Genomic DNA, 144,179 nt, shown 5'->3' on the forward strand with positions numbered 1-144,179 from the left:
CGACAGGGTGTTGTCCAGGATCACGCCAAGGTTCTTAGCGCTCTGGGAGGAGGACACAATGGAGTTGTCAACCGTGATGGCGAGATCATGGAATGGGCAGTCCTTCCCCGGGAGGAAGAGCAGCTCCGTCTTGCCGAGGTTCAGCTTGAGGTGGTGATCCGTCATCCACACTGATATGTCTGCCAGACATGCAGAGATGCGATTCGCCACCTGGTCATCAGAAGGGGGAAAGGAGAAGATTAATTGTGTGTCGTCTGCATAGCAATGATAGGAGAGACCATGTGAGGTTATGACAGAGCCAAGTGACTTGGTGTATAGCGAGAATAGGAGAGGGCCTAGAACAGAGCCCTGGGGGACGCCAGTGGTGAGAGCGCGTGGTGAGGAGACAGATTCTCGCCACGCCACCTGGTAGGAGCGACCTGTCAGGTAGGACGCAATCCAAGCGTGGGCCGCGCCGGAGATGCCCAACTCGGAGAGGGTGGAGAGGAGGATCTGATGGTTCACAGTATCGAAGGCAGCCGATAGGTCTAGAAGGATGAGAGCAGAGGAGAGAGAGTTAGCTTTAGCAGTGCGGAGGGCCTCCGTGATACAGAGAAGAGCAGTCTCAGTTGAATGACTAGTCTTGAAACCTGACTGATTTGGATCAAGAAGGTCATTCTGAGAGAGATAGCGGGAGAGCTGGCCAAGGACGGCACGTTCAAGAGTTTTGGAGAGAAAAGAAAGAAGGGATACTGGTCTGTAGTTGTTGACATCGGAGGGATCGAGTGTAGGTTTTTTCAGAAGGGGTGCAACTCTCGCTCTCTTGAAGACAGAAGGGACGTAGCCAGCGGTCAGGGATGAGTTGATGAGCGAGGTGAGGTAAGGGAGAAGGTCTCCGGAAATGGTCTGGAGAAGAGAGGAGGGAATAGGGTCAAGCGGGCAGGTTGTTGGGCGGCCGGCCGTCACAAGACGCGAGATTTCATCTGGAGAGAGAGGGAGAAAGAGGTCAGAGCACAGGGTAGGGCAGTGTGAGCAGAACCAGCGGTGTCGTTTGACTTAGCAAACGAGGATCGGATGTCGTCGACCTTCTTTTCAAAATGGTTGACGAAGTCATCTGCAGAGAGGGAGGAGGGGGGGAGGGGGAGGAGGATTCAGGAGGGAGGAGAAGGTGGCAAAGAGCTTCCCTAGGGTTAGAGGCAGATGCTTGGAATTTAGAGTGGTAGAAAGTGGCTTTAGCAGCAGAGACAGAAGAGGAAAATGTAGAGAGGAGGGAGTGAAAGGATGCCAGGTCCGCAGGGAGGCGAGTTTTCCTCCATTTCCGCTCGGCTGCCCGGAGCCCTGTTCTGTGAGCTCGCAATGAGTCGTCGAGCCACGGAGCAGGAGGGGAGGACCGAGCCGGCCTGGAGGATAGGGGACATAGAGAATCAAGGGATGCAGAAAGGGAGGAGAGGAGGGTTGAGGAGGCAGAATCAGGAGATAGGTTGGAGAAGGTTTGAGCAGAGGGAAGAGATGATAGGATGGAAGAGGAGAGAGTAGCGGGGGAGAGAGAGCGAAGATTGGGACGGCGCGATACCATCCGAGTAGGGGCAGTGTGGGAAGTGTTGGATGATCTATATCTACAACTATCCATTTGGTCTCTCATCCAGGGTTTTAACCAAGTCCAGCTTTGATATTTGTCACTGACTACTACCAATGTGCTATTGTGAGAATGATTATTAAGAGATCTCTAAATAACTAAATAGATTCACTGTTTCTACCAAAGTCATTCCAACGGGTAGGCTTAACAGAGCAAATTAAATGTAAGTCATATATCATCATTGATACTATTTTGACCTATTTAGAATTTGTGAAGTCATCAACAGCTATTGTTTCAATTCAACCCAGGGCTCAAATAAAATTACACAGTACATATACAGTAGGCCTAGAGTTTAAAGCTTTGGTTGATGTCAAATTGAATCTTCAAGTTAATAATTAATATGTTGGATTCACCTCTCCATTTCAACCAAAAATCTAAGTTAAAGAATAGGACTAAATCAAATCCAGCTTTATTTAAAGTGCATTTGAATGGAGAGGTGAATCCAACATATTAATTATACATTTGTAGACAAACTGGAATTAACGTCCGACTAAGGTGTTAACCAGTGATAGCAGACACCCTCATAGCGCATGTTTTGGCGGTGTCTGAGGTGGAACTGTGTTGGAGGCCTCAAATCTAAATAGCTGCGATTTCTATCAGCAATCATTGTAGATGACATATCATCCTTCCAGTGTTCAAAGTGAAACAAGGCTGCAAATTTCTTAAATAATGACGATTTCTATCAGCCTAATCGAGGTGTAGATGACATATCACCTTCCAGTGTTCCAACTTGTAAACAAGGCTGCATGGGAGTTTTGATAGCTCTAATGCAGTTCCACCTCTGACACTGTCAAAACAACCGCTATGCGGATTTCGGGCTAAAGCGGATCTGATTGAATAGAGCCTTAAAGTCAGTGGCATTTCAAATGTTCTCCTTCAAATGTTGATATTTGGTTCTCAACTAACATCAAGGCGGTGGCCCGTTCCTGTAGGTTCATGCTCTACAACATCCGCAGAGTACGACCCTGCCTCACACAGGAAGCGGCGCAGGTCCTAATCCAGGCACTTGTCATCTCCCGTCTGGATTACTGCAACTCGCTGTTGGCTGGGCTCCCTGCCTGTGCCATTAAACCCCTACAACTCATCCAGAACGCCGCAGCCCGTCTGGTGTTCAACCTTCCCAAGTTCTCTCACGTCACCCCGCTCCTCCGCTCTCTCCACTGGCTTCCAGTTGAAGCTTGCATCCGCTACAAGACCATGGTGCTTGCCTACGGAGCTGTGAGGGGAACGGCACCTCAGTACCTCCAGGCTCTGATCAGGCCCTACACCCAAACAAGGGCACTGCGTTCATCCACCTCTGGCCTGCTCGCCTCCCTACCACTGAGGAAGTACAGTTCCCGCTCAGCCCAGTCAAAACTGTTCGCTGCTCTGGCCCCCCAATGGTGGAACAAACTCCCTCACGACGCCAGGACAGCGGAGTCAATCACCACCTTCCGGAGACACCTGAAACCCCACCTCTTTAAGGAATACCTAGGATAGGATAAAGTAATCCCTCTCACCCCCTTAAAAGATTTAGATGCACTACTGTTCCACTGGATGTCATAAGGTGAATGCACCAATTTGTAAGTCGCTCTGGATAAGAGCGTCTGCTAAATTTTTTTTTACCTTTATTTAACCAGGCAAGTCAGTTAAGAACATATTCTTATTTTCAATGACGGCCTGGGAACAGTGGGTTAACTGCCTGTTCAGGAACAGAACGACAGATACCTTGTCAGCTAGGGGGTTTGAACTCGCAACCTTCCGGTTACTAGTCCAACGCTCTAACCACTAGGCTAACCTGCCGCCCCAAATGACTTAAATGTAAATGTAAATGTTGCGTTGATAGCCAAACACAACTCTATATAGCGTTTGCTATACAGTAAATAGCCTATTAACTTGTTAACAAATCATAAACCAAAATAAAAGTTGAAGAGTAGGATTAAGCCAGAGGCTCAGATGAAACTAGGGGTGGCAGGTAGCCTAGTGTTTAGAGCGTTGGACTAGTAAACTAAAGGTTGTAAGATCAAATCCCCAAGCTGATGGGAACACAGAAATGAGTTATAAGAAAAGCACAAACATTCAAATTCCCATTACACTAATGTAACAGTTTTTATTCAACCTTAAAACCACATTTTGAGGATACTGTAACTATACAAGTCGTATTACGTAATCATAAAAAGAGTGCATGTGCAAGATAGCTTGCTGAGGTTGCAGGTCTGTGGATATTTTCACAATACAAAATATCTGTGCAGAATCTCAAACAGCCCTGTTCACCTGCACCATGTACTTTTAATGTCATCTCAACTGTGATCAAGGTCATTTGGTTGTGCTATTAGATGAAGCACAGTGATAACACATGAAATACAAAACATCTGACATTGTATTCCCATTTGAACTGTGTTGTGCTTTTAACTGTGCTTTTAAATGGTTAAAAATGCAGTGATAACTAAACCAAAAATCAGACATTGTTTTTCTATTGGAATTTGGTTGTTCTTTTAAAGATGGTTGAAAGCAAAGTGATAACACTTTGGGAATTCAACAAACTTCTGGCTGTCTTTTTGAGTGAGTGAATACATTTTGAAATCTCATTGATCAACGTCTCAACCAAAAATTACCCACATTTCCAAATTGAAATGACGTGGTATGCCCAGTGGGCTGTCTTTGAACTCAGTCTGCTCAGTGTCTGGAGGGCTGCTTCTAAAGATCAGTGCTGTTCCTCATTGCCCAAATACGCTTTGTGTTTAAGCATGTAAAGGCATAACACAGTGTATCCCTGGAGCGAAGAGTGGCCTTTCAAATGTCACCTTCAAGTAGATATGACCCATGAGGAAGAGTAGCTCATCGTGGCCTGCAGCCCTCTGCTCTGGCCAGGAAGCATACTACCCTGCATCCCACTGCTGGCTTGCCTCTGAAGCTATGCAGAGTCAGTCCCTAGGAGACCAGATGCTGCTGGAAGTGGTGTTGGAGGGCCAGTAGGAGGAACACTTCCTTCTGGTCTTAAGATTGAATCCCAGTGCCCCAGGGCAGTGAAGGGGACATTTCCCTGCGTATGGTGCCATCTTTTGAATAGGACGTTAAATGGGTGTCCTGACTCTCTGTGGTCAATAAAGATCCCATGGCACTTGTCGCAAGATTCCCATTCCCAATTCCCAATTCCCTATTCCATCGTGGCCACCTAATCACCCCCCTCATTGCTAATGGGCTTATATCTCTCCACCCTGATAGCTGATGATGTAAAGCTGTGATGTGATGTAAAGCGGGGGTTTTACATTACAGGACTAGTGTGTCGCCAGTGATTATGTTAATGTGAGCTCTTGTGTTATTTTAGAGAACTGTGTTTCCATAATAGCTAGACCTTACACTGTGAAGAGCACAATCAACAACCTCTGCATCATCAAGACAGGTTTTTGTGAGGTGTTAACCGTAGAAGGTGTTAACTCATGTTCACAGTTAGTTCACAGTTAGTCATCTAATTTCCAGCTGAAAAGTACAAGTGGCCAAGGCCTTGGCTCCAAGTCAGAGCAGTTCAATTGAGGCCATGGCCCAAAAAGACACTGGGGCCAGACCGTGGAGGTGAAAACACAAAAGTCTGACGCTTTTGAGTAAGAAACTGAAGTCCTTAGTGGAAAGGCACTATATAAATCCAATTAATTATTTGTATTATTGGCTCTGCATTACCCAGGGCAGGGTGAAGGAAGAGCAGACTGGCTTCAAATATTAACCTGATTCTTACTCAAGTCCATGTACCTATTGCCATGTTAAAGATAGCAGTAAGAGCTGGGAGATGTGGAGACCATCAAGCCAGATCAGAGTATAGGACAGGTAGAGGTTGAGGCCTGCACTGTCAGGTTCTTATCATAGCTCCACTTTTCAGGGTTTTGGATTAGGGGAGTATTGTCTGTGGAATCATCCTGTGATTTTGGCAATAGTGAACTTACAATTTATTATTTTCAGATGTCATTTACATATCTACTCATACAGTGTGTACAGTATAACAGATTTCTTCATGAAGATCTTTAGTGTCATCTAGTGGCATTTGGTTCAAATTGCATGTTGTTTCTTTCAAGTATCTTCCACATCATAAGACTATATGCATGAGAACAAATTATACTGGTAATATATCAAGTTTAATAAACAAGGTTGAGAAAACAGAATCCTTGCCTCATCCATCTCCCCCTATTAACTGTGCATAATGTATAGCTTGACTTATGCAATATGGAAATCAAATGGATTTGCAAGGGTTGGATTTCAGGAAGTAGAATTATACTCCAGAACCCTCTTGGTGTTAACAACATTTTGTGGATCATTGATCAACAAATCATTGAACAACAAATGTGTTCATCACCTGTCAGGTCTAAAAATGGAAATGTATTATGTATTATTATTTATTTATAGTCTTCCAAGTACATAATTCAGTCTGAACTAGACTCCATTCCAGACGACAAACTCCTATGATGTTGATACATTGTGTAATGACAGACCATAGTTTAATTTCCTTTTTATTCTCTTTGTGTCAATATCCATCATCCAGTAAATCTGTCATTTAGAATGGGTGATTTACTGTAGATAGATGCCTATAGGTAACAGAACACTAACCACATGTCATGTTGTCACTCTACAGACAATCAGTTTGAAGCACCATCCCTTCTTGTGGGTTGCAAAGCTGATCCAAATGATTGCTGCCAGTATAACAGTGTCCTTTCTGGTGATGGGACCTGCTATGAAGCACACAAGTACAGTATGTTCCCTCTCAATAACTCTATGTTCTCTATGCACGGCAACATTCTCGGAAGAGGGGGGAATGTATTTTTGAAAGTATGTGTTAGAGACGTTGATAATCTACATGCAAACCACTGGCCTAAGTCAATGGCTAACCTCACAAGATGTACAAACTCTGTTAGTCGGTTTTATTTGTTTAAAGAGGGTCATGCGTCCTGGTTATAAAACTATATTTCTGCATATTCATGTTAATATATATGTATCTGTTTAGATGTTTGGAGGCCTGAAAATAAGCTGACAATTTCATCTTCGGAGAGGGGGGAGTAGATAGAAGAGATAAAAAATATAATTTTCCTAAATGTTAAGTTGCCTCAGGCTGAGAAACTCATTGAAATGCTTCAGCTTAACATTTTATATATATATATATATGCAATAAATCATGTTTCACAGTAGCACAATTTTGCCTTTCATTGATGTGGCATCATTATCTCTCCTTTCTACAATTAAGAGTTATCAAAATACCAGAATGATATGAATCAGGAAAAATACCAATGGCGTGTATTTACATTTACAAAAGAAAACAGGGCTTTCCAAAACTGTAGATTTGGTGCATTGTAGATACTATATATTGACTGTGTTTGTTGTTTTGTTTCAGTTGATAGCCTTGTGAACTCACACTGGAACACCAAGTTGGAATGGATGTCTATGGTCTGGGAGAGGACATTGCCACAGAGCTTCCACAGATGCAATTCAAGAAGGGTATAAAGGCCTACTTGTCCATCTGGTTTTGAATTCCTCCCATCACAAGATGATTTCACAGGCCATTTGCTTTCTCGCTCTCTGACCATTACCACAACCATGAAAATAGCATCTTTCTCTGCCCCTGTAATAGAAAAGGTTCTGATGCGTTCAGGATGCTTACATTGACTAATTAAGTTGATTTCATGGTATTAACCAAACAATCCATTTTGTCTTTCCTCTTTGACAGCTTTGCCAATGGGCTCATGTCTCTGCTTGCATTTGGAATCATTTGTATTGTCTCGTCCTGTGATCCAAGGGTAAGTGCCTCATTATTCATCCCGCTACAGCAAAAATAAAATGAGTCACCCGGTCCTATCACTTCATTTCTAACTGTATATTGGCTATGAATTTGAGCTTGATTGCAGTTTCAAACTATTCGCATGAGCTATGTTAATCAAGGGCTCTATTCGATCCGTATCGCGGACGTTCAGCGTTACAGTGGGATTGAAATTTAAAGGCAATGGTCTCGCATTAAAGGAGACTGCTAGGTAAAGGGATTTGCAGTGATGTTGGACAAAGTGGTGTCTTTCTCCTTGAACACTGAAGTTGGGTTGTTGTTCATCTTTGTGATGCTGCGAGCCTCCGGATCAGAGGGATTTCAGTAGCCTAATGTTTTGTCAGTGATACAGATAACTGGTTCCTACAGGTTCTCATCTCTTCCTCTCCTCCCAGACACCTCACTGTGCCTCTGCCCGTGTGCCAGCGGGTCTTCCAACTCCACTGGATCCTGCCTATTTACTTCCTGTTTGCTGTGGCCTATGATGTCATCCAGAGCATCGTGGAGATAGCTGAGAATAATTTACAACACTCCTCCCAACCTCATGATAATACCTCATGATAAGCTGTAGACCATACTATTTACCAAGAGTTTACATCTATATTTTGCTGGCATTAAGAGCGCCCTCAACAAGCAGTATAGGGCCATAACAAACAAGAAAATGCTTATCCAGAGGCAGCACTCCTAGTGACCAGTGATTTTAATGCAGGGAAACTGAAATCGTTCTTACCTAAAATTTATACCTGCATGTCACCAGTGCAACTAATTTATTTTTACCTTTATTTAACTAGGCAAGTCAGTTAAGAACAAATTCTTATTTTCATTGACAGCCTAGGAACAGTTAACTGCCTTGTTCAGGAGCAGAATGAGAGATTTTACAATCTTTTGGTTACAAGTCCAACACTAACCACTAGGCCACCTGCCGCCCGTAACTACTAAAGGCGAAATAACTCTAGTTCACCTTTACTCCACACACAGAAACACATACAAAACTCTCCCTCGCCCTCCATTTGGCAAATCTGACCATAACTCTCTCTATCCTCCTGATTCCTGCTTACAAGCAAAAACTCAAACAGGAAGTACCAGTGATGCGCCCAATACGGAAGTGGTCCGATGAAGCAGATACTAACCTACAGGACTGTTTTGCTAGCACAGAATGGAATATGTTCTGGGATTCATCCGCAGTGTGGTGCCAAGACAACCTATCCCTAAATGTCAACAAGACAAAGGAACTGATTGTGGATTATAGGAAACGGAGGAACGAGTGGGGGAACAATGATGACGGGGCTATAGTGGAGCGGGTGGAGAGCTTCAAGTTCCTCGGTGTCCATATCACTAAGGATCTATCATTGTTCACGCACACCAATACAGTCGTAAAGAGGGCACGACAACACCTCATCCCGGCCAGGGGGCAAAAACAATATTTGAGCGGGCGGCAGGTATCTTAGTGCTTAAGAGCGTTAGGCCAGAAACTGAAAGGTTGCTGGTTTGAATCCACGAGCAGACTAGGTGAAAAATCTGTCAATGTGGCCTTGAGCAAGACACTTAACCCTAATTGCTCCATTGAGAACACCTTGACTGGTTGCATCACTGCTTGGTATGGTATCTGACTACAAGGCGCTACAGAGGTTAGTGCGTACAACCCAGTACATCACTGTGGCCAAGCTCCCTGTCATCCAGGACCTCTATACCAGGCGGTGTCAAAGGAAGGTCCTACAAATTGTCAAAGATTCCATCCACCCAAGTCATAGACTGTTCTCTCTGCTATTGCATGGCAATTGGCACCGATGCAAGTCTGGAACCAACAGGAACCTGAACAGCTTCTACCCCCAAGCCATAAGACTGCTAAATAGTTAGTTAAAGATTTAACCAAACAGCTAGCCAGTCTTTATGCATTGATTAACTTTTTGGGGACTCACATACTCACATCACATACTCACATACATACTGCTGCTACTGTTAATCTATCCTTTTGCCTAGTCACTTTAATCCTAGTTATATGTACATATCTACCTCAATTACCCCCTAACCCTACACATTACCTCTGTACTGGTACCCTGTGTATACTGAACAAAAATATAAATGCAAGATTTTACTGAGTTACAGTTCACACAAGGAAATCAGTCAATTTATATACATTTATTAGTCCCTAATCTATGGATTTCATATGACTGTGCAGCGGCGCAGCCAATCATAATGAGTTTTACCCCCCCAAAAGGCTTTATTGCAGACAGAAATACTCCTCAGTTCCATCAGCTGTCCAGGTTGTGAGGCCCGGTTGGACATACTGTCAAATTCTCTAAAACAACGTTGCAGGGGGCTTATGTTACAGAAATTAACATTCAATTCTCTGGCAACAGCTCTAATGGACATTCCTGCAGTCAGAATGCCAATTGCACGCTCCCTCAAAACTTGAAACAACTGTGGCATTGTGTTGTGTGATAAAACTGCACATTTTAGTGGCCTTTCATTGTCCCCAGCACAAGGTTCACCGGTGTAATGATCATGCTGTTTAATCAACTTCAGGTGGATGGATTATCGTGGCAAAGGCGAAATGCTCACTGACAGGGATGTAACCAAATATGTGCACAAAATTGGAAAAATAAGCATATATATCTTCTTTTGGGGGGTATTTTATTTCAGCTCATGAAACATGGGACCAACCCTTTACATGTTGCATTTTTATTTTTGTTCAGTATATATAGCAAAGTTACCATGAGTCATTTTGTATTTATTACTACTTTGATTATAAAGTGTTATTACTTTTCCATTATTTCTCTAGTTCCTTTCTCTCTGCATTGTTGGGAAGGACCCGTAAGTAATAATTTCACTGTTAGTCTACACCTGTCGTTTACAAAGCATGTGACAAATAAAATTGGCATCAGGGTTATTTCCTACGGTCAACCATTTCATGTACTGTTTGGTTTTCCTTTAATTGTTTTCCAAGGGCTTTATTGAATTAACAGTAGTCCTGCTGTTAGGGAGTCTTCACAACTATATATTTAAAGCTCAATATATGCATTGTTTAACAGCATAACCAGAGCAGATACAAATATTTTAGTCTATACATCAAATGTACAGACTGGTGCATCACCAAAATTGAAAATAACTGGTATGATGCCACAGCATGTCTGGGATCTCACTATGGAAAAGTTGCCTACGCCTTCTTTCCCTACTAAGAATGATTTCATATTTATGCATCTCACTAGCTTACACATTTGACTTTGGGTTTATATAGAACTTTTAGAATAAACAGATAAACAACCACGGGAAAATGCAATAAAAAATAATATATATTAATATCAAAATATATTTTATTCTGGACTTTTTTCAGATCTGGTTAAAATTACAACAGATCAATGCAATGTAAGGAGAATCTGCAAAAACAAAACTTGAGAAACCAAGGGTGGGGTGTGGGCACTCATGATGCAATGTGGAACCAAAAAAATCATTAAACTGGAACACACAGTACTTGAGTATCCCCAATAATCATACATTTTACTCCTTTAGGCTACAAAGAAATATGAATTACAAAAGTTTTAAAAGAGTACAAAATGTCCAGGGGACATACACATCATAAAAATATGATTAGAATTCAGGTCGTGAAAATGAAGGGCAAAGCAGACACGAAGACAGCAGATTTATCATAAAATAAAACCTCAAATAACCTTTCCACTGTCATGGACTGTATAATAAATAGTGTCCAGATGGTGCAATCTACTTAGAGTAGACGGTTTATACAGATTTAAAAGGTCTACACTTTGTATAAAATGCAACTTTATGGGACAATTGCAGACCCTGATTAAACCTACTCAAAGACTAAAACATCCTCAATGTTTCCATTGAAAGTGCTTTATAAGACCAGGAGTATGCTTCATATGGGCCCATGCATCCGGCCCTATGTCTAGCGATATCCTTAAAAAATAAACTGATAAGATATAAGGCTTAAACAAGGGGGACAAGGAATCCTGGCCATCGCAGTTGCTTCTGGATCCTCACAGTTCCATCAAGGCGAAACCTCACTCTGCAAACATTAAAATTAGAATGGTTTGCTTTGTTTTAAAAACACTACATTTAACTGGATATCTAGAACGTAATTGGTGAATATTCAGATTTGTCCCATTTCAAATGAAATTGTTAAAAAGTCAATCCAAAATTACTTACAGTGCCTTGCAAAAGTATTCATTCCCCTTGGCATTTTTCTTATTTGTTGCATTACAACCTGTCATTTAAATATATATTTATTTGGATTTCATGTAATGGACATACACAAATAGTCCAAATTGGTGAAGTGAAATGGGAAAAAAATATATTTAAAAAAACATAAAAGTGGTGCGTGCATATGCATTCACCCCCTTTGCTATGAAGCCTATAAATAAGATCTGGTGCAACCAATTACCTTCAGAATTCGTTAAAGTCCACCTGTGTGCAATCTAAGTGTCACATCATCTCAGTATATATACACCTGTTCTGAAAGGCCAAAGAGTCTGCAACACTACTAAGCAAGCGGCACTGTGAAGACCAAGGAGCTCTCCAAACAGGTCAGAGACAAAGTTGTGGAGAAGTACAGATCAGGGTTGGGTTGTAAAAACATCAGAAACTTTGAACATCCCACAGAGCACCATTAAATCCAATACTAAAAACTAGAAAGAATATGGCACCACAACAAACCTGCCAAGAGAGGGCCACCCACCAAAACTCAAAGACCAGGCAAAGAGGGCATTAATCAGAGGCAACAAAGAGACCAAAGGAAACCCTGAAGGAGCTGCAAAGCGGCGATTGAAGTATCTGTCCGTAGGACCACTTTAAGCCATACACTCCACAGAGCTAGGCTTTACAGAAGAAAAGAAGAGTGGCCATTGCTTAAAGAAAAAAAACAAATGTAAGAAGGTACTCTAGTCAGATGAGACTAAAATTGAGCTTTTTGGCCAAACCCAACACCTCTCATCACCCCGAGAACAATATCCCCACAGTGAAGCATGGTATCATGCTGTGTTTTTCCATCGGCAGAGACTGGGAAACTGGTCAGAATTGAAGGAATGATGGCGGTTGCCAAATACAGGGAAATTCTTGAGGGAAACCCGTTTCAGTCTTAAAGATTTGAGACTGGGACAGAGGTTCCCCTTCCAGCAGGACAATGACCCTAAGCATACTGCTAAAGCAACACTCAAGTGGTTTAAGGGGAAACATTTAAATGTCTTGGAATGGCCTAGTCAAAGCCCAGACCTCAATCCAATTGAGAATCTGTGGTATGACTTAAAGATTGCTGTACACCAGTGGAACCCATCCAAACTTGAAGGAGCTGGAGCAGTTTTGCCTTGAAGAATAGGCAAAAATCCCCATGGCTAAATGTGCCAAGCTTAGAGACATACCCCAAAATACTTGCAGCTGTAATTGCTTCAAATTCAGTTTTTTTTCTTGTTTGTTTCACAATAAAAAATATTTTGCATCTTCAAAGTGGTAGGCATGTTGTGTAAATCAAATGATACAACCCCCCCCCAAAAAAAATATTTTAATTCCAAGTTGTAAGGTAACAAAATAGGGAAAATGCCAAGGGGGGGTGAATACTTTCACAAGCCACTGTAACTGTCGATTGCTTACTGACCAGTAGGGGACTTCTCTGCTCACAATGATTTGAAAAGATACATTTACATGAATGTACAATTATACCACACAGTGTTGCATGACTGCTTCAAATTCAGTTAACATTTTAACTACTTAATGTAGTAATGTATATGGTGTATGTTACTCCATGTGATTTCTGATTCCTAGCCCAACACCCAGACTTGCTTTAAGATTACATTTTTCTACTGAAAACAGCATTGCTTGTTTGTGATCCAAATAAACACTGTCAATATCTATTGTGGGAAATAATCTACAGGAATAAAAAAACTTTGCCTTATAAAAATGTAAACCATTTTGAGTAAAACCCTAATGGACGTTTTGTTGTGACACAAATATGATAAATCAGCAATATGAAATGTACTTGAAAATAATCAGTAAGAGAAACACATTATCAGCTAAGTAGTCATTAGAAGAATACAAAACTTAAAGCAAGTCTTTCTTTTTGCTATATGTTGTAAAGGGGGCCTCCGTTTCCCCAGTGGTAACACTGTTGTGAAAGGTCCAGTGGACATCACAGTTCCAATCCTTCACACTAGAGGGGGGGGGGGGGGTCATTAGGTACTGATTTGTCTGCTTCTCTTCTTTAACCGATCCAATACCTGATGTGTTTCCACATGATAGCTACAGCAGTACAGCTTTGTCCAGGAGGGAATCATGGAATGTTTCTCTAGCGCCATCGATTGTGCACAAACCAACCATAAACATGGCTTTAAAGCATCTAGATGTATAATGCCTCTTCTTTCATGTGCGCCCATGTTAATTTGTACTCATATTATGGTCAGGAGAAACAATGTATTCTTTAGAAAAAATAAATAAAAAAACTACTGCATTTAGATGTCAACAGTAAAAACTACAATTGAAAAATGACATTTCTTCAAGTCCCGATATTGTTTTGAACCACAAAGCGTACATTACCAAATATGATTTTCTTCAAAGAACAGTTTTGTGAGTGTGTATAAAAAGATGACTCCTCCACTTGTGACCCCAAAAAATATAAACTTAAATATTGAAATAATATAAATGATTTTGTTAAAAACCTAACTGCCGGCCGCTGGATTGGAAAGCCGATATATGTCAGCACACAGAGACTGAACTACCAATAAAGTTAAAACATATTTTTTTGTCTTGATGAGCATGGTTTAAAGATCAAAAAGCAAAATAGCTTCCAAATGTTGGTACATATACAGATCTGCTTTTTTTTTCTTCATTTACATTTTTTTGTCTGTGTCCCTTTAATGTCTCTGGTCCTAACGACTTGCTGCACAGAGCGTGTCCTTGCTCCTGAATCTGCTGTGTCGGGGGGCTTGTTTCTGGTCTGTAGTGCCATGGTTTAAGCGGGACTAGCAGTACATGGCGCAGGGACAGTCATTTTGGCTATGTACACATTCATTGTCGGTCCATGGCTTCCAACAAGCAGTGTTATTTCCGCAGATCTAATACACAAACCTGAAAAACAAGAAATTGTAGTTTTAGTATATTATGATGAGATATATATCTCAGAGTGCTAAACTTTTATTTTGGCGATAACACAATAGAAAACATTTTAAAAAACAAAGTGTATGAAAATGTTCAAAACATTAGTACGCACAGATCCATCTGATGCACTTGCTCCCACTTTGTCACCTGCTGCATTCCAGCAAACTTCAAAGATCCCCCCTGTCCCCCTGTAACTATGGACTAAAGCGCCAGTCTGTGGAAAGGGAAGAGAAGACATTAGATCAACAACCACAACGACAGGCACAAGCCAAAGGTTAAACCAGCACTACAGTTCTCAGCTGTGCTAACATAATTGCAAAAGTGTTTTCTAATGATCAATTAGCATTTTAAATGACAAACTTCGATTAGCTAACACAACGTGCCATTGGAACACAGGAATGATGGTTGCTGATAATGGGCCTCTGTACGCCTATGTAGATATTCCATTAAAAATCAGCCATAGCTTGCTTAGATTAAAATCCATTACCACCGACCTAAGTAACAAAATAGATAAATAGGTAATATCACTAACAGTTCCCCGCTCCATGCAAGCTGGACAGTGGGACAGTGTCAGGGGACGGATAGCCAGGGGATTGATGGTGTCAGACTGTACCTGCGTGTTCCAGATGTGAACACACTTGTCGAAGGAGCCGCTGGCCAGATGCCTGCCGTCTGGGCTGAAGGCCACACTGTAGACAGGCTCCTGGTGTTTGGTTAACGTGTGGATGCAGATGCCTCGGTCCACATCCCACAGCCGCACCGTCGAATCAAAGGACGCGCTGCAAGAAACACAGGAAAAACTGTCATCTACTTGCCTCCCCAGAAGCAAGTACTTGGCTCATAGCTCACTTGAAACAAAGCCCCAATACAGCAAGACACAAACTCTTGCAATTCAGAGTTTCAGTTCAGGGCACAAAGACTGTGGCTGGCCCAAAAATAGTGTGGTGATCAGTCCATTTCCCTCGAACAGGGTCACACCGCTGTTATGTCAGTAATGCTGCTCGCAAATCAAAATAATGAATGCCGACACAGCAGTGCTTCTGTTTCAGTACCTGGCAAGCATCAGATTGGCATTGGGGTTGTTGGTTCCAGGACCGGTGGGGCTCCATTTGATAGTGTAGATCTCTTTGCTGTGAGCTTGCAGATCATGAACGCATGTGTCCTGTTTCATACTCCAGATCTAGCATGGTAAAATGACAAAATAATGTTTTACGTGTGATGATCATGCAAAAAAGCTGAATGTTCAGAAAGATAAGAATGTTTGGTTGGTTTTATACTTGGTTTATTTTTCAGGTCGACAATTTGTCGAGTGGTATTCATCACAATTGAAACTAAGAAAAATGATAGAGTGATATAAACAACACATAAATTATTTGAATTTCTGGTACATAATCCAGAGCACAACATTACAAAGTGCACGTGTATTTATTTATATAATTTATTTAACAGGGACAGTAATCAAAAACTCTTGACAATACTGGATGTAGCTATAGACATCTGGTTTTCATTCCTATCTTACCTTCAGTGTCATGTCATCTGAGCAAGAGGCTAGCAGGTTACCGGTTGGATCCCATTTGATTGCATTCACTTCATTCTGGAACGGAGGGGAACAGAGTTATCAGCGCAGACATAGAAAGGGCAAAGTCTCTGACACATAGAAAATGGTGCTTCTATAATGTCTGCAGGAGCAGTGCTACACTGTGGGGGTGATGGGGGCGGACTCACTGTGTGTCCTTGGAATGTCTTGATAGGCCTGTCTTGGCCAAGCTTACACACGTGGATGCACATGTCTGTACTGCAGGAGGCAAACGTGTTGTTGCTCTGCCAGTCCACATCCAGAGCAGGTGCTGTTAAGTCACAACAAGAGGAAGAGCGGAAGAAAACGCAATGAAAAAAACAACATAGAACTCTACGTCTTTTGTCTGTGCTTGACAGAAACTAGGAATGATTCGGCACAAAAATACCCTTGCTGTTTATAGTTACGTAAGTATGTACGGATACATGTCTAATAAGGGTTAATTAAGAGGAAAGAAGCCAATGGATAATTCAGCGCACCTGAATGGAACGGGAACTGCTGCTTTGCTTCTCCTGTGTGAGCATCCCATATGATTGTAGTCTGCAGGGAGAAACACACACACACACACACACACACACACACACACACACACACACACACACACACACACACACACACAAAGAAAAACATTAAATTAGAACACGCCCAAGAATAACAAGGTTATTTTAGTCCTGACTACCAGAAGAGGTTAATGAGTCATGAAAGCATTTCAAGTCTTGAGCTCATAACAAAAATAAAAGCCTGTTTGGGTTCTTACCTTATCTACTCCAGCACTAAGAATAAAGTTTCCTTTTTTGTTCCATTTTAATGCAAAAATGGGACCTTTGTGTTGACCCAGGGTACTTGCAAGATTACCTAGGGTTCGAATCATTTATATTAGAGAGGCGAGTGTTTCGGAAACTGACAATATGGTGAGTTGAAAAAGCAGTAAAAAGTGGCACCTCACCATCCTTTGTCCATATCCTGGCAAATCCATCATATGAGCCGGTTGCTAGTAACGTACCCTCACTCTGTCAGGTGGAAAGAGATAAATTGTGTAAATAAAATAAAAAGGTTTTAAAGCAAATACATATTGTTAAGCACATCAGCATAGGAACATAATTCTGCTCATTGAAACTTTCCCTTGCAAGGATAAATAAGATGCAGAGCAAAACAGTAGCAAAGTCAAAGTGACTCCTAACATTCAGAAAAGGAGAAGTGGAAATAAAGTTATGGAATTTGAGGGGTTGTGTTAAGTTATGATTGAGTGTGGATCCTTGACTCACGTTCCAGTCTAATGATGTGACGTCTTTGTTGCTGGGGACGTCCTGACCTCCCTCCCGTATGCAGTGCCTCAGTACAAGCTGTGTGGAGCTGCTGTCACTCAGGTTCCAGATCCGTGCCGTCGAGTCCCCAGACCTGCAGCGTGGAGGGACAGTCAGCACAGTACAATGAAACACAGCAACACAGAAAGCCCTAGGTCCTCGGTAAATCAGTCTATCAATCAATATATTGACGTAGGATTGCAAAATTCTGTTAACTTTCCCAAAATGCCCTGTTTTTTTCCCCCAAATCCAGGTTGGAAGATTCTTGGAATAAGGAAGGAATACGCCAGAAATCCAGAATCCTACTGGGACGTTTTCAAGAAAGAGAGAGAAAGAGAGAGAGAAAGAGAGAGAAAGAGAAAGAGAGAGAGAGAGAGACAGCGAGAGAGAGATGAACCTGGAGATGAACCTAAACAAGCTGGTCCTGGGGCTCTGTTAACAAACACAAACAAACCCCTAGGACAGCAACACAATTAGACCAAACTAAATAATGAGAAAACAAAATGACAATTACTTGACACATTGGGAAAAAATGTTTTTTTTTTTTTTAAACAGAGCAAACTAGAATGCTATTTGGCCCTAAACAGAGAGTACACAGTGGCAGAATACCTGACCAATGTGACTGACCCAAAATTAAGGAAATATTTGACTATGTACAGACTCAGTGAGCATAGCCTTGCTATTGAGAAAGGCCACCAAAAGCAGACCTGGCTTTCAAGAAAAGACACTATTTGGAAATCAATACAATAATATATATTTAATATGTATACAGTGGGGCAAAAAAGTATTTAGTCAGCCACCAATTGTGCAAGTTCTCCCACTTAAAAATATGAGAGAGGCCTGTAATTTTCGTCATAGGTATACTTCAAAATCCCAGAAAATCACATTGTAGGATTTTTTATGAATTTATTTGCAAATTATGGTGGAAAATAAGTATTTGGTCACCTACAAACAAGCAAGATTTCTGGCTCTCACAGACCTGTAACTTCTTCTTTAAGAGGCTCCTCTGTCCTCCACTCGTTACCTGTATTAATGGCACTTGTTTCAACTTGTTATCAGTATAAAAGACACCTGTTCACAACCTCAAACAGTCACACTCCAAACTCCACTATGGCCAAGACCAAAGAGGTGTCAAAGGACACCAGAAACTAAATTGTAGACCTGCACCAGGCTGAGAAGACTGAATCTGCAATAGGTAAGCAGCTTGGTTTGAAGAAATCAACTGTGGGAGCAATTATTAGGAAATGGAAGACGACTGATAATCTTCCTCGATCTGGGGCTCCACACAAGATCTCACCCCGTGGGGTCAAAATGATCACAAGAACGGTGAGCAAAAATCCCAGAACTACACGGGGGCACCTAGTGAATGACCTGCAGAGAGCTGGGACCAAAGTAACAAAGCCTACCATCAGCAAGGGCATTGAAGATGAAACGTGGCTGGGTCTTTCAGCATGACAATGATCCCAAACACACCGCCCGGGAAACGAAGGAGTGGCTTCGTAAGAAGCATTTCAAGGTCCTGGAGTGGCCTAGCCAGTCTCCAGATCTCAACCCCATAGAAAATCTTTGGAGGGAGTTGAAAGTCTGTGTTGCCCAGCAACAGCCCCAAAACATCACTGCTCTAGAGGAGATCTGCATGGAGGAATGGGCCAAAATACCAGCACCAGTGTGTGAAAACCTTGTGAAGACTTACAGAAAACGTTTGACCTCTGTCATTGCCAACAAAGGGTATATAACAAAGTATTGAGATAAACTTTTGTTATTGACCAAATACTTATTTTCCACCATAATTTGCAAATAAATCCATTAAAAATCCTACAATGTGATTTTCTGGATTTTTTTTCTCATTTTGTCTGTCATCGTTGAAGTGTACCTATGATGAAAATTACAGGCCTCTCATCTTTTTAAGTGGGAGAACTTGCACAATTGGTGGCTGACTAAATACTTTTTTGCCCCACTGTATATGCTTTGGCAATGGAACATCTGTTTCCCATGCCAATAAAGCCCCTTAAATTGAAATTGAGAGAGTGAGAGACAGACACTGACCCGGAGGCAAGCAGGTCGGAGACAGGGTTCCAGGCGCAGATGAACACCTCTGACTCGTGACCTCGGAGCACCAAGGCTTTGTTCTGGGGAATCGCCACATTCCCATCCACCTCCATCATGTCGACGTGGTTGTCTGTATGGCACACAGAGAGCACCTCATCAGCATGTGCAAGATCTGAATAACAAAACATCCAGCATTGGGCATTGACTCAACAATGTTACAAATATTTGTATCCCTCCTTTCTCTTTGTGTTATAGGTAATAAACACTAAAGCCAGGGCCGAGGACTCAGACTCACTAGCTAAGGTGTGAGCTCCGTTCTCCTCGCCGTTGGCCGTGTTCTCTCCGTTCTTGGCATTGGCCGCCAAGTTGGTGGTGGTGGCCGGGGGGGCCTGGGCTGCCTGCTGCTGGGCCAGCTTGTCTCGGTAGGCCTGCTGCCGTGTCTGCACCACATCCGGCATTACCGCGTCGATGAGCGACAGGGACTCGATCGGCCGTCCGTCGAACAGCGTACCGTCCTGGGGACACCAGACAAGCTGGTTATACTCAAATGCAAACAGCTAAATAACTACTGTAGCTATAAGCAATGGTAGGCTAAAATCATCAGTTATAACTCAAATTAAAGAATAATAAATACATTCTCAAAAATAATCACTAGAGAACCATCTATTAAAAAATAATAATGCAATGCATTATAAAGCTACATTGGTTAATAACTGCATAATAACTGAAGAGCAGAAACCTAGCACCGCATACATATTCTTTCTGATTTGTGATCAAACTATTGCCAATTTCTGCATTTGATCACACTATACCAGGCTTGCGGTAATAAAGTCCACAGATTCCCTGATAGTCCGCTGAGATGAGATGCTGTGATAATGGGTTGTGTGAATGAGGAGGAGATGAGATCACCTCATTAATGCTGACTTCGGCCTCCACGTACTGCAGGCCCTTCTGTATGATGGAGATGAGGGCAGCAGGGGGCACCAGGGCTCCATTGATGTTGGACTGGCTGATGTGGCTCTCTATGCCAAACGTGAAGGCTGAGTGGGAAAATCCTGTCGGGGGCAAGCATGAGCAGCATGTCAGTAGGCAGAACATTATACTGAGCAGATCCTTCCCTTTGGTGACTCTGGAAATAGCACATTTCAAATAGCTCTGTGGTTGTTATCGTAGTGCACATTTTCTAGGCACCCTTTAATAGCACTAGAACATTACATGAGTAGGAGAATATACAGAACATTGTTTCAACAGCTGTCTGTTACCAGTGTTTACAGAATGTGAATGGACATGTGGTTTGAGCGTTGGAGCCTACCTGACTCCTGTAGGTATCTGTACACAAGAAAGTTGACCTCATCACTGCTTATGCTCATCTTTACACCTGGTTACACCATGAGGTCAGCAAACAGGACATAGGCCTGCAAGGAAAGGGAGGAGGTGCGACAGTTGTTTTTATCAGAACCCAACGCAGAACATTTTCACATTAGACAAATCACACAACAATGGGCTGCTAAATAAAAACTGAAGCCAGGGCTAGAGTGGAGACTTCCTCCCAGGAGATACACTAACACATTTTGTCTGTGTGCAAAAACCACTCTACCCTGCTGCACACACAAGTTCGCACCAGGGCAGAGCAGCAGGCAGGGTTCTCAGTCAGGGGTCAAGGGTGTGCACAGAAACCTGCTGCTGGGGGCTAACTGTGGACAGGAGCAGCAGCACTGCTAGTGTGTCTCTCCAGTATGGCTAATAACAAGGTGCAGTGCCCATTCTCACCATCCCACTGCAGTGGTGCTGTTGCGTTAAACAGAATCTCAGCCGTTCTACTACTGACTGAATGTGTGTAATTGGGGATGGGAAGGGGATTCTCTTTCCAGCGCAGAGCTGAGCTGTTGCTCTGGGCTGTGCTGTGCTCCATCAATTACAGCAGCAGTGTTTTCCATAAGTGCATGGAGTATCCAGCAAGATAGAAATAATTGCCAGCCAGGGAGTTCTGGGCTGGGGGGCACCGGGGGGGCATGCCCCCGAGAAAATAAATTGCAGAACGAGCTCTATTTTGGTGGCTACTGGTACATTCTAACGCCCCTAGAATTCAGCCAAATCGCCCTCTATTGGCAAAAGTGCACAGTCAAAGAGGAGAATAATTATACCGGCAAGGAAAATTATTATACTTTTTTTTTTTTAGGCATACAAAGACAAAAGAAATGTGACAGTGTTTAAATGATAACACAGTGTAGGAAATTAAGAAAATTATTAAAATGCTGGAAGTGAATGTGCTGGAATTAAATAATTAACTATGAAAATGAGCAAAAGCTATTTGCATTAAGGAAAGACACACCTGGCTCAAATATAAGCCCGTCTGTAATACATGCCTGTTGTGTTCAGTGATTTAAGCAAATAAACACCCAGGCTATTAATTGAAATTTTATGGTAGTAACCTAGTCAAGAAAACTAGTCTAGTTTTCTTAAACTAGTCTTTCAATTTAGTTTGTGACCAAAAAAAGGTTGTGTTCTGTCAATTAAACATGGATTCCCTGCTGAGAAACAATATAGAACTGCAGGAAAGTGGTTTTAAAAATGCAAAATGTTCAGGAGGTGAACCCTCAGACCCCCGCCAGATTGTATAAAAGTGGGGGTGCACAAAGACTGACACTCATAGATAGACCTACAGGTAGGGCTGGGCGATATGGCCAAAATATCACAATGGTATTTTTCAAATTCTTGACGGTATTTTATGTTTTTTTTATTAAGAAAAGTTCTACATTTGCTTTATGAGTAGTGCGTGACCCTAGGGTGGCAACACATATTCTAAATTATTTCAATGGGTCTTTTGCCATTCGGATTGTTTTAGACTGTTAAATTCAACTTCACCCTAAAATAATTTCCTGCATTTCCATCAATTTCTGCTTTTCCTGCATTCACTTGAGATCATTTCCACACTGCCATGATATGGGCAAAAATACTAGGCCTTTTTTTTAACCAAATGTTGCGATTGCGATTTAGATCAAAACACTTGGGTGAACTTGTGGAATCATGGAAATAGAATGTTTATAATAATTCTATAGTTAGAATATAAATAATAGTGGGCACTTTGAATGCAGTGTTTGACATGGCAACGAATGAAAATTGTGACAGGGTAGGAACCAAAGTGATGTTCAGTGTTTCCTCGGGGACCCTATAATCTTTGACTACATTAAATCTCTAATTGTAATCCAAGATGGCGTAGCAGTAAGTCCTGTCGTGTCTCTGTATATATCTCTTTCGTTTTTTACATATTTTTCTTCGCATATCTCTTTAAAAACTTTTTGCTAAACCTAAGCTTCCAATTACTCTCCTGCAACCCGCCTCACCCAATGTAGCTATTTTTCCTAAAGTATTTATATTTATATTTACTTGGAACCGGAACCCCTCAACTGAAGCTCAACTGAAGCTAGCCAGCAAACCACTAGCCATGCTAGCGGTCTTCAGCTAACCGGTCATCAGCTAACCTTCAGCCCAGAAAGCTCTCGCCAGTTCGAACAACGCGACTTTAACCAGAGCATAACGGACCTATTTATTTTCTTCATCCACCGATTTCTTCCCCGGATTCCCACCGCAAATGGAACATTTTTCAGCTGGATCTTCACAACTAGCTATCTAGCTATCTACGAACTGTTAGCTTGCTAGCACAGGCCTGCTAACCGTCTGCATCGCCGCGTCCCAAACACCCATATTTACTTTCTATCTCTTTTTGATTTTTAATTTGTTTATACCTTCCGGAAACCTGCCTCACCCAATGTGATACGGAATCGCTATTATTTTTAATTTTTTTAGAACACACTCAAGAACCTCCAGAAGCTAACCAGCTAACTAGCTACAAGCTATTTAGTCATTGTTCGTTTTTTTTTGTTTTTTTAACCTGGATAACACTCGCCAGTCCAGCTTCCCTGCCCCATCCACCGCTGCCCCCTGGACACTGATCTCTTGGCCACATAGCTGATGCACGCTGGACTGTCCATTAATCACGGTACTCCATTCTGCTTGTTTGTTTTATCTGTTGGCCCCGTTGCCTAGTCAACGCCATTTTACCTGCTGTTGTCGTGCCAGCTGATTAACTGTTGTTGTCTAACCTACTGTTTTAGCTAGCTTTCCCAATTCAACACCTGTGATTACTGTATGCCTCGCTGTATGTCTCTCTCAAATGTCAATATGCCTTGTATACTGTTGTTCAGGTTAGTTATCATTGTTTTAGTTCACAATGGACCCCCTAGTTCCACTCCTCATACCCCTGATAACTCCTTTGTCCCACCTCCCACACATGCGGTGACCTCACCCATTACAACCAGCATGTCCAGAGATAGAACCTCTCTCATCATCACCCAGTGCCTGGGCTTACCTCCGCTGCACCCGCACCCCACCATACCCATGTCTGCGCATTATGCCCTGAATATATTCTACCATGCCCAGAAACCTGCTCCTCTTATTCTCTGTCCCCAACGCTCTAGGCGACCAGTTTGGATAGCCTTTAGCCGCACCCTCATACTACTCCTTCTCTGTTCCGCGGGTGATGTGGAGGTAAACCCAGGCCCTGCATGTCCCCAGGCACCCTCATTTGTTGACTTCTGTGATCGAAAAAGCCTTGGTTTCATGCATGTCAACATCAGAAGCCTCCTCCCTAAGTTTGTTTTACTCACTGCTTTAGCACACTCTGCTAACCCTGATGTCCTTGCTGTGTCTGAATCCTGGCTCAGGAAGGCCACCAAAAATTCAGAGATTTCCATACCCAACTATAACATCTTCCGTCAAGATAGAACTGCCAAAGGGGGAGGAGTTGCAGTCTACTGCAGAGATAGCCTGCAAAGTAATGTCATACCTTCCAGGTCCATACCCAAACAGTTCGAACTACTAATTTTGAAAATTACTCTCTCCAGAAATAAGTCTCTCACTGTTGCCGCCTGCTACCGACCCCCTCAGCTCCCAGCTGTGCCCTGACACCATTTGTGAATTGATCGCCCCCATCTAGCTTCAGAGTTTGTTCTGTTAGGTGACCTAAACTGGGATATGCTTAACACCCCGGCAGTCCTACAATCTAAGCTAGATGCCCTCAATCTCACACAAATCATCAAGGAACCCACCAGATACAACCCTAACTCTGTAAACATGGGCACCCTCATAGACGTCATCCTGACCAACTGGCCCTCCAAATACACCTCCGCTGTCTTCAACCAGGATCTCAGCGATCACTGCCTCATTGCCTGTATTCGCTACGGAACCGCAGTCAAACGACCACCCCTCATCACTGTCAAACGCTCCCTAAAACACTTCCGTGAGCAGGCCTTCCTAATCGACCTGGCCCGGGTATCCTGGAAGGACATTGACCTCATCCCGTCAGTTGAGGATGCCTGGTCATTCTTTAAAAAGCAACTTCCTCTCCATTTTAGATAAGCATGCTCCGTTCAAAAAATGCAGAACCAAGAACAGATACAGCCCTTGGTTCACTCCAGACCTGACTGCCCTCGACCAGCACAAAAACATCCTGTGGCGGACTGCAATAGCATCGAAGAGTCCCCGTGATATGCAACTGTTCAGGGAAGTCAGGAACCAATACACGCAGTCAGTCAGGAAAGCTAAGGCCAGCTTCTTCAGGCAGAAGTTTGCACTCCAAAAAGTTCTGGGACACTGTGAAGTCCATGGAGAACAAGAGCACCTCCTCCCAGCTGCCCACTGCACTGAGGCTAGGTAACACGGTCACCACCGATAAATCCATGATTATCGAAAACTTCAACAAGCATTTCTCAACGGCTGGCCATGCCTTCCGCCTGGCTTCTCCAACCTCGGCCAACAGCTCCGCCCCCCGCAGCTCCTCGCCCAAGCCTCTCCAGGTTCTCCTTTACCCAAATCCAGATAGCAGATGTTCTGAAAGAGCTCCAAAACCTGGACCCGTACAAATCAGCTGGGCTTGACAATCTGGACCCTCTATTTCTGAAACTATCCGCCGCCATTGTCGCAACCCCTATTACCAGCCTGTTCAACCTCTCTTTCATATCGTCCGAGATCCCCAAGGATTGGAAAGCTGCCGCAGTCATCGCCCTCTTCAAAGGGGGAGACACCTATATCCATCCTGCCCTGCCTATCTAAGGTCTTCGAAAGCCAAGTCAACAAACAGGTCACTGACCATCTCGAATCTCACCGTACCTTCTCCGCTGTGCAATCTGGTTTCCGAGCCGGTCACGGGTGCACCTCAGCCACACTCAAGGTACTAAACGATATCATAACCGCCATCGATAAAAGACAGTACTGTGCAGCCGTCTTCATCGACCTTGCCAAGGCCTTCGACTCTGTCAATCACCATATTCTTATCGGCAGACTCAGTAGCCTCGGTTTTTCGGATGACTGCCTTGCCTGGTTCACCAATTACTTTGCAGACAGAGTTCAGTGTGTCAAATCGGAGGGCATGCTGTCCGGTCCTCTGGCAGTCTCTATGGGGGTGCCACAGGGTTAAATTCTCGGGCCGACTCTTTTCTCTGTATATATCAATGATGTTGCTCTTGCTGCGGGTGATTCCCTGATCCACCTCTACGCAGACGACACCATTCTATATACTTTCGGCTCGTCATTGGACACTGTGCTATCTAACCTCCAAACGAGCTTCAATGCCATACAACACTCCTTCCATGGCCTCCAACTGCTCTTAAACACTAGTAAAACCAAATGCATGCTTTTCTACCGATCGCTGCCTGCACCCGCATGCCCGACTAGCATCACCACCCTGGATGGTTCCCACCTTGAATATGTGGACATCTATAAGTACCTAGGTGTCTGGCTAGACTGCAAACTCTCCTTTCAGACTCATATCAAACATCTCCAATCGAAAATCAAATCAAGAGTCGGCTTTCTATTCCGCAACAAAGCCTCCTTCACTCACGCCGCCAAGCTTACCCTAGTAAAACGGACTATCCTACCGATCCTCGACTTCGGCGATGTCATCTACAAAATGGCTTCCAACACTCTACTCAGCAAACTGGATGCAGTCTATCACAGTGCCATCCGTTTTGTCACTAAAGCACCTTATACCACCCACCACTGCGACTTGTATGCTCTAGTCGGCTGGCCCTCGCTATATATTCGTCGCCAGACCCACTGGCTCCAGGTCATCTACAAGTCCATGCTAGGTAAAGCTCCGCCTTATCTCAGTTCACTGGTCACGATGGCAACACCCATCCGTAGCACGCGCTCCAGCAGGTGTATCTCATTGATCATCCCTAAAGCCAACACCTCATTCGGCCGCCTTTCGTTCCAGTACTCTGCTGCCTGTGACTGGAACGAATTGCAAAAATCGCTGAAGTTGGAGACTTTTATCTCCCTCACCAACTTCAAACATCAGCTATCTGAGCAGCTAACCGATCGCTGCAGCTGTACATAGTCTATTGGTAAATAGCCCACCCATTTTCACCTACCTCATCCCCATACTGTTTTTATTTATTTACTTTTCTGCTCTTTTGCACACCAATATCTCTACCTGTACATGATCATCTGATAATTTATCACTCCAGTGTTAATCTGCAAAATTGTAATTATTCGCCTACCACATGCCTTTTGCACACATTGTATATAGACTCCCCCCCTTTTTTTTTTCTACTGTGTTATTGACTTGTTAATTGTTTACTCCATGTGTAACTCTGTGTTGTCTGTTCACACTGCTATGCTTTATCTTGGCCAGGTCGCAGTTGCAAATGAGAACTTGTTCTCAACTAGCCTACCTGGTTAAATAAAGGTGAAATAAAAAAATAAATAAAAAAATCATATAGTGGATTTAAACTCATCGTTACCACTTACATTACATGGGACGTGTAAATTAACTCACAGGAAACGATGACGCATCATGCTCTCCCTCCTCCGTGGAAATACATTTTATTGCAGCCAACCAGAGCACAAAAATAAACAGACAGCAGACTGACAAACTAGCAGTGTGTCCCCGTCATCACTCGCTTTGTGACTGACAGGCGCCTGTCCTATCAATAGAAGATGCATGTAGTTCATTCTAGCAGGAGAAGGCTGTATTAACTTTTCTAACTAGAGAATTCAACTTTTAAATGAAAAGAAGCCTAGGTTGAATTAATGAAGTGGAAAAAGTAGCCGGCTGACAATGAGTCCTATTTAGCCGACGACACTGCAGCAGTGGTGTTTATCTCATCCAGGTCTGAATCGGAGCAGAAGAGGGCTAGTCAGGGACCTAGTAGAATCAAGGAAGTGACAACCAAGCAAGCATGACCACAGCATGGACACTCTGTCTGCTACTCTCAACTGGGTTCATTCATTCAACAGAAAGATATAGAATAGGAGCACAAACATCCCTCTCTGGAAAAACTACTGCAGGACCGGTGCTACTGGTGTTTCACCAAAGTATTTTATATACACACCTGAAATAACGAATCAATGCATAGCCAAAATGCATTTCTAGATCGAGCACAAAACACAACCCTTAAGGTTCCATGTGATTATAATATGGGCCCCTTTCTGTAACTAGGCTATGTTATGTGCTGAGCAATCCCAATTAAGGAGCCATCTCTGCCAGCCAGACATGAAGAACTGTACATTCACCCAAAGATACATCAGATCTGAAGAGGCATATTGCCATTAGATTACTGGAGCACATTCTCATTTCCATGTCAAAACATTGCATAACCATAACAGAACTCTACAGGGGAGGTGCAATCTTAGTAGTCCCAGCTACTGAAGATAGTATTATTGAAGTTTTACTGCCTTGTCGACCATCATTAATTCTCTTCAGAGAAGTGTAGGCCTATTGGATAGATGCACATAATAATTGACAAAACTGTCATAGGATGTGGTTTGTTTGCAATTTGTCAGCTACTATTATACTTGAACACACCACTAGAGACGTAGTTCATTCCCTTTTCATCGCCGTATCTAAGTGATGAGGTTTTGGTCTATTTTGAGAGAGCGAGAGCGCACCACTGTAGAGATGGAGCACTTCACATCTTTGCTCTCAGGAGTCACATGGTTTACAACTCTCACACACACACACAACCCAAAGTGATTGTGATAGGCATTTCATATGGTAGGTGTCCGTGGTCTTCTATCATTTTAACCATTGATATGAATATTGCTCAACACTGTTTCACACCCTCTCTCCTGCATGATGTTCGATTATGCCACCTTTACAGCCATTGGTCGAGAATAGAACACAACATGCACATTGCCTATGGAGCCGAGCTGACTCACTTTGTAGACACAACTAGGCCTTTTGTTCTAGCCAAGGTAGAACAAAACACAGTAATGTTTTTTTTCACATCCATAATATCTCCCATATAAGAAATGGATAGTTGTTGAAAAATATTTTACTGCAAAATGTGTTAAATTTATATATATTGTGGCAAACCCCCTAAACTCCAAAAGTGAAACATAATACCTGGCTGGATGGGCCTCAACTCATGTAACACAATATTGCAAGCTCGAATATTGCTACAATTTGGAATACAAGTAGTCAGCTGTCTGCCCTACATACACAGACAAACAGCATTAGGATATTGTAATGCATCTTGGGAATATAGACCTGTAAACACAGACAAACAATAGGCAGAAATGTCAACTATTAATATTTATGATGAATGTATGCTTTAATTTTAGATAGAAAGTTCTCTATTAATCATCTAAATCAAATTTGCTCTCATTCAGTGCTGTATCGTCCTGCCTAACAAAAATACATACAGTTACACATGTTTTTTGATGTTGTGGCTAGTGTAATCTGCTCTATGGAAAACAAATGAGCTCCGACATTGGAATTAGATTTTTTGGAGTCCAAGGTTCCTTGAAGGATTTTGTATCTTTAGCGCTACTCTTGGAATTAAGTCAGAGGTCACCACAGAGCCAACATGGACTTTGCCTCAAATCCAATATGGCATCGAAAATCAAATACGGCTGCCATAATTCCATTTGATGTTTAGATCACATGTAAATATGTGTTTTGTAGATTAGGCATTTTTTCAGAATTGTGTACAACACTCATACCCTTAAAGACTGTTTTAGTGTAAATACATTTTATTCTGAATCCAACATGGCCAACATGATTTCACTCAAACACTTTTGCCTGCATATAAATTGCGAATGTTTATTATGTATTGAATGTGCTATTATGTTTTCAAAAGTGCTTCATAAGGCTCTAGGTATATTTAGAAAGATGAGTGGCACTGCCATGCCTCTTGCGTTTGAATACCTGAAGCCAAATAGCTTTACAATGAGTGTTCGCTTTTCATGTTTAAATCTCATTCACACACTTACAGCATATCAACAATGGGCAATTCCGCAAAATACAATAACAAGCCTTGACACAAGCACACATTACACTGGCATAACACAGTGTCTCTGGTGCAGGTTGAGGGCCCGACTATTTTCCATACTGAGTATTGCCAACCCAGACAGTCTTTCCTAAGACCTACACTACATATACAAAAGTATTTGGACCCCCTTCAAATTAGTGGATTCAGTTACTTCAGACACACCTGTCACGGACAGGTGTAATAAAACATTTTAAAAAAATAAAATAAATCGATCACACAGCAATGCAATTTCCATAGACAAACATTGGCTGTAGAATGACCTTACTGAAAGAGCTCTGACTTTCGTGGCACCGTCATAAGATGCCACCTTTCCAACAAGTCAGTTCATAAAATGTCCGCCCTGCTAGAGCTGCCCTGGTCAACTGTAAGTGCTGTTATTGTGAAGTGGAAACGTCTAGGAGCAACAACAACTGCTCAGCCGCGAAGTGGTAGGCCACACAATCTCAAAGAATGGGACTTCCGAGTGCTTAAGCACGTAAAAAATGTCTGTCCACAGTTGCAACACTCATTACCGAAAAACTGCCACTGGACGCAACGTCAGCACAATAACTGTTCATCGGGAGCTTCTTGAAATGGGTTTCCATGGCCGAGCAGCCGCACAGAAGCCTAAGATCACCATGCACAATGCCAAGCGTCGGCTGGAGTGGTGTAAAGTTCCTGCCATTGGACTCAATGGAGCAGTGGAAACACATTCTCTGGAGTGATGAATCATGCTTCAACATCAGGCAGTCCGATGGAAGAATCTGGGTTTCGAGGCTGCCAGGAGAACACTACCTGCCCCAATGCATAGTGCCAACTATAATGTTTTATGGAGGGGGAATACTGGTCTGGGGCTGTTTTTCATGGTTCGGGCTAGGCACCTGAAGGGAATTCCAGTAAAGGGAATTGTTAACGCTGCAGCATACAATGACATTCTAGACGATGTTGTGCTTCCAACGTTGTGGCAAAAGTTTGGGGAAGGCCCTTTCCTATTTCAGCATGACAATGCCGCTGTGTACAAAGCGAGGTCCATAAAGAATTGGTTTGTTGAGATCGGTGTGGAAGAACTTGACTGGCCTGCACAAAGCCCTGACCTCAACCCCATCTTACACATTTGGGATGAATTGGAACACCAACTGCGAGCCAGGCCTAATCGCCCAACATCAGTGCCCAACCTCACTAAGGCCCGTGGCTGAATGGAAGCAAGTCCCCGCAGCAATGTTCCAAAATCTAGTGGAAAGCCTTCCCAGAAGAGTGGCGGCTGTTATAGCAGCAAAGGGGGGGACCAACTCCACATTAATGGCCACAATTTTGGAATGAGATGTTCGAAGGGCAGGTGTCCACATACTTTTGGTCATGTAGCGTACCAGAGATAAGGGATTGTTGATAATGCAATCACACAACAAATGCCAGTTCACCAGTATGAACGAAATCACAAACAGCTTTTATTTGTCAAGTACTGTTGTCTGCTAAAGATGATCTGTTTATATCTGCCAATTTATTGGCTGTCCAGTACCCAGATGACCTGTCCCCAGAGCTTCCTATACAGTTAATCTCTTTCCGTAACGTGTTAAGGCCAGCAATTAGAATGAGAGGCCCAATTAAAGATGTTGCAGAACTGATGTATTTGAAACAACTCCCTTCTGCCCAGTTTCCCTGATGTTGCTATGGCAATCAGCCTGTTTTTACCATCCCTGTAAATGTTGTTTCTGCCAAGACATAGTTTTCTTAACTAAAACTCAAAGAACTACATAAGAAGCATTAGGCTCTCGGGCTGATATGAGCTTTTGAACACCTGAGTAAGCTCTACTCATTGCACTGGCACTGCCATAGCCTTGACAACCGCATTTATTCACTGATATCCCCTCATACTTTCAATCAGTTTCTTTTTTATTTTTCAGTCACATTTCTGAAGCCCAATAAACAAACACTTAGCTTCCTAGAATATATGGAAAATAAAAAGGTTTATGAATGGCTTATTGGAGGATTAATGTTAAAATTATTTATAAAAATGAATACAAATTGACATTGATGACAGGCGCATGGGCCCCCAGAGCTCATGGGCGCCCCCAACTTGCGGGGGTTGCGGGAATGTCCGGTAAGCCAGTGACATAGTAGCATAACCAAGTTACAGGAAAGCAATCTGTCAGCTCTAACCACTTCCCTATTTTCCCCACTGAAACAATGTGTGCAAGGTTGATTCAAAGTCTTTGAGGTGACCAGGACATGAGTGTATCCTAACAGGGTGGGGAGAGAAAGTAGCCCGTGGTGGATGTAGTTATGGAGCCTGACCAGATTGTACAGCTTAACGGATGTCCTGTATGACTGGCGGGGTATTGGGGCTGTGTGTTGATCCATTTCCAATTCTACAACAGTTGGGTTTGGTATTTATTAAGGTGCAGGCACTCAGTAGATACAGCTTGCATGCCAGCAAGACCCATTGACTCATTTGAATGTCATCTTAGCCTGAATGATGCTGGGGATACTTCAGTAATGTATTGGTTAAGCCTAGTTGTCTGGTTGTGAAGAAGAGTGTGAAAAGGCTGTCATAAACACCCCTGCCCTTAGATCTTTCCAACGCCTAATTGACTTATGTTTATGTTGAATGTGGCAAATATCCTGCAGGTCACGTCCTACATATTCATTCACATTCCTTTGGAAGTCGGCTAGGATAATTATCTGGCTGATATTAACTGTGGGGGGGTTGGCTGTGATTATGGTCTGGTGCAGGCCCAGCTGGAGATGAGGAGAGTGACAGAATCAGTAAGGGCGACCTCAGGTAAACTAGAGATTACTTACGAGTGTAGGTCATAGACGACTAAGAAGCGTTGCGAGGAACGTAGCACAGCGCCACACTCATATTAGAGGTTGACCGATTAATCGGAACGGTCGATTAATTAGGGCCGATTTGAAGTTTTCATAACAATCGGAAACATAACATCTTTACTTAACTAGGCAAGTCAGTTAGGAACACATTCTTGTTTTCAATGACGGCCTAGGAACAGTGGGTTAACTGCCTCGTTCGGGGGCAGAACGACAGATTTTCACCTTGTCAGCTCGGGGGATTCAATCTTGCAACCTTACAGTTAACTAGTCCAAAGCAATAACCACCTGCCTCTATTGCACTCCACGAGGAGACTGCCAGTTACGCGAATGCAGTAGGCCACGGTAAGTTGCTAGCTAGCATTAAACTTATCTTATAAAAAACAATCAATCAATCATAATCACTAGATAACTACACATGGTTTATGATATTACTAGTTTATCTAGCGTGTCCTGCGTTGCATATAATCGATGCGGTGCATATCGTTGCTCCAATGTGTACCTAACCATGAACATCAATGCCTTTTTTTAAATCAATACACAGAAGTATATATTTTTTAAACCTGCATGTTTAGCTAAAAGAAATTCAGTCTAGCAGGCAATATTAACCAGGTGAAATTGTGTCACTTCTCTTGCGTTCATTGCACGCAGAGTCAGTGTATATGCAACAGTTTGGGCCGCCTGGATCATTGCGAACTAATTTGCCAGAATTTTACGTACAAATACATTACGTAATTATAACATTGAATGTTGTGCAATGTAACAGGAATATTTAGACTAATGGATGCCACCCCTTAGATAAAATACAGAACGGTTGTTACGGTTTTCTTCCGTCGAATGAGAGTCGGACCAAAATGCAGCGTGGTAATTTTGATACACGTTTAATAATGAAGAAACACGAACAATACAAAAACAACAAACGGAAGGTGAAAACCTATACAGCCTATCTGGTGACAACTAACACAGAGACAGGAACAATCACCCACGAAACACTCAAAGAATATGGCTGCCTAAATATGGTTCCCAATCAGAGACAACGATAATCACCTGCCTCTGATTAAGAACCGCCTCAGGCAACCATAGACTTTCCTAGACAACCCTACTCAGCCACAATCCTAATACCTACTAAAACCCCAATACAAAAACACACCACAAAATAAACCCATGTCACACCCTGGCCTAACCAAATAACTAAAGAAAACACAAAATACTAAGACCAAGGCATGACAACGGTTCCGTATTTCACTGAAAGAATAAACGTCTTGTTTTCGAGATGATAGTTTCCGGATTCGACCATATTAATGACCTAAGGCTCTGATGGACAGTAAACATGTTGCAGAGCAGGTGGAGTTGGTCAAGCATGGTGCACAAAGGCCATTATCACACAGTCAATCCCCAGCCACCATACACAATGACATGCAGCATCTTCGTTGTTTAAGTTTGACCATCCTCAGGGTGCTTTTGTCTGCCATAGAGGAGTCTGTGCCCACCATTTTCCCTAGGGGCAGATTGGATTACAATAGTCACAACATAAACATTTTAACTATGTATTTTGGTCAGGCTGGACCATACAGCACTGAATTTGTCTTGGAGAGTTGTCTATTTATCAGCTACCAGAAACATAAAAATGTATCATAAATATTCATAGTTGATATTCCCACCTATTGTAGCTCTGTGTTTACAGGTCTATATTTCCAAGTTGGATTGAGATATCCCAATGCTGTTAGTTTGTGGATGTAGGTGCAGACATCTGACTACTTGTATTCCACATGTTTGCAATATCAGAGCTTGAGATATTGGGTTACATGAGCTTATGTGGCCCATCCCCCCACCAGCCAGGCATATTCTGCACATTTGGAGTTTAGGGGGGGGGTCACAATATTAATTTACCGTAAAACTTTAATAGCCCGGGCGTTAATTTGTTAAATCACAACAGGCGCTTATTAGAGAAAGGCTTCTATTTGAGCTAGGTGTCTATTTCCTTAATGCACACAGCTTTTGCAAATTTGCATAGTTAATTGTTTAACTCATGCATTCACTTCCAGCATTTTAATACATTTCATTTCCTCCACTGTGTTATCATTAACACACTGTGTCATGTTTCTTTGTCTAAGTATCCCTTTATTTCAGAATTGTTTTACTTTTTCTTGACTGAATAACTATTCTTCTCTGACTGTGTATTTTCGACAGTTCTTACTTTTGGCACTAGAGGGCGATCAGACGATTTTTGGGGGTCTGTACTCCTTAAGTTGTTGACTGTTTTTTGCTTGCCAGTTAGCTAGCAGTTCTCAACTGTTAGAAACTGCTATAAAATTGGATGATTTTCAAGTCATTACTGTATTATTTAATGTAACAAATCAAACAAACCTCGTAAACAATTCATTTAGACCCTGTGTTTATTTGAAACAGGTGTTTATTTGCTGAAATGTGTGCCGTTGCCCTGCTATTAAATGGGACAGGCGGCTATTTGAGACAGTGTTTAATTAAAGTTTTATGGTAACCACTTTGCAGTAAAATATTTTTACACAACTATCCATTTCAGAAATGGGAGACATAAGAGATGTGAAAAAACATGTTTGTTTTTTGTTCTACCTCGGATAGGGGTATCTCAAAAAATGAAAGACCTTTTTGAGGGTTGGCCACTAGCCTAAATCGTTTCCCCCACTGAGACAGACAGGCTTATCTCAGAATGCTTTAAAAGGAGCTAAAAAAGTACACATACAGCCACAAAGACAGACGCAGACACTCACAGACACACACAAACATGCACTTGGCTGGGAAAACAGATTAACTCTCGTTCTCTTGAGATGGCTGATAAGTCATGTCAAAGACTTGTTTGGCAATATTGCTAAGGCAAGGACTTTTCAGGAACCTCCCTAATTAACCATGAACTTCTCTCTGAAGTGACCCACTCAGTTCTATTCACACCCGCAGGGCTCTAAATTAACATTTTCCATTGGGAGCACTGGTGATCCCATCTTAAAGTTAGGAGCACCAGAAAATATTTTTCAATTGATTTTGGATACACTTTATTGGGCCTGTATGAATTATAGCTACTCTTACAACACCCAGCCCTTGCATACGTGTGCCTCAAAAGATCTGCCTCTTTCCTTTCTCTCAAGGCAATACAAGTTTTGCAACAGACAGGAAGAGCATTTAGGGCTGATCGGTATACCGTATTTTACTTTATACCGGTATTGATGCGCCAGACCGGTTTGGGTTTTGACTTTGCCTTCTATAATGGTATTTCAATGTTTGGTTTGTTAAATGTAATACGCCAGTCCGCAGTGTGTAACGTCCTCTACTTGAGTCGTTGCTATCCAGCTCTCACCATTCCTGCCCCTTGTCACTCAAGGAGAGCAGTTGTTGTTGCTCGACCACGAGATCACTTGCCGTTCACTCTTCAGTCTGCATGGTCAATACAGCAGATGCAACAAGATGTTGATGACAATGCTGCTTTCCATTTTGCTTCTTAATAGAAATCCACAAGCATACTATAATTACACCATTTGTTTCGTTTTTCTTATCTAACAAGTTGTGGCAAAAATAAATCATGTTAGCCGCTAATGCTAATCGCTAGCTAGCTAGCAAATAAAAGTACTGAGTCAGACATAGCTAGCTAATACAGCTAAGCTACATGAAGAGAAAATATTTAAATGTAGCCAAAGATTACAGAGTCCCCTTGGAAACACTGGCTATCACTTTGTTTCCTACTCTGACACAATAACTCCTCCCTGGCTTTTTAATTTATCCATGTCAAACACTGTATTCAAAGAGCCCACTATAATATTCTAACTACAGAATTTGAATTACATTTACATTTTCAAACAGTTCACCCAAGTGTTTATCTAAATTCCAAGTATTCAGTTAAAAATAAGACCCCGTTTTTTTTTGCCCATATCATGCAGCCCTATGTGCCAGTGGAAGTGATCTCAAATCAGTGCAGGAAATGCATACATTGATGAAAATGCTGAAAATTATTCCTGTTTGATTGAACAGTATAAAAAAATCTAAATGGAGAAAGCCGAATGAAATCCCTCAGAATGTATTTGTTGCCACCATAGGGTAATGCACTACTAAATTTAGAACCTTTATTATAAAAACAAAATACCATCAATAACGTGAAATAAATTGTGATACGAAAATCTGGCCATATCATCCATCCCAAAGGGCACTATACGGTTAACATCCCCTAGATCAGGGAAACTGGAGGCCCGTGCCACCCGTTTGTAGGCCCGTGGAATCAAGTTCCAATTTCCAAACTGTTGAGAGTTAGAATAGTAGAATACACTAGGTGCAATTTCAACATTTGGTTGTGCATCAGCAATTTTTCTGTTATGTCAATCACTGAAAGTCACTCAATTACCCCATGTCAGCTAACATTTTTTAGATTGGTAAAAAGCCAGCTATTTAAACTTGTAGTAATCATGGTTGAATTATTGACCGGGGGGCCCTATTGATTTTGTCACTCACTCAGATACCATATTAAAAACAGCTAAAATGTCTCTCCACACTATGGCAACGGGTAGAATTGCAAGAAATTTGCTGTAAAACCGCACATTTTTCTTTCCGCCCCGTGGAAAAATAAGTAGAATTACGTGAAATCTTCACTCCACAAGAAAATGTGTCGAATTTGGCGATGGGGGGGGAATCGATAATGACATATTTGGGATATTATTTGACGTTATACAATATATCGTTTTGACAATATCGCAATATTATTTTTGCGCTAGATGGCTGTACCTGCACCAAAATGCCAGTATGCGTCACGCCCTGACCTGAGTATTCTTTGTTTTCTTTATACATTTTGGTTAGGTCAGGGTGTGACATGGGTGATGTGTGTGTTTTCACTGTCTAGGGGTTTTGTAGGTTTATGGGGTTGTTAACCATCTAGGTGTTTATGTATGTCTATGGTTGCCTAGATTGGTTCTCAATTAGAGGCAGCTGTTTATCGTTGTCTCTGATTGGGAACCATATTTAGGCAGCCATCATCTTTGGGTATTTCGTGGGTTATTGTCTAGGTCTAGTTGCCTGTGTCTGCACTGTTTATATATAGCGTCACGTTCGGTTTGTTGTTTTGTATAGTTTGTTAAGTGTTCTTCGTCTTCATTAAAAAGTATGTATTCTAATCACGCTTTGGTCTCCTCCGTACAACGAACGTGACAGTATGTTTCCTCCTTCATAGCGTATTCTCCATCTCTTTAAATAGAGAGGCAATTTGTTTTCAGCACTTTTATTTCCATGACTGATCAAAACAATTTTCTCATGGCTCCCTCTGCAGCAGAGACACTGTATGGTAAGCAATATGTTTGGACCATGAAATGGTCATGCGAATCGCAATACATATTGTATCGGCACCTATAATATCAACTTGTGATAATATCATCGTGCGATCTCGTGAGGTCTCTGGCAATTCCCAGCCTTAGTAGAATTGCAACAAACTTTCTTTAAACTGCAACATTTTCTCTATGCCCAATGACAAAATGTGTAGAATTGAAGGAAATTATAACTCCTCTCCGCTGTCAAGAGGAGGGCCGCTAAACTGTTTTGTTCGCAAGGTGGGGTTGGGTATGGATATGGGTACGCAGACCCGTGAGCCACTGCAGACCTGTGAGCCACTGCGGGCCCTCGTGATGAGTTTGGATTTTTGTTGCCCCCACCCCCATCAAAGTTGCCCATCCCTGCCCTAGATATTACTGTATGGCCATCTGACAATTCTAACAGCCTGAAGGAACTTCTGCCTGATCATTCCAGGAGGGCTACCAATGAGTTGTGATTATTAGGCGTACATGCCACATGCTAGCAGACAGTGTCACAGAAGATTAACCTTGGTTGACCTACTTTTACAGTTTAGTACACATCCCTCACAATGTTGTGAATAAGGGGAACATGTTAGTACAAATGGGTTTAAATTAACTTCCTCTGTTATTGATATAATAAGAGTCCTCTAGCTATTTGTTTGTCAATGGCTAGCCTATAAAGTATATTGACAGAGCACACATCTGTTCGCACAGTAGGACCTGCATCATTTCCATTTTCCCCTAGACTCACTAAGTCAGAACCAAAGTCGCAGGCAACTTATCTTTCAGGGTGTAAAAAAAGTGATAATCTGACTAGTTAGACCTATTAAATATGTATTTTACGTAATAAAAACACGAAATATTTGCTGCACTGAATGTTGTGTCACTACGCTAAACCTCCTCCAATGTACAGACATCACAGGAAGCTGCTGAGGGGTGCATGGCTCATAATAGTGGCCGGAACGGAGTGAATGGAATCAAATGCATAGAAACCGTGCGATTGACGTATTTGATACCATTCCACTCATTGCTCCAGCCATTACCACGAGCCCATCCTCCCCAATTAAGATGCCACCAACCTCCTGTGGCAGACATGCTATAAACAACCTTCACTGTCCTGTCTTCAAGTCCTGGCTCGACAATATTTTCAAGGAAATGTATGAACACAGCTTGAACCTGTATTGAAAATGACCTTGCAAGTAAGAGATAAATAGGGCCTACTACAGCAGGTTTGTATCAAAAAGTATTGAGGTAATGCCATCCCCAATCTATTTGGAGGGCATTCTAGTGCTCGTAGGTGACAGATGGTAGTGGCATGCCTGTCTGCTGCGTTTGTGGTTAACTTGGACATGGGTAAATGAGCAAAAGCAACATGAGCTGCTACAATCCCACTCTGGGTAGCTACTCATAACCTCAGTGTGAACTCATTTTTCACATGAACACTGCTGAAGCTCCTTTGTCCATATTTTTCACACACACACACACTCGCTGATTCATCACTGCTGCAGTGATTTATCATATAGTCTGTATAAATGCGAGGCTAAACAGACAAATACAATGACGTTGCTTAAGTCAGCAAACAAATAAGGCTAAATCAAACAAAGGCAGAAGTATTGCCATGCTGACCTAAAAATAGATAGTGGTATAGCCTAGGACTTGCAAATAACAATGGCTTCAATGTAAAAACCTAGTTGACACAACTCAACTGAAAGCGATTTGGAAATGGAAGCGCTATCGCATGTCTTGGCAAGGGCATTTCTCTGTCAGTGAGTTCTACTAGTGTGGTGCGAGCACTGACTCAGACGCTGGCCTATTTTAATCTCTGGCACACAGATAGCATTGGGATCAAAGAAAATGCCGTCACAAGGCTTCTCCACAGAGCTTTGCTCTAAGGTCACAAAAATAGGGTCATCCTGGGACGTCCTCCTATGTGGAGGTGTGAAATGTCTGCATTCCTTGAGGGCCGAGTGGAGCGAATGCACATCGGAGTTTGACCTAGTTTTCTCAGACACATTCAGTATTGTGCAGCCTACCTCAGACATTCTATGCAAGCTCACGCAGCAATGATGTGCATTCCACACCAATAACCTAGCCTAAATAAGGTTTGATTCTATCAACATAACTTAGCATGCAGTCCACATGCTAGTTTCACAGGAATGAAATCGTAGCACCCGTGTTCACAAAGGAACCCCCCCTTAGAAATTACACATTTTAGAAAATGAAGGTGATTTGTTAAATGATTAGAAAGCGGAGTGTGGCGCCTCACCTTAACCACAGCAAACATTAAAACTGCAAGATAATCATTGCCAAGGCACTAAACCTCGCTGAATGAGCTTAAAACCTATGCAAGTGGATTCTGGACCTGTATAGACTTGGTCACAGACTGGTCAGTATTATGTTGTTTTTCCATCTTACAGGTCCCATCTCTCCACCAGATTATTTTCCTGGATCAGCTGTCATGCCAACATTCATCTAATACTGCTGGACTCCCCAGACCATAGGTAGCCTAGTTTTCACACAAAGCAACCTCTGGAAATATGATCAAAAACCGATCCCCAATTTTGAACTTCTAAACAGCCAAATACAAATCTCCATGTTGAACCCAATACGACATGTAAACACGTTCTGTCAGCCGCCAGTCAACTGTGTAACGACGGTGCTGTATCCTGAATAGGTACGCAAAGGTAGAAATATGTCATGTCATCTTTCGGATGTTTGGGTATTATTCTACACACTGGTAATTATTTTAATGTGCTTCGCCCCCAAACAAGACCAAATTTGGTTTGTCCAGACCAGACCAAATCTGTACCAATCACAGACGTCTACGCTTCACAAGTTTGGACATCACAGTACAGCACAGTAGAGCATAGTCTACTAGAGTACAGCACAGCAAAGTAGAGTTCAGTACAGTACAGAAAAGTAAAGTATAGTTCCTTACAATAAATAAAAGTAGAGTTCAGTACAACACAGCAGAGTAGGTACAGGTCAGTAAAGTAAAGAAAAGTACAGTACAGTTCACTACAGTACAGGACAGTAAAGTACATTACACTGTACTCTACTGGACTGAACTGTAGTGTTGTCACAATATCATACATTTTACTTCAATACCGATACCAGGTTTAGTTTCACAATACTTGATACCATATCGATTCTCAATACAAAAAAGATACCACGGCAAAAAAAAGAAGGCATATGTCTCCTGCTCTGTTCAACCATTGGGCAACTTTTGAGTTCAATAACATTACATTTGAAATGTTTTATGTATGCATTAATGAATCAATTATACAATCATACAATCAATTTGACTCTAACTACATGAATGGTAAATCTCTATTGACAAACTGGGTAAATCAAGAAGTAACCTAGGCCTATTCATAATACAGGTTAATGCATATTCAATAGGAGTGTGTGCATTCATTGAGTTATTGAACTTGCTTTGGATGATTTGATGGGGCTACAGATGTCAAACAATCTGCTTCCCTTTCATGTGGGACTTATAAGATTGTACTGATTAACAACATTAGCATAGAAGTAGCTAATTTTATAAAAGTGTGCGCTGTCTCTATAAGCAGTAATGACGTCATTCACCAGTCAAGAGGGGGGCAGCCACAGTTCGCTGAAACAATAGATAATCCTTGGGAGATACGTGAGAGAGAGACCAATTAAGTGAATTCAGCAAGTTTTGGTGGCAACCAGCTTTGAAATCAGCATAATTTGCGTTACGGTTTGCAAATCTTGCATTGCAAAGTGTTCTAGCCTGAATGAACATTGTTTTGCGAACAATAATTAACAATTTAAACATTTCTACATGCCGCGTCGCATTATTCAAGTATGTTACTTCTGTGCAGCATGAGTGGGGCGCTAACACGTTTAGCAGAAGTATCGAAAGTAACAAAAATGTTTGTATCGAATAGGGCTGTTACGACGGTGACCATATTACCGTCACACCAGCAGTCACGAGTCATGACCGCAGTCAAATTCCACATGACCGCAGTCAAATTCCACATGACCGCAGTCAAATTCCGAATGACTGTCAATTAGGCTTCTCCAAGCTCTGATGCTGCTGGTGGTCATTAGTAGCCTACCAAACTTGCTAACTGCCTGGTACTCAGCACTCTATTGCCCCACTAATCATCAATGCAGATGTCATCAAAAATCTAATCAAACACTTCATTAGAGCACCACATTTCTATAGGCTACGCGATTGTGTAAGAAACAGAGTTTTGATGTTCTCTATGGGATAGGGGGCAGCATTTTCACTTTTGGATGAATAGCGTGCCCAGAGTACTCAGTTCCAGATGCTAATATATGCATATTACTATTAGTATTGAATAGAAAACACTCTGAAGTTTCTAAAACTGTTTGAATGATGTCTGTGAGTATAACCGAATTCATATGGCAGGCAAAAACCTGAGAAAAAATCCAAACAGGAAGTGGGAAATCTGAGGTTTGATGTTTTTGAACTCAGCCCCTATCGAATACACAGTGGGATATGGGTAATTTTGCACTTCCTACGGCTTCCACTAGATGTCAACCATCTTTAGAACGTTGTTTCAGGCTTCTACTGTGAAGGGGGGCCGGATGAGAGCTGTTTGACTAAGGGGTCTGGCAGCAGCCTCGTTCTCAGTCACGCACATTTCACATGAGCGGTAGCTCTCGTTCCATTGCTTTTCTACAGACAATGGAATTCTCCAGTTGGAACATTATTGAACATTTATGATAAAAAAAACATCCTAAAGATTGATTATATACTTAGTTTGACAAGTTTCTACGACCTGTAATATAACTTTGAACTTTTCGTCCGACTGGACCTGAACACGCGTTTGGATTTGTTAACCAAACGCCCTAACAAAAGAAGCTATTTGGACATAATTGATGGACTTTATGGAACAAATCAAACATTTATTGTCGAACTGGGATTCCTGGGAGTGCATTCTGATGAAGATCATCAAAGGTAAGTGAATATTTACAATGCTATTTCTGACTAATGTTGACTGCGCAACATGGCGGATATTTATTTTGGCTGTTTTGGGTTCTGAGCGCCGTACTCAGATTGTGCTTTTTCCGTAAAGGTTTTTAAAATCTGACACAGCAGTTGCATTAAGGAGAAGTTTATCTATATTTCCGTGTATAACACATGTATTTTCATCAACATTTATAATGAGTATTTCTGTAAATTCACGTGGCTCTCTGCAAAATCACTGCATGTATTGGAACTACTGAACATAACACACCAATGTAAAATGAGATTATTGGATATAAATATGAACTTTACCGAACAAAACATACATGTATTGTGTAACATGAAGTCCTATGAGTGTCATCTGATGAAGATCATCAAAGGTTAGTGATTCATTTTATCTCTATTTGTGCTTTTTGTGACTCCTCTCTTTGGCTGGAAAATGGCTGGGTTTTTCTGTGACTTGGTGGAGACCTAACAAAATCGTTTGTGGAGCTTTTGCTGTAAAGCATTTTTGAAATCAGACAGTGGCTGGATTAACGAGAATTGTATCTTTAAAATGGTGGCTAATACTTGTGTGTTTGAGAAATGTGATTTATGAGATTTCAGTTGATTTGTATTTGGCGCACTGCAATTTCATTGGCTGTTGGCGAGGGGTTCCACGTTCCCAGACAGGTTAAAAAGAGGTTCCCATCAGCTTTCTATAGGCTAGACCTACTATATTTATCTATCAGCTTTCCTAATATTAAGCACATTGCTTCACTTTACAACAGGAGTATAGCCCACCTGGCTGGCATGAAAATTAACTGCAGGAAAAGCGTCCTCCATTCGCTATTTTTCCATGCCCATGTTCTGAGACAGGTGCAAGATTATGGTTCATTCTAAATCACAACAAATTTTACAACTTTTGTACTATGGGAGACATAGGCTATTGCTTTTGCTGTTCGTTAGGCCTACTCATCTTGTTGGCTGAATGTGAACAGTTCTAACATCTTCAATACGCGCCTCGGAATTCGATAAGAGGGGCAAGTGCAGTTACGTCAACGATGTGTCGGTCTTCATTCACTTGTGGCCTACTTCTTAGCCAAAATGCCTGTGAGAAGGACCCAATCACGTGACGGGCATTGGCTACATCTGAGAGAGCCATGTGAGTGAGAGGTGCTTCGGAGCACTGCAGCTGGGAGAAGGGAATTATAATTATTATATTCAGCCCAAGGGCACAATGGCCACTTATTTTGGCCGCAAAAGGCATTCTTTTTTTAGGGGGTATTACGGCCACACAAGGGGCATGCCGCTGGGAAATTCCAGGCCTGGTGAGAAAATTATCAAGCGCTTGTCAGATTTTGAATGAGAGACTGATGGTGTGTGCAAGTTGCAACTTTTTTCAAATCATCAATAGAGTCCCATCACGCAGCCTTAGAATGTATTAAAAATCAAAACATATATCCCAACGTTTGTATCACAACTGAAGTTGCATAAATAACTCTAAATTAAGCATACCGAAGAACAGTTTCTTTGTAAACGGCTCAACACAGAATAGCGGCATGTGCACACTTTGTAATCGTTTTGAGAAAATATCCTTTCTATTTTATTAAGTTCAATTCTATTCTTCATATTATAAAATAATAAAAAATAGCCATATCAGGGCCTAACATAAGGACAACTCATAGTATGCTATTTTGTTCTTCTGAAATAGACTACATTTTCTTCATATCATGTTTCTTTAGACCTGTCTAAAACAAATGGATTTATTGTGATAGTGTAGGTTATATTAAAATGGATTTATTAGACTTTTTAAAACGTAAATGTTCCAAAAGGTCTGCATCAGTGGCTTTCAGTCTATGCGTGGAAGCCACGAGATGCGAAACGTGTTAATGTTAATTAGCAGTCAAGTACCGTGAGACCGCCTCCCGGGTGGCGCAGTGGTTAAGGGCACTGTACTGCAGTGCCAGCTGTGCCATCAGAGTCCCTGGGTTCGCGCCCAGGCTCTGTCGTAACCGGCCGCGACCGGGAGGTCCGTGGGGCGACGCACAATTGGCCTAGCGTCGTCCGGGTTAGGGAGGGCTTGGTCGGTAGGGATGTCCTTGTCTCATCGCGCACCAGCGACTCCTGTGGCGGGCCGGGCGCAGTGCGCGCTAACCAAGGTTGCCAGGTGCACCCTCCGACACATTGGTGCGGCTGGCTTCCGGGTTGGATGCGCGCTGTGTTAAGAAGCAGTACGGCTGGTTGGGTTGTGTATCGGAGGACGCATGACTTTCAACCTTCGTCTCTCCCGAGCCCGTACGGGAGTTGTAGCGATGAGACAAGATAGTAGCTACTACAACAATTGGATACCACGAAATTGGGGAGAAAAAGGGGTAAAATGTATTTTTTTTTTATTAAAAAATGTAAAAAGTACCATGAGACCGGGAGTTATTTGCTTGACAATCACCGGCTGACAAAATGTAATGACCGCCACAGCCCTAGTACCGAACCCTTTTTCATACCGAAGTATTGGTATACCGTGCAACACTACTGTACTGAACTATACTCTATTTTTCTTTACTGTACTAAGGTTGGGCGGTACTAAGATTTTCATATCGTCATACCATTACTGTACCATATGGTATTACCAGCAGTGCACACAAGGGGCACCATTTCTTTCCAAATGCTATTTATTTTTTGCACAAAACAAATGTAGGCAGCAGGGACCTTGTTCCCGGAGGGGATTGATTGTCTCTGCTGTAACCAAGAAGCTTTATCTTGCTAGCTAAGTGGCAAGTGAGCAAACCAAATGCATAGCTAGACCCTTGATATGGCGATAATTTATTTTGGGCATCTTAGAAAGTTAAGCAGTGTCACATCCTCAGACCCCCTCCCCAAATGTGTATTTTATTATAATATAATGTTTTACCGTTTTGAAAACCAAACCATTCATATTTCAAGATGTATACGGTTTAATTTATTCTAATGTGCTACTGATTTTTCACTCGCCGATTTGATAACAAAGTGCCAAGTTTTAATCAATTAATAATTCAAACAAAATTGTAATCAGTAAAAACACTAACAAATTGGTAGGTCTACCTTTATTTGTTACTTCTTTGAACTTCCCTAATCCTCCCTTCTCATGAGGGAGAGAAATGGCAATATTTCTTAAACTTGCAGAAGGCAAATTCCTGCTAAACTAAATATAAATGTTGATATTGGATGGCAGGTGCCTTTAATTCAACATTGTGTTTTGATGTATTTCTAATACCTTAAGACTTTCTGTATTAGATGTTTTTTAAAGACCCTTTTTCCATCTGTGTGACCAGAAATAAAAGCCTTTGCTTATTCCTTATTTTTAGTATGGAAATCGGTTGAACAATGTATCTATGCCTTAATATGCCAAAAATATTGAGACTCCTTTCATTTGTAGCCAAATTTGATATGTTCCTATAAACTTCACATGTTGCTCATGGGTCATTTTACATGGAAATTACGTTATTCACTCCAACGTGCCATGCAAATGTTATTTTCATCTTCTCCTCACTAATCACTTTATCTTAGCGCTCTGCAAAGTTTAATGAATACACACTTCCTGTTACATCAGGAAACAGTGGTTATTATCCATACAAATGTTCATACATGTGTAGCCTACAGGCTACTTCCTCATCATAAATGCATACTGATAAATGGATACTAATAAATGGAGCCTGTAGCACTTCGTTCACAGCAGATATAGGACTGGGGAGTGAATCAACAGGCCTAACAAACTATAATAAACCCAATCACAAAATTCTCCACCTTTTGATCCAGAGCTTATTCATCAACTACAGCGATTCATCTTGCTTCCAATTTTAAAGTCAACAATTGTAGACCAACAATATACTGCCCTACCAAGCAAAAAGGCAGTAAGTGCTCATTTGGTCGAAACTGAGTTCATTAATCATGTGGACGTATCCTGTCTCTATTGTATTGTGTTTTGGAGAAAATGGGGGTCATGTTAGCAGTAACTGCATAAAGTTACTGTGAAACCAAGGTAAATAAAAGCCATTTTTCTCAGTTCCATGCTATGAGCAGTTACTGCCTTTTTGCTTGGTAGGGCAGTATACTAGTATAAATCCCAATGTCAGGAGCACATTCAAGGTCCATTTAGTAAAGGCAAAGAAGTCGTCACTACCACAACATACAAATAGCCAGTGTAGACCTGTGAGATTTTTTATTCAATCTATAATGTTCTCAAAATAGAGAATATTCTTCATTCAATGCTACCAAGCTATTAGGCTTATCACAAGACTGTTCTGCAGAGGATCCCTGCCACTTCAGTGCAGAGAGGTCTGAGGTCTGAAACCTGATCCGCCTGAGTGAGTTATGCAAGAGTCACCAAGGCTCTACACTGACCTTTTTTTCAAGGAGCACATGTGCACCCTTGTTGAAAAATGTATAGTGCCTTCAAAAAGAGCTTTCCACACCTGGAATGTGCCCATTATATAACATTTGCCCATTATATTTAAAAAAATATTCAAACTCTGTCAAATTGGTTGTTGATCATTCCTAGACAACCATTTTCAGGTCTTGCCATAAGATTTTCCAGTAGATTTAAGTCAAAACTGTAAGTCGGCCACTCAGGAACATTCACTGTCTTCTTGGTAAGCAACTCCAGTGTAGATTTAGCCTTGTGTTTTAGGTTATTGTCCTGCTGAAAGGTGAATTAATCTCCCAGTGTCTGGTGAAAAGCAGACAACAAGCATTTCCTCTAGGATTCTGCCTATTCTTAGCTCCATTCCATGTATTTTTATACTGAAAAACTCCCCAGTCCTAAACAATTACAAGCATACCCATAACATGATGCAGTCACCACTATTCAGGGCTTGACATTCACTTTTTTAGTAAGTCAGATTTGTACTTGACCGAAAGCTCCAGACACTTGTCCCAACAACAACAAAAAGGTCTAACTCCATGGGCCAAAAAGGTGACTGAAAATCATGTTGTATGATGGTCAGGAACCACTTCACAAGGCTGCTGGTCTCTGATCGATCCCATGTATTATATCTCCCACCGTTGTGGCCTTGAGCAAGGCACTTAACCCCCAACAAAGTAAAATACTGCACTGATAGGCTACTGTACAAAATATCTGGAGAGCTAGTGGGTATGCAGGCTCAAACACACCAGAGTCAGCTTATCAAAGTCCTGTTGAGCAGCTGATTTTTTTTTCTACAATGTGCTTATGTTCAAGCAGGGCTAGAGCAAAAGCCTGCACACCCAGTATTTCTCCGAATCTATTTCACATGACTGGGCAAAGGCACAGCCATTGGTTGGACCTGGGAGGGGCATAGGCCCACCCTCTTGGAAGCCAGGCCCACTCACTGGGGAGCTAGGCCCAACCAATCAGAATGAGTTCTCCCCACAAAAAAGGTTTATTAAAGACAGAAATATACCTCAGCACTCCCTCAGACTATTTTGCAGGTGAAGAAGCCGGATGTGGAGATCCTGGGCTGGTGTGATTATAATTGGTCTGCGGTTGTTTAGCCGGTTGGATGTACTGACAAATTCCAAAACAACGTTTGAGGCGGCTTATGGACAATTCTCTGAAAACAGCTCTGGTGGACATTCGTGCAGTCAGCATGCAAATAGCAAGCTCCCTCAAAACACAATACCACATATGTCTCAAGTTATGTAACAAAATGTGGTATGTGTGCACATTTTAAAGTGGCCTTCTATTGTTCCCAGCACAAAGTGCACATGTGTAATGATCATGCTGTTTAATCAGCTTCTTGATTTTCTACACCTGTCAAGTGGATGGATTATCTTGGCAAAGATGATATGCTTACCTACAGGGATGTAAACAAATTTGTGCCAAGAAGTTGAGAGAAATTCCTTTTTGTGTGTCTGGAACATTTCTGGGATTTTTTACTTCAAACATGGGACCGACACTTTACACATTCGGTTGAAACTTTTGTTCACTATGTATGTAAAGGTTAAGATATATTCAGTGTTCAGGGGAGATCTTGACAGCACAGGAGTTACTTGTCAATTAGGTTATACAATTTTTGTTATTTTTATTTTGTCAGAATTACATGGACAGTAAAAAATAAAGAAGAACTTAGACAATTTTGAGCGCTTGAGAGGCGGTTTTACAACCGGAGTATGCAGCATGGTTTTCATCAAGTGCGCACCCTGGTTATACACGAGTGCCTGTGGAAAGTTATTTTAGGCCATCGGACATGACAATGACTTTAATCCATGCTAATAACTAAATAGTTAACTAGGGAGATAGCCAATTCAAAACATATTGTGTAGATTGTCTAGTTATCTTGTTAGTCTGTATATAATTTTTAACCTGCTGCGCAAGTCTCTCTCTCGCCCTCTCTCCTCTGGCAACAGCCCACACGTAGCTGATGCACACACCATGACGTTTCCAGAATTTTCATTGCTGACCAAAAAATTGCTATAACTGGGCAAATAACTCATTAGTAATTATTATCAACAAATGTGCAAACACAACGCACATCGCGACTGCATGATTGAAAGACCACTCATGCCTGTCAATGCATGCCTACAATAATTACACTCCGATACACTCTGCAGAGATTGGGAGGACAGTGAGCTAAACATTGCATCCAGATGACACTTCAATCCAATTATGATCCAATTATGATCAGAGTAGCCTAATTGTTTGAGATTGTGATTTTTGCTAGAATTTTTATTACTTGTCTATTCGGACAACTTAAATCTGTAATGGGCTCCCGAGTGGCACAGTGGTCTAAGGCACAGCATCTCAGTGCTAGAGGCGTCACTACAGACCCCGGTGCGATTCCAGGCTGTATTATAACCGGCCGTATTACCTCCCTTATCTCACCTCATTTGCTCACATCGTATATAGACTTGTTTCTACTGTATTATTGACTGTATGTTTTGTTTTACTCCATGTGTATGTAACGGATGTGAAACGGCTAGCTTAGTTAGCGGTGGTGCACGCTAAATAGCGTTTCAATCGGTGATGTCAATTGCTCTGAGACCTTGAAGTAGTAGTTCCCCTTGCTCTGCAAGGGCCGCGGCTTTTGTGGAGCGATGGGTAACGATGCTTCGTGGGTGACTGTTGTTGATGTGTGCAGAGGGTCCCTGGTTCACGCCCGGGTATGGGCGAGGGAACGGTCTAAAGTTATACTGTTACATGTAACTCTGTGTTGTTGTATGTGTCGAACTGCTTTGCTTTATCTTCGCCAGGTCGCAATTGTAAATGAGAACTTGTTCTCAACTTGCCTACCTGGTTAAATAAAGGTGAAATAAAGGCAAATCTAATACAATACATTGATTCAGGAAAATAAGTGAATAGCTTTGCAAATTTTTTGTTGTTGCAATATTACTTCAGTGCCTTGTTGCAAACAGGATACATGTTTTGGAATATTTTTATTCTGTACAGGCTTCATTATTTTCCCTCTGTCTAGGTTAGTATTGTGGAGTAACTACAATGTATCACAGACAATCTAACTGTTTTGAAGTCACCATTGGCCTCGTGGTGAAATCCCTGAGCGGTTTCCTTCCTCTTTGGCAACTGAGTTAGGAAGGATGCCTGTATCTTTATAGTGACTGGGTGTATTGATACACCACCCAAAGTGTAATGAATAACTTCACCATGCTCAAAGGGATATTCACTGTCTGCTTTTTATATTTCTACCCTTTAACCAACAGGTGCCCTTCTTTGCGAGGCATTGGAAAACTTCCCTGGTCCTTGTGGTTGAATATGTGTTTGAAATTCACTGCTCAACTGAGGGACCTTACAGATAATTGTATGTGTTGTGTACAGAAATGAGGTTGTCATTCAAAAATCATGTTAAACATCATTATTGCACACAGAGTGAGTCCATGCACCTTATTTGACTTCTTATTTTTATGTCTGAACTTATTTAGGCTTGCCATAACAAAAGGGGTTGAATACAGCTTTTAATTTTTAATTAATCTATAAAAATGTAGAAAAACATAATTCCACTTTCAAATTATGGGGTATTGTGTGGCCAGTGACAAAAAAAATCTACATTTAATACATTTTAAATTCAGGCTGTAACACAACAAAATGTGGGAAAAGTCAAGGGGTGTGAATACTTTCTGAGGGTACACACAAAGAAATGTAGGTATTATTTGGGATAAAGCTAAAATGCGTCATTTTTATAGACGCACTGGTGCTCCTAAATTAAAATGTCAGGTCGCACAGCAGAATACTTAGGCGCATATGCAAGTAAAATGGTTCCACTCTACCCTGGTGACCTTACAGCACTCTCTATCTTCACTGTGCCTACTATCCACTCACTACAGTACATCAGAGCCATAGCGGAGCAGGACTGCCTGCTGCCTTGAGAGCTTTTCCTCCCCCAGTAACTAGGCTATACTACAATAACGATTGTCACATTATGCTCACAGAGCTGAGAATTAGAGACATCCAATAAAAATAATAAATTAATTACACAGCATTTAGCCAAAAACACAATAGATAAACTAATATGTAGGACCCTACTTACCACAGTAGTAAGTCTGTTTTCACAACAAATATGTTTTGAAAGTGTACAGTCCACCAGTCTCAGCACCTGCAAGACAAGCAGGAGGGTTAAAACTAAGCCGTTTTTAGGAAACTGATACTGCAGCACTACAAAATGCCTCTTTTGTATGTGAAAGGGTTATGAGACATGCTCCCAGGTCTGTCTGGCGTACACTTGCCGATCTTCACTATATTTACAGTAGAGTATCGTTAGACCTGTTTAGCAAGCAGCATGCTTGATGCATTCATTACAGGCCCAAGATTGTAAGTAAACAATGGTAACAACGCAATAACATAGATGGTAATGAGTTCCCCTTTAATCAAAGCTTTAAAAAGATCATCCCAACATAACATTCAGCCCATCCCTTTGTAATTTAGCCCATATTCAATCCACCTCTCATTGATGCCCCTAAAGTAAGAGACAACGGCAGCAGTAAGCAAATGTCATTGTGTCGTCTAACTTAGTCGATAGTAATCTACACATAAGCCTAGCAGCAACATTGTCATAAAAAAAATCATTATTTTGGGTATGAACTCACACACACACACTTCCCCTTGACTGTAAATATATCAACGTACATCTGACTTCAGGTTGACATTTAGAAACCACTGAAGAGTAGTAGACAATCCTTTTCCCCTGTAGTGTGAAAGCATGAGAGGTATGTAGCCTAAAGCTTTCTGTTCAATGCTACATAATAAAACCTTCTGTAGTTCAAAGACAATGTTCGAGAATGCACTTCTGATATTGTAAGACCAGAGTTTTTTCTGGATCAAAATGGGGCTTAGGTGGTGGGTGTGGCAGGGGCTTGGAAATGGGCACGGCTGCCCAGTTGGCGCAGCTGAATTTCTGAGAAAAATTTTGAGCCCCCACATATTGGCGGTATAGAGAAATTGTTACATTTTAAGCTCATTTGCTGCAATTCTAGACATTTCTCCATGTTGCAGTTTTAAACCTAATTCTATGCATTTTGCCATGAATGATGCAAGGTCATTTTCTCAAACATAATGAGAATTAATACTGCTAGATTCATTTTTTTATTATTATTATCCCTTCCTCCCTTTATTTTGGTGAATGATAGTTTTCAAAGATTATAAAAAAATATATAGGCCCATTATCTTTTATTCATACCATATATCTGGTTTTAGTTTATATATTTTTATCCCATCCAGAAAATTATTTTTTATTTTTATTGAAAAAGTCCACTGTTTGGACATCCTCAGGCATCCTGAGGATTTCAACTAGAGGTCGACCGATTAATCGTAATGGCAGATTAATTAAGGCCGATTTCAAGGTTTCATAACAATCAGAAATCTGTATTTTTGGGCGCCGATTTGCCGAAAACATTTATATATATTTTTTTTACCTTTATTTAATTAGGCAAGTCAGTTAAGAACACATTCTTATTTTCAATGACGGCCTAGGAACGGTGGGTTAACTGCCTTGTTCAGGGGCAGAATGACAGATTTTCACCTTGTCAGCTCGGGGATCTAATCTTGCAACCTTACAGTTAACTAGTCCAACGCAATAACGACCTGCCTCTCTCTCGTTGCACTCCACAAGGAGACTGCCTGTTACGCGAATGCAGTAAGCCAAGGTAAGTTGCTAGCTAGCATTAAACTTATTTTATAAAAAACAATCAATCATAATCACTAGTTAACTACACATGGTTGATGATATTACTAGATATTATCTAGCGTGTCCTGCTTTGCATATAATCTGACTGAGCATACAAGCATACAAGTATCTGACTGAGTGGTGGTAGGCCGAAGCAGGCACGTAAACATTCATTCAAACGTTGTGCGTCAAACATTGCGCTGTTTATGACTTCAAGCCTATCAACTCCCGTGATGAGGCTGGTGTAACCGAAGTGAAATGGCTAGCTAGTTAGTGCGAGCTAACTAGAGGGACTGAAGCTATAATGTTTCACTGGCAATACTAAACTGCCTATAAGAACATCCAATAGTCAAAGGTTAATGGAATACAAATGGTATAGAGGGAAATAGTCCTATAATTCCTATAATAACTACAACCTAAAACTTCTTACCTGGGAATATTGAAGACTCATGTTAAAAGGAACCACCAGCTTTCATATGTTCTCATGTTCTGAGCAAGGAACTTAAACGTTAGCTTTCTTACATAGCACATATTGCACTTTTACTTTCTTCTCCAACACTTTGTTTTTGCATTATTTAAACCAAATTGAACATGTTTCATTATTTACTTGAGGCTAAATTGATCTTTAGACGTACAGCAAACTAGCGCTATCTAATGCTATCCACAGTAGCAAAAAAGTAATAATTCTATACTTGGAGTCAAATATCGATATATTATTGTCCCAAAATAATATTGCGATATGTAACTTTTGATTTTTCCCCAATCACTACTTGATGGCTATGACAAAAAGCCAATAATAGGATAGCAGCCTATCACTTTCTAAACTAAACTCCTGATAGTGTGGTTCCAATATAGTAGATTATATATGAAGATGATGTAACCGGTGACACCTTCCTTCTTAAAAGTTCAATATCTTGAAAACTTGACTGCTGGCATGCAAAATATTGTATCAACAGTGGACTAATGGAATAAATACCAAAAGATAGTGTTTGAGTGGAGTTTCCCTTTAATCTACAGCATTTAGAGGCAGGTTTTTCAAGCAGCACATTTAGCTCACTAATGACCTAAAGTTACAGTGATCATTGTGTGGGTGCAACAAGTCTGCCTTTCACTATGAGGCACGAGGTTCATCACCAATAGCCCCCTTCATTCCTCACTCATAATAAAACAACCTGCTACAGCTTTGATAGTACAAGCAGGCATTTATGAAAATGTTTGTTAACGCAAAGACTCAACATTAGAGATTTACCTCAGACATCAGCTAGTTTATAGAGGGAGGTTAGTGTGCTTACCATGTGCCCGAGTGTCATTCAGATAACTGACAGTAATCCCTCTACAGTCTGAGGACAAAGAAGAAAAGAGATGCTGATTAAAATCAATGAATACACATTAGAAAACAAATGCGATGGATCATTGGCACAGTGGTGGAAAAAGTACCCAATTCATACTTGAGTAAAAGTACAGATACCTTAATAGAAAGTTACTCAAGTAAAAGTGAAAGTCGCCCAGTAAACTACTTGAGTAAAAGTCAAAGTATTTGGTATCTAAATATACTTATGTACCAAAAGGAAAAATATGAATCATTTCAAATTCCTTATATTAAGCAAAGTGGACGGCACAATTTTCTTGTTATTAAAATGTACAGATAGCCAGGGGTACACTCCAATATCATTTACATTTGTGTTTAGTGAGTCTGCCAGATCAGAGGCAGTAGGGATGACCATGGCTGAATTCCAAACACACCCTATCCCCTCAGCCCTCAAATTAAGTGGACACTTCTTATGACGTCTGACGAGTATACACTTGCAGGGCATGGGATTGCATGTCTACTTATATTAACTATATAATTATTAATATACGGCTACTATTAATTAGCTAACTAACGTTAGCCTGCCTAACTACTTCTGAAGAAGGAAAATGTTTTTCTACAATTTCCAAAAGCTAACCAAACAAAAATAATAATTACTTTTATAAGACGTGTTTGTGCATTAGTAGCACAATTTCTAACTTATTTACATTCGTTTTTACTTACACTTGTATGTTGACTCCATATTGACATTTAGGTTTTAAGTTTTGGCGGACATTTCTTAGCGGCTGTACAATCTTCACGAATTGAATTATGGGGTGTTTCAGGCCCCAAAGTGAACATAATTGTACACTCGCAAACTCCATTAAAAAACGAGGGCTGAGGGACCTACGTTGCAAACTTCCCTTGCTATGCTAATCACTTGGACCGACAACAAATATGGCCGCGGAGATTCCCCAAGGGCATAGGGCTGAGGGTTTAGGGATGAGGGCTGTCTACTTTGAGTATGAAACTCAGCCCATATGTTCTCTTGATAAGTACGTGAATTGGACCATTTTCCTGTCCTGCTAAGTACTCAACATGTAACGACTACTTTTGGATGTCAGGGAAAATGTACGGAGTAAAAAGTACATTATTTTCTTTAGGAATGTAGTGAGATAAAAGTCAAAGTTGTCACAAATATAAATAGTAAAGTACAGATACCACAAAAAACTACTTAAGTAAAAATACTGTAAAGTATTACTTAAGTACTTTACACCACTGCATTTGCATCATACGCAGCCTTTAGTGTAAGGCTAGCCTAACCCACAAACAGTGGGACAATCAATTATAATCTTCAAGTCTGCTTCTCCATACTACTTCTGCAGACACCATCATAGCAAAACATTTGTTTTGCTAAATTACAGCCATCAGATTTGTCTTTAATTATTAGGCCGTAGCAGGATGGTCCTTGATACCCAAATCAGCAAATAGCCTAGCCAAAGTAACACAGTTTCAGATTGAAAGGTGCTAAGAGAGGAGAGCCTCTTGCCCATTTGATGAGAGTCAACACAGTAGCCTATACACCAGGGATCACTTTTCATTAAAGATTTAAGAGAAGTCGTAAGTCAGCGGTTGTCAAACTTTTTGACCCGCGACCCCCAAAAAACAGTGGTTCGAAGCTTGCGACCCCCGCGCACGTACATGCACGCACAATCGTTGCACAAATGTAGCCTGTCATTACAGACAAAAACGCAATGCATTTTCAAAACGCAAGATACAGAACTAAACTTTTACACCTGCATTTTTAGCTGAAAGTCATTCATGTTAGTAGCCAACATAAACTAGGGATATCATGTCACTTCTCTGGAGTCCAGAGCAAGCAGAATCATATGGCCTACCTGTATGCAGCAGTGGTTGCAGGATCGGAGGGAAAGCATGGTCTGTCTGCACTGCACACTATCACTTTGAAGGGTTGCCTGCCCACATAATGCTTGTTGCCAAGTGGGTAGCCCTTTTCTTCCTCACAAATACAATAATTAATTCGCCAGAATGTTACATCTTCATCCCATAATATTGAAGGCAGCAATGTTGTAGCTATCTTTAGACGTACAGCCAGTAGCCACCCATACTAGGCCTATCTGACATATGAACATCAATGAAATTGGGGCATAGCTTTTTACTGTTCTGGCAAATATGCCTCCGTATTAGATTTTTTACAAGTATTTTATATGGATAATATAAATGTAGACCTACTCTGTTTTTGTGAGGCAAAACCACAGAATGTTAAACGAGTCCTTTCAGGTCACTAATCTGATATATGTGCCCACCTTCGAGCGCCTATGCTGATGACTGGTCATTAGTCAACAGTTTTTTTATTTATTTTTTTACAATTTTGTGCAATACTCTAGGCCAGGGTTAGGCAACTAGATTTAGCCGCTGTACATGGGGACAGATTTCCTAAATTAGCCCCCAAAAAGTTTTTGCTGAATTCCTGTTGATTAACAATTATATTAGAAACCAGATTAAATAGGCAAAGGTATATAACATGCAAATGGCAGGCTACATGTAGACTATTAAAATATGGATGAAAATTATATACTTTTCCTATTCAGTTTCACACTCGCGATGCCCCAAAACCACGACCCCCACTTTGACAACCACTGTTGTAAGCGATGGCCTATATGAGAAAGACCTAAGAGCAAAGGAACTCCTCATCCTTTCCTTCCCCCCCCCTGTTATTGCAGCACATATCACATTCCATAGTAGAGTTTCTAAGATGGGGAAAGATAGGCTAGGATTACACTGGGAGTACAGATCCTGGAAATGCTTAGCCAGGCTACTTGGCTCAGCGCTGGAAGAACGAGATCCCACAGACCCAGAATGTCATTAAATGGCAGTTTAACATGTTTGCTAGCTTGCTGTATTTTCAAATGTTTTATTGTAGCCTACATTCTGCAATGAAGGCAATGTACAATATGTGGGAATTAGCCTAATTCCCTCATTCTAGAATCTAGACCTTTGCTCATCATTCACACTGTTTCTATCGCATTGTACATTGTACATTCGACAATCATTAGGCTATTTAATGCAAAAACTACATTTAGTAGTACTAACAATGGACATGAACGATTCATTAGGTCACTGTTAAACTTGTGCAGCACATCTTTGATACACATGGGCCAACAATCTAGTCATCGTAAAAGGATTGGTCAATAACCACCCTCCACTTCCCTCCCAAGTCCCAACTCCTTTTCACAGTCTTCCTTGTGACCAAGGGTGAGACAGAGCTGTTTTCACAGCCCCAGCGAAAACTGCAGTGAACAGTTTAATTAGGCCATCCAAAACCAGAGAATGGTCCATGCCAAATCCCTGATAACTTTAGTTAGATGTAATAGATAGCCGTGCATGGAAAGCGAGTCATTGTGCTCAGGTTTAGGCCTAAATCAAACAAATAAAGGTTATAAGGAGCTTCTTTATTCCATTCCACTAGCACTTCATTAGCCAACCTTATATTAATATTGTGAAAAAGAAAACCCAGTTAATATAGGCCTACTCCTAATTTATAACAGTCCTAAACTCAGTAACACACAAATCGGTTTCACATGTTTTCTCATATTAGATCAGACGTCTCATGAAGTTATGTACACCATCTAAAAGACCAGCCAATGTAAACACAGCCTTTATCCCCAAGCAGGTCACTCTTAGCTTACTGCTACTTAAAAAGAGTAAATCTGCCCTTTATCCTATTTGGCTGCAAACAAATGTTTTGAACATTGGCCTACATTTTATGTGCTCCTAAAAAAAGCTGCCTCCTCCTCCATTGATCGCTCTGCTTGACCAACACAATCATTCTTCCCAGCGTGTTTAACTATTCCAGTGAAAATCTTTAGAACCCATTAAGGGAAATGTGAGTGGAGTATTCACGTGACAGATGTATTTGGAATGTTACTCTTCCCTTGGCCAACACCCTAGTAATAGGCTTACCCATTTGCACTGTTCAAACCTGTCTCAGTGATTCATGTATTGGCTAAATCCCTGCTTTGTGTGACTCTTCAAACGTAGTGCACTGTAATGTAGGCCTAGTCATGAATCTCAAATGTATGTTATACAAATAGTTTAGGCTAGTTTGGGCAAACGGAGTGAAATATCAGTTGTGTCTCCAATATTTTCTGATACAACCAATTAATAAATTAACTTTCACAAATATCTGGACCACTTATATGGCACCAGGCCAATTCATAACAAATCAAGTTTGGGCGTTTCTTAGTGTAAAAATCATACTTAACATCTGGAAGTATAAATATATATTTTTCACAAAATTGTTTAATTAAAACCTGTAAAATGTAAAGAAAATGTATTATGCATGTGTAGGTTGTAAACTGTGTCACAAAACGTCTTACTTACAGCACAGGAAAGATATGCCTTGGGACAAAAGGCATCCGCATGCTTCTCAGCCAAAACAGTTCTTAAGAGTTTGTGCATAAATTATGACAAGAATTTTATGCCGTTTTTGTCCATTTTGGACTTCAGTGAGGGTTTTTCGGCTGTTCGGACACACAAACATTTTTCTAGGGGCAAACTGATGTCCGGAGCCGAAATCCACGCCCCTTCGCCAGAGATTGGTCAACAGTAGGGATTCTTTAATAAAGTCTGTTGTCATTCAACGAGAGACGACTCATTTTCATGCACATTTTTCATTGCGAAATACTGCACCAAACATCTTAGTTAGATATAAAATTAATAACATTTCTTGAGTTATGTTAGATAAATTCTGACTATTTTGAGGAAGTGTATACTGGCGTCTCAAAAAAATTGATAAACGGCACTTTTTTGCAGCTTTTTCAAGCAAATAGGGAGTATGTGAGCACACTCGTTCGGTTCGTCTTGCCGACTTTGGCAAGCCGCCAGCCGAACTGAAGCATGCTGATGCCTTTAGAGGCACTACTCTAAAAGTGGTTGGGTGCTCTAGGCTCCGGGGCATTCAGAATGTTGAACTTGACTCTGGGGTCACAATACACACCATGTGACTAGTGTCAACAGGGAGAGGAGAGGGGCTGCTGTTTGTATCATTGGGCTCCCCAGAGGAAAAACAAAGAGAAATGGAAAGGTCGATAACATAGAGCCTGGCACTGATTTATATTAGCCAGGGAAGAGTTAACTTCACATCTCTCTGTGTGTACACATTAGACCTTTTTTATTTATCCTAACCCCCAACAAGGCTTAATCATTCCTTCCAAGCTGAATCCCCTTCAGATTAGTGTGGAGAGGTCAGCATTATTACTATTAGGCCTAGACTAAGCCTCACTCCCTCAAATATGTCACTTGATTTCCCTCAATGGCTCAATACATTATTTTGGCTAAATAAGGCCAACCAACTGTCAGATAGCCTATTGGTGTAATCTTATGTTCAAGTACTCCTTGCAAGAAGAAACTTAGAAAACTGTCTAGCCTAACTGTAAAACGTAGGGCACAACATTCCAGGTTTCCCACAAGTTTTCCCAACTTGGAAGCTCACATTAATTGTTTTGGACATTGTAAATGCGTAGTTATGATGATTCCAGGAGCTTGGCATATCAGGGAGTTTCATCAGTAGTCCCAAGTTTCCAATAGCACATGAACACACAATAAGACCTAGCCTGAAGATCATAATTCTGACTGTATTTCAATTTGTAAATGACTATCTGACAATATGTGCCATTTCAATTAAATATGGGTTGGTATGGGAACTAATAAAAGATGATTTAATATTGATGTCTTGTTCTGTCATTGTCCTGGCAATCTAGCTATGAAACAAAGAACTGCTGCTGTAGAACTGAAATCCACTCATCCTTCCCATCCCCCACATGTTCCTTCAGTCTACTGTCAAGCACCAGTTACATAACTGTGCTACTCCACCACTAGCTACATAAGAGGGGGGTGAGACATTGTTTAAGCGAAACGTTTCCATAGCAAATACAATAAACTTCATGTCTATATGGAATATGAATATAAACAGGTGTGTAAATCAGATAATTAACTGGGCTAGTATTGGGTTATAAACTTTGTTCTATTGTAATTATCATAGATACTTTCACTTATTGAATATTCCCATAATATAATACAGCAGTGGTCAGACTGCACTATTCAGGTCAATATATTTTTAAACAGGCTTAACCTACAAAATGTCAATTAAAGACTAATTCTTAGGTTAAGCAATTACAGCAGGAAAATCATATGTGTAGCCTATGTAGTTGGCTAGATAACTACATAACCTTACTAATGATTTCCTGGATTTCAACTAGGCTATAACTGTAAGGAAGTTGAGCTAGAGTTGTCTGGCTTTGACTCTGGGTTCCCCTCCCCCACACTCATGGGTTACATTACTGAATTGTCAATAAGCTCTGATTTTGTTCCTTTATGACATAGAAGTTAACATATGGCTAAATACACCATTCCACATCCCTTTTTATGTAGTTAGCAACAGTTAATGGTTGTTAACGTTAGCATGTTTATGTGTGTCTAGCTATGTATCACAACAAACCTTGCACATCACACCTAGATTTGTGGCCACAAATCTCCGTTTACAACCGCTCAGATGGTCAAAGTGTTCTAATGGTTTATCTAAATTATTTGGCAGTGATTATCATACAGTTAAAAACTGGCTTGTAAACAAGCAACTTTACAAACCCTGTGAAGTTGTAGGTAGGGACAGGAAGCAAGCTGCTAGTCACCACACGCGCGCACACACACACACGCATACACACATTCTTTCGCGCGCACACACGCTGACGCTGCCCATCCCCCACCCTGTTGAAATTACCAAAATAAACATTGGTGACAGTGAAATAATTGACGATAACGACCAACAAACAATAGTATACAATGAATGCGTCTCGTAGTATATTTTATATTACATATAATCACGAGAAAAGCCAAGAAAACACTTACTTAAACTGTCCAGATCACACAACGGGTGCCTTCTCTGCTGTGCTCCTTATATGGAATCTCTTCCTCCACTGCTATTTTCTAAAATATAGTCACAATAAAGCGTTATAAATCTACCCCGAGATTGCGGCTTGGTAGTTAAAATCCCAAATGAGCGATGTGTTTTGATTACATAAGTGTAGCATTTGATAAATCCTTAAAAAAATGAGATTGAAAAGCAATTGGGATACATTGTAAGGTTGCTTGCTTGTGGAGAAAGAGCCAAACGGTTCAGAACCAGCCAACGGCTTCAGATACAGAAACACTGAGGAGGTGACTCTCCAGGCAAAAATGAGGCAGGCCTAGGCAATTCTCTGCAGTTATGTAGAAACTGTATGAAGGACACAAAAATATTGAAATGGGTGTCGCAGTATAAAATAGTGTTTCGTGTACCTATATAACCTCGCTAGTGTTGTTGAAATAGCATTTGCATAAAATACACATGTAGAGCAGTACACACATTTTTATTCTGGAGAAGTCTCAAGATGCAGAAATCTAAATAAAAAAAGATGCAAATATCTCAATCATAACTTATCACATAATAATTACTAGTCTGAAGTGGGTGATGTTGCACATATGGAATGTTCAAACTTCTGGGGTGAGTTCAGTTTGATTCAACGTTTGGTACGTTGCGTGACAGTTTGTAATGAATGATAGGTTTCCTCAAAACGGTGTGCGCTGTTCTTCAACAGCCTTTGGGGTACTTTTTCGCCTGTTTTGTGTGGGTGTGGAGAGGTGTGGCCTGACCAATATGGGTGTGACATTTGAAATCGCAAAACTTGTGCAGCACACCATATGGCAATCTCCCACCTGGGCCACCATAATCACAATGTTTATCAACTGGTCATTCAGTACTGTACTGTTTCCGTTGAATTCAACGTTGCGCACCGCTCTGTTGTACTGAACAGAACCCAACTGTTTTGTCAGGCTAAACAGCTAGCTAGTTAAGCTAGCTACTAAATCTAGTTGTTTTCACATGTCAAAATAAACATTTGGATCGTGTTGTTCACTTGTGGGATGGTTCCTACGACTGGGAACACAACTATTTTTGGAAATTAAAGTTGACAGATTTCCCCAAAAAGCAGCCAAGCAAAAGGCATTGCCTGCATGGGTAGGCCTAAACTGCAGTAAAATGAGGTGGCATGTGACTGCCAGGATGATGTAGCACACCGGTAAATGGTTTAGTTAGCTAGCTATCACGTTAACCATCTATTCTAGGCAGCTAGATGGCGGTCTACCATATTCCCATCTATCTACAATGGTTTTTTTTTATGAGTTTGACCTGTTAGAAACAAGATGTTCCAGCTCTAGCCCCACAGAGAAAAACACAATAGTAATGAAATATCCAATGTTGAGAATAATGAAGCCTGTCCTTGTCTAATTAATCTGGTTGTAATAACGTATAAATAACAATCAATAGTCCTAACCATTGGTCATAGTAATGCTGTGAGAGTAGGATTTCTGTTAGATTGTGACATTGGTGGGTCCATACTTGCGAACATTCTATTTTTTTTTTTTTACTTAATCTGATGCTCCGCCAATTCCCAGAATGGTGCTTGTATAATAAAGTAAGGTCACTTAATGATTCATTCGTTTTCTATATAGGCCTAACACATTGAATATAATAGCATATTATAAGGATACTTACTGTTAGACCAAAAACACCCCTTCATGTATTATGTAGTCTACACTTACAGTACATGTACAATGTTTTATATGCATTATTATAATCATCCAGTGGGCATGCTCATTTTGCACACCCGGAGGATACAGGTCTACATGGTGTTGCAGAGTTTTCTGTTGTTTGTACTGTAAAGCCGGAAGCAGCGAATGCTGTCACCAACTAAAACATGACAGGTAAGGAAAAATGGCAGACCAATAAAAACAACAATTGTTTCTCGAACAAATAACAGGCAACACCATGACACTGTTCAATTTGCCTCTGATGCAAATGGCTGTTGAATCAAACAACAACGGGTGACCGTTGCTATACCAATTTGCCCAGAAGCCCAGAATTGCCCAGGATCCCATCCCATCGGGATAGTGAAAGGATTCTTGTAAAAAAAATTAAAAAATAAAGGATACTCTGTTAAACCTGTACAAACAACAGTGTCTTCCTATTTCACAATTGGCTCTCATAATTCTCATTGGTTGAAAAAATGAATAATATTACGCTACTTCACATCCCTGCCGCCAATGCGTTTGTTTTGTATTATAATACTGCAAGGTAAGAGTGTAGGCCTAATACTAAGCATGAGGAAAATCAACATCTTTAAATGATTAGTCCAATTAAGCTAAATTGTAATTATTTCGCCACTATGGCTTATTTATTGCCTTGCCTCCTTAATCTTACTACATTTGCACACACTGTATATAGATTTTTCTGTTGTGTTATTGACTGTACGTTTGTTTATCCCAAAATCAAAATCAAATCAAATGTATTTGTCACATACACATGGTTAGCAGATGTTAATGCGAGTGTAGCGAAATGCTTGTGCTTCTAGTTCCGACAATGCAGTAATAACCAACGAGTAATCTAACCTTACAATTCCAAAACTGCTACCTTATACACACAAGTGTAAAGGGATAAAGAATATGTACATAAAGATATATGAATGAGTGATGGTACAGAACGACATCGGCAAGATGCAGTAGATGGTATCGAGTATAGTATATACATATGAGATGAGTAATGTAGGGTATGTCAACAAAGTGGCATAGTTTAAAGTGGCTAGTGATACATGTATTACATAAAGATGCAGTAGATGATATCGTGTACAGTATATACATATACATATGAGATGAGTAATGTAGGGTATGTAAATATTATATTAAGTAGCATTGTTTAAAGTGGCTAGTGATATATTTTACATCAATTTCCATGTGTAACTCTGTGTTGTTTGTGTCACACAGCTTTGCTTTATCTTGGCCAAGTTGCAGTTGAAAATGAGAACTTGTTCTCAATTAGCCTACCTGGTTAAATAAAGGTGAAATAAAAATAAATAAATAAAATAAATAAAGCTTTCATGTCACACATGAAACCCAACAGGTTTAGGTAAGGGGGATATTCAAGTGTATTTTTTGCTTTGTAGGTTGGAATTACAAAGACACATTATATTATTGGGTGAATAGGCCAGTAAGGAGAGGATAACTGAGGGTAGAGAGTAGAGACAGGATAAAAGAGTCTCTGGAATCAAAGCGGGGGAGTGATGAGAGGCAGAGTAGAGTCTGAAGCTCCTCTGGGCAGAGGGCTGCCAGTGTAATGGCCATTACTGAACACACCAGGGAAAGACAAGTGAAGAGTGGAGGGGGGAAGAGGGGCAGGAGGAATGCTGTTATTTTCAGGTATCTTACCCCTCGCTGCGATCTCAAGAGAAGACTTTAGCAATAGTCTTCAGGAATCCATGGCCATATCGTGATGTGTGAAATACTGTATGATAGTACCTGTTATGTTGCATAAAGTATAATAAACAAAGACACAATTTATAGTCCAATACTGACACCTGTTTGGGGAAGGGGGGATTGATGGGCAAGTGTTTCAATTGTGCAGTATTTAGCAATCATACTAAGAGTCTGGTAGCAGCCGTTGTTGTGATCTGTGTGCAGCATGAATGGATTTGCATGTGTGTGTGTGTGTGTGTGTGTGTGTGTGTGTGTGTGTGTGTGTGTGTGTGTGTGTGTGTGTGTGTGTGTGTGTGTGTGTGTGTGTGTGTGTGTGTGTGTGTGTGTGTGTGAGAGAGAGAGAAAGAGAGACCAACGTAATATGTCAGTGAGAGGGAGAGAGAGAAAGAGAGAGAAAGACTTCCACTTTCCTTTATCTACTAATGAGGTTTCAGTGCGCCAGCTCAATAGATGTAGCCCCTAGGAGGTCTCCACACTGTTGCGTGACACTGGCCATCTGAACAGCATAGCTAGTAGAGATACCCATTGCTGTTAAACCCTGACAATGCCAGCCATTGATGACATCGCAACCTCAAGCCTCCTCCCCCACTGCCAGGGAGATATTGCTTCCTTTTCAAATGAGGTTATCTCTGCCTATCAATTCTGTGTGATGGTACACAATTTGAATTTGAAATGTCCGTGGTGTCTAGATCTGTCTGTACACAGGGGAAGGAAATTATCTTTATAGGGCAAGGACATTTCATTTTCTGCATCAGAAATAGGGATGTGAGCATTACTGGGTTCTAGCAAAAAACATTTTTTTGTCATATTTCTTTATAAAGGCTCAGTAATGCAGATACTGCAATATGGTATCATTTGAGTGTAAGCTAAATCATTAAAGATTGAAACTCCTGCTGTAGGTAAGTAAATAAATTATTCAGGAGCACAACCAAGTACTGCTTGAGATGGTATACTTTGCTTCCAGTCAATATGTGTGGAGCCTGGGCCGTTCTGGTTCTGAATCGATTCAAACCTCTGCTCATGAACATTTACAAATGACAAATCTAACTCGGACAATTAACTGTCCTCCAGAGAGAAGACACAATAAACAGCATGTTAGTGTAGAAGGGAGAAGCTGCCCTTTATTTTAAACCAAAAATATTACAAGTTGGTAATCATTTATACAATTTGCATGTAAACCGTCCTGTGAGATCCATATTTATCTATAGGCATTTATGTTCATTATACATGAACAAATGGGTTGTGTTTTTAAAGATAAACCTTTTGTTTTGTTTGCAGGTTGTTAAATGCTTTTATAGGTATGTTGTTTTAGTAGTTTAATACAGTTTTTTTTAACATACAACTCACCATCAGTGTAAGGGAGTTAGAAATATCTCAATATTTAAACGTTGTGTTTATGTACATCTCATTTAGACTATGAATACAATCCCAAATCAGATAAGGGATTTAAAAAGGCACCACAACAATGTCAATCAAATATTGTACACAGAGTATTTTTTCCCTGTGTGCTGAGGGGTGGTGGGAGAGAGAAGTGTGTGTGATCGTCCAACTCCTCCCTCGCTTTTACTCCCCCATGCAGTCTGTCTCAGGAGTCAGAACTGTGGTTTTGGCAGCAATGGAGAGGCATTTATTTTAGAACATGTTACATAATGTGTCATTTAGTATTTTCCCCATTTCAATACATCTGCACCTATGCATTCAGCAACATTTTTGGGGAATTCTACCCTCTGTTCTACTAGAGGTTGTAATGTGGTATCCATTTCAGCATTACTCTCAATTATCTTTGTCATGATGTTCCACTTTGTCCATAATGGCTGCCTCTGCTCCTAGCTATTCTAATTTAGTTCTCATCAGAATACAGGGAAGAGATTATTGTAAACTATTGAAAAGCTGTGCAGTTACTGGGAGATCATGTCTGCGGAAAGGAGACTGCAGGATCCCACCCATCCCCCACATTCGCTTGTAAACCCACTTTTGCCTGGCTGGTCACTGACTGCAAAAGATAGATTCCACTCCACCCCCTATCCTTTGCTCAGTCATTCAGACTTGGAGAGTCAATAACAAGCTGACATCATCATTGGTTTGTATATTACACTGCTACTTTCATTCTACCCACAATATCCTAAGATAGGAGCATTAAGGTTTGAGATTTATGCCAAATAAGAGGATGTTATGGAAAATGGTGGAACTAGATCAGAAAGGCACTGTTGGGGTAGGGTAATGTCCCATTGGGCCTCAGCCTTCTGTGACATTGAGCTAACTATATGTGGAAATATTACACAGTACCGTACAGGGAGTGTCTCTAGGATGGATGGTATTTTTGGGGCAAGAGTGTTTCACACATGAAAGCAAGCCTTGGCATTCAATACTGATATCTAGAAAAATAAGAATATGCTTGAAACATAATTGGACATAGTGAATAGCGCCAGTCCTTGAGGCAGAACAGTTTATCATACAAAAAGGCTGTTCTTGACTTGAGCAGGAGCTCACTGGAGCTGAGTACCGGCACTCAAATGTTCTACTGCTTGAGCTCCTGTTCCTCTTATAGAATAATTAGCATAAAACTATTATGGAGCTCCTGCTCCAATATAAACAGTACCCAAAATGAGTACCGGTACCTATTTCAGCCCAAGTCAAGCACTGCAAAAAGGTGACTATGCCACACACCGCTACATTTTAGTTTGAAGATGCTCTATTTTAAGTATTTTAATCCACTGTCACTTAAGCTGAGAGCCATCCACTCTCATAGAATGTGGTGCATGTTAAACCCCCAATGCAGTGCAAGGTAGAGGAGACACATGTTCAACAGAATTCAAATCAATTAGCCACAGTGGGGCTCTGCATTCCATCCCTCCCCATATTTTTTTTTTAATCCAACTGCACAAGGAGGAATCTCATCCCTTTGGCTCTAGTGGAGTTGGAAAAGCTATACAAAGGGGCCCCAGCAAAGACTCTCTAGAACACCTGTTTAAGGGTATGCTTAATCCCTGTCTATTGGAGGCAGTAGAGGAATTATTATTCTCTCAAAATGGAACCATTAAATTGGAGATACTGTGGTCTTCCACATCTTTTTGATTTCTCTTCATAAATGCTCTTTGGCAAATATTGTGCATAAACACAGTTGAAGTCGGAAGTTTACATACACCTTAGCCAAATACATTTCAAATCTGTTTTTCACAATTCCTGACATCTAATCGTAGTAAATATTCCCTATTTTAGGCCAGTTAGGATCACCACTTTATTTAAGAGCATTATCATATAACCTTGTCTTGATATAATCTGAAACTGTGTGCCATGGCTTTTTCACAGCACTGCCCAGGCTACCTACATAGAGCATTATTGTTTTAATCTGCAACAGTGAGCAGATTAATTTCAGATTACTATTATTTTGTTCTTATCAATCAATTTAAATGTTCTTGACCAAACATCATGCCCCGCCTGCTCCTGCTCTTCCCCCCTGGCGCTCGAGGATTTCAGGCTCCCTAGCATTACGCACTCCTGCCACCATCATTACGCACACCTGCTTCCCTCGTCACGCGCATCAGCAATAATTTGTACTCACCTGGACTCAGTCACCTGTTATTTCCTTCCCTATTTCTGTCTGTCCCTCAGCTCTGTTCCCCCCTTCCGCATTAACGTTTGTATGTTGTTTTGTTCCCGTGTGCTGACGCTGTTTCTGTCTTGTTCTTTGTCTGTTCCTCATTAAATGTTTGACTCCCCGTACCTGCTTCTCGACTCCAGCATCGGTCCTTACACATGAGGGCATTGTCCCTCGTAACGAGGGGAACTGTATGGTGGAAAATTATCCTACTGAATACATCTTGATTCATACAGTAATAAGCAAAACACTAAGATTGTGCTCATGGAAGGCTGACTCCAGGGAAACAATACACATGTGAGTGTGTATAGAAATGCAACTTCTCCTGGGATCAATGTAGTGCCTATGTTTACACTTTAGTACCACCGGCTTCAGTATCATCATAATTGCCTTGACAAAGACGTAAGATGCAGTCTTCGGATAGGTACAGTAAATCATGCCATATATGACAATCAAATAATAAGCATTCCGTGTATAGTTTGTTGATGTGAAGGCAAAGAATGTATTTTTCTGACAGTAGCCTAATCAGTGCCACTATTAGAATGAACCATATATAAATATGTTACCCCAGATTATGCATCACAGCCTCTATCATGACCATCTCAGGCTGTGTCTAAAACTGATATTAAGGGGTGCACGTTTAGTTTTTTGCCCTTGCACTACACAGCTGATTCAAATAATCAACTCATCATTGGGCAAAAACCAAAATGTGTGCCCCTTTGGGAAATGCTTCATTACTATAATGCATAAACAGGAACTGTCATTGTGTGCCAAGTAGGTAATTTAAGGGGGTGTCTTGTAATAAGACAAGGGGAAGATAAACAACAAAACAAGCATCAAGGACATTCGGTATAAGGGTTTCCGTAAGCCGGTAATAGCTGTCTTTTGGCCGCTAAAAAATTGAAAGCCGATAAATAAAATTGGCACCGGCCAATTGTCCGGGAGAAGAAAATACATTCCATTGCGAAATAATGATTTTTAGCCTATTTATTGATGGAAATTCCATTCGATTTAAATATATTTGACCGGTCATGCTTTCACATAATTTATTGGAATTAAATTTGCACATGTGTATATTCGTTATGTACTGCATCTTATTTATCACATGCCACAGCATACAGCCTTTGAGCGGAAAATCAGCTCTTCGAACAGCTCTTTCATTGCTGCTTGAGTGAAACGTGCTTTTATAAGCCCAATCATTGTGCAACAATTTTAAATGCAATCGCGTGTTAAAAACAGTTTTGACGGCCACAATCAAGTACAAAATAAACCATTTTTATTTCTAATTGAAGCACCATTCCCGTTTGCATAGGCAACGCCATTGAAACCAGGAGCCTATTTCTCTCATGTTCTATTGGTTTTCAAATCAACTTAATATCATTGTAAAGTAGCCAAAGGCACAATCATAGGCATATTAGCAACCCATGCTAGTTGTTGCATCTTTATATGTTTCCTCTCTTAAAATTTCTAACAGATATTTTCATCTCTGTCACATGAAACCGCTTGAATGTGTGGTGCGCTTTTGACAATAGTGTTTTCCCGCTAATTACATGTAGCCTACTGACTTGTGCTCATTGCTGCAATTATAATGTGAGGAAATAATAATTGAAAAATATATTGAGCTAAACGTTTTTGATCTATTGCATCAGCCTCATTGCTTAATTTTTTTTAAATGTAGCGTAGTGTTTGTATGAATTTGGGATCTATGATGCCACAACTGTCCCAGAGTCTGTTTGGAATAAGCTATTTCTTTCTTGACAAGCTGACCAATGGAATAGGTAAACTTTTCTACTCTGGGAGATAGTAGATTGACATAAGCTAGTGATTTTGCTGTTCATTACTCATCTAGTTGGCTGAAGAAAAGTATATGTGGACAGTTGTTCTAACATCTTCAAAGTGCGCATCAGAATTTGTTAAGAAGGTCTCAAGTCAATGCATCCAGGACTTGCATGTTCTGTTAAGATGAATTGCCATAATCTAAAGTAATTTCTGTCATTCTCAGCACAATCGGTGGACGCCCTAATCAGGTCATGCACCCAATGCATATGGGTCCGGTAAATTTCTGAAATGTCCAGTAAATTAAAATGCTCCAGGTCAAATGTCCAGCGCCACATTTTCCTAACGGAAACCCTGGTATGCATGTATGTATGCATGTATGTATCTGAGTGTGAGAGTATTGACTGGGATGGTAAAGGTCAGGGATTTCTTACCTCACCTTTGTTTTTCCATGCATAACATCAGTCCCATGTAGGTCAGAGGGTCATTTCCCTGCCATGGCTCTGGATTGGCATTGGATAATGATGACTGCAAGACTGTGTGGTTGGCTGGGGATAGATAATGAGAATTCAGAGGAAGAGAGTGGTTGGCTCAACATTCTGCCAGACAAGTGAGTAATGAGGTGAACCAGCCTCTAGACTGGAGAAAAACTTACACACAAACACAAGTAAACACTCAAACAATACACAAGTGGGATAAACAAGATTATCTAATACACAGCGGCAGTAATACACAGCGGCAGAGTAATAAACCCTACAGAAAAAAACACTGCCAAACTCATAGAAACACACGTAACACAAATACAGAATTTAGAAAATTACAAATTCAGCCCTGAGTTCTTTATTTGACAGCCATTTATATGGTGTTGAGCGTGCTGAGCGAGCAAAATTAAGGTAATTTCATGGTTGGCCAATAGAGACAAATTGCTGTTTGCATTCTTTAGTATGGTTGCAGGAGAAACACCCTTTGATAAATAGAAGCTGCTATGTGTTTAAGAGAAAAATTAAGCAGAGAGAGTAGAAATGATATTCACACTGTAGAGCAAAAAACTTCGGCGACTGAGAAAAACACCAACTAAAAGGTTCCGGGCAACACACTTTAGCATCAACACGTTACAGCAAATACCCTGTGAGACCGATGATAACTCAGTTACATGAAGATTGTTCTAGACATCAGTGCTTGAGTGCAATCAGCGGTGGCTCAGTTTATCAAACTAAGTCTACCCAGATGGTATATTTGCATTGGCCTAGTTTAACATTGCTGAAAGCATTTAAGCTCCATTTGGCATCACAATTTAATATTGTGATGTGGATGTTTTTATTCCTAGAATAAAGAGATGACTGTTATGTGCCTGTGATTAAGAAACATGGAAACTAGAGGAGAAGGGCTAGAGAGAGAGAGGGTGGAAGAGAGAGAGGGTGGAAGAGAGAGAAATACTTATTACTCACAAATGACTTATGAAAGGCCTAGTTCAGTCAAAGTGATTTTCCAGTGTTATATAGAAATTATTTCTACACTATGAGGTTGGAATAATACTGAGAAATTGTGAAAATTATGATAATGGACTTTTAATTTAAGTGCTGTTTGAAAGGAGTGCCTGAAATGTCTGTCTGTTTTGGTGTGTTGGAGTTTTGGCATCACCAGGTGGTAAATTAATAGACCAAAAAGAAAGAGAGTTCCAAACTTTTCTGCCAATAACAGATCGTTTTCCATTTCCCACTCCCCACTCTGAGACACCCCTAGCAACATTTTTGCTTGAGAAATTGCTTTTTGCTAAGAAGCTATATCTTTTTCTTGTTGACCATTTTAAATTAAAACAATCACAGTAAGGTAATTCATTGTTACCCAGAAATGATTTTATATTGAGATAAAAAAAAAGGCTGCATTGGGACCTTTAAACTGTCACTAAGAACAGATATAGCCCTTGGTTCGCTCCAGACCTGACTGCCCTTGACCAGCACAAAAACATCCTGTGGCGGACTGCCATAGCATCAAATATTCCCCACAATATGCAACTGTTCAGGAAAGTCAGGAACCAATACAGGCAGTCAGTCAAGAAAGCAAAGGCTAGCTTTTTCAAGCAGAAATTTGCATCCTGTAGCTCTAACTCCAAAAGGTTTTGGGACAATGTAAAGTCCATGGGGAACAAGAGCACCTCCTCCCAGCTGCCCACAGCACTGAGGCTAGGTAACACGGTCACCACTGATAAATCAATGATAATCGAACATCTCAATAAGCATTTCTCAACGGCTGGCCATGCCTTCCTCCTGGCTACTCCAACCCCGGCCAACAGCTTCACCCCCCCACAGCTACTCGCCCAAGCCTCCCCAGCTTCTCCTTCACCCATATCCAGACAGCAGATGTTCTGAAAGAGCTGCAAAACCTGGACCAGTACAAATCAGCTGGGCTAGACAATCTGGACCCTCTCTTTCTAAAACTATCCACCCCTCTTCAAAGGGGGTGACACCCTAGACCCAAACTGTTACAGACCTACTGTATATCCATCCTGCCCTGCCTATCTAAAGTCTTCGAAAGTCAAGTTAATAAACAGATCACTGACCATTTCGAATCCCACCGTACCTTCTCCGCTGTGCAATCCGGCTTCCAAGCCGGTCACGGGTGCACCTCAGCCACGCTCAAGGTACTAAACGATATCATAACCGCCATCGATAAAAGACAGTACTGTGCAGCCGTCTTCATCGACCTTGTCAAGGCTTTCGACTCTGTCAATCACCATATTCTTATCGGCAGACTCAATAGCCTTGGTTTTTCTGATGACTGCCTCACCTGGTTCACCAACTACTTTGCAGACAGAGTTCAGTGTGTCAAATCGGAGGGCATGTTGTCCGGACATCTGGCAGTCTCTATGGGGGTACCACAGGGTTCAATTCTCGGGCCGACTCTTTTCTCTGTATATATCAATGATGTCGCTCTTGCTGCGGGCAATTCCCTGATCCACCTCTATGCAGACAACACCATTCTGTATACTTCTGGCCCTTCCTTGGACACTGTGCTGACCAACCTCCAAATGAGCTTCAATGCCATACAACACTCCTTCCTTGGCCTCCAACTGCTCTTAAACGCTAGTAAAACCAAATGCATGCTTTTCAACCATTCGCTGCCACCGCCCGCCCGACCAGCATTACCACCCTGGAAGGTTCCGACCTAGAATATGTGGACAACTATAAATACCTAGGTGTCTGGCTAGACTGTAAACTCTCCTTCCAGACTCATATTAAACATCTCCAATCCAAAATCAAATCTATAATCTGCTTTCTATTTCGCAACAAAGCTTCCTTCACTCACGCCGCCAAACTTACCCTAGTAAAACTGACTATCCTACCGATCCTCGACTTCGGCGATGTCATCTACAAAATAGCTTCCAACACTCTACTCAGCAAACTGGATGCAGTCTGTCACAGTTCCATCCGTTTTGTTACCAAATCACCTTATTCCACCCACCACTGCGAGTCGGCTGGCCCTCGCTATATATTTGTAGCCAGACCCACTGGCTCTAGGTCATCTATAAGTCTATGCTAGGTAAAGCTCCGCCTTATCTCAGTTCACTGGTCACGATAACAACACCCACCCGTAGCACACGTTCCAGCAGGTATATCTCACAGATCATCCCCAAAGCCAACACCCCATTTGGCCGCCTTTCCTTCCAATTCTCTGCTGCCAGTGACTGGAACGAATGGCAAAAATTGCTGAAGTTGGAGACTTTTATTTCCCTCACCAACTTTAAACATCAACTATCTGAGCAGCTAACCGATCACTGCAGCTGTACATCGTCCATCTGTAAATAGCCCACCCAATCTACCTACCTCATCCCCATACTGTTTTTATTTTATTTACTTTTCTGCTCTTTTGCACACCAATATCTCTACTTGCACATCATCATCTGCTCATTTATCACTCCAGTGTTAATCTGCTAAATTGTAATTATTCGCTCCTATGGCCTATTTATTGCCTACCTCCTCATGCCTTTTGCACATACTGTATATAGACTTTTTTTCTCTACTGTGTCATTGACTTGTTTGTGTTATTGGCTTGTTTATTGTTTACTCCATGTGTAACTCTGTGTTGTTGTCTGTGTCACACTGCTTTGCTTTGTCTTGGCCAGGTCGAAGTTGCAAATGAGAACTTGCTCTCAACTAGCCTACCTGGTTAAATAAAGGTGAAATAAAAAAAATAATTAAAATAAAAATGTGTGCTCCCTCTCCAGCCTCTAGGTCACCAGGTTGCTCTTTATGGCGCACATCTGTCAACATCGTTACGCGCACCTGCGCGTCATCAGACTCACCTGGACTCCATCACCTCCCTGATTACCTTCCCTATATATGTCACTCACTTTCCCTAGGGGCTATTGTTTCTGTTCCTAGGTCATATCTGTGCATTGTTTGTGTCACATTTTGGTTTCATTTATTTATTAAAACACTCACTCCCTGAACTTGCTTCCCAACTCTCAGCACACATTGTAACATAAACATGCATTTTGTGGTCTAAGGGCTGGGATTCCCATCAATAACACTGTCTCAGAGCATAAGGGATAGCTGAAAACAATTCCAGAAGATAAACATGCATACAGGCTGAGGAAGAACTGTAGCTCTAAACCACTTGGAACATTTCAGAGAGCAACACTTCATAAACATCTTCAAGGAAGGCAACATCCGACTCTTAAATTCTTTATTTACTGATGTTATTTCATTAGTAAGCATTACTGTATGTTGAAACAAAGAAGCATGGACTTTCTGCTTTATATCAGGCAGAGATAGAACTGGCAGGATGGTCTGTGTTGAGGCAGACACCATAATTTGGGCTGTGGCATTTACATGTCTCTTCCACTGCACGTGTCCCACTGTGACACATCACCCACTGCAATGATCACCATTGTCATGACGTGGCCCTTTCTGGGTATAGATCGTGGCATCCCTCTCGCTCTCTCTCCTACACCCAAGTTCTGTTATCTCAGGTTGTAAATTCCTGGAGGAGACTCTCTCCTCCTGGCCATGCAGTATAGAGAGAGAGAGTTTCACAGTAGAACAAATGACCTTCTTCTACATCACAGAACTTGAGAACTGAACAATATCCATGTTTTGGAGAATGTGTAAACGGTCGGTGGAGAATACAGCTACGACCCGGACCGTTTTGTTTCATGTTTGTGACCTAATGAAAGACAATACAGCCACATTACCATAACTATGTTTATATAGGTGCCTTCGTTATGAGGTTTGCATCTAATTATTGTATAAAATGAATGAGTAAAGATGAAACTATTTGTGAATTGATGTAATCCTATGTTAAACCGTTAATGTGAGAGAATTGTATTCCCTTTAAAGTTGAACTAAGTCATTGGCCTGCCCCCATGAGCACAGACATGATCTGGCTCAAGGGATAGCCCTTTTCTACTGTTACGAATAAAAACCCCACCTGAAGAAATCCTCTTCAGACCACGCGTACCTCGGTCAGCTGAGGGGGCACAGGTTGAGTTTAGACCCCAAAAACCTCAGTATAAGCTAAGGTTGTAATGTTGAACTCCTAACCATAACACGTGGAGCATTGGCTACACAGTGTAATGGCATTCCTCCTCCTCTTCTGAGGACGTGGACCCCACTTCACCACAGTTTTTCTCCGCCTCATTGTCCGCCTCCGTGGCCTCTTACAACCCTCGCCGCCGACCTCGGACTGGGGACCCTAGAAATGGGTCCCGAATGGATGGGAGATTCCGGCAGCACCGGACAGGCGGGAGACTCCGGCAGCGCTGGAGTGAAGGACACCTCCGGCAGCGCCGGACAGGCGGGAGACTCTGGCAGCACCGGACAGGCGGGAGACTCCGGCAGCGCCGGACAGGCGGGAGACTCCGGCAGCTCCGGAGTGGAGGGCGATTCTTGCATCGCCTGGCTGACTGATGGCTCTGGCTGCTCCTGGCTGACTGACGGCTCTGGCAGCTCCTGGCTGGCTGGCGGCTCTGGCTCATGGGGACACCATGCGTAAGACTGGTGCCATGTACGCCGGCCCGAGGAGACGCACTGGAGACCAGATGCGTAGAGCCGGCTTCATGGCACCTGGCTCGATGCCCACTCTAGCCCGGCCGATATGAGGAGCTGGAATGTTCCGCACCGGGCTATGCACACGCACTGGGGAAACTGTGTGCTCCACCGCGTAACACGGTGCCTGTCTGGTCTCTCTCTCTCTCCGATAAGCACGGGAAGTTGGCGCAGATCTCCTACCTGGCTTCGCCACACTCCCCGTGTGCCCCCCCAAGGGCTGCCTCTCGGGCTTCCAGCCGTGCTGCCGTACTGCCTACTCATACCAGCGCCTCTTTGCCTTCGCTGCCTCCAGCTCTGCTTTGGGGCGGCGATATTCCCCTGGCTGTGCCCAGGGTCCTTTGCCGTCCAGAATCTCCTCCCATGTCCAGGAGTCCTGTGTTCTTTACCACGCTGCTTGGTCCTTTGTGGGTGGGTATTTCTGTAACGGCATTCCTCCTTCTCTTCTGAGGAGGAGAAGCGAGAAAGATCTGAGGACCAATGCGCAGCGTGGTAAGTGTCCATAACGTTTATTTAAAGACATAAACTGAACACTACAAAACAATAAACGTGAAACGAACGAAACCGAAACAGTACCGTGTGGCAACAAACACACACACGGAAAACAAACACCCACAAACCAAAAGTGAAACCCAGGCTACCTAAGTATGATTCTCAATCAGAGACAACTAACGACACCTGCCTCTGATTGAGAACCGTACTAGGCTGAACTCAAAACCCCAGCATAGAAAAACACACTTAGACTGCCCACCCCAACTCACGCCCTGACCATACTAAATAAAGACAAAACAAAGGAAATAAAGGTCAGAACGTGACACACAGATGGAAATGGTTAAACTCTGAGACTATCGATCCCTAGAGAATAAGAGCAAATCTTAGATAGTAATTACTAATCTGCAGCTAGAAATTATGTCAACTTGAGATGCGAAGACCGACAACCACCGAAACATCTATTCTATCAGAACATTTCTGAATGGTACCCTGAAGTATCCATTCTAACCACGAAAGAATTCAGGGAAGCAGAGAAACACTCGGATGAACTTTCCAACAGAAGGACTGACGATTCCAACAGAGATCACGACGACACACTCGGCGGAAATATATACTGACTGCAATTATTCCGAAATGAGTGAGCGTTCATGTGCAAAGGATTAGCATTTCAATTAATATAATTATCAACTGTGTAGTGACTCTTTTTGTCTTTCCCGCCCATCTCAGTCCACACCCACTTCCCTTTGTCCGCCAAGCCGTCATATCAGTTTAGCCCACTAGGGAACCTCCTCAATCATTTCCTTGTTACCATATCTACTGTTTGTTTGTTTATGCATTTCTGTGATTATTTAGTTAGTTAGTAAATAAATTATTAAGACAATTGATCTATGGATGATTCATAGTAAAGGCATAGTGCAGATAACCAACAACTGACATTTGGAATGAGACTAACGTGAGATTAAGAATAATTAACTAATTAGAAGACTAATTGATCAGATATTAAAATATCTGAAGAGTTATATTAGGAACATTTTCCTTGGTGCACCAACTTCTTAGTTAATTACATTTACATGATTAGTTTAATAACGTAATAATAATAATTACAGAGAATTGATTTGATAAAATAACAGTCTTCAATTTAATGATGCCAAAGACACGACACCATCTTGGATCCTCTGTTGGCAGAAACGGGACACCTTGGCTTTTCACTCTGTATTCAAGGTGGATAAATATTCCACCAACATGTCAACATAGTCCCCCCCCAGTCCCCTCCCCCCTCCTGATCTAAGCAAAGTGCCTGCCACAGCAAGCTCCCTCAGAGGATTGCCTTCTGTTGATATGCTGGTCTGAAAGGAAACTGGGCGTTGCTTATCTTCATGGTGCGGTAGAGATGAAAGTGTTACGATAGAAAAATCCCTTCGCAGAGGTGTAAGACTGGAGCATCAAACAGGAAGTGACAGTATCTCACATGTCAGCAGTCTCTTCCAGGCTGCAACACAGGCACAAGGCAACAGAGCAGTAGACACAGACAAACAATTCATGCAGCAAACATGAAATAAAAATGTTGGGGAAACAATGGTAAAGGGCACATTTTTAACAACATGTATGGTATTATTGGGTATGGGAGGGAATACCTCTGCTCTGTACAGTAGTGCATGCTTATTTTAACCAAAGGTACATTAAGTCATTTATGACATGGCATTGTCTTTTATTCCACCATTGCATCAATTATGGATGTGGTATTAGTATGGCTGCATCCAAGGTAAGACACAATGAGCTAAAAAATAGACTGTGTGTCGTGTTTCATGAGAGGACTAAAGCTTAGGGCAATACTCATAGGAATGTCTGCTTCTCAATTTGTCATACAACTAAGCCGGCAGTGTTTTAAGCCAGCTCTTCCCAACTGCAACACTCAATGTTGGATTTGAAGAGCTATGGAGAGACAACGATTTCAAGAGCTAGGGAGAGAGACAAATGCTATAGCTGCAGACATAAAACCATAAGCAAAGGAGAGAGAAATATTCACCAGGGTCTTCAATATGGTCCTGTGAATTGCGTTATCCCGCCATTTCTTTGGATCAATGCACTTCCACAGAGCTAGAGGGAGAGAGAGTATTGAATATTGATGTACAGTACCAAAAGGTAACCAGTAACCGAAAGGTTGCTGATTCGAATCCCAGAGCCGACTAGATGAAAAATCTATCTATGTGCCCTTGAGCAAAGCACTTAACCCTGCTCCTGTAAGTTACTCTGGATAAGTTAGAGTCTGCTAAATGACTCAAATGTAAAATGATCAGTGGTGTAAAATACTTAAGTAAAAATACTTTACAATTTTATATTTTTAACTACTTTTGTATTTACTTCACTACATTCCTAAAGAAAATTATGTATTTTTTACTCCATTCATTTTCCCTGACACCTAAAAGTACTCGTTACATTTTAAACGCTTAGTAGGACAGGAAATGGTCCAATTCACACGCTTATCAAGAGAACATCCCTGGTTGGTCATCCTCTGCCTCTGATCTGGCAGACTCACTAAATACAAATGCTTCATTTGTAAATTATGTGTTGGAATGTGTCCCTGGCTATCCGTCAATTTTAAAAACAACAAAATGGTGACGTCTGGTTTGCTTAAAAATAAAAGGAATTAAAAATGATTTATACATTTTATCAATTACATTTACTTTTGATACTTAAGTATATTTAAAACCAAATACTTTTAGACTTTTACTCAAGTAGTATTTTACTGGGTGACTTTCACTTTTACTTGAGTCATTTTCTATTAACATATCTTTACTTTTACACAAGTATGACAATTAGGAACTTTTTCCACCACTAAAAATTATAATTATACCCCATTGCCACATGAAGCTGTGCACATTATTTCAATGTCCACCTTTTCTCAACACCAAGGAGTGAACAGTGTGAAAAAGCTGCACTGTTCCTCGTAAAGTGGACAGGTATTTTTTTAATATGAAACCACAAAGTGAAATGTGCAAGAGAAACACCTGAAGCTGTGTTATTTTCAACCACTGAGTACACTAACTTGGTTCTCCTGCTTTTGTTTTTCCTGATTGAATTTAATCATGTGTTACGTGTCTGGGTCGTGTAGTAGTCACACAATGCAAAGGTTTATGTTAGTCATTGTACAGCACAACAGGAGATCTCTTCTGTGAGAAAGTCCAGTAATGTTTTTTTATATATATATTTTTTAACAACAGCTCAATATTTGTGTTCATTATGGGGAATGGGTGTAACTGATTGAGATGTACAAAGCTTCCTGTGGCCTGACGCAAGATGTAACAAGAAAACATATTTCTTCAGGCCACGTTTTCCCAGAGAACACTCGAGCTCATCTAAGAGATAAAGCCTTCAGAAATGTGTGGTTTGTTTAATGTGGGACTGATAATCCATACACATTTGACAGAACACTACAGCACCATTTTTATAGTATTGACATTTGTTTAGGTTTGGGTTGATTCTACTGCCAGTTATACACAAGACACCCGGCTACTAACACCCTTACCTATTATTATTCTCAATAAAAACATGTTTCTAAAGTATACTTCTCCCCGTATCCTTAAATTGTCTCCCAGTTCTGTCTTGAATATTGATATACTGTACATGACTCCTTACAAGATGAGTCTTGGATGGGATTCGGTCTGTGTGGAAACAAGGGCATCACAATCACATCAATCTTCCCTTCAGTTTACCACAGGATGTAAACCGGCGTAGTAGCGTCCATGTAGTTGAACAATTCAGAATTTCCCCCCCATAGATCATAGATCTAGGTAAAGACACAGAATCAAAGAGAATAGGTCATCTGTGAATTTATTGTCGTCGTTCAGTCCTCTAAGTCAGCAAGTCTGTCTTGACAAAGGTTTCCTAATCCCACTGAATATTGCAGAGTTTATCTCCTGTGGTGTACCTCACAGAATGGGTCCCTATTGCCTCACTCCCTCATCCAGTTTCAAAGCTTTCTCACAGTCACACTGTACAGTACGGTGAGAGTGCCAGAAATTGTTTTACAACACTGTATTAAATTACTGCAGTATGGGCAGAGAGAGGGAGAGGGAGGAATAGAGAGAGGGAGAGAGGGAGAGAGGGAGAGAGAGAGAGAGAGAGAGAGAGAGAGAGAGAGAGAGAGAGAGAGAGAGAGCACATCATCTGCTCTTCTTTAGCTGGTTGAAATGTCATCCTGATGAACATCAGCTTTGTACCAAAGAGGAACAAAATGTACTACAATCACGATATGTGGAGTAATGTGTTTTGTTCTTGCTGTTATCTGAAACGAAAAATGATTTATTATGGTTTTTAGACACTGTATCTTACACATTGTTACACCAACTCATTTTAAGTTTTATTTTTGCACAGACGGAACAGTGGTTATATCAGTCAATTCAATTTTACAGTCATGTCTCTTCCTGCTTGGTGAATGGCACTATGGCTCTACATTGTTGTGCTGATAATATTACTGTAAATGGCTACTCTTATATTACAGTATTATGCGTTTTATATAATGTGTGGTCAACACACTTTTGTCAGACCCTCGTCAAATGAGGGCTCTGATACAGTGTAATAGCAGCCACTGGCAAGACTACACAGCACAATCGCCTTAGCTGACCCTACCTCCTGTCACCATGTCAGGGCCATGGTGACTTACACCTGCTCAAACCAGTTTGCATCCTGTTTGTGGCTCTGTAGGAAAGCAAACAAATTCATATTGGCTGGTTAATTCCAAAAGGCTTATAACAATTTCCATATATCTGATTCTGCCACTCACATAACAGTCACCTGCCTCTCTGCCTTGTACAGGGTCCTGTGGGATCATTTCTGCATCCGTTTCTATTGTGACATTTGTTTTTTACGTCAGAAAATAGATAATCCTGGCATTATACTAAACTGCTTTGGTTCTTTCTGTCTGCCTTCTTCTAAGAGAACTTGAGGTCATGGTGATGATGACGGTTTATTGCTAATGAAATGGACCATAGACCTTTGCAATTCCTGAGGCCAGCTCCCCCTTAATACTGTTTGACATGTTTGACATCATAAACCGCTAAAGTAATGGGTAGTAAGGGGAATAACGGAATAGCTGAGTAGCTGTGTGCGTCTGCCCGAGACAAAGAGCTTAGAAGCAGGAAATATGCCTCTCTTCTCTTCTCTGCCTGCGAGAGAAAATAGTGTAGGTTTAACAGGGACAATCATTAAGCACATATTCCCAAATGACATCAGCTTTGTCAGGCTTTTAAAATGAAACATTAGTGTCTGCAGAGAACTGATTTGAAATAGGTTGAGAAGACTAAATGGCTGTCTCAAATAGATCTAGTTCAATTAACCACATATGTCCTAGAATAAAAAACAAACTATCTTTAGGACACTGTGTCTTATTGATAATGATCAAGGAATTATGATTTTCTTGAAATGTGCCAATGCTTTCTCTTGAATAACCAATGCAGGTCTTTAGAGAGTGTTTTTGTTGCTTGTTATGTAAATCCTAGTTTTGTTCTTAATTGCTGTCCATTAGCCCACACAGCCAAAAGGAAATGTAGGTCACAGCTAGGAATTTACATCAAACACCGAACAAAAATATAAACACAACATGCAGTGTTGGACCCATGTTTCATGAGCTGAAATAAAATAAATGTTCAAATTTGCAAAAAAAGCTTATTTCTCTAAAATGTTGTGCACAAATTTGTTTACATCCCTGTTAGTGAGCATTTCTCTTTTGCCAAGATATTCCATCCACCTGACAGGTGTGACATATCAAGAAGCAGATTAAACAGCATGATCATTACACAGGTGCACCTTGTGCTGGGGACAATAAAAGGCCAATCCAAAAATGTGCAGTTTTGTCACACAACACAATGCCACAGATGTCTCAAGTTTTGAGGGAGCGTGCAATTGGCATGCTGACTGCAGGAATGTCCACCAGAGCTGTTGCAAGATAAAATAATGTTAATTTCTCCACCTTAAGCCACCTCCAACATTGTTTTAGAGAATTTGGTAGTGTGTTCAACTGGCCTCACAACCGCAGACCAAATGTATTGCGTCAGAATGGGTGAGCGGTTTTCTGATGTCAACGTTGTAAACAGAGTGCCCCATGGTGGCGGTGGGGTTATGGTATGGGCAGACATAAGCTATGGACAACGAACACAATTGCATTTTATCGATGGCAATTTGAATGCACAGAGTACCGTGACGAGCTCCTGAGGCCCATTGTAGTCCATTCATCCTCTGCGTTTGCCTCATGTTTCAGTATGATAATGCACAGCTCCATGTCACAAGGATCTGTACACATTTCCTGGAAGCTGAAAATGTCCCAGTTCTTCCATGGCCTGCATACTCACCAGACATGTCACCCATTGAGCATGTTAAGGATGCTCTGGATTGACGTGTACGACAGCATGTTCCAGTTCCTGCCAATATCCAGCAACTTCGCACGGCCATTGAAAAGGAGTGAAACAACAATTCACAGGCCACAAGCAGCAGAATGATCAACTCGCGAAGGAAATGTGTCACGCTACATGAGGCAAATGGTGGTCACACCAGAGACTGACTGGTAACTCAGTAAAATATTTGAAATTATTGCATGTTCCGTTTAAATTTGTGTTCAGTATAGTTGCTGCCATAGAGCAACACAATGTAGGTACCTGTTACAATACTTTAAGTATCAATATTGCACAAGTAGCCTATTTGATGGGAAATATTTGACACCATATATATGGTGATTAGTCAAGAATAAGTAAGCCTTGTTCCTTTTCTGAACCTTTCGATAAATAAATTACATTTTAAAAGTGAAGGGTCAAAGGTATCAGGTCATCCAACCAACCCTGTTTTAATATACATACCATAGTCATAAACTCAGAAAAAAAAGTCCTCTCACTGTCAACTGTTTTTTTTTCCAGCAAACGTGTAAATATTTGTATGAACATAACAAGATTCAACAACTGAGACATAAACTGAACAAGTTCCACAGACATGTGACTAACAGAAATGGAATAATGTGTCCCTGAACAAAGGTGGGGTCAAAAGTAACAGTCAGTATGAGCTGCATTAAGTACTGCAGTGCATATCCTCCTCATGGACTGCATCAGATTTGCCCGTCCTTGCTGTGAGATGTTCCCAGACTCTTCCACCAAGGCACCTGCAAGTTCCTGGACATTTCTGGGGGGAATGGCCCTCGTCCTCACCCTCCGATCCAACAGGTCCCAGACGTGCTCAATGGGATTGAGATCCGGGCTCTTCGCTGGCCATGGAAGAACACTGAAATTCCTGTCTTGCAGGAAATCACGCACAGAATGAGCAGTATGGCTGGTGGCATTGTCATGCTGGAGGGTCATGTCAGGATGAGCCTGCAGGAATGGTACCACATGAGGGAGGAGGATGTCTTCCCTGTAACGCAAAGTGTTGAGATTGCTTCCACCTCCAATCGATACTGCTCCAGAGTACAGGCCTCGGTGTAACACTCATTCCTTCGACGATAAATGTGATTTTCAGTGTTTTTCAGAGTCAGTAGAAAGGCTCTTTAGTGTCCTAAGTTGTCATAACTCTGACCTTAATTGCCTACCGTCTCTAAGCTTTTCATTAATTTTCATTAATTGTTTATGGTTCATTGAACAAGCATGGGAAACAGTGTTTGAACCCTTTACAATGAAGATCTGTGAAGTTATTTCAATGTTTACGAATTATCTTTGAAAGACAGGGTCCTGAAAAAGGGATGTTTCTTTTGTTGCTGAGTTTAGTTAGTGTAGTGATTTTGATTTGTTTGAATGTAGACAGGGTTTTGAAAAATATATTTGTATCTGTGCTCACATCTACAGCATTCTACTTGGACACTGTACACTGCAAACCAACGGTACACTTCATATAAGCACTTGCACTTGGATGTACTAATGTACAAAATAGTTATGTTTTATCTTGCTATTAGAATATCAAATATGGCCAGGTCTAAAATAAAATAAACATTGACTTAAACCCAGGAACCTGTTCAAATTAATTAAGTACTTTTACTCCCCAAAGCTTCAAACAAGAGATTCACCCCCTGGTAACTATCCTTGGCACTGCTATTTATAGCCCAGATCCACACGCTTGAGTGTGCTTTAACACCATGCCATTTCTGAGATAAATCCAGTGAGAGGCTTTGAGCTTCTCAAGCTGCCATGAACCCTTTGATCTTCCCTCTCAATTATCTGTGCCTTCATCTGGGGCTCTCGCTCAAGCCTAATGAACAAATCCATTTGACTTGCCATTTAGATTTCATATGAGCAGGACTCCCTTTTTCCCTTCAACTCGCTGCGGGTGAACATGGAACTATAGGGGTAGAAGCTAATGGACAGCCTCCATCAAATGCACCTCACAAAGCTGCTCAATCCCTTTGAACATGACGGTGTGTTGTTTTCCAAAATAATCTTTACCTTATTAAGGGAGGTCACAGAGGAAAAATCGTATTCCGAGAAAAAGCCGCTTTCGCTGCCCAAGACACTAAAAACAACAACATGACTTGTACATCATTGAGCCCCAATCACCCATAGACATGTTCCATACAAACAACATCTTACAACCTGAAAAGTTTGTGTAATCTTTCCAATCACGCTAATACATTAGAATTTGTGTGTTTTTTTGTTTCGGTGAAAATAACTGCAGACCTGCTTTATATAAAAGCCATTTGTAGTGTTTAATTTCATATGGCATAGCTGATTAAAATACAGCTCTAGCTATCTTGATATCATCAAAGACCATGTTTGATGGGAGTCTTCCTTCAGCAGAGCTTGGTCCCCACGGAGCCTCTGGTGAAATGACTGCACTGCCAAAGTGCAAACACACTGCTTAGTAGGCGTGAGGGGAAAGAGAGAAGAGAGAGTCTAACAAAGGATTGTGAGCTTCTCTCTCTTTCCCTCTTTCTCTCTTTGTCAGCAATCATGCAGAGCTTCAGAAGTGTCAATCATCGCATTTGTTTGCTATTTTATTATACAGATACAGAAATATCAGTTTAATAAATCTTCATCCACACATAGTCAAATATTTGAAATGGCAGTGCAGGATTGAAAATCTGAATCTTTTACATAGAGGACTAGTCAAACTAGTCCATGTGCAACCACACACACATTCATTTGGGGAGGAAAACAACCCCAAATGAAAGCAAAAAAACTAACTGTGCCAACAACACACAAACATGCATACAAGTATCTGCACACACCCACATCCAACCGCTCATGCACACGCAGACACAGGGGTAATGATGGTGAATTGGTCATACCTTTCAGTTATGTCAAACGAGATGCATGAAGGCATTAGCCACCTCTAAACCAACAGCAAACCAGATGGGAAAATAAGTAATTCTTGTGCTTTCAGACCTACAGTACCAAAGAAAACCAGACCGGTTCATATTGACATTTTGTATTTTGTATTTTTATTATGGATCCCCATTAGCTGCTGCCAAGTCATCAGCTACTCTTCCTGAGGTCCAAAGAAGTGTGTTTGGAGATAGAATAGAATTTTACTGCATTAATCACACAATATTATTATTTTTTAATTTCACCTTTATTTAACCAGGTAGGCCAGTTGAGAACAAGTTCTCATTTACAACTGTGACCTGGCCAGGATAAAGCACTGCGACAAAAACAACAACACAGAGTTACACATGGGATAAACAAACGTACAGTCAATAACAATAGCAAATATATATACAGTGTGTGCAAATGAAGTAAGGAGGTAAGGCAATAAATAGGCCAATAGTGGCAAAGTAATTACAATTTATCAATTAACACTGGAGGGATGTGCAGATGAGGATGTACAAGTAGAAATACTGGTGTGCAAAAGAGCAGAAAAACAAAAACAAATATGGGGATGAGGTAGGTAGTTGTTTGGATGGCAAGTCAATTTACAGATGGGCTGTGTACAGCTGCAGCGATCGGTAAGCTGCTCTGACAGCTGACGCTTAAAGTTAGTGAGGGAGATATGTCTCCAACTTCAGTGATTTCACGGAACAATGTATAGGGAGTCTACAGTAGAAATACACTATACAGTATATACAGAAGTATGTGAACATCCCTTCAAATAGTGGATTCAGCTATTTCAGTCACTCCCGTTGCTGACAGGTGTATAAAATCGAGCACACAGCCATGCAACCTCCATAGACAAACATTGGCCGTAGAATGGCCTTACTGAAGAGCTCAGTAACTTTCAATGTGGCACCGTCATAGGATGCCACCTTTTCAACAAGACAGTTTGTCATATATCTACCCTGCTAGAGCTGCTATTGTGAAGTGGAAACATCTAGGAGCAACAACGGCTCAGCCGTGAACTGGTAGGTCACACAAGCTCACAGAACAGGACCACCGAGTGCTGAAGTGCATAGTGTGTGAAAATTGTCTGTCCTCGGGTTGCAACTCTCACTACCGAGTTCCAAACTTCCTCTGGAAGCAACGGCAGCACAAGAACTGCTCGTCGGGAGCTTAATGAAATGGGTTTCCATTGCCGAGCAGCCACACACAAGCCTAAGATCACTATGCGCAACGCCAAGCATCATTGGGCTCTGGAGCAGTGGCAACACATTCTTTGGAGTGATGAATCATGCTTCACCATCTAGCAGTTTGATGGACAAATCTATGTTTGGTGGATGCCAGTAGAACGCTACTTACCCCAATGCCTAGTGCCAACTCTAAAGTTTGGTGGAGAAGGAATAATGGTCTGGGGCTGTTTTACCATGGTTCGTGCTAGGCCCTTTAGTTCCAGTGAAAGGAGATCTTAGCACTACAGCATACAATGGCATTCAAGACGGTTCTGTTCCTAAAACATTGTGGCAACAGTTTGGGGGAAGGCCCTTTCCCGTGTCAGCATGACAACGTCCCCGTGCGCAAAGCAAGGTCCATATGAAAATGGTTTGCCAATATCGGTGTGGAAGAACTTGACTGGCCTGCACACAACCCTGACCTCAACCCCATCGAACATCTTTGGGATGAATTGGAAACCCGACTGCGAGCCAGGCCTAATCGCCCAACGTCAATAGTGGTTAGAGCGTTGGGCCAGTAACCGAAAGGTTGCTGGATCGACTCCCCGAACTGACAAGGTAAAAATATGTTGTTCTGCCCCTGAGTAAGGCAGTTAACCCACTGTTCCCCGGGCGCCGAAGATGAGGATGTCGATTATGGCAGCCCCCCGCACCTTTCTGATTCAGAGAGGTTGGGTTAAATGCGGAAGACACATTTCAGTTCAATGCATGCAATTGTACAACTGACTAGGTATCCCCCTTTCCTTTTCCAATGCTCGACCTCACTAATGCTCTCGTGGCTGAATGGAAGCAAGTCCCCGCAGCAATATTCCAGCATCTAGTGGGAAGCCTTCCCAGAATAGTGGAGGTTGTTATAGGAGCAAAGGGGGACCAACTCCATATTAATGCCCATGATTTTGGAATGAGATATTTGACAGGTATGTGTTACATACTTTTGGTCATGTAGTGTAGTTTGCAGTTGGCATGAGCCCCAGACAACAGTAGCAGTATACTTGTCTTCCCCTCTGTTCTACTCTGTAACACTACCTTTCACACTTTCTCCAGGCTGTACTCTCTCTAGTCTTTGAAGCCCCATACAACTATACTGTGGCTTCAGTGTGAGTGAGTGCAAAGAGGTCTAGAGAGGGAGAGGGGGAGAGGATTCTTCACTTCCCCCACTCCACCTCTCACTCATCCTGTCCCTTCCCTACTCCTCCTCACTCACTGGCACTACCGCCCTCTCTCTCACTCACTCGCTGGCAGCTGGAGGGAGCGAACAGCAGTAATACATCATCTATATTTTAAACCTGCTCGTTGAGCGGAGGAGAGAGGAGGAAGAGGTGGAATCTCAACTTTAAGATATAGCTGTCTCTGTGACCCCATTTATTTTGATAGTTAAGAGAAAAAAGACGTGGCTATTCTGTCTGTTGTGAGTACACATATGATCTGAGAGTTTTGCAGCCTCATGGTGTTGGTCCACGTAGGAATAGCCTTTGCCTTTACCATATCTACCCCATTGGCTTTTGTCCTAAAATCTATAGAATGATGAACGAAGGATGAGCTATATGCCTGAGTTATGTAATCTCCCAGTTGAGTGCTTTTCCTTTGGCAATACAAGCACTGCAGGCTGGTCTGTCGGTTTACCCCGTTAACCTTTCTGACACAATGCTTTTAGCGTTACAGTTTTATATTTCTCTCTCTCTCTCTCTCTCTCTCTCTCTCTCTCTCTCTCTCTCTCTCTCTCTTTCTCTAAATTCAATTCCACTGCCTGCGGTACAAGACATATACACAACATATTCTGCACCATCTTTGTGTTTAATCCAATCAAACCACATCCGAGCCAGCTCTCGCCTACTGTCACCATATTTCATCTAATTTTTCATAGGACTGTAGGGGCTTGGTTTTCAATAGTTCCGTATCCTCTGCCAAATCTACCTTCTGGCATTCTAAACATTGGCTCGCACATACAGCTGTGTCTAACTGAAATGCTGGATTAAAATATTATTGTGTCCTTTTCCCAACAGAGATTAATTTCCCATGCAGGTTGTTGAGATGGAATACTTCAGGTAATTAACTTCAAAATATGGCCCTGGTGGAAACAGTGAGGGACATGTTGAGGGACAAAGAACAGAAGCATCTACTGTGAGAGCAGAGGGAGGTTGCAGTACATGCCCTGGTGCTGGAGGTCAGGGTTGATATACTGGCCAATGTGGAATGTTCTAGCTATCCCCACATCCCAACATCCTCCTTCCTTCTGGTGGAGTCATTGAGCGGCAGAGAGGCCCAGACCTGAGCAGAGCAGACAAGCCAGGGATCTTCCTCCCTGTGGACTGTCTACTCTACTGCATGACCTCATTACAGTTATGAGAAATCCTTTCATATCTCTAGAGTTCTCTACACACTAAACACGGGCCAGGGTCACTAAACTAGGGCTCACGTCTTACGGGTCCAACTGGGAGGCAGATCTTTTAAAACATTTTTTACACACACTGAAGGCAAAAGCGTTGTTAGATGATTTCTAGCATTTCTCAATGGGTGGTATGTGCTGCTTTTCCAAGTATCTGTTGATATTCAAGCAACGTATCCACCTGTTTAACATGTTTCTCATGTGGGGGTGATTATTTTGCTCTCCTCCATATGGATGCCAAAAGCAATCTGTTCAGTCTACTTTCATTGTCTTTGATTTCAAATCTGGAATTGACTTGCTATTTATATATTATTTAAAACATGTATTTAACTAGGCAAGTCAGTTTAAGAACAACTTCTTATTTACAATGACAGCCTACCAAAAGGCAAAAGGCCTCCTGCAGGGACGGGGGCTGGGATTTAAAATAAAATAAAAATATAGGACAAAACACACTTCACGACAAGAGAGACACCACAACACTACATAAAGAGAGACCTAAGACAACAACATAGCATGGCAGCAACACATGAAAACACAGCATGGTAGCAACACAACATGACAACATGGTAGTAACACAACATGGCAGCAGCACAAAACATGGTACGAACATTATTGGACACAGACAACAGCACAAAGGGCATGAAGGTAGAGACAACAATACATCACGCGAATCAGCCACAACTGTCAGTAAAAGTGTCCATGATTGAGTCTTTGAATGAAGAGATGGTGATAAAACTGTTAGGTTTGAGTGTTTTTTTGCAGCTCGTTAGCTAGCTAGCTGCAATGAACTAGGGAGCAAACTAGGGATGTGTATTCTTTGGGGACCTTTAACACAATGCGACTGGCAGAACAAGTGTTGTATGTTTATTTATTTTACCAGGTAAGTTGACTGAGAACACATTCTCATTTACAGCAACAACCTGGGGAACAGTTACAGGGGAGAGGGATGAATGAGCCAATTATAAGCTGAGGATGATTAGGTGACTGTAAGAGGGACGGGTTGAGAATTTAGCCAGGACACCAGGGTTAACACTCCTACTCTTACAATAAGTGCCATAGCATCTTTGGTGACCACAGAGAGTCAGGACACCCATTTAACGTCCCAGCCAAAAGACAGCACCCTACACAGGGCAGTGTCCCCAATCACTGCCCTGGGGAATTGGGATATTTTTTTTGAACTGCGGAAAGAGTGCCTCCTGCTGGCCCTCCAACACCACTTCCATCAGCATCTGGTGTCTCATCTAGGGACTGACCAGGACCGACCCTGCTTAGCTTCAGAAGCAACTCAGCAGTGGGATGCAGGGTGGTATGCTGCTGGTTATGTGGACAGTCAGGGCTGCAGTAGGTATCTCAGATAGCGGGGAAGTGAGGCCTGCGAGGGTTTTATAAATAAGCATCAACCAGTGGGTCTTGTGACAGGTATACAGAGATGACCAGTTTACAGAGTAGTATAGAGTGCAGTGATGTGTTCTATAAGGAGCATTGGTGGCAAATCTGATGGCCGAATGGTAAAGAACATCTAGCCGCTCGAGAGCACCCTTACCTGCCGATCTATAAATTATGTCTTCGTAGTCTAGCATGGGTAGGATGGTCATCTGAATCAGGGTTAGTTTGGCAGCTGGGGTGAAAGAGGAGCAAATACGATAGAGGAAACCAAGTCTAGATTTAACCTTAAACCTGCAGCTTTGATATGTACTGAGAGAAGGACAGTGTACCATCTAGCCATACTCCCAAGTACTTCTATGAGGTCACTACGTCAAGCTCTAAACCCTCAGAGGTGGTAATCACACTACATGACCTTTGTTTTGGAGGTGTTCAGAACAAGGTTAAGGGCAGGGAGAGCTTGTTGGATACTAAGAAAGCTTTGTCGTAGAGCGTTTATTACACTCCACATCTCTAGGCATGGGCAAAGTATGGCACTTATGACCACCATTGACAGGGACACAGGTAGCTCTAACAGACATGAAATAGAGCAGGTATTGCTCTTTTTACAAGATAGTATATTCTATATGAGTAGTAAGCTTGATTGTATAATCCCACAGTGTATAAAGGTGTTACAGTACAGTAAGAATGATTCATTAATTTCCATTCTTATGCTATTGAGTTTCTTCCCCGTCTCTCTTGCAGTAAAAAAAAATGGAAACTCGATGAGCTGACCTTAGAGCGGATGGTGGCAGGTAGCCAGGAAAGCTTGTGTTCTCCATAAAAGCACTGATTGAAATAGAGGAAGGAGGCAAGCAGGCGGTTCCTCCTCTGTCGAGTGGGGGAAGGGCTGAGGAGTGAGAGGGGGGAAGATAGAGGGAGAGACTGGGGGAGGGGAAGACGGAAATGCCTTTTTGTTCTACCCCAGACTAGTCTGTCTGGTTTCCCTATACACACTAGAAAATGGGGAACACCCATGGTTGTCATCTCTCTCTACAGAGGACTATACACCTAAATGAGATTTCAGACAGATAGCTAATCTACAGATGTAGGATCTTAACTTCATCACTCTTTGTTGCTGAGAATTTTTTTGCACAGCAGGAAATGCAAAACAGTAGTGAATGTGTAATGACATTTCCACTTTAAAATGTCAGACTTAATTTGCCCTAACCAAAATGTCCATGAATTATTATCGACGTAACAATTCACATATCCTGTTGCTGAAGGATTATTGTCCTGCTGTAGCAAACTGGCTCAAATTAAGATCCTACATCTGTAGAAAAGAATTCAACCCTATTATTGTATGATCAGGTTTCCAGCATTCTCAGAATATCCAAGATTACAACCTCATCCCCGGCCACTTTCCCTTGGCAACACTGTCTTCTGCTTTCACAGTGAGTTGTTTTTTGTTGAAATCCCTGAATGGGCTTATTGTCGAAAAATAAAACTCACTAATCAGCATCTTTGACTCTGTACTCGGTGCATAAAAGCTGGAAGCCTCAAGGGAAACTGCCCTAAATGAACTTAATTGCTCTTTGGCAACTAAAGCACCCTGAAAAACAAGACTCTAATATCTAAGCATTCCTCCAGCCACTGTTAATGTGAGGGGGCTTCTAATTTGGGGTGGTAAGTAACCTAGTGGTTAGAGCGTTTGGGCAGTAAGCAGAAGATTGCTGGATCGAATCCACGTTCATCTGTACTTAACAATAGTATGCAAGTACAAACACCACGGGACCATGCAACCATCATACCGCTCAGGAAGGAGACGCGTTCTGTCTTCTAGAGGAAAACGTACTTTGGTGCGAAAATTGCAAATCAATCCCAGAACAACAGCAAAGGACTTTTTGAAGATGCTGCAGGAAACATGTACAAAAGTATCTATATCCACAGTAAAACGAGTCCTATATCAACATAACCTGAAAGGCCGCTCAACAAGGAAGAAGCCACTGCTCCAAAACCGCCATTAAAAAGACAGACTACATACTTTTTGGAGAAATGTCCTCTGGTCTGATGAAACAAAAATAGAACTGTTTGGCCATAATGACCATAGTTATGTTTGGAGGAAAAAGGGGGATGCTTGCAAGCCGAAGAACAACATCCCAACCCGTGAAGCACGGGGGTGGCAGCATCATGTTGTGGGGGTGCTTTGCTGCAGGATGGACTGGTGCACTTCACAAAATATATGGCATCATGAGGAAGGAAAATGATGTGGATATATTGAAGCAACATCTCAAGACATCAGTTAAAGCTTGGTCGCAAATGGGTCTTCCAAATGGACAATGACCCGAAGCATATTTCCAAAGTTGTGGCAAAATGGCTTAAGGACAACAAAGTCAAGGTATTGGAGTGGCCATCACAAAGCCCTGACCCCCATTTCATAGAAAATGTGTGGTCAGAACTGGTAAAAAGCATGTGCGAGCAAGGAGGCTTATACAAACCTGACTCAGTTACACCAGCTCTGTTAGGAGGAATGGGCCAAAATTCACCCAACTTATTGTGGGAAGCTTGTGGAAGGCTACCCAAAATGTTTGACCCATGTTCAACAATTTAAAGGCAATGCTACAAAATACTAATTGAGTGTATGTAAACTTATGACCCACTGGGAATGTGATGAAAGACATAAAAGCTGAAATAAATCATTCTCTCTACTATTATTCTGACATTTCACATTCTTAAAATAAAGCGGCGATCCTAACTGACCTAAGACAGTGAATTTTTATTTGGATTAAATGTCAGGAATTGTGAAAAACTGAGTTTAAATGTATTTGGCTAAGGTGTATGGTAACTTCTGACTTCGACTGTACATTTCTATTGACATACTGTCCATGCAGTAATAATTGCACTGTTGGAGCTAGAAACACAAGCATTTTGCTACACCAGCAATAACATCTGTAAATATGTGTATGTGACCAGTAATCTTTGATTTGATTGAATGTGTGTGTGGAGAGTGCTAATCCTACTGTCTCATTTAGATACTATTAATTGTATGTAACTCACTGAAAAATCTTGACAATCAATGGGTAAATGGTGAGATCCAAACCTACTTTTACATTTACATTACATTTAAGTCATTTAGCAGACGCTCTTATCCAGAGCGACTTACAAATTGGTGCGTTCACCTTATGACATCCAGTGGAACTGCCACTTTACAATAGTAAAGTTGTTCATTATGACACATAATCATAAATAACAACTTGCCTCAAGAGTTATTTTTGCTAATGGTAATCTTACAGATATTGTTCATAAATTCAACATAGAGACTGTTGTCAGGCTGTTATGTCAGGCTATTACTCTTACATTACTGTCCAATTTAAATAAATGCTGAATCAAACACGGTGGCAGGGTGAGGGGTTGGACTTTGCTACACAACCTAGTCTGTACACTGCTGCAGGATCCCTTATCTTTCATCCATGGAGTAGTAGGTCTGAATATACAACTTCAACATGACACCCTGCTCTCCATTTATTCTGATTGATTATCTACAGTATAATATGTCTACGGTACAGAGTCCCTAGGGGAAATACTTATATTAGATTATATTGGTACATTTAAGTGTACAAGTGCTTTACTCATGGTTTACTATTCACCATGATGCAGTAAGTTACGCAAAGGCTTGTGCCAGCAATGTGCAAATAAAGTCATTTAACAAAAATGTATGTTAGTTTATCTCTGAACATTGAAACATTAGAGTGAACATTTCTGCATGCAATCTCAGATCTGTCCTCCAATGCATCCTGTGATGGGGAGAATACTGGGCTGAGAAGGTGCATGTCAAACTCTACAAAGCTCCACATGGTAGCCAAATGGCTTGAGTCTTGAATGCATGTAGAATAACTGATGCTCATTGGATGATACGAAAAAATGTGTGTGTGTGTGTGTGTGTGTGTGTGTGTGTGTGTGTGTGTGTGTGTGTGTGTGTGTGTGTGTGTGTGTGTGTGTGTGTGTGTGTGTGTGTGTGTGTGTGTGTGTGTGCGTGTGTGTGCGCAGCCTGCTTTCGGGTTGAGCCTGGTAGGGGCTTTCTGGGGAATGGCAGTGGGATGTGCAGTTATTGTCTAACTGCCTGGATACAGCTAAGCCAATAAAAGCCATTGCTGTTTCCTTAGCAACAGTATGTAAGTATTCACTCTAAATTAAGCAATGTATGCTCTGAAAATCAGAAAAGGAAAATCCTTGAAGATTAATTCACCTATTCATACATTGTAGGCTGTTCATACTGTTCATACATTGTATCTTAAAACGCATATGAACTAAACATGAATCTTATAACGAATACCTAGCGGACACCCAAAGACAGAGAAAGATAAAAGGGAAAGTCTGTGTGGTTGAGCAGGTTTTATATCAGTCAGGGTCATTCCACAAAGACATGGTAATGATAAGGGTTTGGAGAGGAATGGGATGGGATAGGGTGAAGGAGACACTGCATGCCTGTGCCAACCTACAGGATCCCATGTGTTCCTGCATGCCCAGCAGTTACTAATGAATATCTGCATTCATATGAGCTCATTCATCCTTAGAGACACAATAACACAACACTAGGTTTGAGGACATTCTGCACTGCTCAGTATTATGTGGTGTTATGCCAATATGCTTAATTGAAACTCCTGTTTCGCGATTGGATCCATCTCTATATGTGTCAGATATACATATGCGAATTCGGCGCCGACAGAGATGGCCGCCTCGCTTCGAGTTCCTAGGAAACTATGCAGTGTTTTTTTTTTCTTACATTGGTACCTCAGGTAATCTTAGGTTTTATTACATACAGTCGGGAGGAGCTATTGGATATAATAGCAACGTCAACTCACCATCCTTACGACCAGGAATACGACTTTCCCGAAGCGGATCCTCTGTTTTGCCCACCACCCAGGACAATTGATCGGATCCCAGCCGGCAAACCAAAACAACGACTCCGTAAAAGAGGCAGACGAAGCGGTCTTCTGGTCAGGCTGCGGAGTCGGGCACATCGCGCACCGCTCCTGAGCATACTACTCGCCAATGTTCAGTCTCTTGACAACAAGGTAGATGAAATCCGAGCAAGGATAGCATTCCAGAGAGACAGAAGAGACTGTAACATTCTATGCTTCACGGAAACATGGCTCACTCGAGACACGCTTTCGGAGTCGGTACAGCCAACTGGTTTCTTCACGCACCGCTCCAACAGAAACAAGCATCTTCCTGGTAAGAAGAAGGGAGGGGGGGTATGCCTTATGATTAACGAGACGTGGTGTGATCATAACAACATACAGGAACTCAAAGTCCTTCTGTTCACCTGACTTAGAATTCCTCACAATCAAATGTTGACCGCATTATCTACCAAGAGAATTCTCTTCGATTATAATCACAGCCGCATATATTCCCCCCCAAGCAGACACATCGATGGCCATGAACGAACTTCATTTGACTCTTTGTAAACTGGAAACCACATATCCTGAGACTGCATTCAATGTAGCTGGGGATTTTAACAAGGCCAATCTGAAAACAAGACTCCCTAAATTCTATCAGCATATCGATTGTGCAACCGGGGCTGGTAAAACCCTGGATCATTGTTATTCTAACTTCCGCGATGCATATAAGGCCCTACCCCGCCCTCCCTTCAGAAAAGCTGACCACGACTCCATTTTGTTGCTTCCAGCCTATAGACAGAGACTAAAACAGGAAGCTCCCGCGCTCAGGTCTGTTCAACGCTGGTCCGACCAATCTGATTCCACGCTTTAAGATTGCTTCGATCACGTGGACTGGGATATGTTGCGTCAAACAACAACATTGACGAATATGCTGGTTCGATGAGCGAGTTTATTAGCAAGTGCATCGGCGATGTCGTACCCACAGCAACTATTAAAACATTCCCAAACCAGAAACCGTGGATTGATGGCAGCATTTGCCGAACAACTGCTTTTAATCAGGGCAAGGTGACCGGAAACATGACCGAATACAAACAGTGTAGCTTATTCCCTCCGCAAGGCAATCAAACAAGCTAAGCGTCAGTATAGAGACAAAGTAGAGTCACATTTCAACGGCTCAGACACGAGGTATGTGGCAGGGTCTACAGTCAATCGCGGATTACAAAAAGAAATCCAGTCCCATCGCGGACCAGGATGTCTTGCTCCCAGACAGACTAAACAACTTCTTTGCCCGCTTTGAGGACAATACAGGGCTACTGACACGACCCGCTACCAAAATCTGAGGACTCCTTCACTGCAGTCGACGTGAGTAAAACATTTAATCGTGTTAACCCTCGCAAGGCTGCAGGCCCAGACGGCATCCCCAGCCGCGTCCTCAGGGCATGCGCAGACCAGCTGGCTGGTGTGTTTACGGATATATTCAATCAATCCTTATCCCAGTCTGCTGTCCCCACATGCTTCAAGAGGGACACCATTGTTCCTGTTCCCAAGAGAGCTATGGTAACTGAGCTAAATGACTACCGCCCCGTAGCACTCACTTCCGTCATCATGAAGTGCTTTGAGAGACTAGTCAATGACCATACCACCTCCACCCTACCTGACACCCTCCACCCTACTTACTCCAATTTTCTTACCGCCCCAATAGGTCCACAGACAACGCAATCGCAACCGCACTGCACACTGCCCTAACCCATCTGGACAAGAGGAATACCTAAGTGAAACTGTAGTTCATCGACTACAGCTCAGCATTTAACACCATAGTACCCTCCAAACTCTTCATCAAGCTCGAAACCCATGGTTTCGACCTCGCCCTGTGCAACTGGGTACTGGACTTCCTGACCGCCCCCAGGTAACAACATCTCCACTCCGCTGATCCTCAACACTGGGGCCCCACAAGGGTGCGTTCTGAGCCCTCTCCTGTACTCCCTGTTCACCCACAACTGCGTGGCCATGCACGCCTCCAACTCAATCATCAAGTTTGCAGATGACACTACAGTGGTAGGCTTGATTACCAACAACGACGAGACGGCCTACAAGGAGAAGGTGAGGGCCCTCGAAGTGTGGTGTCAGGAAAATAACCTCACAGTCAACAAAACAAAGGAGATGATCGTGGACTTCAGGAAACAGCAGAGGGAGCACCTCCCTATCCACATCGACGGGACAGTAGTGGAGAGGGTTTTAAGTTCCTCTGCGTATACATCACGGACAAACTGAATTGGTCCACCCACACAGACAGCGTGGTGAAGAAGGCGCAACAGTGCCTGTTCAACCTCAGGAGACTGAAGAAATGTGGCTTGTCACCAAAAGCACTCACAAACTTTTACAGATGCACAATCGAGAGCATCCTGTCAGGCTGTATCACCGCCTGGTACGGCAACTGCTCCGCCCACAACTGTAAGGCTCTCCAGAGCGTAGTGAGGTCTGCACAACGCATCACCGGGGCAAACTACCTGTCCTCCAGGACACATACACCACATGATGTCACAGGAAGGCCATAAAGATCATCAAGGACAACAACCACCCGAGCCACTGCCTGTTAACCCCGCTATCATCCAGAAGGCGAGGTCAGTACAGGTGCATCAAAGCAGGGACCGAGAGACTGAAAAACAGCTTCTATCTCAATTGAGTGGCTGCTGCCAACATACTGATTCAACTCCAGCCGCTTTAACAATGTAAAAATGTATGGAAAATGTATCACTAATCACCTTAAACAATGCCACTTCATATAATGTTTACATACCCTACATTACTCATCTCATATGTATATACTGTACTCGATACCATCTACTGCATCTTGCCTATGCCGTTGTCGTGTCTTTGGCTATGCCGGATTAAGTGATATGACATGCTATTCTATGAAATAATTTTTCAGTAATTAATATTACCTGAGCTAATCATGTAAATGTAATTAACTAGAGAGTCAGGCACCACAAAATAATATTTATAGAGCTGTTATCTTCCGAATAAACTCTTAAAGTCCTCGCAATATTTTACATCAATAGTAGTCAATATTAATCGTCATCTTAATTCAGTCTCATCTGAAAGTTGTAAATTCTTGGTTATCTGCACGAACCCTGACTAACAAGTTGAATCAGCAATACTAATTATTTATTTACTAAATACCTAACTAATCACACAGAATTACACATACACATATTTAAATCATAACTTGATTACAAATTACGTCATAAAGGAAAACGTCCCTAGCGGGCAGAACAGATATGACAGCTCAATCATCACAAAAGAAAAGGGTCTGGGTTTGAGTGAAAGAGCAGGAAGACTGAGGAACAACGGGCGAAGCTGTGCTATCGTAAATACAGTATCTTATGCATTCTAAATTACAGCCCATTTGGAAAAGGAAAATGCAATAAATATTTACTCTGAGCTGCGCTTCGGTAGGTTGGTGGTAGATAGAAGGCCGTGTTGCCCAACCGAGTCCTTTGTCCTTTGAAGAATGTCTCTGCTGGTAAATTGAATACGTTGTAGTAACGCTGTTGTGTGGTAGATGGGATAATCTGTCTGTTCCTTCCTAACCGTCGTTTGCAGCGGCTGTTGCTAACTCAACGGCTAGGAGGTATCACTTCTGTAGTGAATAAGAGTTTAAAGTTCATACCATTCGCAACCAAAGCTCACGTTGATGTTGGCTTCGTTCTGTAGTTATTATCTGAACCATTCTGACATCGGACCGTCGTCCTCACGTCCTCGGAACAGACGGTTATATTGTCATCAAGGGCTTATATAGGAAGGGAGAGGAGGGTGTGTTTGAAATGTTTTATAGCCCATGTCCCTTCACAGGGGCGGTCCACTGATTGAGGTACGGGCAGAGCCCTATCTTATGAAATCCCAAATCTCACATTTTAGAAACTAAATCACATTTCATCCCATCACGAATAATTTCATATTCAAACATTTAAATTGAACAACAAATCCATGTGAATACGATAACTCTGATGTGTAGACTTTCCACTGTAGAGTTTATGTCATCTTATCATTGATGAGAATGTCTCAGATGACAACCGAACTGACATCATATTCATTTAGTACCACCGCATATATGTTCAATTGGTCGGATTACCAGAATATTGTTAATTTCCCCCCACCTTCTGATGTTCCCAGAATCTCTATGTTAACCAAGGGTTTTGCAAATGTAACATCAGTAGGGTAGAGAGAGGAAAAAGGCGGAAGAGGTATTTAGGACATAAACCTATCCCCCAGGCCAACGGCATGACACCATTCTGTACTATCACTCATTCATATATTTTTATGTACATATTCTTCATTCCTTCACCCTTGTGTGTATAAGGTAGTTGTTGTGAAATTGATAGGTTAGATTACTCGTTGGTTATTACTGCATTGTCGGAACTAGAAGCACAAGCATTTCACTACACTCACATTAACATCTGCTAACCATGTGTATGTGAGAAATAAAATTTGATTTGATTTGATTTGATATACACTACTGTTCAAAAGCTGGGGGTCACTTAGAAATGTCCTTGTTTTTGAAAGGAAAGCATATTTTTTGTCCATTAAAATAACATAACATTTATCAGAAATACTGTATAGACATTGTTAATGTTGTAAATGACTATTGTAGCTGGAAATGACTGTTTAAAAAAAATGGAATATCTACATAGGCGTACAGAGGCCCATTATCAGTAACCATCATTTCTGTGTTCCAATGGCACATTGTGTTAGCTAATCCAAGTTTATAATTTTAAAAGGCTAATTGATCATTAGAAAACCCTTTTATAACTTTGTTAGCACAGCTGAAAAATGTTGTTCTGATTAAAGTAGCAATTAAACTGGCCTTCTTTAGACTAGTTGAGTATCTGGAGCATCAGCATTTGTGGGTTCGATTACAGGCTCAAAATGGCCAGAAACAATTAACAATTATCTGAAACTCAGTCTGTTCTTGTTCTGAGAAATGAAGGTTATTCCACGTGAGAAATTGCTGTGTACTACTCCCTTCACAGAACAGTGCAAACTGGCTCTAACCAGAATAGAAAGAAGAGTGGTAGGCCCCGGTGCACAACTGAGCAAGAGGACAAGTACATTAGAGTGTCTAGTTTGAGAAACAGACACCTCACAAGTCCTCAACTGGCAGTTTAATTAAATAGTACCCGCAAAACACCATTCTCAACGTCAACAGTGAAGAGGTGACTCCGGGATGCTGGCCTTCTAGGTAGAGTTGCAAAGAAAAAGCCATATAATAGCCAACTACCTCTTCCCCATATTGTATTCCTTTATTTATTTTGCTCCTTTGCACCCCAGTATCTATACTTGCACATTCATCTTCTGCACATCTATCACTCCACTGTTTAATTGCTATATCGTAATTACCTCGCCACTATGGCCTATTTTATTGCCTTACCTCCCTTATCTTACCTCATTTGCACACACTGTATATAGACTTTTTCTACTGTATTACTGACTGTATGTTTGTTTAAAGTTTGTAACTCTGTGTTGTTGTATGTGTCAAACTGCTTTGTTTTATCTTGACCAGGTCGCAGTTGTAAATGAGAACTTGTTAAATAAAGGTGAAATAAAAAAACATAAAAAAATAAATATCTCAGACTGGCCAATAAAAATAAAATATTAAGATGGGAACACAAACACTGGACAGAGGAACTCTGCCTTGAAGGCCAGCATCCCGGAGTCGCCTATTCACTGTTGACGTTGAGACTGGTATTTTGCGAAAGAGTTTTCTAATGATCAATTAGCCTTTCAAAATGATAAACTTGGATTAGCTAACACACCGTGCCATTGGAACACGAGTGATGGTTGCTGATAATGGGCCTCTGTACGTCTATGTAGATATTCCATAAAATATCTGCAGTTTCCAGTTGCAATAGTCATTAACAACATGTGCAATATCTACACTGTATTTCTGATAAATTTTATGTTATTCTAATGGACAAAAAAACAGTTTTTCTTTAAAAATCAAGGACATTTCTAAGTGACCCCAAACTTTGGAATGGTAGTGTATCTCCAGACATCATAGTGGATGGTTATTGGTGTTATCATGATGGAAATATGGGCATATGCTTTTGATGAGGGACTTGGCGGCTTATGCAGTATATGTATATCATATGCATGCGTCAATATGATTCCACTTAGCGCCCTGATTCTCATGTCTGGGATTCCCCAAGTACATGCATGCCTAAGGGGTCATGCATCACAGCACATTTAGAGAAGTAACACACAAACACACACACACAAACATGAACATACACATGTCAAAGTGCCTTCTAGTGAAAACTGGATATGATTCCAGTCTCCCTCCCTCATTGCTCAACAGTGACTGCCTGCCTCCAATTCCCCATCCCTCCCTGGGGGTGAGATTTTACAGGAACTCAGCCCTGCTCTGTGAAAGAAGCCCTTTCACCTACATTTCAAAAGGGGCTGGGCCTGCCTGAGCTTGTCATGCAGAATGCAGCACTGCACCACAAGACAAGAGTGCTCCCTACAGTGAGAGCTGTTCAGCCATCTGCTATGAAGCACATTCATACAGCAGACATACAGATAAAGAGACGAGCATGATATCCTATTTAAAAAGTGGAGGAGGATGATTCTTATTCAGAAATAACTCTTACTTAAGAATCCCGTGTAGGCTGTTACTTTTGTTACATATTCACAATATCACTCCCACGCGCTGCCATCCAGTCACTCCTCTACATATACAGTACCAGTCAAAAGTTTGGACACACCTACTCATTCAAGGGTTCTTCTTTATTTGGACTATTTTCTACATTGTAGAATAATAGTGAAGACATCAAAACTATGAAATAACACATGAGGAATATTGTAGTAACCAACAAAGTGTTAAACAAATCAAAATATATTTTATATTTGAGATTCTTCAAAGTAGCCACCCTTTGCCTTGATAACAGCTTTGCACACTCTTTGCATTCTCTCAACCAGCTTCACCTGGAATGCTTTTCCAAAAGTCTTGAAGGAGTTCCCACATATGCTGAGCACTTGTTGGCTGCTTTTCCTTCACTCTGCAGTCCAACTCATCCCAAACCATCTCATTTGGGTTGAGGTTGGGGGATTGAGGAGGCCAGGTCATTTGATGGTGCACTCCATCACTCTCCTTGGTCAAATAACCTCTACACAGCCTGGAGGTGTGTTGGGTCATTGTCCAGTTGAAAAACAAATGATAGTCCCACTAAGTGCAAACCAGATGGGATGGCGTATCGTTGCAGAATGCTGTGGTAGCCATGCTGGTTAAACGTCATCATGGGGCATCATAAGCTGGCCATAATAAAACATGTTTTTTTAAATCTGTCTTTTTAAGATAGAGATTTTCATGTATGAATCTGTTATTCAATGCGTTCAACATCTATCAATCTCTCCTACCCATGATGCACTGACAAGGGTGGACTTAGTGATTTGGAGACCCCAGGCAGAGGCAAATGTTTAATAAAAAATCAAAAAGATTTCTATCTATTTAAAACCATTCCATATGCTAGCTTATTAGTAGTCTCGCGTTGCCATATCTCCAAAATCACTTTGCTGTCACGCCTCCCTTGGAGGTCTGAAGAATTAAGTATTACAAAAAACATTTTGAATGGATGTTTCATTTCAAAACCCTCCCCCCACATGCTTGTTGGTGCTACGTGTTGTTTGTCACTGTTTTCAGACCGAGAAGGACAGATTTTGCAGAGAGTTGTTCTGTATGCTAGTTTGCAACATTTTACAACATTTAAGAAAACTTGGGTGAAAAACTTAATTCTGATTTGTCAGATGTGTGTTCTAAACACAAAATCGACATGCATCAACATATTTTGATTTTAATTTGCGATTTTCATCTTCACCATAGACTTTCAAAAATCATCACGTACAGTTGCACCTACGACAATAATTGTAGTGAGCACTATCGGAGCTCCACCCAAGCAAGGCATTTGATTGGTTTGACGTGTAGCAAGGAGTAACTGATTTACACTGGGTCTCCACCCTTATTTAGCAGGTTTACCCAGGTTTACCCGTATTAGGGAAGCCTGGTTCTCGATGCAGCTAGCTTAGTAGAAACCCAGTCCCGGGCCCTTAGACTCTAGGAGCATACAATACACATTTCTTTAGTAAAAATTCTGGTGCTGCTGATAATACTGCCATCATTGTCGAGGCATAGAGAGGCACAGGACATGTACAGTTGTCATACCCCTTGACTTATTCCACATTTTATGTTACAGCCTGAGTTCAAGATGTATTAAAAAAAAAGAAATCTCACCCATCTACACACAATACCCCATAATGTGAACAAAATGTTTTTAGAAATGTTTGCAAATTTATTGCAAAAAATATATATTTTATCCGATAAGATAGTTTCAGCCAATTGCAAATTGAAAGAAAGTTGGTGGGTGCACAGCCACCGTTCAGGCACGGAATTATTTTGGATGAACATGCAAAGGTAACCTACTTTCTGAAGTGACTGGTTGTGTTCATGGCACATTAAAAGCTAATAAATTTTTACAGTTAAATGATGTCTTTACTATAAAACTCATAATAAAACACACAGGTTGGGCGGGGGAGGGGGGCTCCAAATCGCTAAGTCTGCGCCTGTTAGTGCATCATGGGTAGGGGATATTGATAGATGTTGATATCACAGAATCACAACAGTGAATACCACTGTGTGACTCAGCACTTATCATTCCCCTCGAGCCAGACTGTAGATTGTTTACTCTCAGACCCTGATGCAGCATCGGCCAACTTGCAGCAAACAACCTAGACATGGGCATCAGTTGGAACTGGAGATGCAGTGATATTAAGAGCACAGAACACTCATTAGTTTTAGCCTTCTGAAGAGATATGATTTTTATTGAAACAAAAGCCCTGAATATATGGCGTTCTTTTTGTGGAATATAAAACGTTCAAATCAATACCCGCCCAAGTAATCATTATTGGCAATTACTTCATGTCAAAATAAAGGCATGAAAAAGTATCACCTACTGATTGAAAAACAAAACACCTTTAACCCAAGGCAGGTGTTCGCCACTCACAGTGAGAACATTCTGAGGCTTCTATCTGTCTCCCTATACAGCCACAAAGGCTTCTACATTTCCACATCACACAACTGTTTTTTTCCTGGGATTATGGTGGATTTACATGAGTAAAATATGATCTATATCTCAACATCAGATTTTCTGTTTACACTATCCTTACTTTAGCCTTGAATGTGGTGCGGCCAAAGACACATTCCTGCTTCATGTGTGTGTGCATCTGCTAGCATACCGTAAATACCACATTATTTAGACAAACAAAATAAGGATATAGTATACAGGATCTTCTCATCTTAACCATATTGCACATAATGTTGCGTACTTGATTAATGCAATGATTGACAAATGTGTGGATATTTTAAAAGCCTTTAATTTTCTATTTGGCTAACAGAGCAAAAATGCTGTCTACTGGTATTAAGGCAATGAAGGTAATTATTGCATGGGAAACCATTGTCTTTACACTATACCACTCAGAGGGGGGGTTGAGGTTTAGAGGCTTTTGTGCTTGGTTGAGTTTAATGATGAATTGCTCGTGAAGAGGGAGTTGGTGGTGACACGGTTATCCTAGGCCACTTTGTCTGACAGGATTTATACTGAACAAAAATATAAATGCAACATGTAAAGTGTTGGTCCCAGGTGTCATGTGCTGAAATAAAACATCCCAGAAATGTTCCATATGCACAAAAAGTTAATTTTTCTCAAATATTGTGTACAAATTTGTTTTCTCATTTTCCAAGATAATCCATCCATCTGACATGTGTGGCATATTCTGTTTTAGAGAATTTTTCAGTATGTCCAACCAGCCTCACGTATAATAAGACCTCCACATCTGGCTTCTTCACTTGAGGGTTCGTATGAGTATGTTGTGGAGTATTTCTGTCTGTAATAAAGCCCTTTTGTGAGGAAAAACTCATTCTGATTGGCTGGGCCTGGCTTCCCTGTGGCTGAACCTGAGAAATCCATAGATTAGGGCCTAATTTATTTATTTCAAATGACTGATTTCCTTATTTGAACTGTAACTCAGTAAAATCTTTGATATTGTTTCCTGTTGCGTTTATATTTTTTGTTCTGTAAACTCAGTCAGTAATTCCTTGAGGTTGTTACATACATATGTAAAATGGTGCAGTATATTCCCATGGTGTAGATGTCTCCCACACTACCTCTTGAGGTAATGTGGGCGACATCTCCCAGCGATTTGAATCTAGATCCGTCTCTTTACACTAAAAAAGTATCTTCCCTGGGACTAGTATGTGTTGTCCAAGTAGTGTAGTGTAAAGAAGCCCTTACTTTCTCTATCCACCTTCTGCAGGATTTCACACTCTTACTTTCACTCTCAAATGTTTCATTATATGTGCTACTTTAACTCCTTTAGTCTGAGGTGTCTAGACTGGAATAGCTTTTTTTTATGATATCCACTTTTAACTTGGAGACAACAGCCCATTGTCAAACATAGCTTAATATTAATCTCTAATCAGTTACATATTGTGTTTAATTGTGAGCCATGATTTAATCTGTTGTTTATATGAACAAACGCCTTGTTAACAATACTGTACCCTACATAACACACATGACATTACACAGAACTGAAACACCAATGTACTTTAGGATATGGTTATTTCTCACGGGGGAAAGATCATTTGCAACAACTGCACAACAAGACAGCTATAGCAATATAACAAGATAAGAATTCTGCAGTCTGTGTGCGTTTTAGACTGAGTGTCTTTTTGATCCATGTGGTTATAGATGCTTTCTTCCTGCACTCACTGGGCTGACAGGCGGAGAGGGGGATAGACAATCAAAAATCGCAGGGGGAGGGAAGCAGGCTGAAATTCTAAATTAGGTTTTTGTGCTTGGTTATGTTTATAATCAATTGCTCGGTTGGTGGTTCCCAGGGGTGGATAAAGCACTCAATTGTCATACTTGAGTAAAAGTAAAGATACCTTAAAAGAAAATGACTCAAGTAAAAGTGAAAGTCACCAAGTAAAATCCTACTTGAGTAAAAGTGTAAACGTATTTGGTTTCTAGACATACTTAAGTATCAAAATAAATTGTAATTGATAAAATATACTTAAGTTAAAGTTAAAGTATAAATAATTTCAAATTCCTTATATTAAGCAAACCAGACCAAATTCCTTATATTAAGCAAACCAAACCATTTTCTTGTTTTTTTAGCCAGGGGCGCGCTTCAACACTCATTTACAAACATGTGTTTCGTGAGAATGCCAGATCAGTGGCAGCAGGGATGTTCTCTTGATAAGTGTATGAATTTCCTGTCCTGCTTAGCATTCAAAATGAGACAGGAGGGGTCAGGAGACACTGTGGCCCCACCAATGTACCCCCGGACAGGGCCAAACAGGAAGGATATAACCCCACCCACTTTGCCAAAGCACAGCCCCCACACCACTAGAGGGATATCTTCAACCACCAACTTACCATCCTGAGACAAGGCCGAGTATAGCCCACAAAGATCTCCGCCATGGCACAACCCAAGGCGGGGGGGGGGTAGTTTAAATAAATAGGTGCAGTGTATTACCATTCCATTTCTAATTATGAGTGAAGCATGTGTAGGGTTGCAGAATCTATTAACTTTCTAAAAGTTCCCAGGTTTTCCAGAAATCCTTACGATAATTTAATTTAAGGAAAATAACAGGAATTTTAAAACCCTAAGCAAGTGTGAAACACAGCATCACTTTAGAGTGGTCAAGTATAAATACACAGTAGAGAGAACCAATAAATCGTAGGGAGAAAATCCCACAGTTGAATTCCATAGCCTGACAAGAGTGTGCCTTCTGTCTGTGCTGCTATGTTCTATCAAGCATTTTTAGAAGGTACTGTACATTTATAGTATGTCATTTTCACACATACTGTATCACAACAAATGTTTTACATGCAATTAAATCGTTTTTCTTCTCATGCAAATTACACATTTGCCATACTTTTTATTTTTCAAATGTAAAGATATCATTTTTAACTGTTATGAATATGGCTAAGGTTAGGAGTAATCTAACTATAAATACCCTATAACTAATACCTTGAAAACCAAGCACAAAAAAGAGTCAAAAAGCAAGAGTAGCATGAAATGTAAAATGTACAATGTGAAATATACATATTTGTCACAGAACACGGATGATTGTCAGTCTACATTCATGTTAATTGTTTTCAATTTTCAAAACTAAGAAACTAAGTTAAATCTCCAAGTACATTCTCCATGCCTACTTTCTATTATTTAAAAGTTTTAGGATTTATATGGTACACAAATTTAATTAAATGCTTTGAGAATCTACTAAACAGCATCTAAACATTGTGAGAATACCAGGGGAAAAGGCCCAGAAACACTTATAAATCCAGCTCATTTGATCAAGCTTTATGCCAGGCACACAGAGTTTCTTCCAAGTCTTTTTGGAAGTCATTCCAGTCATGGATAAAATTAATGAAGACTTGGTTCTAGTTAATGTGGAAAGGAATGAGAATCAGCCCATTTTATGTCTCCCAGTAAGCCCTCTCTCATAGTTTCTCTGCAGTAAAATCACTATAGTGGGATGGAGCATTTCCAAACACTTTTACATTAAACATCTGTCAGGATAGTCACTTCTGTTGGAAAGAACTGGGATGTAACTGCTAAATAAAACTTGTCTGTTGTGTGGACGTGACACCAACAACAATTTAGCAGAAAGAAACATTCTCTTCAGATGTCCTATGTGCTTAACCTCTCTACATTGTCCTCAGATGTGTTACTCTAAACGTTCCATTTGTCAAGGACATTTAGCCTTGATGAATTTAACCATCTTGACAATTACCCCCTAGCTATATATTGTTTTGCATCCACTCCGATGTCTTGGGGTTAGAGACTGATTATATTACTATAAGCTGTCCAACCTTTCTACCTGCACACATTACCACAGTATTCTGACATAAGAAGCATTTGGGTCCTAAGTCTTCTTGAGTTCAGAGAGCCAGGACCTTTCAGCAGGTAGTCCTATCACTCAAGCTAATATTTCAACAACCCAGGGCACAGGGTTGAGAATGCATTAGTAACGGGATAATTGGAGAAAGATAAATGACAGATGCTTAATTAGAAATGCTGCAGAATTAGCAGAGGTGATTAACCTTTAGAGGCTTCATATCAATCTCTGCCCTCCACATTCGCCAGGATATCCACAACATCTCAATTTAAGCCAACTAGAAAGTTTGTGCCCTCAGGCCTGGAGGGAAGCCAAAGTTGTTCCCCTACCTAAGAATAGTAAAGGCCCCTTTACAAGCTTAAATAACCAACCAATCTGCCTGTTACCAACCCTTAGTAAACTTTTGGAAAAAAAGAGATACAATGCTATTTTACAGTAAACAAATTGACAACAAACATTCAGCACGCTTATAGGGAAGGACATTCAACAAGCACAGCATGTACACAAATGACAAATTATTAGCTGAAAGAAACTGATGATAACAATATTGTGGGGGCTGTTTTGTTAGACTTCAGTGCAGCTTTTCACATTATCAATCATGGAAAAACGTATGTGTGGCTTTACACCCCCTGCTATATTGTGGATAAAGAGTTACCTGTCTAACAGAACACAGAGGGTGTTATTTAATAGACGCCTCTCCAACATAATCCAGGTAGAATCAGGAATTCCCCAGGGCAGCTGTCTAGGCCCATTACTTTTGTCAATCTTTACTAAACGACATGCCACTGGCTTTGAGTAAAGCCAATCTCTCTATGTATGTGGATGACGCAACAATATACACATCAGCTACTACAGCGACTGAAATGACTGCAACACTTAACAAAGAGCTGCAGTTAGTTTCAAAATGTGTAGCGAGGAATAAGTTAGTCCTGAATATTTCAAAAACTAAAAGCATTGTTTTTAGGACAAATCATTTACTTAACCCTAAACCTCAACTAAATTTTGTAATGAATAATGTGGAAATTGAGCACGTTGAGGTGACTAAACCTCTTGGATTAACCCTGGATTGTAAACCTTCATGGTCAAAACATATTGATACAACAGTAGCTAGGATGGGGAGAAGTCTGTCCATAATAAAGCACTGCTCTGCATTCTTAACAGGACTATCAACAAGGCAGGTCCTACAGGCCCTAGTTTTGTTGCACCTGGACTACTGTTTATTCATGTAGTCAGGTGCCACAAAGAGGGCAATTGGCTCAGAACAGGGCGGCACGACTGGCCCTTGGATGTACACAGAGAGATAACATTAATAATATGCCTGTTAATCTCTCCTGGCTCAAAGTGGAGTAGAGACTGACTTCATCACTACTTGCATTTGTGAGAGATATTGACATGTTGAATGCACAAGCTGTCTGTTTAAACTTCTGGCACACAGCTCGGACACCCATTCATACCCCACAAGACATGTCACCAGAGGTCTCTTCACAGTCCCCAAGTCCAGAACAGACTATGGGAGGCGCACAGTACTACATAGAGCCATGACTACATGGAACTCTATTCAACATCAAGTAACTCATGCAAGAAGTAAAATTAGATTTTTTTAAAACAGATACAAATGCACCTTATGGAACAGCGGGGACTGTGAAGCAACACATCATAGGCACAGACACACGCATACAAACACACGATAACATAGGCACTATACACACACGTACACATTGCTTTTGTGTTGTAGAGATGTGATTGTAGGGTAGGGGCTTGAGGGCACACACTTAATATGTTGTGAAATCTGTTGTGATATTATTGGAATGTTTTTAAAATTGTAAACTGTCTTAATATTGTTGGATCCCAGGAAGAGTAGCTGCTGCTTTGACAGCAGCTAATGGGGATGCATAATAAATACAAATATCATTCATACAAGGCACTGAAAAACAGAGTGAAATGGTTTTTAAAATACTACTTCAGATACTGAAATATTATGTTCAGTATATAAAACACTAATATTTTACTAACATTGTAGTTCTAATTGATAGCATGTACCATTGAGATACAGTTGTAGTTAGAAGTTTAGAACCTTAGCCAAATACATTTAAACTCAGTTTTTCACAATTCCTGACATTTTATCCTAGTAAAAATTCCCTGTCTTAGGTAAGTTAGGATCACCACTTTATTTTAAGAATGTGAAATGTCAGAATAATAGTAGAGTGAATGATTTATTACTTTCATCGCATTCCGAGTGGGTCAGAGGTTTACATACACTCAATTAGTATTTGGTAGCATTTAATTTGGGTAGCCTTCCACAAGCTTTCCGCAATAAGTTGGGTGAAATTTGGCCCATTCCTCCTGACAGAGCTGGTGTAACTGAGTCAGGTTTGTATGCCTCCTTGCTCGCACACACTTTTTCAGTTCTGCCCACAAATATTCTACAGGATTGAGGTCAGGGCTTTGTGATGGCCACTCCAATCCCTTAACTTTGTTGTACTTAAACCATTTTGCTACAACTTTGGAAGTACGCTTGGGGTCAGTGTCCATTTGGAAGACCCATTTGTGACCAAGCTTTAACTTCCTGACTCATGTCTTGATATGTTGCTTCAATATATCCACATAATTTTCATGCCTCATGATGCCGTCTATTTTGTGAAGTGCACCAGTCCCTCCTGCAGCAAAGCACCCCCACAACATGATGCTGCCACCCCAGTGCTTCACGGTTAGGATGGGGTTCTTCGGCTTGCAAGCCTCCTCCTCTTCTTCCAAACATAACAATTGTCATTATGGCCAAACAGTTCTATTTTTGTTTCATCAGACCAGAGGACATTTCTCCGAAAAGTACGATCTTTGTTGCAAACATTAGTCTGGCTTTTTTATGCCGGTTTTGGAGCAGTGGCTTCTTTCTTGCTGAGCGGCCTTAAAGGCTGTCGATATAGGACTTGTTTTACTGTGGATATAGATATTTTGTACCTGTTTCCTCCAGCATCTTCACAAGGTCCTTTGCTATTGTTCTGGGATTGATTTGCACTTTTTGCCCCAAAGTACGTTCATCTCTAGGAGACAGAATGCGTCTCCTTCCTGAGCAGTATGACGGCTGTGTGGTCCCATGGTGTTTGTGCTTGCGTACTATTGTTTGTACAGATGAACGTGGTACCTTCAGGCATTTGGAAATTGCTCACAAGGATGAACAAGACTTGTGGAGGTCTACAATTATTTTCTGAGGTCTGATTTCTGTTGATTTAACCATGATGTCAAGCCAAGAGGCACTGAGTTTGAAGGTAGGTCTTGAAATACATCCACAGGTACACCTCCAATTGACTCAAATGATGTCAATTAGGCTATCAGAATCTTCAAAAGCCATGACATCATTTTCTGGAATTTTCCAAGCTTAGTGTATGTAAACTTCTGACCCACTGGAATTGTGATACAGTGAATTATAGGTGAAATAATCTGTCTGTAAACAATTGTTGGAAAAATGACTTGTGTCATGCACAAAGTAGATGTCCTAACCGACTTGCAAAAACTATAGTTTGTTAACAAGAAATTTGTGGAGTGGTTGAAAAACGAGTTTTAATGATTCCAACCTAAGTGTATGCAAACTTCTGACTTCAACTGTAAGTACTTCATGTAAATTGTGTATTTGGATATTATAGTATTCTCGCTTAATAATTTGCCCTTAAATATAGTTTTTCCTTAGTGATGTTGGCTCCCCTTATGAAATACAAAGACAAATCGGTAAACACTGCAAGTTGTGCTGAGATTGATAAATGGCCTTGATGGTGTGTAGTACATGAACTTATCCACATTGTTCATTATGAAGTGGTGTTCAAGCTAAAATGACCTGGAGAGGCCATGTAGCCGAGACACGTTGAGAATATCTTTAACACACAACTTAATTAACATCAGACACAGTATCTGTCACCATCAACATCCATACATCTCTCTCACACACACAAAGGGAGTAATTTAACTGTCCAGTCTTGATGTTGGGAAGCCACAAAGCTTGAGAAATGTATTTCCGTTCTTGTTAGAAAAATTCCCCCATTTTAATTGAGACTCACTGATCAAGCTGATAAAATGTGTGCACACTGATGGCCTGCTCCCGAAAATGTTGTCTATAATTTTCTGGTTGAATGTGGATTCTGTCATACATGTGCAGACAGAACGTAGTGAGGATAGAAGCCAAAAACCAACAAGCCTGCTCAGATGACGAATGAGGATGATATCACACCATACTCTAACCCCTCCAGGCATTAAATATCTGCCTCAGACATTTTCTTTATCCTGGAGTGAGAGCATGGAAACATTTCCATCACAGTGACCCAGTTTGGGGAATATACTGAGAGCATTTTTGATAATGACAGGTCTTTGGAACAAGTCAACATTTATCTTACCAGTGTGCATATAGTTGGATTTTGTTAGTGTTGATACAGATGTAGGATTTAAATTTGATTACATGTTGAAGGAGACAATTAAAATGTGTTGTGTATTTGAGGTTTAAAAAGATTTCAGAAGTTTGTAATTTCCATTTTAAAATTTCCCAAAAAATTCTCAACCCCTACAAAAATGTAAATAAATTATAATCCACATGATATTTCCCGTTTCATGTTGCTGCAGGACTGTTTTCCTGCTGTAGCAAACTAGCTCATCTGTAAATGTATGAAGTCATAGTCCATGTTGTATTACTTTCATTCTCAATTTTCTTTTTTTTTGTGTCAATTTCATTGGACTCAGATCCTTCACAGGGAGTTGAATTCCATAATTGCCAGTGGTGATATAATAATCCATGTGGAACAGCATGCTATGTGCACGTTCCTTGAAAGGTAATTCCCTCCAGTCCTTATGATTCCTAACACAGGAGGTTGGTGGCACTTTAATTGGGGAGGACGGGCTTGTGGTAATCGCTGGAGTGGAATCAGTGGAATGGTATCAAATACATCAAACATATGGTTTGATGCCATTCCATTTGCTCTGTTCCAGCCATTATTATGAGCCGTCCTCTGCTCAGCAGCTTCCACTGATTCCTAATAAAGGCTGAGGGGGCTGGGCAGACGACTGGGGAGACAGACAATGACATCCATGTTACGGTAATTGATTATCTTCCCCCAAAGGACCAAACCGCCAGACTATATTGTCTTCTCTTCTGATTCATTAGGGTCGGATTGACTACATGTTTCTGTTATGGTTTTTATGTACACTGTATATAGAGTAAGCAGAAGCTGTGGTTTGTTTTATCAAGGTAGAGAAGTAGTATTAATCATCCTCTAGCTTGGACATGATGAAAGACTAAGGAAAAGCACAAAGAATAACAACATGGGGTTGAGGAGGGGAGATAACTTATTCACATCTTCATATTTGCTTTGGAAATACTTTATTTGAAGGGGTATGAGACCACATGAAGATGTATATCCAACCATTTTTCACGTTTGTGTTTTGTCATCAGAAATGATTGCTTATGGGTAAGCAATAAGCAATACATCTGTGTGTAAAATATTACTGTTCTCAACAAAACAAAAAATTTTGTTTTTTCCATTGTTTAGCTGGAATGGAATGTTCGTATCCTATATATTTTACTCGGATATGTGGCTCTCAACCAGCTATTTTAAGATGAATGCACAGTAAGTTGCACTGGATAAGAGAAATGTAAATGTTTAACAGACAGGTCTCATTTTTTTTATAGATTGATGTCACAAATGTATCATTTAACAGTTCGTTATTAAAAATGTTGTTATTTGTTCCATTTGACTGTGTAAAACCTAGCAGTACTACTTATTTCTCAGACAGTGAGGCAGATACAGTGGGGCATTAAGGTATTTAGTCAGCCACAATTGTGCACGTTTTCACACTTACAAAGATGAGAGAGGCCTGTAATTTTCATCATAGGTACACTTCAACTATGACAGACAAAATGAGAAAAAAGATCCAGAAAATCACATTGTAGGATTTGTAATGAATTTATTTGCAAATTATGGTGGAAAATACGTATTTGGTCAATAACAAAAGTTTATCTCAATACTGTTATATACCCTTTGTTGGGCAATGACAGAGGTCAAACGTTTTCTGTAAGTCTTCAAAAGGTTTTCACACACTGTTGCTGGTATTTTGGCCCATTCCTCCATGCAGATCTCCTCTAGAGCAGGGATGTTTTGGGGCTGTTGCTGGGCAACACGGACTTTCAACTCCCTCCAAAGATTTTTCTATGGGGTTGAGATCTGGAGACTGGCTAGGCCACTCCAGGACCTTGAAATGCTTCTTACGAAGCCACTCCTTCTTTGCCCGGGCAGTGTGTTTGGGATCATTGTCATGCTGAAAGACCCAGCCACATTTCATCTTCAATGCCCTTGCTGATGGAAGGAGGTTTCCACTCAAAAACTCACGATACATGGCCCCATTCATTCTTTCCTTTACACGGATCAGTCGTCCTGGTCCCTTTGCAGAAAAACAGCCCCAAAGCATGATGTTTCCACCCCCATGCTTCACAGTAGGTATGGTGTTCTTTGGATGCAACTCAGCATTCTTTGTCCTCCAAACACGACGAGTTTAGTTTTTACCAAAAAGTTATATTTTGGTTTCATCTGACCATATGACATTCTCCCAATCTTCTTCTGGATCATCCAAATGCTCTCTAGCAAACTTCAGACTGGCCTGGACATGTACTGGCTTAAGCAGGGGGACACGTCTGGCACTGCAGGAGTCCCTGGCGGCATAGTGTGTTACTGATGGTAGGCTTTGTTACTTTGGTCCCAGCTCTCTGCAGGTCATTCACTAGGTCCCCCCGTGTGGTTCTGGGATTTTTGCTCACCGTTCTTGTGATCATTTTGACCCCACGGGGTGAGATCTTGCGTGGAGCCCCAGATCGAGGGAGATTATCAGTGGTCTTGTATGTCTTCCATTTCCTAATAATTGCTCCCACAACAAGTTCAAACAGGTGCCATTAATACAGGTAACGAGTGGAGGACAGAGGAGCCTCTTAAAGAAGAAGTTACAGGTCGGTGAGAGCCAGAAATCTTGCTTGTTTGTAGGTGACCAAATACTTATTTTTCACCATAATTTGCAAATAAATTCATAAAAAATCCTACAATGTGATTTTCTGGGAGAACTTGCACAATTGGTGGCTGACTAAATACTTTTTTGCCCCACTGTATATAGCGTTCCCCAAAAACAGGATTATTTGTCTCTCTGAAATGAAACCAAGTGATAGATTTTAAACAAATACATGTTTGTCATTGAACAACCCATTTATTATTAGATAGTGAAAAAACAAGTTCTTAAAACAATAAAAATCTAATTTACCAACATTTCTGATAATGGATATAACGTTTTGGAAATAAACTCTTCATATACTGTACACACATTCAAGTATTATTTTTGTTTCAACTGACATCAACTGCAATGTCTTATTGACATAATCTTACTTGTATGGTATTGCACTCCAATTAACGTTGTTCTCTCAAAATGTATCATAATAAACCTAGCTTCATGTCCACACCCAAGCTCAACACCAACCCTATCCATTACCCTAACCCTAACCCTAGCTTCATGTACCCATCCTGGTTTAACACTAACCCTATCCATTACCCTAATCCTAGTTTATACAAATCACTTAATTGCAGTGTTTTGATGAGTAGTGAACTACATGTAGTTCAACTAGTAATTAACCTCTAAAATGGTTAAACTAAGCTAACAAATTGAATTGTTTTAAGATGGTTATACCATGGATCATTAAGCTATTTTATTTTGAATTTTAGGAGCGCTGTATGTATAAAACAATTTCTAATAATAATAGTAATAATTTGATAAAATAACTTTTGAACTGAAATGCAATGGTTCATTGGAGCAGTCTAAAACTTTGCACATACACTGATGCTATCTAGTGGCTAAAATGTAAATAGCACCTGTGCTGGAATAATACATTATGGCCTTTCTCTTGCATTTCAAAGATGATGGTACAAAAAAAATACAAAATAACGTTTTTTTTTTCTTTGTATTATCTTTTACCAGATCTATTGTGTTATATTCTCCTACATTCCTTTCACCTTTCTATAAACTTCAAAGTGTTTCCTTTCAAATGGTACCAAGAATATGCATATCCTTACTTCAGGGCCTGAGCTACAGGCAGTTAGATTTGGGTATGTCATTTTAGGCGAAAATTTAAAAAAGGGGCTAATCCTTAAGAGTTTGCATCTGCCCTATATCTAGGAGATATGAAAAAGCTCACATATTTAACCCCCTTTTTTTACACAGAAAACTACATCCATCCTTCAATTAATTTGTATGGGTTACCTTCATAAGAGTCCCATGACACTTGTGGGGGATGTAGAGCAAAAGGGAGAACACCATCGTGCTTGTGAGTCTCATCTTTGCATAGAGTGGTCATAACCATTTGGACGCTACAGACATTTTTATGAGAAGGCCGATTTTTTTTATGTCTCCAGGTCTGACAAACAGCATTGTAGCTTCAGAGGTGGAATGCAGAGGCGGAATGCCAACATAGACGGATGCAGTGCATGGAGACACAGCACATGCAAAACAACAGAAATCTTTAGCTAAAACTGATGGATTTTGATGGGGATTTTTTATTATGTTAATTAAATTGGCACACACGCGCTTCAATAGCTCTTAATGATTTAAACTATGTTTTGCAGTAGCTTGGTGGTAGTTGAACTAAATTCTAATCTGGGTTGTGTTTTGAGTACTTAATACATTTTTTGCCATGTAGTGGTATTGCTAACTACTGGAACTACACACAAGTTTTTTGCACAAATTAAATATGACCTGCCTGCATAGTGATCTGTTTTTGCAACTTGTATTCTATTCAATTTTACATTTATATATTATGATTTTTCACTAAGTAGTTTGGAAGCAGTGAACTACAGTGCCCTGTGATAGTTTCAACCTATAAACACAGTGACACAGAGGGGGAGGTCTCATTTTAAACCCTCCTGTGCATCAGCGTGTCAACATGGCAGCATTCCTCTCCTCAGCAGCAACACGGAGGAGGAGTGTAAGGTGACCTTGGTTTTGAGGTCAATGCATCCTCTGGCAGCTTTGGCAAAACAAAGCAGGAAATCGATACCAGATGGACCAGAGATCAATAAGTGTAACAGAACGCCAGGATACCATGGGTAGAAGTCAGGGGAAGGGAGAATATATAGGTAAGCAATAGGTGGATTTATACTGCTGTCCTATTCTATGTCATTTCCTTTCTGTGCATCCTTTATTGATAATATGGTAGATTAAAACGTTTTTTTGTTGTTGGTATAATTAAGATAATTTTGTAATTATCTTTGAAGATTCAGTTGTCGGTTAAGTATGATTTGAAACCATACCATCAAAATACCAAGCTTCTTAATTCAGAAAACATTAAATGTGGAGTGACATGTAGGCACAGTGAAAGCTATGACTAACAGGATGGTGAAAAGCAAAATATCTCATAGCTCTCGGAGATTCTAAACAGAAAAGTGTGAGCCAAAAACACAACCAACCCAGAGCCGTTTTGCATTGTATACACAAACTTGGATCCAGCTTTCTTTTCATCCATATGAACTCTATTGGAAAATTAACATCAAATTGCTTTGCTGGATTAGTCTGAAGTCAAATAACACTAGAATAATACACTCATGTAGTTTCATGTGTTTCTGTTTTCTGTTTTCTGTTTTCTCCATTATGGACGTAACATGCTGACCCCACGGCTTGCCAGTGACGGATTTAGGCATAGGCGACATGGGCAACTACCCAGGGCGGCATCTTGCCAGGGTGGCATGGGGTGCCTGAACAATATATATATTTTTTAATGTATAATTTAAAAAATATAAATAAATGGTTATATTTGCGCAGTTGGTTTTCTACCTGGACGCCCGAGGTAGGGGGAGCGGGGGAATCTATCAAATAGCGCACCTCTAACTTTGTACAGTACTAATGCAATTAGTAATGCAATTAGTTGTGCCACTTAATTTGTGTGTTTTTTGTTTGACTTGCACTAGTGTAATAATCAGGTTCTCTTCTTTATAAATGTGTTATTCTATTTGTGTATTTGTGTGATATAGGATTTGTGCAATTGAATTTTAATTGTGTGTTTTTTGTTAGCAATAGGGTAATAGTGTAAAAATGTAATTCTCTTTTTTATTTGTATTTATATACTACAATTTGTTTAGATTTGTCTTTGTTACTTCTTTTTGATATTTATGAGTCTTATTTTTGTATATATTTTTATATTTATATAGTTTTAAATGTTATTATTATTTATTTGTGTTTGTGTTCTAAATGTCTGAATAAAAATTACAGTTAGTGCAGAAGGTGCTTTTTTGTGTGGGGGTTGGACCAGGGAGCCATACAAGCTAGAACCACCACTGCCACTTGCATTACGTGCACGAGCATTGCAAAATAAATGTACACATACATGTTATTCAATAATTTTATCCAAACTGCTCACACACGTCAACGAGCATCTGCATAGCCAGGTGCTAAAATAGAACTTGGTTCTATTTTTTATGCTTCATTCCCTGCAAGCCCCACCTCTCCCATCTCCTCATTGGTTTTAAGGAGCATATACCCACTAGGGTGATTGAAAGATGAACTGAGGTTCACACTCCAATCCAGTTGTTGGTGGTAATACACCTTAAAGTTGGTTGCCAACCACCATATAAAGTCCACAGAAGAAGAAGACTGAAGGAGAGGTTACTGGAAACTAACTAGGTTTCCCCTTTTATCTGTGGATGAATTGTCAGAGTAGAGTATACACATTTTTGTGTGACTCAAAATGGGTCAAAATTCTACCTGATCCAGAAAAAAGGACCTTGTGCACTTCAGGTAAAATAACAACCCAATGTTAATATCCAAGGACAAATTAGCTAGCAACAGCAAGCTAGCTAGCTAAATGGCCATGAATGTTGGATGTATTTCGATCTTTCCCTAAATTAATATAGTTCGTTCAGAGTTGTTTTTGATATTTCAACCTGCGTGTTCTGATTGCGTCTGGTGTGGATGGACAACATCAACATGCACATGTGTGCCAGGTCTAGTCAGCATGTAACACTTTGAACATGGTGATTTTGCAGCATCTGTCCCCCCTACCATTTGTGCTGACATTTTGCAAATATCAAACCATCCAGTGCACTCTCTCTCTCTCCCCTTGCCCTCTCTAATCAAAGGGAATTTGTGAATTGATTCTCCTCTCTATTGTTGGCTTGAAGCAGCATAAATCAAAATACTGAATCGCCACTGCGTCCTGCAGTTCTGCCTTCTAACGTATTCTAATAAATCACGTTTTTAACAGCTAAGATGCAGCTTTTGGCTAACTGTGGACACAAAATACCCCTCTGTATTCAAAGTAGTCCACATTACAATGCTAGAAAGCAATTGCCTTGGAAAGGGATCAACTATGTTCAATAGCCATGATTGAAAGCTATTTGATTCAAGATATAATATTTCTCCACTCTTTAAAAACCTAAAAGCAGTTGGTTATAACTCTCACACTAATTGACTATATACAATAATTGATGTTACTATTCTGGGTATATATCCTGCTGAGTAGAGGAGATGCTTCCTCGATGGACATTTCCAGATAAAGTAACAGTCGTGACAGCCAGCCACAGTAGACTGAGAGACCCAGCCAGTGCATAGAACTGGGTATTTTTGGAATGAGGAGAGAATTAATCATGCATCAAGGACACAGTTTCATACTCTACATATTTCAGCACCCCCTCACAGTTGCAGACTTGCTTTCCATTTGAATATTGCTCGTTACATTTTGAGGAGAACAAAGCAGAAAGACACACCATGTTTATTTTGGAACAGCTGCTCCCTGCCCTGGGGAAATGAGAGGTCAGATCACTGCACCTCATCACATGTCAACATTGATCCTCTAACACACTACTGTATCTACGGCAAATTTAGCTGATTAAACCCACAAAACAGACTGCTGTCTGAGATCGCTCTATGAGTGCCTAGTGGTGACATGCCAGAGATTGCGCCTGCTACAAACCTTGCCTGTTTACTAGGATGGGAGCTCAGAATTACCGATAGACAGACAGCGACTAATCCCCAAAACGGAATATTCCTCAACAGTTGAGTCCTGAGAATTATCCCACACACTGACCTAAATGCATTGAATACCTCAACACGGCTTTATGCTCTTTTACCCCTTCTCTAATGGATATTCTAAACAAAACTACCATAAAAACATAGTAGGATATTGAATAACTGGATTCATCTGAATTTATCTTCAGGATTGGCATTCAATAGTGTTGAACTCTACTTGAAAATGTATTTGGGAGTGTAATTGACCTTTTTAGTCCTTCTTGGCAAGCTCTAGCTTTCTCTATTGTCCAAAACCTGGCCAAGATGCCTTGTTTTGTGCGGTTATGAACCCTACAGTCTTAGAAAAAGAGGGTTCTTCGGCTGTCCCCATAGGAGAACACTTTTTGGTTCCAGTTAAACCCTTTTTGGTTCCATGTAAAACCCTCTGTAGAAAGAGTTCTACATGGAACCCATAAGGGTTCTACCTGCAACCAAAAAGGGTCCTTCAAATGGTTCCCCTATGGGGACAGCCAAAGAACCTTTTAAGGTTATAGATAGCATGTTTTTTTCTTAGAGTGTACTGAATGTTTTGTTAAAAGTAAAGACTGAGTCAGGAAAAATAAGATGTCTTTACCTTGATGTAGGAACATTATCATGATGAAACACCTACGTATATAGCATTGGATTCAAGCCGATACTGTACATAGTAACTTGACAGTGACTTGAGAGTTGTTTTCATGTTATACTCGTGTAAGGTACAGTGATATCTGCAGTATAGAGTGCTATCTGATATCCTGCTCTCACAGTGTACAGTGTAGTGAAACTATATCACAACGATCCCTTTTTCACTGGGGAAAGATGAAAACCTTGGCTGACATTCTGGATTTATTGTAAATGATAGTCGGGGAGGAGGAGAGATGGAGAGAGATGGAGAAAGAGAGATGGAGAAAGAGAGAGCTTGTACGGGCAGTGTCAGCAGCAGAGCTGAGCTGAGCTAAGCGCTCAGCAAGGCTATTTATAGAGCATTGGTAACAGGCAAAACTAGACCAGGAGCAGGAGCACTGCAGATAACAGAGTACATTTATGGGGCCTAATCTGCCATTACAATGCGGCTGATTGCTCTCCAAATGCTCTCTCTCTGACTTTCCCTCTTTCGGCTCCAATTGACCCTGTGAAACGCGATTGGACGGTTTGGTTTAATGCTACGTTTAATATGATGATGTCTCTGGGTTTACATAAAATTGCATATCAATAGTGTGTGGCACAAGATGATACAAAATGGTACACATTACGGCGGCTGATGCTGCTAGGGAATATTCGCAGAGCCAAAGCATGTAAACATTGCAGACAGCGTTCTAGATTGGTGGAATAAAAAGCATGAAATTACAATGTCATACAAACTAATTAAGCTAATTATGTGTTTGAGATCTTGAAGAGTATGTTTCAGTTGACTGGCTTTCATCATCAATACAGAAGATGGTCTTCCCCTTGCACCCAGTTATACTCTTGGCCAGTGATGACTACAGGATCACCTGATTGTCATCGGAGAGGACAGAACACCTGGGAGCAAAATATGACCACAGGACACGGGCTATAATTCACAGCCATAGTGCACTATTTACAGCTGGTGCAGGTATTCTCTCTCTCTCTCTCTCTCTCTCTCTCTCTCTCTCTCTCTCTCTCTCTCTCTCTCTCTCGACGTCCTGCAGCAATGAAATAGAGCGTCTCTACAAAGTCATGCAGAGAATTTACATTGCATGATAACTGGAACGAGAGGAACTTTGCTGCATCTGTTGTCACCAATTACTTTTAACCTTCGCTTTAGTGGATTACACAACTGCCTCTGTCTATCTTCCATTAGCCTGCTGCATCTTGTTTTCCTTCTAACTCAGGGGCTACAGCGGACAGCCATGGCAGTCTACAATATAGCTCAGACCTCTAGACTACAGCACCCTTTTTTTAGTTGACTTGATCTTAATTACTCAAAAAAATAGCCCAGGGCCAGAATGGTAGACATAACATGTTGGCGTAGGACCTCTACTAATTCCCTTTAGAACACCCCCCATCCCCACGACTAGTCAGGCCAGTCAGAAGCAATGTTTCTAGAAGTCACTCACCATTTTAAGGTTCAGAGAGCAGGACGGAAGGTGAAAATAGCCCCACGTCATCCATCAAGAACAACTGCACTCAGTGCTCTCTGGCTACACAGCCGATACTGGAGTGGTAAAATGACGAGCTACAGAATATATACAGTATGTATGAGTTATATAGAGATTGAATACCCATTTGCTCTTTTTCCCCCCTATTGTGTCATTGACTATGTTTGCTTATTCCATGTGTAACTCTGTGTTGTTGTTTGTGTCACACTGCTTTGCTTTATCTTAGCCAGGTCGCAGTTGTAAATGAGAACTTATTTCAACTGGCCTACCTGGTTAAATAAAGGTGTAATAATTTTTTAATTTTTTTATTATAATATTGTGTGATTAATGCAGTAAAATTCTATTCTATCTCCAAACACACTTCTTTGGACCTCAAGAAGAGTAGCTGATGACTTGGCAGCAGCTAATGGGGATCCGTAATAAAAATACAAAATACAAAATGTCAATATGAACCGGTCTGGTTTTCTTTGGTACTGTAGGTCTGAAAGCACAAGAATGACTTATTTTCCCATCTGGTTTGCTGTTGGTTTAGAGGTGGCTAATGCCTTCATGCATCTCGTTTGACATAATTGAAAGGTATGACCAATTCACCATCATAACCCCTGTGTCTGTCTCCTCCGCTCTCTCCACTGGCTTCCAGTTGAAGCTCGCATCCGCTACAAGACCATGGTGCTTGCCTACGGAGCTGTGAGGGGAACGGCACCTCAGTACCTCCAGGCTCTGATCAGGCCCTACACCCAAACAAGGGCACTGCGTTCATCCACCTCTGGCCTGCTCGCCTCCCTACCACTGAGGAAGTACAGTTCCCGTGCAGCCCAGTCAAAACTGTTCGCTGCTCTGGCCCCCCAATGGTGGAACAAACTCCCTCACGACGCCAGGACAGCGGAGTCAATCACCACCTTCCGGAGACACCTGAAACCCCACCTCTTTCAGGAATACCTAGGATAGGATAAAGTAATCCTTCTCACCCCCCTTAAAAGATTTAGATGCACTATTGTAAAGTGGCTGTTCCACTGGATGTCTTAAGGTGAACGCACCAATTTGTAAGTCGCTCTGGATAAGAGCGTCTGCTAAATGACTTAAATGTAATGTAATGTAATGTAATGTCTGCGTGTGCATGAGCGGTTGGATGTGGTTGTGTGCAGATACTTGTATGCGTGTTTGTGTGTTGTTGGCACAATTTTTTATTTTTGCTTTCATTTGGGGTTGTTTTCCTCCCCTCATGTTACCCTGAGTGTTCACACTTGAGAAGGCTGCTTAATAAGTATATGCCCCCTTATTTTCGCCTAAAATGACATACCCAAATCTAACTGCTTTGTCTTGGCCAGGTCGCAGTTGTAAATGAGAACTTGTTTCAACTGGCCTACCTGGTTAAATAAAGGTGAAATAAAATGTTTTTAAAAAAAGGATGCTTGCATAATTTGTGCTTTTGGTAAGGACAAATAAAAGGGCAATAGAGAGTTTGGGGAGCGAAGGATAAGAAATGTCCTCAAATGTTGTTTTTTTCTGTGGTGGCTTTTCTCACCACAGTTCATCAGTGGTAATGACAGTAAGAGGGTGTGAAAATGAATTGTTTCATTACATTATCACTCTGCTGTTTCTCTGTTACACTTGGGCTGGCTAATGGATACTCTGGTACTTTACACACTGTGAACCTGCTGGACTTATGTGTATCCCTATTTATACACAGGTCAAATTCTCATTGATTCACAGAGCAGTGATACAGTGCCTTCAGAAAGTTTTCACACCACTTTACTTTTTCCACATTTTGTAGTGTTACAAAGAGGGAGACTAAAATGTATTTAATTTTCTTTAAAAAATATATATAACACTAATATACCTATATTAGATAAGTATTCAACCCCCAGAGTCAATACATGTTCGAATCACCTTTGTCAGTGATTACAGCTGTGAATCTTTCTGGGTAAGTCTCTAAAAACTTTGTACACCTGGATTGCCCATTATTCTTTAAAAAAAATAGTCAAACTCTGTCAAGTTGGTTGTTGATCATCATGAGACAGCCATTTTCAAGTCTTGCCATAGATTTTCAAGCCGATTCAAGTCAAAACTGTAACTAGGACACTCAGGAACACTCAATGTCGTCTTGGTAAGCAACTCCATTATATATTTTGCCTTGTGTTTTAGGTGATTTTGTCTCCCAGTGTCTGTTGGAAAAGCATATTGAACCAGGTTTCCTCTAGGATTTACCTGTGCTTAGCTGTATTACATTTATTTTTATCCTAAAAATACTCCATTGTCCCTGCCGATGACAAGCATACCCATAACACGATGCAGCCACCACCATGCTTGAAAATATGAAGAGTGGTACTCAGTGATGTGTTATGTTGGATTTGCCCCAAACATAACGTTAAGAATTCAGGACAGAAAGTTAATTCTTTGCCACATTTTTTGCAGCATTACTTTAGTGCCTTATTGCAAACAGGATGCATGTTGGGAATCTTTTTATTCTGTACAGGCTTCCTTTTCACTCTGTCATTAATGTTAGCATTGTTGATCCATCCTCAGTTGTCTCCTATCCCAGCCAATAAACTCTGTAACTGTTTTAAAATCACAATTGACCTCATCGTGAAATCCCTGAGTGGTTTTCTTTTAAAAAATCATCATTGGCCTCATGGCGAAATGCAGTTTCCTTCCTTACAACCTATTTTTAAAGCACATTTTTACTCCTGAATTTATTTACTGTATGCTTGCCATAACTAAAGGGTTGAATACCTATTGACTCAAGACATTTCAGCTCTTCATTTTTTATGAATTTGTAAACGTTTCTAAAAACATAATTCCACTTTGATATTATGTGGTATTGTGTGTAGGCCAGTGACACAAAATCTCAATTTAAACCATTTTAAATTCAGGATGTAACACAACAAAATATGGAAAAAGTCAAGGGGTGTAAATACTTTCTGAGAGCACTGTACATTATTTGATGCATTAAATATACATTCACTATGCAGTTAGATGTTCAGTGGAAAGCATGTGGGAATAAATCCAGCTAATTTCATGAAACTTTCATCACTTGGGACCTCACTGTTAAAATAATACTCCCCAAATACAGTTATGCCATGCTTGTAGCGTTACACCCAAGAAGACTTGAGGCTGTAATCACTGCCAAAGGTGCTTCAACAAAGTACTGAGTAAAGGGTCTGAATACTTATGTAACTGTAATATTTCATTTTATTTTTATACATTTGCTAAAAATTCTAAAAATGATTTTTTTTGGTGAATACTTTCCAAATGCACTGTATTTATACATAAATTAGAGCCACTGTATTTCCCCATTGTTCACAAATGTGATTGCTAGATATTTTCATACCATGAGCAGCATGGATTCAATGTATTGAAAATGAAGGCACATATGTAAACTAAACCCTTCAAACATTATATTTATAAACAAAATATTTTAACATTACAACAATGTAATTATGTTTTTAAAGTTGTTGAATGCAGACTTTGTCTGTAAATGTACAGCTTGGTGAAACGTGACCATTTTGAGAAATAATTTGAAACATCTCTAAATCATACCAGACACCTTAATAATGCATAATATGACACATCTGTTGATAAGTACAACTAACTTCTCTAGAGCTTGTTTAAGCACAAAAGCTTTGTGCTGGCACTATTGTGACCAATGGGATTAAATGGGTTAAGCCATCTGCAAGGTGAAGAACAGAACATTAGGATATTGGATGAATAAAATATGATGCTGGAGGAACTCAGCCAAGTTCTGAGATGAAGAAAAATGTGCAGTGCACTCAGTATCAGGGCAGGATGAAAAGGGAGCTGCCTACTCAAGCTAATCCCTGAACAATTTACTGTTCACTCTATCGTGCCTGTGTATCTTCCCCCAATATACAGAATTGCAATTCTTTACAAAATAATGTTTAACTTGCTTTAAAAATAATATAAACATTCCCAATAAAGATATATATAAAAAAAATGTTTTTAGTGTTTCACTTAAAAGGAACTGTGTTTGGTTATGATGCATTATGAGTGCATTATAGTAATTATGTTGAATTTAGTATTAGTATCATTAGAGTGAATTATAAGCTGGATAGTTCTAGCCCTGAATGTTCGTCTGAATGCTGTGGTGCATCAGACCGTATACCACAAGTATAACAAAATATTTATTTTTAAATTTGTAACCAGTTTATAATAGCAATAAGGCACTTTGGGTGTTTGTGGTATATGTGTTGAGTCGCGTGTTTGTGTTGCGTCGTGCCTAAGAACAGCCCTTAGCCGTGGTATATAGGCCATATACCACAACCGCTCAGGCCGTACTGCTTAATTATAACATAAGCAGTCATAAGCGTTTGCAGTAGTAAAATACTTTTTTATTTACATTTTTTTACCCATCCACCCCCCCCCCCCCCTCTTCAGAGGATACACATCTTGTTTGTTTTTTACAGCTTTTCTGCTACATATACACACATTTTACATATACATTTTACATATTAATTTTGCATACACATTTTACATACATGGTACTTTTATACAAAGCAATCACATAACAATAATACATTACCAAACATAAGCTCTTTAATCCCACCCCTCAGCCCACTCAGCCCATCCCTCCTATCACCATAGACCACCCTCATTTGGTTTCCATGTGCCATATATTTTTCAATTGTGCTGTGATATTTTACATACATTTTGAGCCTTCCTAATCGTACAGTATCCACAGATTGTGAGCTAAAGATGAAAACCATTCCTACAAGTATTATTACATTATTTTTTGACTGACTATGGCATTCCAAATCACTCAACACGGCTATTTGTAAGGTTAATTTTAAGTGTATGTAAGTGTATAAACCATATGCCATGGAATCGGTACATCGAAAATCTCTTCCCATTTATTTTGCCGCCTGTATGGCGCAGCTGTCAACATTTTTGTCCTTAAATGAAACGGGTATATTTTTATATTCATACAAATTCCTTTCAGCCAATTTGTATTTTTAATATATGGCAGGTAAACAAGTTCCCTACCTTCTCCCTTTTCCACTTGCTTCCTCCATTTTTGTGGTAATGCTGCAATCAGTTGGTTCGGATTGAGCAAACATCCCCATATATATTTTCGATAGCTGCATATGTGACATAACTCCACCATTTACATCCATAAAAACATTAATACATATACCATTTTGTTTTGTTTAACCATAACATTTGTTGTAATATTTGTTTTTTTCTGGAGGACAAAACTGAAATTGTCACCAGCTTTGTATGGCTTGTTTAAGAAAGGGTGAAACTTTAAACAAAATGTAATTTTAAATTAGTCAGAAATGAGAAGTTGTAATCTGCATAAAGCCAAAAATGACATTTTTGAACAAAGGAGAAGACTCTTAAAAATCTACTGGAGAACCATTTTGAGTTTAACTTATGTATGAGTGAAGCTTTTAGTGAGAGGTTTAAAGTTTTAATATTTCATAATTTTAGCCCTACAAACTCAAATTAATGATATAAATATGTATGTTTTATTTTGTCTGACTTAACATTCCAAATAAAATGAAATATTTTTTGCTCATATGAGTTAAAAATTAGTTGTCTGGAGTAGGCAGTACAATTAGTAAGTAAGTAAACTGTGATAGGACCAAAGAGTTAATTAATAGTATTTACTATTGTATTTACTTCTCTGTAGTTGCAAAATCGTATCTATTTTTGCAAACTTTCTATTGAAATTGATTGTGGTAAATTCATTTAAATTTGTTTAGATGTGAATACCAAGTATGTCGACTTCACCATCTGCCCATTTTATTGGTAAACTACAGATGAACGTGGTACCTTCAGGCATTTGGAAATTGCTCCAAAGGATGAACCAGACTTGCGAAGGTCTACAATTTCTTATCTGAGGTCTTGGCTGATTTCTGTTGATTTTCCCATGATGTCAAGCAAAGAGTCACTCAGTTTGAAGGTAGGCCTTGAAATACATCTACAGGTACACCTCCAATTGACACAAAAGATGTCAATTAGCCTATCCGAATCTTCTAATGCATAGTGCGAACTTTAAAGTTTGGTGGAGAAATTATGTTCTGGGGCTGTTTTTCATGGTTCTGGCTAGGCCCCTTAATTCCAGTGAAGGGAAATCTTACCGCTACAGCATACAGTGATTTTCTAGACGATTCTGTGCTTCCAACTTTCTGTGCTTCCAACAGTTTGGGGGAAGGCCCTTTCCTCTTTCAGCATGACAATGCCCCCGTGCACAAAGTGAAGTCTATACAGAAATGGTTGTCAGGATCAGTGTGGAAGAACTTGATTGGCCTACACAGAGCCCTCAACCCCAACGAACACCTTTAGGGTGAATTGGAACACTGACTGCGAGCCAGGCCTAATTTCCCAACATCAGTGTATGACCTCACTAATAGTCTTGTGGATGAATGGAAGCAAGTCCTCGCAGCAATGTTCCAAAATCTAATGGAAAGCCTTCCCAGAGGAGTGGAGACTGTTATAGCAGCAAAGTGGGGACCAACTCCATATTAATGCTCATGATTTTGGAATGAGATGATTGATGGATAGGTGTCCACATACTTTTGATCATGTAGTGTATGTGAACATGAATTTGTGGAATGAACATTGCCATAATAGCATGTGACAGATCCAGGCCATACTCCAGCTTTCATAAAAGAGCAGCGAGTGCTATTGATCCTGGTATTTTCACTGGGGATTTTCTGCTCTGGTCGATTTAGAAGACATCTACTAAAACTGGCAGAGCAGAGATAGGAGAAGCAGGCTTCAGACCCCTGCTCTCACACTGTGGCTACGGTAAAGACATAAAATAATATCAACCATTGGCATAGTTTTATGAAAAAATTACATTATAAAAAAATGGTGTCATAATAACTCGTTATTACAGATGACTTCAGGAAATACACCTCATTGCTATGGATGACGCTAACTGACATACAGTAAGGCGCCTTAATGGTCAAGTGCCCCTCTCCCTCCAACTGCACCTCTCAGGGAAGTACTTTCCTACAACACTTTACACCCAATATTTTAATCTGAAAGAGGTATTTTAAATCTGGGTAATGTTTATTTCTAAGGAGTGGAGTGGACCATGGCTGTCCTGCCTCTTTACTATGGTAATGACTCTTACATAATTCCTTAATCTGCATATAGGTGTTGTCGCTATTATTATTACTGAGTGATGAAAACATCATGAAAACAACAGTTTCAGGAATTCAGTTTAATTTAGGAAATCTATTCACAAAGTATATAATACCAGTCAAAAGTTTGGACACACCTACTCATTTAAGGAGAGTGCTGCAACAGATGATCTGGCCTCCACAATCACCCGACCTAAACCCAATTGAGATGGTTTGGGATGAGTTGGACCACAGAGTAAGCAAAAGCAGCCAACAAGTGCTCAGCATGTGGGAACTCCTTCAAGACTGTTGGAAAAGCATTCCAGGTTGAGCTGGTTGAGAGAATGCCAAGAGTGTGCAAAGCTGTCATCAAGGCAAAGGGTGGCTACTTTGAAGAATATAAAATAACTTATATTTTGATTTGTTTAACACTTTTTTGGTTACTACATGATTCGATATGTGTTATTTATACAATGTAGAAAATAGTAAAAATAAAGAAAAGCCCTTAAATGAGTAGTTGTGTCCAAACTTTTGACTGGTACTGTATATAAAACTAAAAATAAATACACGTGATCCTGTTTCAATGTAATCAAGATATCAAATGATTGCTCTTTTCAAATACAATCTCTTTTTGGGCTTAGTTACATTTTCAGTGTACAAATTACGTTTGTCCCCCCCTAACCATCCACTCTGTAAAAAATCAGGCCGTGGCTGAATCTACTTGCTTACCCCTGGCTTGGACTGTGTCAGACAGGGCAGAGCAGAGAAATTCTGTTATTAATTCAATTATGAAAACGAGGCAACCCAGAACCTCCCTGGGCATCCAACAGATCTGCTGTTTGTTTATGGAGAAGAGGATCTGCAAAGGGATAATTATCTTAAAGGAGGACAGGCCAAAGAATAATTAAACCAACACAAGATAGATGTAAGAACAGGAAGTGAGAGAGAATTTAAAGATGCTCTACCCGATAGAGTACTGAGCATTTTGATGTGGTTGGGATCCAAAATACAAAATGGAGGGGAGGAAGGGAGGTTGCTGTAGGATATTCAGGAGAAAAAACATAAGTAATTGAAACGATCCACAATGCTGAAGTTCAAATTAAGTTTATATGAATAAAATTACAGAAGTTGCGCAATGAGCTAAGCACTTCCATCACTCCTATTTTTTTCTCTCTCACAATGTCAGTCTTCAATACAACCCTAATTTTGTATTCAGAATGCTGTTTGGAGAATATGATCAGTATGCAATCTAAGTATTTATTAATCACACAAAGGCCCCTGATATGCTCCCCTCTTTTCCCCCCACACCATCATATTTCACACAGTGTCAAAGCAACCCATGAGTTCTTTGTCATTAATTTATAGGCCAGCAGAAGCTAAAAAAATCTTCCTGCAGAATATGATAGCCTGAAGTGCAGTGACATAGATAAGTTCCTCATTAGTAATCACTTGAAATATTCATTAGATGGGGCGATGCAGCAGGATGAGCAGCATGTTTGAAAGTTCCAGAGGTCAAGACACTCACTGTTTCTTTTTTCTGGTATATTATGCATGCAGCAGTCTAGGTTATTTCAGGCAAGTCATTTGGCAATCTACATTTTCACTATGGTAGTTCTCCCTCTCTCTTCAGCTACTCCTTAGTCTAGCCTTGCATCCGTTCAGTAAGTACAGAGACCGAAACTGGAGACCAGATTCTTCTGATGGTTCTAAATGAGACCATAGAACCATAATCCTGTGTTGCTATCAGGCTGACACAAAGTACTTTTTAATACTGCCATTAATCAGGATGTATAGTCGTTTATGGGCCTAAGCAGTCCTGATATGTGAACATGTTTAATATGGGCTTTGTTGAGCCAAGGTCCTCGTCATGTCTGGATGTGAATTGGAGTGTTAGGGACAGACAGAACACAGTCAGAGGATTAGCGCCACTACCTCAAATTACACTAAAACTTCCTTGGTTGTTTTTTACCATCTGTCTCTAGTTACGAACCCACCATATAATTATACACAGTAGCTTAGTAGCTTAGATGCACGTAAAAGGAAAGGACCAACAGACCAGCTAATTTACATTGCTTTGTCCATATCAAACTCTAGTCCCAAGTCAAATCCAATGTTTGGTATTTGTGTTACAGGTTGAATAAGGGATGTCCTGAAGGCATTATGGAAAGATCCCTCTCATCCCATCAACAACATTCATCCATTACCAGGTTCCATCCTGGGAGTACAATGTCCTTGGTCACAATGGGTTTACCCACACTCTTTTGTTGTCTCTCCTTAGAGGTGGACAGGGGACTATAAATAGTGTTGTTGTGTGCCGTAGGATCCTCTGAGTTAATGGTGACAGGGAATGTGTGTGAGTCCGTTCCAGGAACCAAAGGCTTAGTGGGCTGGCCTGCTTATGGAGGTAACCGGGTTCAGAGTCACCAGCCCCGAGACCATCAGCCTCGCCTCATCGGCTTTATCTCCCTGAGCCATCGGTAAAAGGGGATCAGAGGTCGACGACCTGCTGCAAAAGCATCATGACCTATGTATGTGTCATTAAGGAAAACACAATGGAGCGTATGCTGGGTCAGGCTTAGCAAGACGATACAAAAACGTTGAGGCATGTTTGCTGTATGATGAGCTATGGCTACACTGTAAAACTGAAATGGGTTTGCACTTGAGATTAGTGATCTGAGAAGTTGTAGGTTAAAGGTTTAGGGTCAACTGTAATCACAGCTGCCTGGACACACAATAACATAGGGAAGGCCAATATCCTTGAGATTAGATGCAGCATTCAATCAATGTGGCACAGTAGTCACAATGTTATTTTTCCCTTGAGCAGCTTTACCCCAGTGCGGGACTGATTGAATTTCTGCTTTTGACTGCCAACAAAGCCAAATCCAACAACCATATTTCCGTTAAACTCACTGCAGCATTGTGAAAATACCATAGTCATACATAGCAAATGGATTCAATAGTTGTCCCGTCAAAATACACAACTCACAAAGTACAACACTTCAGTAAAAGCTGCTGAATCCAGATATCCATTTCATACAGTGCCTTGCAAAAGTATTCACCCCCCTTGGCTTTTTTCCTATTTTGTTGCATTACAACCTGTAATTTAAATGGATTTTTATTTGGATTTCAGGTAATGGACATACACAAAATAGTCCAAATTGGTGAAGTGAAATGAAAAAAAAAAATTGTTAAAAAAAAAATAAACTAAAAGGTGGTGGGTGCATATGTATTCACCCCATTTGCTATGAAGCCCCTAAATGCAACCAATTGCCTTCAGAAGTCACATAATTATTTAAGTACATAAAACTTCTTCGGGATAGGGGGCAGTATCCGGAAGTTTGGATGAATGAGTTGCCCAAAGTAAACTGCCTGTTACTCAGACCCAGAAGCTAGGATATGCATATAATTGATTGTATTGGATAGAAAACACTCAACGTTTCCAAAACTGTTAAAATAATGTCTGTGAGTATAACAGAACTGATATGGCAGGCAAAAACCAGAGGGAAATCCATCAATTATTATTTTTTTCAGCTCACCACTGATTACAATGGCTGGCAATGGGAATATAAAAGGAAAACCTCCCAGAATGCAGTTCCTAGGGCTTCCATTAGATGTCATCAGTCTTTAGAAAGAGTTTCAGGCTTGTTTTTTTAAAGTGGTAAGCATGTTGTGTAAATCAAATGATACAAACCCCCCCCCAAATCTATTTTAATTCCAGGTTGTAAGGCAACAAAATAGGAAAAATGCCAAGAGGGTGAATACTTTCGCAAACCACTGTGCCTTCAGAAAGTATTCACACCACTTGACTTATTCCAAATGTAGTTGTGCTACAGTCTGAATTCATTTTTTCTCTTCATCTATCTACACACAATACCCCATAATGATAAAGTTAAAACATGATTTTAGAAATTTTAGCAAATGTATTGAAAATGAAAGACAGAAATATCTCATTTACATGACTTCCCTGAGTCAACACATGCTAGAATCACATTTGGCAGCGATTAAAGCTGTGAGTCTTTCTGGCTAAGTCAATAAGAGCTTTGCACACCTAGAATGAGCAATATTAGCACATTATTGTTTTTAAAATTCTTCAAGATTGTTGACCATTGCTAGACAGCCATTTTAAAGTCTCACCGTAGATTTTAAAGATGATTTAAGTGAAAACTGTTACTAGGCCACTCAGAAACATTCAGTATCATCTTGGTAAACAACTACATTGTGTATTTGGCCTTCTGTTTTAGGTTATAATCCTGCTGAATGGTGAATTTGTCTCCCAGTGTCTGTTGGAAAGCATATTGAACCAGGTTTTCCTCTTGGATTGTGCCTGTGCTTAGCTCTATTCTGTTTATTTTTATCCTAAAAAACTCCCTAGATCTTGCCGATGCCATGCATTCCCATAACATGATGCAGCCACCACCATGCATAAACATATTAATAGTGGTACTCAGTGATATGTTGTGTTGGATTTGCCCCAAACAGAACGCTTTGTATTCAGGACATAAAGTTAATTTCTTTGCCACATTTTTTGCAAATTTACTTTAGTGCCTTATTGCAAACAGGATGCATGTTTTGGAATAATTAATTCTGTACAGGCTTCTTTTCACTCTTATATTTAGGTTAGAATTTTGGAGTAACTCAAATTATTCCTTCTTTCTCCTAACTCTGTGACTGTTTTAAAGTCACCATTGGCCTCAGGGTGAAATCCCTGAGCAGTTTCCTTCCTCTCCAGCAACTGAGTTAGGAAGAACGCCTGTATCTTTCTAGTGACTGGGTGTATTGATGCACCATCCAAAGTAGTATAACTTCACCAGGCTCAAGGGGATATTCAATGTCTGCTTTTTATGTTGTGAAAAATTATAAAACATAATTCCACTTTGATATTATGGTGTATTGTGTGTAAGCCAGTGAAACAAAATCTCAGACTGTAACAAGTCAAGGGGTGTGAGTACTTCCTAAAGACGTCTCCAGTATCCTGGTCTTGTGCTGGGCATACCAACAACAAGACTCTCCCATAGACCAATAGCAGTTTTCACACCTGTCGACGCCATTCGGTGAGCTAAACCTACACACCCAGCCACGATAACTGTGCTGTGGGCATAGAATGCACAGTGTGAGGAGAGCGCTGCTACATGGCTGTAGTCTTGTTTAACTTCTTATGGCTGGGGGCAGTATTGAGTAGCTTGGATGAATAAGATGTCCAGAGTAAACTGCCTGCTACTCAGGCCCAGTTGCTAATATGTGCATATTATTAGTAGATTTGGATAGGAAACACTCTGAAGTTTCTAAAACTGTTTGAATGATGTCTGTGAGTATAACATAACTCATATGGCAGGCAAAAACCTGGGGAAAAAATCCAACCAGGAAGTGGGAAATCTGAGGTTTGTAGTTTTTCAAGTCATTGCCTATCGAATATACAGTGTCTATGGGGTCATATTGCACTTCCTAAGGCTTCCACTAGATGTCAACAGTCTTTAGAACCTTGTTTGAGGCTTCTATTGTGAAGGAGGGGGGAATGGGAGCTGAATGAGTCAGAGTTCTGCCAGAGTGGCATGAGCTGATCACGTGTGCTCACGTGAGAGTTAGCTTGCGTTCCATTGCATTTCTACAGACAAAGGAATTCTCCAGTTGGAACCTTATTGAAGATTTATGTTAAAAACATCCTAAAGATTGATTCTATACTTTGTTTGACATGTTTCTACGAACTGTAATATGACTTTTCTTCTGAACTTTCGCCTGGACTTGCCCGCGCGTCGTGAGTTTGGAATGTGTACTAAACTCGTGAACAAAAAGGAGGTATTTGGACATAAATGATGGACTTTATCGAACAAATCAAACATTTGTGGAACTGGGATTCCTGGGAGTATATTATGATGAAGATCGTCAAAGATAAGTGAATATTTATAATTCTATTTCTGACTTTGTTGCCTCCACAACATGGCTTGTTTTGTTGTCTGAGCTCTGTACTTAGATTATTGCATGGTGTGCTTTTTCGGTAAAGCTTTTTTGAAATCTGACACAGCGGTTGTCTAAAGTTCCATGCATAACAGTTTGCCTGGCTCGATGCCCACTCTAGCCCAGCCAATACGAAGAGCTGGTATGTACCGCACCGGGCTATGCCCCCGCACTGGAGACACCGTGCGCTCCATAGCATATCACGGTGCCTGCCCGGTCTCTTTAGCCCCCCGGTAAGCACAGGAAGTTAGCGCAGGTCTCCTACCTGGCGTAGCCATACTCCCTATGAGCCCCCCCCAATAAATGGGGCTGACTCTCGGGCTTCCATCCGTGTCGCCGTGCTGCCTCTTCATACCAGCGCCTCTCCGCTTTCGCCTCCTCCAGTTCTTCTTTGGGGCGGCGATATTCTCCAGGCTGTGCCCAGGGTCCTTTTCCGTCCAATATCTCCTCCCAAGTCCAGAAGTCCTGTGATCGCTGCTCCTCACGATAAACAGGGGGAGTTGGCTCAGGTCTGCACCCTGACTCTGCCACACTCTCCCTGAGGCCCCCCTCAAGACATTTTTGGGGCTGACTCTCGGGCTTCCTTGCCAACCGTGTTCCCTCGTATCGCCGGCTCCTATCTCCAGCTGCCTCTGCTCTCCTAAGTGCCTCCACCTGTTCCCATGGGAGACGATCTCTTCCAGCCAACATCTCCTCCCAAGTGTAACAACCCTTGCCAGCCAAAACGTCTTCCCATGTCCATTCCTCTTTTCGCTGCTCCCGCTGTCGCTGCCTGTCACCACGCCGCTTGGTCCTGTTGTGGTGGGTGATTCTGTTACGGTTTTCTTCCGTCGAAGGAGAGTCGGACCAAAATGCAGCGTGGTAATTTTCATACATGTTTAATAATGATGAAAAAAACAAACAATACAAAAAAAAAAATGGAATGTGAAAACCTATACAGCCTATCTGGTGACAACTAACACAGAGACAGGAACAATCACCCACGAAATACTCAAAGAATATGGCTGCCTAAATATGGTTCCCAATCAGAGACTACGATAATCACCTGACTCTGATTGAGAACCGCCTCAGGCAGCCATAGACTATGCTAGACACCCCACAAAACCCCAAGACAAAAACGCACCACAATAACCCATGTCACACCCTGGCCTGACCAAATAAATGAAGACAAACATACTATACTTCGACCAGGGCGTGACACAGTTGTATCTTTTATCAATGTTTATTATGAGTATTTCTGTAAATTGATGTGACTCTCTGCAAAATCACCGGATGTTTTGAAAGAAAAACATTACTGAACGTAACTCGCCAATGTAAACTGAGATTTTGGATATAAATATGAACTTTATCGAACAAAACATACATGTATCGTGTAACATGAAGTCCTATGAGTGTCATCTGATGAAGATCATCAAAGGTTAGTGATTCATTTTATCTTTATTTATGCTTTTTGTGACTCCTCTGTCGTGTCTTTGGCTATGCCGGATTAAGTGATATGACATGCTATTCTATAAAATAATTTCTTAGTAATTAATATGACCTAATTGAGCTAATCATGTAAATGTAATTAACTAGAGAGTCGGGGCACCACAAAATAATATTTATAGAGCTGTTATCTTCCGAATAAACTCTTAAAGACCTAGTAATATTTTACATCAATAGCAGTCAATATTAATCGTCACCTCAATTCAGTCTAATCTGAAAATTGTAAATTCTTGGTTATCTGCACGAACCCTGGCTAACAAGTTGAATCAGCTATGCAAAATTGGGTTTAATTATTTATTTATGAAATACCTAACTAATCACACAGAATTACACATACACATATTTAAATTATAACTTGATTACAAATTACGTCATAAAGGAAAACGTCCCTAGCGGGCAGAACAGATATGACAGATGGTTACACAAAAGAAAAGGGGCTGGGTTTGAGTGAAAGAGCGGGAAGACTAAGGAACAAAGGGCAAAGCTGAGCTATCGTAAATACAGTAGCTTATGCATTCTAAATTACCGCCCATTTGGAAAAGGAAAATGCAATAAATATTTACTCTGAGCTGCGCTTTGGTAGGTTGGTGGTAGATAGAAGGCCGTGTTGCCCAAACGAGTCCTTTGTCCTTTGAAGAATGTCTCTGCTGGTAAATTGAATACGTTGTAGTAACACCGTTGTGTGGTAGACGGGAGACTCTGTCTGTTCCTTCCTAACCCTCGTTTGCAGCGGCTGTTGCTAACTCAATGGCTAAGAGGTATCACTTCTGTAGTGAATAAGAGTTTAAAGTTCATACCATTCGCAACCAAAGCTCACGCTGATGTGGCTTCGTTCTGTAGTTATTATTATTCTGACATCGGACCGTCATCCTCACATCCTCGGAACAAGAGGTTTCATTGTCATCAAGGCTTTATATAGGAAGGGAGAGGAGGGCATGTTTGAAAAGTTTTATAGCCCATGTCCCTTCACAGGGGCGGGCCACTGATTGAGCAGAGCCCTAAAATACCTTAAGGGAACATTTTGACATTTGCTGTATGGTTAGTGAGAAAGTCCATATTGCAAATGTACGGTCCCTTACTAGACGAAAACGTTTGTAAAATTCGCGGACGGCGTCGGGCCGAGCGGCAGGGCCGAACCTACCGGGAAGTCATCAAATGAACTTTGTCGGACATTCGGTTTCCGTTTTATAAAATAATCAAATTTTGGTCATTTTTACGCTGTCCCGGAAAATCCCACAAGAGGGCATAAGCAATCATATTGCTATTGGACAAAACATCACGAATCACGACGGGGCCTTATCTCGAAAACGGAAAATATTTCGAAGCCGAAACTTGGTGAGCGTAGGTTTGGCATAATGGGCAGTTGGCCCCGAACAAGATGGCGTCTAGGCCTCAACGGTTTTTGAGTTATGGCCATTTCTCTGGGATTAAAGGTCCAAAATGAAAATAGAGAAATTATTTTTCCACTTCACGTCAAAGTCAAGGAGCCTCCAGTGTCAATAAAAAAAGAAACAGCCATTTATCTATCGTCATTTAAGAGAAATCGTACAATGACAGATTGGTGATGTTCAAAGATAGGTGTTTTTTTTTTTCAACAGTTACAGATCCAGTTGCAGGGTGTTCATACGAATCTTTTTAAAGTGTGCTGCGAAGCTCTGCGAGATTTCTGTGATTTTCTATGATTTTCTGAAATAACACACACTCACTAAACCCTCCGTAAATAACTCAGTTCTTAACGTAAAGACTTAAAACTCAGGATTCTGTAAAGGCATACCCCAATCAGGATATGAGTTTATTTATAGCTTCCTGTGCCAACCGGAAGTGCCTTTAATTTGGTCACACTGTCTGTTTTGAAGGGTTAAAAAAGTCACATCTTTCCAAAACTTCATATGTGTGACTAGGTAACCCTCCTGAACTGTAAATCAGTCATTTCTCCCAACAGATGTCAAAGAAAAGCTCTCACACACACACACAGCAAGGATGGAGTGACAAAGTGCGATGCTTAAAGACACAGAGAGCAGGCAATGGCATTACCATAATCCCTAGGCCGTGCCGAGTTCAACGAGATATCCCGCTTGACCGTAGCTCGCTCGGTCTAAGCACAGCGACCATTAGAAAAGTAGGCCCAAAATGAAGCCTGACCCACAATGTCATTTGCTTTTGGGTGACAGTGAGAGAACCGTTAGGGTGAGAAACACAATTCGACCTCAGGTACGTTCCTAAGGTCCTCCCGATCCGTGCAAGCCTAACCTTGACCCTGTGGCATTAACCCTTAACAGTTAAAAGAAGGTGTTTACATCAAACAGTTTGCATTGACTTCTCTCCCCATAGGAATAAATTGCCTGCACCCCTAAATTCAACCTGAAGCATATATGGGTTATGAATGCCGTATCAACCTGTCTTCGGTAACAGTCCATCAGGCCAGTATGAGGTCTACCTGTGTTGATTCTAAGCTTCCTGGACCAACCGGAAGTGGTTAAAATCACCCTAAAAGTGTATATCCATACCCTGCCTGTCCAAAACTTCATATGTGTGATTAGGCAACCCCCATGAACTGTAAATCAGTCATTTTTCCCATAAAATTTCAACAGAAAACTAAATCACACAGACACACAACTTGGAAGGAGGGACGTATTGGGGTGCGTAGAGACTGACAGTGCCTGCAATAGTTAGCTTTGTTCGAGCTAAAAAAGAACCATCAGACCTAGAGTTCCGAAACTTTAGAAACCTGTTCTAGACCTCAGGTCGATAGTGCGTGGTGAGTTAGGTGGCTCTAGAAGGTTGTCGGACCGAGAAACAGCCTCGTACATTTGCAATGACTTCAATTCATTTTTACCATTACGAAAATGACGACATTTAGAAAAGTCTCAGAGACACAAGACTAGGTGCATCGAAACCGGCTCGGCCCATAGAGATGGACCCCAACGTTTCTGTCCGATAGCTCATTCAAGGACCCCATAGCAAGGCATGGAAAAAAGTGGATTTTCAGCACCAATTAGGGTTTTACTCGGGCACCGAAGGACCTATCGAGCCGAAACTCGGGATTCGGGGTCGCCTCACATAGGCCTTCACATAATGTCCGACCTGGACCCACAGCTAGAACGTAACTATGTGTTTTACGTTTTTATTATGTTTTAAACTAAAGGCGCTGTGAATTATGGGCCTACTCTGACATATGTGATAGTTGGCTTCTAAATGAGTTGGAAAAAGTGGGTTTGGTGTCAATTGGTATCAGTTTGGTGTCAGAATGACATCTAATTGACTGATGGACACTGACTTGCTAGTTGACTTTTGTACATTTGCAATATGTTTAAACGGAGATGGACCATCACCAAAATGGCATTCTGAAATCAACACAAAAAATGGCATCACCATAGTCTCCAGACTGTGCCGAGTTCAACAAGACGCCCCGCTTGACCGTAGCTCGCTCTGAGTGCAGTGACCTTGAAGAAAAGAAGAACCAAAATGAAGCCTGGCCCTCAATGTCATTTGCTTTTGGGTGACAGTGAGAGAACCGTTAGGGTGAAAAGCACAATTCGACCTCAGGTACGTTCCGAAGGTCCTCCCGATCCGTGCAAGCCTAACCTTGACCGTGTGGCATTAACCCTTAACAGTTAAAAGAAGGTGTTTACTTCAAACAGTTTGCATTGACTTCTCTCCCCATAGGAATACATTGCCTGCACCTCTAAATTCAACCTGAAGCCTATGTGGGTTATGAATGCCTTATGAACCTGTCTTCTATAACAGTCCATCAGATCACTATGAGGTCTACCTGTGCCAATTCTAAGCTTCCTGAAGCAACCGGAAGTGGTTAAAATCACCCTAAAATTGTTTTGAAACACATAACCTGTCATTATGAAAATCACTGTATTCAAACCTGTGTAGATCAGTCCATTCTTAACTTAAAGACTTGAAACTCAGGATTCTGTAAGTGGGTATGTCAATCAAGACATACGTTTACTTATAGCTTCCTGTGCCAACCGGAAGTGCCTTTAATTGGGTCACACTGTCTGTTTTGAAGGGTTAAAAAAGTCACATCTTTCCAAAACTTCATATGTGTGACTAGGTAACCCTCCTAAACTGTAAATCAGTCATTTCTCCCAGCAGATGTCAAAGAAAAGCTCTCACACACACACACAGCAAGGATGGAGTGAAAAAGTGCGGTGCTGAAAGACACAGAGAGCAGGCAATGGCATAAACATAATCTCTAGGCCGTGCCGAGTTCAACGAGATATCCCGCTTGACCGTAGCTCGCTCGGTCTGAGTGCAGCGACCATGAGAAAAGTAGGCCCAAAATGAAGCCTGCCCCACAACGTCATTTGCTTTTGGGTGACAGCGGCAGAACCGTTAGGTTTAGAAGGACAATTCAACCACAGGAATGTTCCTAAGGTCCTCCCGATCTGTGCAAGCCTAACCTTGACCGTGTGGCATTAACCCTTAACAGTAAAACAGTTTTTTTTGATCTCACAGATCACAATGACATCTCTCCCCATAGGAATACATTGCCTGCTCCCCTAAATTCAACCCGGAGCCTATGTGGGTTAATAATGTCTTATGAACCTGTCTTCAATGCCAATCCATCAGGCCACTATGAGGTCTACCTGTGTCGATTCTAAGCTTCCTGGAGCAACCGGAAGTGGTTAAATTCACCCAAAAGTTATTTTGATGTACATAACCTGTAAATGTGAAAATGACTGCATTCAACCCTGTGTAGATCAGTCAATTCTTAACTTAAACATTTAAAACTCAGGATTCTGTAAGAGGCTACCTCAGTCAAGACATGTGTTTACCTATAGCTTCCTGTGCCAACCGGACGTGCCTTTAATTGGGTCACACTGTCTGTTTTGAAGGGTTAGAAAAGTCACAAAATTGCCCTCGCTAGAAGCATGTGTTTCAGACATAAGGAAGTGGATGGCTGCAAACTTTCTACTATTAAACTTGGACAAAACAGAGATGCTTGTTCTAGGTCCCAAGAAACAAAGAGATCTTCTGTTGAATCTGACAATTAATCTTAATGGTTGTACAGTCGTCTCAAATAAAACTGTGAAGGACCTCGGTGTTACTCTGGACCCTGATCTCTCTTTTGAAGAACATATCAAGACCATTTCGAGGACAGCTTTTTTCCATCTACGTAACATTGCAAAAATCAGAAACTTTCTGTCCAAAAATGATGCAGAAAAATTCATCCATGCTTTTGTCACTTCTAGGTTAGACTACTGCAATGCTCTACTTTCCTGCTACCCGGATAAAGCACTAAATAAACTTCAGTTAGTGCTAAATACGGCTGCTAGAATCCTGACTAGAACCAAAAAATTTGATCATATTACTCCAGTGCTAGCCTCTCTACACTGGCTTCCTGTCAAAGCAAGGGCTGATTTCAAGGTTTTACTGCTAACCTACAAAGCATTACATGGGCTTGCTCCTACCTATCTCTCTGATTTGGTCCTGCCGTACATACCTACACGTACGCTACGGTCACAAGACGCAGGCCTCCTAATTGTGCCTAGAATTTCTAAGCAAACAGCTGGAGGCAGGGCTTTCTCCTATAGAGCTCCATTTTTATGGAACGGTCTGCCTACCCATGTCAGAGACGCAAACTCGGTCTCAACCTTTAAGTCTTTACTGAAGACTCATCTCTTCAGTGGGTCATATGATTGAGTGTAGTCTGGCCCAGGAGTGGGAAGGTGAACGGAAATGCTCTGGAGCAACGAACCGCCCTTGCTGTCTCTGCCTGGCCGGTTCCCCTCTTTCCACTGGGATTCTCTGCCTCTAACCTTATTACAGGGGCTGAGTCACTGGCTTACTGGGGCTCTCTCATGCTGTCCCTGGAAGGGGTGCGTCACCTGAGTGGGTTGATTCACTGTTGTGGTCATCCTGTCTGGGTTGGCGCCCCCCCCTTGGGTTGTGCTGTGGCGGAGGTCTTTGTGGGCTATACTCAGCCTTGTCTCAGGATGGTAAGTTGGTGGTTGAAGATATCCCTCTAGTGGTGTGGGGGCTGTGCTTTGGCAAAGTGGGTGGGGTTATATCCTTCCTGTTTGGCCCTGTCCGGGGGTGTCCTCAGATGGGACCACAGTGTCTCCTGACCCCTGCTGTCTCAGCCTCCAGTATTTATGCTGCAGTAGTTTGTGTCGGGGGGCTAGGGTCAGTTTGTTATATCTGGAGTACTTCTCCTGTCCTATTTGGTGTCCTGTGTGAATCTAAGTGTGCGCTCTCTAATTCTCTCCTTCTCTCTTTCTTTCTCTCTCTCGGAGGACCTGAGCCCTAGGACCATGCCCCAGGACTACCTGACATGATGACTCCTTGCTGTCCCCAGTCCACCTGGCCATGCTGCTGCTCCAGTTTCAACTGTTCTGCCTTATTATTATTCCCATTGGGCTGCATAGAGACATACACTGCCCGCATTAGTTAACCTTGTTGGAACTTTTAAAGAACCGTCAGACCCGGAGTTCCGAAACTTTAGAATCCTGTTCTAGACTTCAGGTCGATAGTGCGTGGTGAGTTACGTGGCTCTAGAAGGTTCTCGGACCGAGAAACAGCCTTGTACATTTGCAATGACTTCAATTCATTTTTGCATCACGAAAATGACGACATTTAGAAATGTCCCAGGGTCGCAAGACTAGGTGCATTGCGACCATCTCGGCCCATACAGACAGACCCCAACATTTCTGTCAGATAGCTCATTCAAGGACCCCGTAGCAAGTCATGGAAAAAAGTGGATTTTCAGCACCAATTAGGGTTTGGCTCGGACACCAATGGGATTCGGGGTCGCCTCAGCTAGGCCTACACATAACATAAGAAATGGACCCGCAGCTAGAACGTAACTACGTGTTTTATGTTTTTTTTATGGTTTGAACCGAAGGCGTTGTGAATTTTGTGC

At 41.0% G+C, this 144,179-nt stretch overlaps 1 protein-coding gene across 3 annotated transcripts; it reads right to left on the reverse strand.

The window, feature by feature from the left end:
• Positions 1-12,888: 12,888 nt before the first annotated feature.
• LOC115145037 (F-box-like/WD repeat-containing protein TBL1XR1) lies at positions 12,889-61,412 on the reverse strand. 3 transcript variants are annotated; one of them, XM_029686261.2, is made up of 17 exons: positions 61,142-61,412; positions 54,219-54,266; positions 51,295-51,360; positions 20,734-20,836; positions 20,331-20,476; positions 19,717-19,936; positions 19,419-19,551; positions 17,334-17,466; positions 17,015-17,078; positions 16,826-16,923; positions 16,548-16,608; positions 16,218-16,339; positions 16,012-16,086; positions 15,545-15,672; positions 15,106-15,271; positions 14,605-14,706; positions 12,889-14,462 (listed from the first exon to the last, which is right to left on the reverse strand). In XM_029686261.2, exons 4-17 carry the CDS (start codon positions 20,789-20,791, stop codon positions 14,436-14,438), a joined length of 1,533 nt encoding a protein of 510 aa, XP_029542121.1. In that variant the 5' UTR covers positions 20,792-20,836; positions 51,295-51,360; positions 54,219-54,266; positions 61,142-61,412; the 3' UTR covers positions 12,889-14,435. The 3 variants fall into 3 exon arrangements, with proteins under 3 accessions (XP_029542121.1, XP_029542119.1, XP_029542120.1); XM_029686259.2 differs by having other exon boundaries at positions 19,419-19,593; XM_029686260.2 differs by lacking the exon at positions 51,295-51,360 and having other exon boundaries at positions 19,419-19,593.
• Positions 61,413-144,179: the final 82,767 nt, after the last annotated feature.

The sequence above is a fragment of the Oncorhynchus nerka genome, linkage group LG17 (genome assembly GCF_034236695.1).
Source record: "Oncorhynchus nerka isolate Pitt River linkage group LG17, Oner_Uvic_2.0, whole genome shotgun sequence".
Taxonomy (NCBI): Eukaryota; Metazoa; Chordata; class Actinopteri; order Salmoniformes; family Salmonidae; genus Oncorhynchus; species Oncorhynchus nerka.

Coding starts and splice junctions, on each gene's coding strand:
- LOC115145037 (XM_029686260.2), bottom strand. CDS start 20,791: ATGAGCATAAGCAGTGATGAGGTCAACTTTCTTGTGTACAGATACCTA. Junction 16,340..16,547: donor GCAGTTCCCGTTCCATTCAG/GTGCGCTGAATT, acceptor GTGACTTAACAG/CACCTGCTCTGGATGTGGAC. Junction 14,463..14,604: donor CAAGTGCATCAGATGGATCT/GTGCGTACTAAT, acceptor CTTGTTTTTCAG/GTTTGTGTATTAGATCTGCG.